This window comes from Hevea brasiliensis, chromosome 8 (assembly GCF_030052815.1).
Source record: "Hevea brasiliensis isolate MT/VB/25A 57/8 chromosome 8, ASM3005281v1, whole genome shotgun sequence".
Lineage (NCBI taxonomy): Eukaryota > Viridiplantae > Streptophyta > Magnoliopsida > Malpighiales > Euphorbiaceae > Hevea > Hevea brasiliensis.
Genome location: NC_079500.1, coordinates 12,658,959 through 12,799,889, shown reverse-complemented (window position 1 = coordinate 12,799,889; position 140,931 = coordinate 12,658,959). Strand labels below are relative to the sequence as shown.

General features: G+C 32.1%; 15 protein-coding genes, 2 non-coding genes and 1 pseudogene across 30 annotated transcripts; 7 read left to right on the top strand and 11 right to left on the bottom strand.

Moving 5' to 3' along the window:
• The first annotated feature begins 333 nt into the window (after nt 1-333).
• Nucleotides 334-825, top strand: LOC131182050 (uncharacterized mitochondrial protein AtMg00810-like). The gene has a single exon (XM_058150680.1). The coding sequence runs from the start codon at nt 334-336 to the stop codon at nt 823-825; it is 492 nt and encodes a 163-aa protein (XP_058006663.1).
• A 920-nt stretch (nt 826-1,745) lies between these two features.
• On the bottom strand, nt 1,746-5,974 carry LOC110644907 (probable pectin methylesterase CGR3). 3 transcript variants are annotated; one of them, XM_021797875.2, is made up of 7 exons: nt 5,818-5,974; nt 5,357-5,491; nt 5,090-5,129; nt 4,711-4,752; nt 3,279-3,653; nt 2,788-2,843; nt 1,746-2,082 (listed from the first exon to the last, which is right to left on the bottom strand). In XM_021797875.2, the coding sequence occupies exons 2-7, from the start codon at nt 5,477-5,479 to the stop codon at nt 1,930-1,932; spliced, it is 789 nt and encodes a 262-aa protein (XP_021653567.2). In that variant the 5' UTR covers nt 5,480-5,491; nt 5,818-5,974; the 3' UTR covers nt 1,746-1,929. The 3 variants fall into 3 exon arrangements, with proteins under 3 accessions (XP_021653567.2, XP_058007325.1, XP_058007324.1); XM_058151342.1 differs by lacking the exon at nt 5,818-5,974 and adding an exon at nt 5,721-5,767; XM_058151341.1 differs by lacking the exon at nt 5,818-5,974 and adding an exon at nt 5,606-5,628.
• Nucleotides 5,975-35,652: 29,678 nt separating this feature from the next.
• LOC110644648 (DUF21 domain-containing protein At2g14520) lies at nt 35,653-41,232 on the top strand. Of its 2 annotated transcripts, XM_058151339.1 has the most exons (12): nt 35,654-35,973; nt 36,116-36,302; nt 37,780-37,856; nt 37,932-38,015; nt 38,151-38,264; nt 38,351-38,437; nt 38,746-38,885; nt 38,981-39,068; nt 39,945-40,018; nt 40,138-40,259; nt 40,397-40,656; nt 40,866-41,232. In XM_058151339.1, exons 2-12 carry the CDS (start codon nt 36,125-36,127, stop codon nt 40,908-40,910), a joined length of 1,269 nt encoding a protein of 422 aa, XP_058007322.1. In that variant the 5' UTR covers nt 35,654-35,973; nt 36,116-36,124; the 3' UTR covers nt 40,911-41,232. The 2 variants fall into 2 exon arrangements, with proteins under 2 accessions (XP_058007323.1, XP_058007322.1); XM_058151340.1 differs by having other exon boundaries at nt 35,653-36,302.
• A 911-nt stretch (nt 41,233-42,143) lies between these two features.
• LOC110644658 (uncharacterized) lies at nt 42,144-45,776 on the bottom strand. 2 transcript variants are annotated; one of them, XM_021797550.2, is made up of 4 exons: nt 45,519-45,776; nt 44,905-45,093; nt 42,806-43,046; nt 42,144-42,677 (listed from the first exon to the last, which is right to left on the bottom strand). In XM_021797550.2, exons 2-4 carry the CDS (start codon nt 45,071-45,073, stop codon nt 42,365-42,367), a joined length of 723 nt encoding a protein of 240 aa, XP_021653242.2. In that variant the 5' UTR covers nt 45,074-45,093; nt 45,519-45,776; the 3' UTR covers nt 42,144-42,364. The 2 variants fall into 2 exon arrangements, with proteins under 2 accessions (XP_021653242.2, XP_021653241.2); XM_021797549.2 differs by having other exon boundaries at nt 44,905-45,079.
• Nucleotides 45,777-48,088: 2,312 nt separating this feature from the next.
• On the top strand, nt 48,089-53,836 carry LOC110644657 (LL-diaminopimelate aminotransferase, chloroplastic). Of its 2 annotated transcripts, none has more exons than XM_021797548.2 (10): nt 48,089-48,337; nt 48,430-48,500; nt 48,640-48,707; nt 49,752-49,868; nt 50,164-50,226; nt 50,653-50,757; nt 50,865-50,915; nt 51,609-51,929; nt 53,036-53,242; nt 53,344-53,836. In XM_021797548.2, exons 1-10 carry the CDS (start codon nt 48,258-48,260, stop codon nt 53,635-53,637), a joined length of 1,377 nt encoding a protein of 458 aa, XP_021653240.2. In that variant the 5' UTR covers nt 48,089-48,257; the 3' UTR covers nt 53,638-53,836. The 2 variants fall into 2 exon arrangements, with proteins under 2 accessions (XP_021653240.2, XP_021653239.2); XM_021797547.2 differs by having other exon boundaries at nt 48,090-48,337; nt 48,424-48,500.
• Nucleotides 53,837-54,539: 703 nt separating this feature from the next.
• Nucleotides 54,540-57,787, bottom strand: LOC110644656 (uncharacterized). The gene is made up of 3 exons (XM_058151338.1): nt 57,631-57,787; nt 57,072-57,168; nt 54,540-56,558 (listed from the first exon to the last, which is right to left on the bottom strand). The coding sequence occupies exon 3, from the start codon at nt 56,526-56,528 to the stop codon at nt 54,768-54,770; it is 1,761 nt and encodes a 586-aa protein (XP_058007321.1). The 5' UTR covers nt 56,529-56,558; nt 57,072-57,168; nt 57,631-57,787; the 3' UTR covers nt 54,540-54,767.
• Nucleotides 57,788-67,745: 9,958 nt separating this feature from the next.
• Nucleotides 67,746-68,498, bottom strand: LOC110644647 (squalene monooxygenase SE1-like). Its single transcript, XM_058150679.1, has 3 exons — nt 68,286-68,498; nt 68,067-68,178; nt 67,746-67,924 (listed from the first exon to the last, which is right to left on the bottom strand). The coding sequence occupies exons 1-3, from the start codon at nt 68,496-68,498 to the stop codon at nt 67,746-67,748; spliced, it is 504 nt and encodes a 167-aa protein (XP_058006662.1).
• A 3,941-nt stretch (nt 68,499-72,439) lies between these two features.
• LOC110644637 (uncharacterized) lies at nt 72,440-73,986 on the bottom strand (annotated as a pseudogene).
• Nucleotides 73,987-75,299: 1,313 nt separating this feature from the next.
• Nucleotides 75,300-78,671, top strand: LOC110644651 (uncharacterized). 4 transcript variants are annotated; one of them, XM_058151336.1, is made up of 10 exons: nt 75,300-75,578; nt 75,825-75,889; nt 75,977-76,038; nt 76,133-77,050; nt 77,143-77,218; nt 77,312-77,422; nt 77,503-77,628; nt 77,724-77,816; nt 77,916-78,121; nt 78,202-78,671. In XM_058151336.1, the coding sequence occupies exons 1-10, from the start codon at nt 75,428-75,430 to the stop codon at nt 78,464-78,466; spliced, it is 2,073 nt and encodes a 690-aa protein (XP_058007319.1). In that variant the 5' UTR covers nt 75,300-75,427; the 3' UTR covers nt 78,467-78,671. The 4 variants fall into 4 exon arrangements, with proteins under 4 accessions (XP_058007319.1, XP_058007320.1, XP_058007317.1 ...); XM_058151334.1 differs by having other exon boundaries at nt 75,302-75,578; nt 76,130-77,050; XM_058151335.1 differs by having other exon boundaries at nt 75,304-75,578; nt 76,130-77,050; nt 77,919-78,121.
• Nucleotides 78,672-78,719: 48 nt separating this feature from the next.
• On the bottom strand, nt 78,720-80,603 carry LOC110644650 (ABC transporter I family member 17). Its single transcript, XM_021797537.2, has 4 exons — nt 80,466-80,603; nt 80,040-80,375; nt 79,290-79,477; nt 78,720-79,144 (listed from the first exon to the last, which is right to left on the bottom strand). The coding sequence occupies exons 1-4, from the start codon at nt 80,539-80,541 to the stop codon at nt 78,890-78,892; spliced, it is 855 nt and encodes a 284-aa protein (XP_021653229.1). The 5' UTR covers nt 80,542-80,603; the 3' UTR covers nt 78,720-78,889.
• Nucleotides 80,472-84,533, bottom strand: LOC110644649 (receptor-like protein kinase 7). 2 transcript variants are annotated; one of them, XM_058151333.1, is made up of 3 exons: nt 81,782-84,533; nt 81,179-81,619; nt 80,472-80,610 (listed from the first exon to the last, which is right to left on the bottom strand). In XM_058151333.1, exons 1-2 carry the CDS (start codon nt 84,354-84,356, stop codon nt 81,228-81,230), a joined length of 2,967 nt encoding a protein of 988 aa, XP_058007316.1. In that variant the 5' UTR covers nt 84,357-84,533; the 3' UTR covers nt 80,472-80,610; nt 81,179-81,227. The 2 variants fall into 2 exon arrangements, with proteins under 2 accessions (XP_058007316.1, XP_058007315.1); XM_058151332.1 differs by lacking the exon at nt 80,472-80,610 and having other exon boundaries at nt 81,012-81,619.
• Nucleotides 84,534-90,592: 6,059 nt separating this feature from the next.
• LOC110644653 (malate dehydrogenase, glyoxysomal) lies at nt 90,593-94,128 on the top strand. 2 transcript variants are annotated; one of them, XM_058151331.1, is made up of 10 exons: nt 90,593-90,917; nt 91,053-91,126; nt 91,487-91,702; nt 91,995-92,309; nt 92,518-92,607; nt 92,729-92,812; nt 93,369-93,404; nt 93,529-93,618; nt 93,704-93,798; nt 93,887-94,128. In XM_058151331.1, the coding sequence occupies exons 2-10, from the start codon at nt 91,055-91,057 to the stop codon at nt 93,957-93,959; spliced, it is 1,071 nt and encodes a 356-aa protein (XP_058007314.1). In that variant the 5' UTR covers nt 90,593-90,917; nt 91,053-91,054; the 3' UTR covers nt 93,960-94,128. The 2 variants fall into 2 exon arrangements, with proteins under 2 accessions (XP_058007314.1, XP_021653231.2); XM_021797539.2 differs by having other exon boundaries at nt 90,594-91,126.
• Nucleotides 94,129-94,212: 84 nt separating this feature from the next.
• On the bottom strand, nt 94,213-96,165 carry LOC110644652 (protein TUNICAMYCIN INDUCED 1). Its single transcript, XR_009150592.1, has 3 exons — nt 95,986-96,165; nt 95,552-95,908; nt 94,213-95,163 (listed from the first exon to the last, which is right to left on the bottom strand). It is a non-coding gene; the product is annotated as a protein TUNICAMYCIN INDUCED 1 (transcript).
• A 186-nt stretch (nt 96,166-96,351) lies between these two features.
• On the bottom strand, nt 96,352-96,425 carry TRNAV-AAC (transfer RNA valine (anticodon AAC)). The gene has a single exon. It is a non-coding gene; the product is annotated as a tRNA-Val (tRNA).
• A 7,843-nt stretch (nt 96,426-104,268) lies between these two features.
• On the bottom strand, nt 104,269-106,831 carry LOC110661186 (transcription factor bHLH25). Of its 2 annotated transcripts, XR_009150591.1 has the most exons (6): nt 106,484-106,831; nt 106,243-106,300; nt 105,501-106,046; nt 105,003-105,377; nt 104,664-104,902; nt 104,269-104,511 (listed from the first exon to the last, which is right to left on the bottom strand). XR_009150591.1 is itself a non-coding variant. In XM_058151330.1 (5 exons), the coding sequence occupies exons 2-5, from the start codon at nt 106,276-106,278 to the stop codon at nt 104,828-104,830; spliced, it is 1,032 nt and encodes a 343-aa protein (XP_058007313.1). In that variant the 5' UTR covers nt 106,279-106,300; nt 106,484-106,831; the 3' UTR covers nt 104,269-104,827. The 2 variants fall into 2 exon arrangements, 1 of the variants encoding a protein (XP_058007313.1); XM_058151330.1 differs by having other exon boundaries at nt 104,269-104,902.
• Nucleotides 106,832-110,325: 3,494 nt separating this feature from the next.
• On the top strand, nt 110,326-116,205 carry LOC110661187 (L-galactose dehydrogenase). 2 transcript variants are annotated; one of them, XM_058151329.1, is made up of 6 exons: nt 110,326-110,585; nt 113,511-113,739; nt 113,868-114,167; nt 114,818-114,946; nt 115,220-115,311; nt 115,853-115,991. In XM_058151329.1, exons 1-5 carry the CDS (start codon nt 110,404-110,406, stop codon nt 115,301-115,303), a joined length of 924 nt encoding a protein of 307 aa, XP_058007312.1. In that variant the 5' UTR covers nt 110,326-110,403; the 3' UTR covers nt 115,304-115,311; nt 115,853-115,991. The 2 variants fall into 2 exon arrangements, with proteins under 2 accessions (XP_058007312.1, XP_021675441.1); XM_021819749.2 differs by lacking the exon at nt 115,220-115,311 and having other exon boundaries at nt 115,852-116,205.
• A 688-nt stretch (nt 116,206-116,893) lies between these two features.
• On the bottom strand, nt 116,894-126,223 carry LOC110661189 (probable protein S-acyltransferase 23). Of its 2 annotated transcripts, XM_058151327.1 has the most exons (14): nt 125,838-126,223; nt 125,494-125,634; nt 124,432-124,544; nt 123,296-123,375; nt 122,080-122,243; nt 121,097-121,235; nt 120,899-120,998; nt 119,915-119,972; nt 119,174-119,269; nt 118,791-118,868; nt 118,569-118,667; nt 118,111-118,189; nt 117,865-118,013; nt 116,894-117,487 (listed from the first exon to the last, which is right to left on the bottom strand). In XM_058151327.1, the coding sequence occupies exons 1-14, from the start codon at nt 126,081-126,083 to the stop codon at nt 117,299-117,301; spliced, it is 1,731 nt and encodes a 576-aa protein (XP_058007310.1). In that variant the 5' UTR covers nt 126,084-126,223; the 3' UTR covers nt 116,894-117,298. The 2 variants fall into 2 exon arrangements, with proteins under 2 accessions (XP_058007310.1, XP_058007311.1); XM_058151328.1 differs by lacking the exon at nt 119,174-119,269 and having other exon boundaries at nt 125,838-126,222.
• A 3,467-nt stretch (nt 126,224-129,690) lies between these two features.
• On the top strand, nt 129,691-136,149 carry LOC110661190 (soluble inorganic pyrophosphatase 6, chloroplastic). The gene is made up of 6 exons (XM_058151325.1): nt 129,691-130,047; nt 131,428-131,588; nt 133,280-133,380; nt 133,459-133,640; nt 134,627-134,725; nt 135,817-136,149. The coding sequence occupies exons 1-6, from the start codon at nt 129,781-129,783 to the stop codon at nt 135,907-135,909; spliced, it is 903 nt and encodes a 300-aa protein (XP_058007308.1). The 5' UTR covers nt 129,691-129,780; the 3' UTR covers nt 135,910-136,149.
• The last annotated feature ends 4,782 nt before the right edge of the window (nt 136,150-140,931 follow it).

The following is a 140,931-nucleotide window of genomic DNA, read 5'->3' as shown; positions in this document are numbered from 1 at the left end:
GTTTAGCAGATTCAGTGAGTTAGTTCAGCAGTTTGGTATGAAGAAGAGCAAATTCGATCATTCAGTGTTTTATAGACACTCTAAAGCTGGACTAATCTTACTTATAGTATATGTTGATGATACTATTATTACTAGAAATGACTCTACAGGCATTTCATCACTTAAGTCATTCCTTCCGACTCAGTTTCAAACAAAAGATTTGGGTTTGTTGAAATATTTCTTAGGCATTGAAGTTTCAAGGTGTAAGAAAGGCATCTTCTTATCTCAGAGGAAGTATGTCCTTGATTTATTGGTGAAAACAGAAAAATAGGTGTCAAACCATGCAATGCACCAATGACTCCAAATCTTCAGCTCACAGTAGGAGATGGTGAACTATTTGAGGACCCTGAGATGTATAGGAGATTGGTTGGCAAGCTTAATTATCTCACAGTGACTCGTCCGGATATTGCATATTCAGTTAGTATTATAAGTCAATTTATGTCCTCTCCTACTATTAACCATTGGGAAGCTTTGGGGCAAATTTTATGTTACTTGAAGGGTGCTCCAAGTCGTGGTCTCTTATATAGCAATCATGGGCACTTAAATATTGAGTATTTTTTAGATGCAGATTTAGTAGGTTCAAAGATTAATAGGAAATCCATTACAGGATATTATATCTTTGTTGGAGGAAACTTAGTATTTTGGAGAAGTAAGAAACAGACTATAGTTTCTCGTTCAAGTGTTGAATCAGAATATCAAGTTATGGCCCAAGCTGTATGTGAAGTAATGCGGACGCGTCAATTATTGGAAGAAGTGGGTTTTGAGACCTCATCTCCTATTGAGTGACAATCAAGCTACTCTCCATATTGCCTCAAATCCAGTGTTTCATGAGAATACTTAATTATAGGATTCAGAATACTTAATTATAAAATCCTTTGTATATAAATACCTTTTATCTTATTCAACAAAATACATAGAAAATATTCAATATACTATTGAATAAAAAATAAAACTTACCATTAAAAATTCAGACTAAAATGGAATTTTTTTTTTTAATTTTATATAAGAAATTCATACTTAAACCCATAATTATTTTTTATAATTGATTCCGATTAAAATTTAAATTTAAGATTTTATAATACTAAGATTATTCATAGTAAGATAAAGTTGATAATGAGCATATGTCATCCAAATTGCTTTGTTAATATAATTATAGAAGTGGTGTCCAGAGGCTGTTCACGATTCTCACCATCCAAATATTTAAGTTTTTTTTATCCCAGAACCATTCACCAATAGCCGCTTATTTGAGTTACCGGAACAAAAACTGAAACAAAATCACCAACAATACCATTCACTAGCACAATGTTCAACTCGAAGTGAAGCTTTAGACCTGACTGGTAACTTAACCCAAGCACCTCTCAAGATTCTTCTCCAGCACAATATCTCGTTTCTTCGTCCGGAGATTATTAGGTGCTTCTAGCGTACAGGATTATGATGCTCTTTGCACTTACGTACATTGTGAAATCCTTCATAAATCATGAGAGGTGAATTTCATATTTATTTAAGTAAAGAAGTACTGCTCCAGGCGTATTCAATAATTTTCCTTATCAGTTTACTCACAATAATAAAGGCCAAAAGCAGAAGGCAACATATTCTATCATGGAACATATGAAGCAAATGTATTATCCATAGCATCATTAAAGAATGAATTTTAACATACTAACAGAACTACCTTTGTGGTTGGGGTGCTGAAACAGCTGAAAGAATTGTAGAATCGAATTCAGCATGCTCATTTCCAAGGTAAATAAATTATCATTTACTGTATGATGACAGAACAAAGCAAATGTGATTTCAACAAAATAATTTACCCTATGGGAGCTTAAGGTGCTTACTGGCATGGTTTTTGCCAAGAAGCAGAAAGAGCAAAGACTTGTTATGATGTAGAGATTCTCATCGATATGACTTGAGATGGAAAACTTGGCAGGTAGGCTTATATGACCTTTTTACTGAAGCCTGCTCAAACTTCTTTGCAGCAGCTTCATTCTCTTCTAAGCTGTTCTGAAGAAAGTACCTTATCCACCATGTTGAGCTCCGAAATTTGGCCTTCAAAAAAGTAACTTGAATAATTCTTCTGAAGTAGACCCTTTATGTATATAACAAAGATTTATGCCGCATAAAAAAATCTAGATCTTGATACTGAATTGCAAACCCAGTATCATGATAATCATTAGTTTATTCATGACTAGACTCATTTTAGTTTTTCACTTGAGCAGCATCTTGCTGTGAAGAGTACATAATAGGATAGCATCCGAAATCAATCTAATTATGTGAAACAACTGCGATACAGAAAATCACTCTTTTAACTGTCAAAACTTGAAGAACCAGCAACATTTCTTCGTCTTTTTCTTTTTTTCCTTTTTGCAAGAACCAATTTCAAATCATAGCCAACCTTAGAATAAGGCATTATTGAGTTAATCTGATTCTCTCTTCAAGTGTGGCGCAGTTTCCCTCCAACATAAGCATCAAATAAAGAAGGAAAAGATAAAAAAGAAAAGGACAAGGAGGGGGGAGAGAGAGCAGCAATAAAGGTTGCCCCTTATCATTAGCACCTCATCTAAAGCCCAGGGGCAAAAGTGATCTTGATAGCATACAAGTGATATTCTAAAGACGTGGCCTAATGTCAAGCCACATGTAATCAATAAAATTGCCACAATGGCATGTAAACGTGATGTCATGAAGTACTACTAAAAAAGTGCAGAACAGTGACTCCAAAATAAATTGAAAGGTTAGCAAATAATGGCTACTTACTGGACGGCCAAACTTAGATAAATCAGCAACCTTTGCTTTACGCTGACCTGGATAGCCTACAAGAGGAAACAAAAATCAGCAATCAAGCCAGAGGATCATTATTTCTCCATGACTTCATATTTTGAAGAAAGACGCAAGAGCATTCAAAGAAGAGAAATACGTTTAGATATCCCTATATAAAATGTGGGGCATAAATAATTCATTTATACAAGAGAATGCAGTTTCATAGTTAAAACAATAGAATTTATAAAAGAAGCTCACTCATCAAGATAGGGAAGACTATGGAATGATTAAAAGAAAAAGGAACCAGTTAACAAAGCAGCATAAATTGATTCTATACCCTCTGTATCTAAACAAGATAAACAAACTAATTTACGACATCAGCTAACATCTTCAAGGTCAAACCATTGTCTTAATGATTTCTGGCTGGGTCTTATGTATGAGGACCACATCAACAAAAGACTAAGAACATAAACATCATGGCATATTACCAGAAAATATAACAACACCACCAGAAGACACCCTTGCCAATTCAGGTAGAGTTTTGTTGAGATATCTAGGAGACAAGTAATCCAACGCATCTGAAATTATAACAAGAGAAAATGATTTTGCCCGGTATGGCAGGGGAAACTTGACATCAGCAACACGCACAATGCCTTTGCGCACAAGATTCTTGCAGTTGGCATCAACATCATCTAAGTCATATGGTTCCACACCCCAGGCTTCTGTTTCTTCTTCTTTCAACAACTTCAGTACTACAGAACAAGTGTCAGGGCCTAGGTGCATTACTTTACGCATGCTGTCACCATAAGTTTTCTTCAGGATAGGTATTGCTCTTTGAACTTCTAATGCGCATGAGCCACTACCTGCTTTGCATACAAATATTCAGATTGTTGAATTTTTTTGTGCAATAATTCTCAGATCCACAGTACTTCATGACAAGAGTATAATAATGCTTCACATTATCACATACAAGATTGACAGAGCTAACATTTTCATTTTTGTTCATTCCTAATCTTCAAATAAATTATTAGCATAGAAGATAAATGCACAAATCTGGGGTAGTAGTGGTACAACTATTGTGTTTCTACACATAAGCCTGCCAGTTCAATTAGTTGCATCATGCACGATAAGGATACTAAGATCATATCCAAACAATTCTAAAATAATAAATCAAAGAACAGGGTACTAGCCTGCTGTTACCATAGATGCCAAAATAGAACTACATGCCTACATCCCTTTGGACTTAATATAGTTAGATTTATACAATGTGAACTAAATTGGGTACAAAAGATCCTTCATGCAATAATAAAGAATGGTTGCTATAAGAATATCAAAAGTCAAAAAAATTATGGCAGTAAATTTGCTTTTATCTGTCAGAAGTTAGATATGGGGAATTTTTCAGTATCTAATTATTTTCATTACAAGAGCTAAATCTTAGTAGAAAGAATGCCTTGACAAAATAAGAAACACTTTATTCAATAGATAGAGCTAAGTTGAGCTTTGTCTCAAACTTTATTTATCAGAGAAAATTTTGTTAACAGTAAATGGAAATAAACGAAATAAATCCTAAGAGAACAAAATCAAAAAGGGTCAACACATAGCTAAAGAGAAACCTTTCACCAAAATTTCCAATTACAGAACTCAATAGAGTTTTTGTTTGATTATGGTCCATATACAAAGGATAGTATATTCTGATGATACAGAAGTACAACTCAATCCCAATCTAGTTGGGGTGGACTATACGGGTTACTCTCACTGATTTTATTGGTTCTGCACTATATTTCCCGCAAGGTTAGGGCTGAAAGAACAATTATGTTAGAAGAATATTCATATATGTAATTCAGTAACCACCTCTCAATGTGTGAAATATTAATACCATAGAGAAGAAGACTATGAAAACATAAGGATGTTGCAATTTACCTTCCAATTTGCTGAAAGCTTCTCTTTCACTGATATGTCCACCTGTCAGATAAATGTTGATAGATTCAGAAGTCAGAACAGAATGTCTTACAAAATGGAAACCTGTAGCCTAAACTAGACCAATGAGGTAATCCTATTCAGTTGCCTATATTGAGTATTGTTTCAATTTATTTATTTATTTTGTTTTATTTCATCCCTAAGGCAGACAAGAGGTTAAATGCCATGTCCAATACCGAGAAAAAGAGACAGCACTATGGAAACTTAAACTAAATTCCATAGCCTGGCGACTTTTTCCCAAGCAGTGGATTTGGGGTTGTGAGGGAGGGGGCTTCATGAATTCATCCATCAGAAGGATTAAATTTGCAGGAAAAATGCAAACCTGAGCCACTGCAACAATATACTATCAGAAGAATTGCACCCTGAAATTAAAAACAAACAACTTTAATCAGTAGTTTTCACACTACACCTGAACTAATTAAATCAAAAAATTATTTACCAGTTCGTCAACAACAGACCCCCACCAAGCAATGAAAAACAAACAATTTAAATTGCATCTGCTTATCTAATAAAGGAATACCACTTCCTGGTAAATAATGCTACACATTGACAATACAAAAGCTGAGTAGCAAATAGCAATAGAAATTACCACAACCACAAGGCCAATAGATAGCAAAGGCGACGAACGTGATTTCGAGTGTACAGATCCAACAAAAGGGAGGCTTCCACCCTCAGCTACGCGTCTAGCGGGATTTCCTGGCCTCCTTGACATTGCTATCTATTCCTGAACATCCCCATAAAAAAACTATAGTCATTGTTCTAAAAACGCTTCTTGCAATCAACACAGCAAGAATTTTTTTTCTACATCTCTTCCTTTGTGTGTGTAAAAGCTAAATACCATAAAGCAACAATTTTTTCAAGCCAAACTTCACTACCCATTTCTCATTTCAATCCAATTCTAACACAACCCAAATTAGGCAATTAAGCGAAAGTGATTTGGGTTAACACCTAACTGTTAAGTTCATTCAATAAAAGCAGCACAGAAAAAGGAAATTACTGAAAAGGAAACAGAAGAGTGAACACTATCAGAAAAGCAATTGAAGAGCTTACCTGAGATCAAGAATTGACAAAAATAGGTTGATTTTTGACAGCTTTTAAAACATTACGCAGATCTGTTTATGGTATTATTTTCAGCTCATCTTTTATTTATTTGTTTATGCACTTTTATTTTCATAATAACTGGACAAAAATATTTTCTAAAAAAAAATTTTTTTTTGGAATTTATCAACTGGGCTTTGACATTGGGAGGTTCACATATGCCCATAGCCCATTTCCGAAAGTCTTCTTTCCTAAAAAAAAAGGGAAAAAAAAAAAAATATATATATATATATATATATATATATATGTCTTTCTTCTACCAAATTCTAAGGAGAGGGAAATGCTATTAAGAAAAAAAAAACAGTGATAATGTTAAAATACAGTATTTTTAATTTATTTATTCGAAAAACATATTAAAATATTTTTATATTTATTCACCTATATAGTAGTCTAGCCGACCATAAATCTTTAGAATAAAGTGTTAGTTGAGTTAAGTTGAGTTGAGTATTCACCTATATAATAGTCTCTGTTCCCTATTTAATAATTTAAAATAGATTAAATTATTATTTTATCTCTGAATTTTATTATTATTAATAGTTTCATTATTTTTTTTTCTATCTCTTATCTTTTTTTTTTCTCCCTTTTTCTCCTAATTCTTGCCTCTTTCTGTGTTTTTCGCCCTATCTTGCTCCCCTTCTTTCTCTTTGCCATTGATAAACTTCAATTCATTAAGATTTTGATTTTGATGCTGATGAATTAGAGTTTATATTGGCAGAGAGACAAAAACTAGAAGGGAGAGACAAAGAGATAGACATAAAGAAAGAGGGGGATAGAAAGGCAAAGAAAGGGAGGGAGAGAGTGATAATGCATTTTTTTTATTGATTGGAGGTTCACATCATAATGGGTGCTATTAGGGCTGAGCAGAATTTTGTTCAAATTGAAAAATCGAATCGAACCGAGTCAATTCGATTCAAATTGAAAAATCGATTCGAACCGAGTCAATTCGATTCAAATCGAAAAATTGAATCGAACCGAGTCAATTCGATTCAATTGATTCGATTTTAAAATTCAATCGGTTCGGTTTGATTTTACATTATAAAAATTTCGGTTATTTCGGTTCGGATCGATTTTGAAGAGAAAAAAATCAGTTAAACCGAACTGAACCGAATAGTAATTTATATAGTCAAATAGAACTAAATCGAACCGAATTGATTTTTGAATTAATTTATTTTTATGAAAAATTTATGAATTATATTTAATTTTATATATATTAATTGTTTAATTTCATTGATTAATGATTATTAGGTTCAAACTAAAGTTAAAATTAGACCAAATAACTTGAAAATTAAGTCTAAATTAAAAAATTAATCAAAAATCAAACCGATCGGTTTAAACCGAACCAAACTGAAATAGAGCGGTTCGGTTCGATTCAATTTTTCACTCATTTCGGTTCGATTTCTAAAATTTACATTTTGATTTTTATAATTTAATTTGGTTCGGTTCGATTCGATTTGAACCGAATGTTCACCCCCTAGGTGCTATGTTTTGGGAATTCAAATCCATATAATATAACAAATAATTTTAAGAAATTATTTCAAATTTTGGAATTTAAATAACTATCATAATTTGTTCATCTCTAAATATCAAAACCTCCAAAATGAAAAGAAAAAAAAATCTTATATAAAAAGGAAAATACTCATTAAGAGAATAAAAAACAAAAAATTTTATAAAAATAATGAGAGTGAAAGAAATTAAATAAAATGTTTTATTTTATAAAGAAAGAAAAAGTAAAAGAGACTTACATAATTGACAATGATATGTAAAAATTCTTACATTGTATTTGAACGGAAAATTTGAAATATGAGATTTAAATTTGATAAAATATATATTTTATTTAATTAATTATAATTTTAAACATATTTTAAATTATAAATATAGAAAACATGAGTGTAAATTTAAAATAATTTATAAAATGATATTATTTTTAATTAACTCTAAAAAAATTTTAATAAGTAAAATGTTGTTTAAATTTTATCATTTTATAATTTTATAATTTAAATTTTATAATTCAACATTTTTTTTTAAGAGAGTAAAGAGAAGGGAGGCTAGGGTTCTACACTTCAACTTGTACTTGAATTGCGTTATTATTAAAGTATTGAATGCAAAAGAAGAAGACAAACAGAGGCACGTGAACAATATATTATTAATTAATGTCATTGGCACATACATATAAAAAATAAATAATTTTGATAGTGAAAACCACATGGTGGGCTAACTCCACGCGTTCACGCCACCACCATATATTAATCCTTAATATAAAAAATTATAATAACTATTTTATTCATGGTATTTAAATTAATATTTTCATAATAATAATATTTTTATTTTATAAATGTTATTTTTACATATATTATTATTATTATTATTATTATTATTTTAAATTATTATTTATAATATTGTCATTATCAAAAATCAATTAAAGTTATTTAAGATTAAATCATATTAAGTTTCTTTAGAGTATTATTATTATTATTATTACTAAAGTTTTACTTAATTTAAATATAATAAAAGAATTTTGAACCTAATTTATATATTTAAAAAGTTTAGGGACCAATAGGGAATAAAAAGCATAAAAAAAAAAATCAAAATCGCATGGCAAGAAGTGACCCCCCCCCCCCATGGTCTCTCTCCCTCACTTTCCTCCCTCCCCTCACCGTCCCATCTGCTCCAACAATAAGGAGCACCAGCCAGCACCTCCTCCGGCCTCAGGCAATGCTAGTGAGCCACCAGCTAGTCGGAGCAGCGCCAGCAGCTGCGCGAATGAAGGAATTTCCTCTTGCAATGCTTATGCAGGGGCAGTAACTTATAGGCACGATTACGACTTCATCAGATGTCCGATCAAGGCGTTTCTTGGTGGTATTAGAAAGCTTATTCCGAGAGCTTTCTTTTGATATCAATTTTGCAGCAAATGGTGGTCGAAGGAAAAAGTTATGAAGGAGAGAAATTTTGGGATTTTCAAGCTTTCCGATCAGATCTAAGACGATCCGACTGTTGGATCAGCGATCCGAGACCGCCAATGGATTCAGAGCGACAAAACCTTTGAGATGGGACTGATCCAATTTGAAAAAGGCGATTATAGGACCGTCTGGATTGTTTGATGAGATTTTCTACATTTTTCGATGTCTATAAATTAAATATAATTATATGATAATTATTAATAATTTATGGGCATCGTTTAGGTGCAATCAGATCGACAATAACTCACCGACACTCAGAATCGAGTTTCTGGCCCAGTCTGAGTGTTTGGCAGGTTATCCCAAAAAGGAAACGTGTTTACAGTCGTTCCTAACATTTTCAGATATTCTGGATGCGTTCCAAGTAGAAGAATTTGTAAAGGTAGTCCCTAACTCAAATTGTGTAGTTTATTCCTTGTTTAAGCTAGCTAGTAAAATCTGTAAAATATTTATGACTCAGTAAAATTAAATACAATAATTTTAATTAATACAAGGATAATATGGAGGACCTCTAGAAATATTTTTATAATTTTTAAAGTTCTGAAATAATTATTTGGACTGTGGAAGAGTTAGGGACCCAAGAGGAAGTTTGAAGGATTGGACCTAGATTAGGATTCTTGTAAGCCCCGAATGTGCATCATAATTATTATTGTGGGCCTATAGCAATGTTGGTTGCTATGGCTACTTTTTTCTTACAAGGGAGTTAGGTCTAGTTATAGGGGAGATTCTGCCGAAATTTCAGCAAGACCTTAGGATTTATTTTGATTTTATAGTTTGAATTAATTATTTAATTTTGTCAGACTTTTGATAGAGGTCAGTGTGTATGTTTAGGTGATCGGTGCTAGTCGTCTTCTCCTTCTAGCTGGACCAACTGCAAACGGGTCGACCAGTCAGTGAGTTGGATATTGATTATTTTTGTAATTTCAATATAATTATATATCTAGCATGCTCATACATTTTATAAATGTTTAACTATGCACATGTATAGCTAATATATGAGGAGCATTATCGTTATTGCATATTTAATTACTGTTATTTATTTGTAATTGCAGCTCTGAGGATAATTTTGAGCTATGTGTGTGTGTTGATGTGAGCATGATGTGGATATGGATATGGGTAGGATAGGTAGTCGCAACTGGAGCTGGACTTGCTGTGACTCGATCCTTATACATGGATAAGTTGGGTTGAGTACGGCTTTGAGTTGATCTCGCTGACCTCTGCACTTGGATTATTAAGCGAAAGTTTGACTTGAGTTGACCTCGCTGACAGGTATTAGATTAAGACAACTGTATAGGGGATCAACTCCCATATATATATTAATGTGATATACTGGGTGTGTGAGTATCTCCAAATTAACTTCTCACGCAAATATTAGGTGAATTAATTATTATATGTAATAGATGTGTATTTCATGGTAGGATTGCACTAGTTTTAGATAGTTATCGAAATTGCACTTATAATCAATATCTAAACTGTATGAGTCAAACGCTCATTTCTGTTCAAATATTTTTCCCAGATTGCAGGAGGAGCGAGTTTATTTCTTCGAGTCTAACTTACATTTTCCTCCGCAGGTTGTGCTTCTTAGTTTAATAATTTCTTGCATTTATTTATTTGTTTAATAACTAGAGCTCTGTCGGGACATTGGTTTATGTATATATTATATTAGTTAATAAAAAATTTATGATATTAAATATTTTGTACATTATGAGTATCAGGGTTGAGTTAGGCTCCTCTAATTTTGGTTTTCTGATAGTTATCTGGTTGGGTTAGCCCAAATAAAAATATAATATTTTATTTTATTTTATTTACATGTTGAGCCTCAATTTTGGCCTTAGTTATGGGTTTAGGAATAGTGAGGCTTACTATAAGACTCAAGGGCTTTATGTCGACCTAGGTCCTAGTGCTAGTCCAATCAGTGGAATGGGGTCATGATAAAAATACTCAGTCAAATTATCTTGTAAATACATTACTTATAAACACCAAAATGAAAAAGTTACGTTATCCCATCTTTTTTTTTTAGCTTATAAACTAAAAAATTATAAAAAATAAATAGATTAATTTATATTTAGAACTTATAAACTGGTTTAATTAACTTATAAATTAAGATAAATACCCTTTTATTAAATAAGTAATATGCTTGAGCCAGACTAGATATTAATGTCATATTTGATACGCATACGCCTCTTAAATTAAACTTATCCAAACAGAAAATTATATATAACATATATATGTATATATATATATATATATAGAGAGAGAGAGAGAGAGAGAGAGAGAGAGAGAGAGAGAGAGATAGAGAGGTGTACAGATTCAAATTCAAACTTTAGACCAATTTTTTAAAAGATAATGGAGAGATTTATGTATAATATATGTTGTTGTCTTCTTGATTAAGGGAAAAAAAAAAGATTTGGAGGCGTATGAAATATAAAAAGAGAGATTCCTATAAAAAAAATTAAAACTATAAAATTATAATATATTATTAATTAATGTCATTGGCACATACATATATAAAAAATAATAATTTTGATAGTGAACACCACATGGCGGGCTAACTCCATGCATTCACGCAACTACAATATTAAATATTACTTTAATATTATTAATTTTTTATGCACATTATTTATATTCATTATTAATATTTATAATTTAATTTTTATATATAATTTAATTAACATTAAATAATAAATAAATATAATAATAATTATTATAAATAATAAATTAATTTTTATAACAATTAACAGTATAAAAGATTTTAATTAGAATTTATTAAAAAAATTTAATAAAATGTTAATTTATTAAAAAATATTTGTTAGAAAAAGGAATGTCACATAGTTAATTAGAGTTTAATATTTTCTATACTTAGCTATATACGTGTATGGTTATAGATAGAATTTAAACTCTCATATTTTAAATTATAATTATATATAAGGTTAATTACTAAAAAACCCCTAAAGTTTGATAATTTTTATAATTAAATCCTAAAGTTTATATAATTGACAATTAAATCGTCCCTTTTATTGATATCTCAAATTAACTAAACTGTTAAAAAATTATGAGTATACTTAATAAGAGTTATACGTCAATTAACTATATAAGCCACATTAAAAACCCCAAATTAGGGTTAATTGATAAAAAAAATCATAAAATTTATCAATGTTTATAATTAAACTCTAATATTTGTATAATTACTAATTAAACTCTCACATTTGATTAATGTCTCAAATTGATTTAGCCATCAATAAATTATTAATATATTTTAAAAAATAAGAAATTACAAATAAAATTTTATTATACTTTTTATTTTTATCAACGTTTCAACTCTGCTCTGCAAATCATTTATTAGTATATCATTTTAATCACGCTATTCATTAGGCTGTATCTATTTCTCAATAATTTTATTTTTAATTTCCTCCAACTCTGTAACTTTCTACTTAAAAGTATTTCTTTGCTGAAGCAAATGTGTTAATAGCTCATTCTCCGAGCTATTGTAAGGTGGGTCAAACCATTGAAAGAAAAACAATCATCATTAATCAATGGTTAGAGATATTTTATAATTAAAATTATTAAAAAATATTAATAAAAAATTATAGTAACTAATTAAATTTAATTATTTATTATAATAATATTAAATTATTAGAGATATTTTAGCCAATTCCAGTATTCCCTCATTCTTTATACATTTATATATTATAGAGATCAAAAAATAGAATTTCTTAAAATCACTAAATGTGCTGAACAAGCAAGTCAAAATACAACTCTTGAATATTTAGCAAAGGATTTTGGAGTACATAGACACCTAATACATTTGTGTTAGGAACAAAATAGTTGATGTCATTTTTTTCATTAGGAAATTAAAGAAACAAAAAAAATTCCAATCTTAATTTATCAAATAAGTAATATACTTAAGCCAGACTAGATATTGATGTCATATTTGGCATCCATATGTCTCTTGAAATTAAACTTATCCTACCTTATGCCAATTCCTATAAACCAGAAAATTATATATATATATATATATATAGAGAGAGAGAGAGAGAGTGTGTTAAATTCAAACTTTGAACCAATTTTTTAAAAGATAAGGGAGAGATTTATGAATAATATATGTTGTTGTCTTCTTAATTAAGGAAAAAAAAAAAAAGTAGAGATTCCTATGAAAAATTAATGCCCACATTCAGGTGCTGCCTGTCTGTCCTATCTGCAAAATTGCTGGAAGTTTGTCAAGACTTGAAGATTACATAAACTTGACAGCTTTTAGCTTTCTTTGAACAAAGGAAGGAAATCATTCATTAAAGCTTTACAATCTGATTTATAATTTTTTTTAAATAAATTCTTTTTAAATATAAAAATAATTAAATTCTTAAAAATTTTTAATTTTTAAACAAGTTATATATATATATATATATATATATATAAAGTAAACTAACAAAAAAAATACTTAAGATTTTTATTAAAAGCACTTTATTTCTTAATAGATCGATTTAGTGTTAATAAAATTAATCTTAATTTAATAAGTTGAAATTTTCTGTACAATAAATTTTTTTTTTAAGATTTTATTCCCTCACTCACAAAGAACTTAATTAATTAGTTTCAAATAAGTAAAGTATGATTATTTATATCTCTCCCAAAATATTTGGTTATTTATTTTTTTACTACAATAATATAATAAATCACTTTTTACATGACATATTAAATTTATTTTAATTTATTTAAGATAATTCTATTTTAAAAATTAAAAGGGTATAATTACTATAAGTTAAATTTTATATAAAAATGAAATTAATAATTATCAGATTAAATATTTACATTTAAATTCATCTTTAATTAATTTTGTATATATATTAATTTAAATATTTAATTTAATAATCTAAAATTCCTCTTTATATATAGGGTTAAACTATATTAGATATAATCAATTAAAAATTATGTTTTATTTATAATTTATATATTAATAAAAATATACATGTGGTGAATTTTTTTAATTTAAAAATTAAATTATTTTATTCTAAATATAAAAATTAACAAAAAATAATCAATTGAATTGAATTCTTATAAAATTTTACATTCCAAACAAGAGGATAAAAGAGATATATTAATCCTTATGATTTTGAAAGTTGAGAATTTTTTTAATCCATTTTATAGAGCAAATAAGAAGTTTTCATCTTAACAAAAAATCCTAAAGTTTATCTTTCATGATAAATTTTCTCACCTCTTTAATTAGATTTCATTTGCATTTATGAGATTTGAGAGACATTAAAAAAAAAAAAAGAAAACCTATAAATTGTTTCTATAAAAGTTTTCATTTACCTAAATTAAAGTTTGATCAAATGATTGAGAGTTGAGTAACTATAGTGTTAGGTTTTCAAGTACCAATAGAAAATTAAATTCAGGAAGTTTAGAAGATTTGAGGTTGTAAATAACTTGGTTATTGTTAGTGAAAATAGTTGTTTAGTGAATTATAACTTTTAAAATTGATATTTGAGAGTGAAATTTATATTTTATATAGAGATATGTGTAAAAGTAATTGAAAAATATATGAAAAATACATAAATCTATATGCTAATATTTATTTAATAATTATTAAATTCATTCTTATATAAACTTGAGCTTAATAGTAATTGCATCTTATAAATAAATACATACAATTGATTAGAGTACACTTCTATTTAACTAAGATAGAGAAATATAATAAGAAAAGATAAATGTCAATAAATTATTTAATCTAAAAGTTTAAACTTGTAGATGAAAGCTCCAAGACTAATTTTATATTTCTTTATTATACATCCGCATACAACATCTCACTAAATTTGAAGCGTGAATAAATATAGGCCCACTTTATTTTATGCTGAAATATTTAACTAATAAATAGGGGTAGTCAAAATTCAACTTCTAAACCTTTTAGTTTGAGAGATTTTAATATCATATTAAGAAATTGTTTAATTTAAAATCTTAAACTTATAAATAAGAGCTCTAATAATAATTATGTATTTCTTTATTAATTAATACATTAGCGGTGATAACAGTGAATAAAAATAAAGGTGGAAACAAGTAATTAATACTATCTTAACTTTTTTTAAAAAAGTAAATAAAGCGCAACATAAATTTTTATTTAAAGAGTATTGCTACATATGAGCTCATATAAAAATAAATTTAAATATTTATATGTAAATTTATATATTAATTATATACATTTTAATTAATTTTTTTCATATTTCAATATTAATAATTGTTCTAATAATAATAATATAATTTAAAAAAATATTATTTTAAATATTATTAAAAAATAGTTAAAACTGTAGAAATGTTATTAAAACATTTTAAATTTAATTTTAAGTTAATGTTAATATTTTTTAATTAACAGGTTTAAGGATTATTTTTTTTAACAATAACTCCAATAATGATATTAAATAGTGTGGAAACCTATATATATTTATTATTTATTATTATTTTATTTTAATTAATTAACAATAATTTAATATATTTATCAAAAAAAATATTTTATTGGATGGTCTGCTTTTATATATATATATATATATATATATATATATATATATATATATATATATATATATATATATATATATATATATTATTTTTAAAATTAAATATGTATCTGCAATCTGAACAACTCAATTCAATAATAACTCTCATCCCATTTTATACATAATAGAACTCTTCAAATATATATACCCTAATCATCTCTTTCTGCTAATTTTTGCTCTTAAGCCTGCTTATCACTTTCTTTTTCTATCAAATACTCTCAATAGGTATTTTCATCATCATTTATTTATTGTTATATATGTATATATATAAATATATAAAATTTACGATTTATGATATGATGTGCGCTGAGAATTCATAAATTCTTACTTCTCTATTCATCACCTTGGATTCTATTTTCAAGGTAAAAATTCTATTTTTTTATTCAATAATGGGTGAATTTGATTTTATTTTCTTTCCTTGATCTGTTACAATTACTTCAGAAATTCATTTTTTTTTCTTTGATCATTGGTATTGAATTAGGTTGATCATGATTACTGTTAGATAATAGCTGATTTTTGTAAAAAAAAAAAAGAATATATAAAACGTTTTCTCTTTACCGACACTTGTAATATATATATATATATATATATAAGTTATTTTATTATTATTTGATATTTTCTTTAATATTTTGAGTGTGTAGGAGATTTGAATATTCAATCTGTCAGTTGAAATTGTCTCCCTTCCACTGAAAATAACTATTGTCATGGAGATTCCACGTGAGTGGTAATTATAGTACATGTCACCGTTTTAGTCCCTTTTAAAATTTCTTAGCATTAAATTTTTTATTAAATAAAATTTTGAATCAATATTTTAACAATTATTTTACATGTGATTTTCTAAAGTTTTATTTTATTGTTGAATTTTATTCTGATTTTCATTAAATAATTGATTTTGCAATTATCTTTGCATTAGAGCCATTAGGATTCTGGGAACAGGCCTTTAGTGTCTTTATATTGATTGATATCCGACTATAAAATTTACTGATGTATTATACTGAATTTATTTGAGATTGATTTGATCTTATTGATTCTCTGAAATTATTGGAATTAACTATTGGAATTGCACTATTAGTTATTATTTGTTATCTGAAATTTTTTATTGATTTTGATTGATTTGTATAAATTAATTTTTTATTTTGAATTGGTACTTGTGCCCAGTATCTGTTTCTGTTATCTGGCCCCACCGTGTGAACTATAATGGTATTAGGTTGCATTGTCGAGTCATGCATCATTGCAGTTTATGGTTTGCATTAGTATCACATGCATTGATATCTGTGAAGGAGGAGTAAAGTATCTAATATCTAATAGCGCGATTATCATCTGGCCTTTGATGATGTGGGGTATCATCACCCTGGTGCACCGTACCATAAAATTTTTATTGAATGAATTTTTTTATTTATATGTTTTATGAAATTATTTTATTAATGGTTTTATTAGCATGAGTATGATTTTATTGGATAGAAAATTTATTACGAACTTAATCAAGCGTCTGGCTGTTCCTATTCTGTTGTGTGCTACAATTATCATTCACTGAGCATTGGCTCAAACCATATTTTCTGTGTCTGTTATCTATTTCGGATCAGTAGAATTCTGTAGCTGATTCAAATATTCAATCTATTTTATGGAGAAAGACAATCTTTGATTTGTTCTCATGGTATGCCCGAATTCATGTTTCTTCGGGCTAATAATTAGTTTAGTTTATTAAACAGTTTAACTTTTTATTTGAAATATGTAAAGACTCCGCAGTTTACTTATGGGATATTTATAATGTTTATTTAGTATTTTGTTTATTTGGATTTTATCTATTTTTTTTTTAAGATTAGAAAGTGACAATATATTTATTCAAGATATTCTGATAAGGCTTGCATAATTTAAGAATACTTAAATTATGTGCCGGTCACAATTCAGAATTTTGGGTCGTGACAAAGTTGATATCAGAGCCCGATTGAGGTATAGTAAACTTGCGGAGCATAGGATCCTTAGCGTCTTTTCAGTTTATCATTGCTTTAGATATCTGCGTCCTTCGTACTTTTTCACCTGTCTTAATTTGGCTCACATTTTCATATTTAATGCTTATTTATTAAAATGACTAGGTGCTGGGTCTGTTAGACGTAAGAGGAGAACAAGGGCCAAGGGTCTTAATAGTGTAAACATTGATCCAACAGGGGAGGTATCACCTCAAACTATTAATCAGACATCTGAATAGACGCCTGTGGCTAAGACTGGGGCACAACCATTCCAATTAGCTACTGCAGCTCAAGCACCTAGAGTCGGATTCTTCAGAGCGATCTCCGCAATGGATTGTTTGCAGTGAATCGTGCTGTTAATACTATAACTGAATACCTTACAACTTAACCACAGCAACCAGTGGTTGGCTCTATTTCAGCACCAGCTCAGGATAGGGCTCGATTCCTTGACTCTACAGACTTTCTCAAGCTAAAACCAAAGGAGTTCACTGGAGAGGATGCATTAGCTGATCCCTTAGATTTTCTAGATGACATGGAGAGGTGTTATGACACTATGGATTGCAGTAGTACTAGGATGGTGATGTTGGCAGGAAATCAGCTTAAGGGAGTTGCTCGTGAGTAGTATATCTCTAAGAAGAATGGGCGACCCGAAGGTTCTATCCTCTGGCCTAAGTTTCACTCTCTCTTCTTAGAGTGATTTCTCCCTCCTAGTGTTCAAGAGGCTAAGGCTTTGGAGTTTAAAACCTTGAAGCAAGGCAACATGACAGTTACAGAGTATGAGATGAAGTTTACCAAATTATCCCTCTTGGTAAACACTTGATTCCAATTGAGGAGAAGAAGGCTCGCAGGTTTAAAAGGGGCTCACGAGATAGGCTAATTGATCGTGTAGCTACTTTATGACTACCTAAATATGAGGAGGTGGTTGATCAGGCTAGACAGATGGAGATGTATGATGATGAACGTTGGGCTCATGAGCAGCGCAAGCGGTTTAAGAAAGATAGTCAAGGTAATCAGTTTAACAGAGGACAGAGTCATCAGGGTTCTTATCAAGGTAATAAGCAGGGTTCTCAGTCTACAGTTGGTAATAGGGCACATCAATCTGGAGTTAGTCAGGGACGTGAGCAGAGGACTCATGCAGGGAATGCTCGGTATAGTCAGATTAGAACTAGGCTTGTTTCCACTCCTTGTCAGCATTGTGGTAAGCCACATAAGGGCACTTGTCATTGGGTCACTGGAGCATACTTTGGTTATGGACAGCTGGGACACCATAGACAGGATTGTCCTACTAGTGGGACAACTCAGGGTGCTGGTCAGGCAGCATATTCTGCTCCTTCTCAGGTTCAACTAATTTCACAATATAGTGATAGAAGTCAGGGTTCTGGTGGTCATGGTCAGGGTGGTAGAGGTTCTGATAGTAGAGGATCTGCTCAAACTCAGGGACAAACGTCTGGTGGTAGAGGTCAAGCCAGGGTTTTTGCTTTGACTCAGCAGGATGCTTAGGCATCTAATGCAGTAGTGAAAGGTACACTTCCTATTTGCTCATTTGATGCTAAAGTACTGTTTGATCCTAATTCCATTCATTCCTTTGTTTCTCCATACTTTTCCATCAGATTTAGTACACCACCTACTTTATTAGAGTATCCTTTATCTGTATCAACACCTATAGGGAATGCAATAGACACTGATATGGTGTATAGGGGATGTATAGTTCACATTGGAGATAGAGAATTAGCTGTAGATCTTGTTTCTTTAGATATGTTTGAGTTTGATGTGATTTTAGGCATGCATTGGTTAGCCACTTATCACATTTCATTGGATTGTCATAATAAAGTTGTACTCTTTAAAATTCCTGGGAAGGCAGAATTTCAATTTCAGGGAGATCGTAGTATAGCCTCTAGTAATCTTATCTCAGTAGTGAGTGCTAGCGGTTATTACGAAAGAGGTGTAAGGGGTATCTAGCTTATTTTAGAGACGTTCAGGTAGAAGGTACAGATTTGGAGAATGTTGCAGTGGTTAAGGAGTTTCCTGATGTGTTTCCAAAAGATTTATCAGGTTTACCCCCGGAGCGAGAGGTAGAGTTTGGTATAGACTTAGTTCCTGGAACTGAGCCCATATCTATGCCACCTTATCGTATGGCACCCGCAGAACTTAAGGAGTTGAAGGAGCAGCTATAGGACCTACTAGATAAGGGGTTTATTCGCCCTAATATTTCTCCATGAGGTGCTCCTGTATTATTTATGCGGAAGAAGGATGGGTCTTTGAGAATGTGTATTGATTATAGGCAATTGACTAAGGTGACTGTCTGTAATAAGTATCCTCTTCCACGTATAGATGACCTATTTGACCAACTTCAAGGTGCAAAGTGTTTTTCCAAGATTGATCTTCGATCTGGGTATCATCAATTGAGGGTCAAGAAAGAAGACATACTCAAGATGGCCTTTAGGACTAGGTATGGACACTATAAATTTCTTGTAATGTCTTTTGGTCTTACCAATACTCCAGCTGCTTTTATGGATCTCATGAATAGAGTTTTCAAGCCTTTCTTAGATCAATTTGTTATAGTGTTCATCGATGACATTCTAGTGTACTCAAAGAGTAAAGAGGAGCATGAGCAGCATTCTCCTTCAAACCTTATGGGAACACAAGCTATTTGCCAAGTTATCAAAATATGAGTTCTGGTTAGATAGTGTGGCTTTCCTAGGCCATACAATATTTAAGGATGGGGTGTGTGTCGATAAGAAGAAAATTGAGGCAGTGCTTCATTGGCCTAGACCCACAAATGTGTCAGAGATTCGTAGTTTCTTGGGTTTAATAGGGTATTACAGACGGTTTGTTCAAGACTTCTCTCGTATTGCAGCACCTTTAATTAAGTTGACACAGAAGAATGTAAAATTTCAGTGGTCTGAGGCTTGTGAAAAAAGTTTTCAAGAGCTTAAGACTCGTTTAACTATAGCACTAGTGTTAGCCCTTCTGTCTGGATCAGGGGATTATGCAGTGTATTGTGATGCTTTTAGGATTGGTTTAGGATGTGTTTTGATGCAGAACAGGTTATTGCATATGCTTCTCATCAGTTGAAAACGCACGAGCAGAATTATCCAACTCATGATTTGGAAATGGCTGCAGTAATTTTTGCTTTGAAAATCTAGAGGCACTATCTGTATGGTGAGACTTGTGAAATCTTCACTGACCACAAAAGTCTCAAATACATCCTTGACCAATGTGATCTTAATCGTAGGCAAAGGAGATGGGTAGAATTGCTGAAAGATTATGATTGCACCATACAATATCACCCTGGAAAAGCTAATATGGTGGCTGATGCTCTAAGTAGGAAGTCTTCTGGTAGTTTAGCCCATATATCTACCAAGAAGAGGCCTCTGATTGATGAATTACATGAGTTGCTAGATCAGGGAGTAGAGTTTGAAATCGTAGCTGGATTATTCTCAGCACATTTTCGAGTTAGGCCTATCTTGATTGATCGAGTTAAGGCTGCTCAGAAGTGGGATTCTCAATTGTGTGAGATTATAGATAGTATTCATCAAGGCCAAGCTCAAGGGTTCATGTTAAATGATGATGGAGTTCTTTGTTATGGCACTAGACTTTGTGTCCCCAATATTAATGAGTTGAGAAGAGAAATCATGGAGGAGGCACACCATTCTGCTTACACAGTACACCCAGGTTCAACTAAGATGTACCGTGATTTAAGGAAGCATTATTGGTGGGGTGGCATGAAGTTCAAAGGTCTACCTACACAGAGTTCAGGTCAACCACAAGGTCAGGGTCAATCTCAAGGGCCCAGGCCACAGTTTACCCCTAGGAGAGGTCAGTCCACACCATGAGTGGGTAGCTCTCTAGGGATGGGGTTCAGGGGACCAGCCCCAGCATCTTCTGCATGTCCACATTGCCTGAAGTGGCATAAGGGGGAGTGTTGGAGAGTGACTGATGCCTGCTTAAGGTGTGGGTCGACAGAGCATCAGTTGAGGAACTGTCCATGCAGAACTACTACAGCTGCTCTAACACAAGCAGACAGACCTGCTCCTGCACCATAAAGGGGTAGGAAATCTGGCAAATCTGAGGCAGTGGGACCATCACAGAGGCCTGCATCTGAGCCAGCAGAGAGGCTTGAGGGCAGACCACCTGCCAGAGCCTATGCCATGAGAGCTCAGGAGGAGCAAGATGCCCCGGACGTCATCAGGGGTACGTTCTCCCTCTACAATACATCTGTGCATGCATTGGTGGATCCAGGATCCACTCATTCATACATCTGCATCAACCTACCCATAGAGAGGGGGATATTAGTAGGAGAGAGTGACCAAGACATTCTAGTCACTAATCCATTGGGCCACAGTGTAGTGGTGAACAAAGTGTACAAAGGTTGCCCGTTAAGGATTCAGGGATATGAATTCTTAGCAGACCTGATTGAGTTGCCTTTCCATGAGTTTGACGTGATTTTGGGAATGAACTGGTTATCACGTCATCAGGCAATAGTTAATTGTAAATTGAAGAGAATTTCTTTGAAAACTCCTGAGGGTAATGAGATTACAGTTGTGGGAGAAAGGACAGATTTCTTGTCCAATGTCATCTCAGCCACAGTTGCAAGAAAACTGATGAGAAAAGGCTGTGAAGCCTACCTAGCACATGTGGTGGATACTAGGCAGGCTAAGCCAGATCTGTGTGACATACCCACAATAAAAGACTTCCCAGATGTGTTCCCTGAAGAATTGTCTGGTTTGCCACCAGAAAGGAAAGTTGAATTTGCTATTGAGATACTGCCGGGTACAGCACCAATCTCTATTGCTCCTTATCGGATGGCGGCCACAGAATTGAAGGAACTGAAAATCCAGTTATAAGGGGTTCATACGCCCCAGTGTGTCACCATGGGGAGCTCCAGTGCTGTTTGTAAAAAAGAAGGATGGGACTTTGAGGTTATGCATTGATTACCGGCAGTTGAATAAAGTGACTGTAAAGAATAAGTATCCATTACCTAGAATTGATGATCTGTTTGATCAGTTGAAAGGGGCAGGAGTATTTTCCAAAATTGATCTCAGATCAAGGTATCATCAGTTGAGGGTGAAAGATGCAGATGTGCCAAAGACTGCATTCAAGACTCGGTAACGGCATTATGAGTTTTTGGTGATGCCCTTTGGCCTAACAAATGCACCAGCAGCATTCATGGACCTTATGAACCGTATCTTCCATCCATACCTAGATCAGTTCGTAGTGGCCTTTATTGATGATATTTTGGTGTATTCCAAGACCAGTGAAGAACATGATGAGCATTTGAGGATTGTTCTGCAAACGCTGAGAGAAAAGAAGCTGTATACTAAGTTGTCCAAGTGTGACTTCTGGTTGAATGAGATTGCATTCCTTGGACACATAGTGTCAGCTGATGGGATTATGGTGGATCCCAAGAAAATAGAAGCAATGATGGAATGGAAACCTCCCAGAAATAGAACTGAGGTTAGAAGCTTCTTGGGGCTAGCTAGGTATTACAGAAGATTTGTGAAGGGATTTTCCTTAATAGCTGCTCCAATGACCAAGTTATTACATAAGAATGTCATATTTGACTGGAATGACAAGTGTCAGACTAGTTTTGAGAAGTTAAATGCTATGTTGACAGAGGCACCAGTATTAACACAGCCAGTGTCGGGAAAGGACTTTGTGGTCTACAGTGATGCCTCTCATAATGGGTTAGGGTGTGTATTGATGCAAGAGGGGAAGGTGGTCGCTTATGCTTCCAGGCAGCTAAGGCCACCTGAACAGAATTACCCTACCCATGATTTAGAACTTACAGCAATTATTTTCGCACTGAAGATATGGAGGCATTACTTGTATGGTGAAAAGTGCTACATTTACACAGACCACAAAAGCCTGAAATACTTGCCAACCCAGAAGGAGCTCAACCTTAGACAGAGGCGATGGATTGAGTTCCTGAAGGACTATGATTGTGTGATTGACTACCATCCTGGGAAGGCAAATGTAGTTGCTGATGCTTTAAGTAGAAAATCCATCACAGCTTTGAGATCATTGAATGCCCGTCTATCTTTGGCTCGAGATGGAGCTATTTTGGCTGAGTTGCAAGTGAGGCCAAACCTCCTACAGCAGATTTTAGATGGGCAAAAAGCAGATGAAAAGTTAATGGCTATTATGAGCAAAATCTCAGAGGGAAAAGCAACTGACTATGAGGTGAAAGTAGATGGGTGTCTGTACTACAAAGGAAGAGTATCTGTACCAGATAATGGGGAATTGAAAGCCAGTATTCTAAAAGCAGCACATGCCAGTGTTTATGCTATGCACCCAGGAAGTACAAAAATATATCATGATCTGAAGCTTCAGTATTGGTGGCCTGGTATGAAGAAGGACATAGCTGACTATGTGACTAAATGCTTGACATGTCAGCAAGTTAAGGCAGAACATCAAGTTCCATCGGGTTTGCTACAGCCTATACGTATACCTAAATGGAAATGAGATCGGGTCACCATGGATTTTGTAAGTGGTCTACCTCTCACCCAGAAGAAACATGATGCAGTATGGGTGATAGTAGATAGATTGACGGTCAAGATACTTTCTCGCCGATTAGGTGACTACTCCTTTGGAGAAGTTAGCGGAATTGTATATCAGTGAGATAGTTAGACTGCATGGAATTCCACTTTCCATCATATCTGATCGAGACCCAAGGTTTACATCGAGATTTTGGAAGAAGTTATATGAATCATTGGGTACACAACTCCACTTCAGCACAGCTTTCCATTCTCAAACGGATGGGCAATCAGAAAGAGTAATCCAGGTAAACAACTGAAACCAATTGAATTAATACAAATATTGAACTAAAATGATAATAATAACATGAAATATATATCAGGTCCTTGAGGATATGCTGAGGAGTTGTGTCATTGAGTTTGAGGAAAGTTGAGATAGATATCTTCCACTGGTAGAATTTGCATACAACAATAGCTACCAAGCTAGCATCCAAATGGCCCCGTATAAAGCACTGTATGGGAGGAAATGTAGAACTCCAGTGTGCTAGACTGAATTGGGAGAAGACAAACTGGTAGGGCCAGACCTGGTGAAACAAACTGAGGAGAAAGTAAAACTAATCAAAGCCAATATGAAGGTTGCCTCAGATAGACAGAAATCTTATACCGACCTGAAGAGAAAAGAAATAGAATATGCGGTTGGCGATAAAGTGTTCCTCAAGGTGTCACCGTGGAAGAAGGTACTGAGGTTTAGAAGAAAAGATAAGTTGAGCCCTAGGTTCATTGGCCCATATGAAGTCATTGAACGTGTGGGACCAGTAGCCTACAGGCTAGCTTTACCACCAGAGTTGGACAAGATCCACAATGTGTTCCACGTGTCTATGCTAAGAAGATACCGCTCAAATCCTTCACATGTCATCTCCATGGAAGAAATTGAAGTACAATCGGATTTGACATATAAAGAAGAACCCATAAGGATCCTGGCTCGGGAAGTGAAAGAGTTGAGGAATAAGCAGATTCCACTGGTGAAAGTGCTTTGGAGGCACCACAATACCGAAGAGGCAACATGGGAAAATGAAGAGACGATGAGGCAACAGTTCCCTCAACTATTTGCATCAGGTAAATTTCGAGGACAAAATTTAAATTAGAGGGGAAGAGTTGTAACACCCTTCCTGTAGCAACTTCATACATTCTACTGTTTTCGGTGACCAGTGTAGGTCCGGATAGCTAGAACGTTCGAAAAAATATTTAAACTAAAGTGAGAAACCATAATTAACTCAAAAATTAATAAGAAAAATTTAGGGAAAATTTTAGAAATAAAACATAACTAAGTTAAATGAGCAGGTGCCCTAGCGATGGGTAACCCAGTAGGAAGTTACGGTTCTCACAACTAGGAAACCTAAACCTAGGGAAAAATTTATAAAATAATTTTTGGGACTCCAGAGAAGAGTCATTGAGGTTTCTATGGCATTAGAATGCCAAGAAAAGGTTTAGAAAAATTTTTCAATCGGTACAGACAATTTTAGTCTGTTAAGCCAAACGGAGGGCATTTTGGTCATTTCGTCTTCAGAGATGATTTTTGGCTGACTTGTCCAGTTAAGTAAATAATTATTATGAAATAAAATGTGAATAAATATTGCTAAAAATTAAATTGAAATTTAGTAGACAAGAAAAGGAAAGAAAATTAAAGAATTGAAATTATGACATCATTATGATGTCATTAAAAATCCTCCCACCCAATCAAACTTTGACACATGGCATTAACTTATTTAAAAAAACTTAATGGGTAGAAAAAAAGAAAGAAAAATCAGTTGCTTCTTCAACCTTTGGGGCAGCAAAAAATGTAGAGAGAGAGAGAGAGAGGAAAGAAAACCTCCATGAAAGCTATTCCAAGCTCCCAACCTCACCAAATCTCACTCCAAAACCCTAGCCTTCTTCACAAAAAATTAACCTAGCAACTTGAACATCCTCTAGGCAGCCAAAAGAGAAAGAAAAAAAGAAGTTTGGGTAGCTTGAAATTCTGCTCCATTCAAGGTTAGTGTCCAATCCTTGTTCCTTTTGCTTTAATTCATATTTAAGGGCATGAATTGTGTAGGAAATGTAAGAAAATAAAACAAAAAAGTGTGTGTGTGCACCCTACAATTTTGGTAGCTAGGGTTAGCTAGGGTTTGATGATTTTTCTTGGTAGAAAAAATGGTTATGAGCAACCTTTGGTAGTGGATGAGGGATTGAACATAATTGAGTAAATGAAATGCAAGAATTGTGCATGTGTGAAATGAAAAAAATTGGACACTTGAACAATTCTAGGGTTTGCTCATGTGATGGTTTATTAACCTTTTAATGGTCAATTAGTGACCATTTGAATGTGTGTGAGGAGGAAATGAAGTGAGTTGTAGCTTAGGATTTGAGTTTGGGTGGGCTGCCTTGTGTGACTTGCAGGTCTGGATGTGAGTCCAGCCTATTTGGGCAACCATAACTTGGGTTGTTTAGGTTCAATTGGTGCAAGGCCAATTGGACATGAAACTAGACACATAATGGCACAACTTTGGTGAAGAAACCATGCCCAAAAAACGAAACCAAGTTGATCAAAATTTTGCCCTAATCCGGGTGACTTGCAGTCTGCCTGGGCAAAATGACCAAATGAACAGTATTTGGTCATTTGGCCATAACTCAGTGTAGAAAGGTCCAATTGACCTGAAATTCTACCAGCAACAAGCTGAGATATAGACCACCAACTTTCATGAAGAAACCTAACCTAAATTATGACCAGAACATATTCAAAAAGTGAGTTGCAGTTACTGTTCCTAACACTATAGATTTGGTCAGTCCATAAATTCTGGAAAAATTTCAATCCGGCCAGTTGTGGTTTTTGGGCCATAACTTGAGCTACAAAACTCCAAATGGAGTGATTTAAAAAAAGGAAATTCAACTAGACAAAATAAGGAACAACTTTCATGTTGATCATTTTACCAAATTTTCGCTACAAAAATAACCAATGGAACAGCAAAGACAAAACATAAAAACTGAAAATTCTGCCCAATTAACATTAAGCTTATAAATGGTGTTGGCAACCAATACCAATAAATTTTGAATGCAAAATATTGTATGTTGGGAGTATTAGAACCAATGTACCTATTGCCTATGCAAAAGTCAACATTTTTGTTGACTAATGAATGGAATAGTAACACTAAAACTTAAATTTCAAAAATTGTGAAACTTAAAAGTATTAAATGCCCTAGTAGGCCTAATGTGATTGGTTTGGATAGGTTGGCATGCCAATAGGGTTCAGTTAGCAGTACTGCACATGGCATTATGTCATTCTGTGATTTCATAGCTTTTAGCCATTCTGACATTGTGTTGATATTTGGCCTTGTGCCTATTGTTATTACAGCTTATTAGCTGTTCTGTTGCACACCGGGAGATGCATATGTGACCGATGGTGTGATGGCCCGAGGTACTAGATACCCAGTGCCAGTTTACCCGTTTATCCAGTCCAGTCATCCAGTATAGGTTACTTGGGCACCCAAAAATGAAAGTGAACAAATTTAACGAAATAATGAATAGAATAAGTACATAATAAATAAGATTACCAATAATGATAAAAAAAAAAAATTGTCTGCATAAGACATCAAAACATGCATTGTATATTTACTTCCCGTTATTTCTTTTTATTTTATTATTGGCACCACTAAGTATTATTGCTTAGCGCATTGCTTTTGCCACTCGTAGATTCTAGAGATACTGACCGAGAGCCCAGTAGACCACAGACTGGGTGAGACCTCCTACAGCTCTGCATAGTGTCCGTGTCACCTCACCATCTTCAGTGCATTGGTAGGACACAAGGTTTCATTTTGGTATTTTGTAACTAACTTTTATTTTCTCTTGTGTAATTGAGACTTATGTAATATATTTTGATATTAATATAAATAGTGGAAATTGTGTTTATGAATGAAAAATTGAGTATTTATTTATTGCTTATATATGAATACCATGAGAAATGAATGATTGAGAAATGGAAATGTTGTTGAAAAATATTGAGATTTTGATGATTATTGGAGTTTGAAAATGATTGGAAATGATTATTGGAAGTGTTTTTCACAGGTTCCGAAGAACTGTTTTCTCCATTTTTAGCCGGTACTCTGCCGGATTTTCTATAAAATTTTCGGAACCTCAAATAAATTATAATTTCAATAAATGACTTAAATGAATTATATTTCATAAATTATATTCAAAACTATGATAAAATAAATTAAGGAAGAATAAAAATGATTGAGATAAAATAGAGTGTTCTGGTACGCTGTGTGACATATCTTACTCAGATATACTGTAGATAGGTAAAGGGTGTCACAAAGAAGGCTTACTAGACCAGAGTTTATACAATAACTTCAGAGAAGGTTCGGCTAATTCATGATAGACTTTTGACTGCTCAAAGTCAACAGAGAAGTTATGCTGACCCTAAGCGTAAAGATGTAGAGTTTATGGTTGGTGATCATGTATTTCTGAAAGTTTCACCAATGAAAGGAATCATAAGGTTTGGGAAGAAAGGGAAGCTCCGTCCTCGTTTTATAGGTCCATTTGAAATTTTGGACAGAGTTAGAGCAGTTGCCTACCGTTTAGCCCTTCCACCTGGTTTTACACATGTACATCCAATTTTTCATATTCTATACTTAAGAAGTATGTACCAGATCCATCTCATGTTTTGCAATCTCAAACCATATAATTTAGTGATGATATGTCGTATGAGGAGCAACCGGTAAAGATTTTAGATTAACAAATTATGAAACTCCGGTCTAAGGAAGTGGCTTTGTTCAAAGTCTTGTGGCATAATCACTCAAGTAGTGAGGCCACATGAGAGGCAGAATCTGAAATGCGAGTCAAATATCCTTACTTATTTGATTCTTCATATTAGAATTTTGTCTATTTAAATTCGGAAACCGAATTTTTTTTAAGGGGGAAAGTATGTGGAAACCCATATATATTTATTATTTATTATTATTTTATTTTAATTAGCTAACAATAATTTAATATATTTATAAAAAAAAATATTTTATTAGATGGCCTGCTTATTTGTTTTTATATATATATTATTTTTAAAATTAAATATATATATGCAATCTGAACAACTCAGTTCAATAATAACTCTTATCTCATTCTATACCTAATAGAACTCTTTAAATATATATACCCTAATAATCTCTTTCTGCTAAACTTTGCTCTCAAGCCTGTTTATCACCTCATTTTTCTACCAAATACTCTGAATAGGTATTTTCATCATCGTTTATTTATTATTATATAATTATATATATATATAACTGTTATGCGTCCACCGAAATATGTTCGTCCACCGAAATATATATATATATATATATATATATATATATATAAGTTATTTTATTTTATTATTATTTGATATTTTCTTTAATATTTTGGGTGTGTAGGAGATTTGAATATTAAATCTATCAGTTGAAATTGTCTCCCTTCAATTGAAAATAACTATTGTCTTGGAGGTTCCAGGTGAGTGGTAATTATAGTACATGACACCGTTTTATTCCTTTTAAAATTTCTTAGCATTAAATTTATTATTAACTAAAATTTTAAATCAGTATTTTAATAATTATTTTACATGTGATTTTCTAGAGTTTTATTTTGTTATTGAATTTTATTCCGATTTTGATTAAATAATTGATTTTGTCAATTATCTCTGCATTAAAGCCATTAGGATTCCGGAAACAGGCCTTTAGTGTCTTTATATTGATTGATATCTGACTATAAAATTTACTGATGTGTTACACTGAATTTATTTGATATTAATTTGATCTTATTGACTCTCTGAAATTATTGAAATAAACTATTAGAATTGCACCATCAGTTATTATTTGTTATCTGAATTTTTTTTATTGATTTTGATTGATTTGTACAAATTGATTTTCTGTTTTGAATTGCTACCTGTGCCCAGTATCTGTTTCTGTTATCTGGCCCTACAGTGTGAACGATTACGGTATTAGATTGCATTGTCGAGTCATGTATCATTGCAGTTTATGGTTTGTATTAGTATCACATGCATTGATATCTGTGAAGGAGGAGGAAGGTATCTAATATCTAGTAGCGTGCTTACCATCTGACCTTTGGTGATGTGGGGTATCATCACCCCGGTGCACCGTATCATAAAATTTTTATTGAATGAATTTCTTTTATTTATATGTTTTATGAAATTATTTTATTAATGATTTTGTTAGTATGAGCATTATTTTATTGGATAGAAAATTTATTGCGAAATAAATCAAGCTTCTGCTTGTTTCTATTTTGTTGTGTGCTATAATTATCGTTCACTGAGCATTAGCTCAAACCACGTTTTCTCTGTCTGTTATCTATTTCAGATCAGTAGAATTCTGTAGCTGATTCAAATATTCAGTCCATTTTCTGGAGAAAGACAATCTTTGATTTGTTCTCATGGTATATCCGAATTCATGTTTCCTCGGGCTAATAATTAGTTTAGTTTATTGAACAGTTTAAGTTTTCATTTGAAATCTGTAGAGACTCCGCAGTTTACTTATGAGATATTTATGATGTTTATTCAATATTTTATTTATTTAGATTTTGTCTATTTTTTTATTAGTAAGTGACAATAAATTTATTCAAGATACTCTGATAAGGCTTGCATGATTTAAGAAAACTTAAATTATATGCTGGTCACAGCTCAGAATTTTGGATCATGACAAATAGGCATATACATGCGATTAATTTTATTTTAAATTAAACTAAAAAAATTTAAAAAAAAATTATAAACTGAATCAATCATTAAATTAAATAAGGAAATTAGATTAAAAAAAAAACTTAATTCATTTTTTTATGGAGTTAATCAAATTAAATTTTAAAATTGAAATTTTTGAAAATCATTAACCAAAATTGAACCGATTGGTCAGAATAGCTAAGTTTAAAAAAAATATATATAATTTAAATTAAAATTTCCGATTATAAACCAAATTCTACTCAATTTTACCCATAAATTCTTCATGTTGTTATTTGTTCACAAATATTGGGATAAATTAAAAAAGAAACGTTTAAAGCAGGTGCTTTTTATAGTTAGTTTGATTTTAATTCACTGTATTTCACCATCAGATTAGATTTTAACAAATCTAATGGTAGTTATTGATAAAGTAAAATTTACTTTATAAAGTTACCACAAAGCACTTCCTGGAAAGCATGTTTGACTCAATTAACTATTTATCCTTAATAACTATTGTGTTCCTCCCATTTTAAATATTTTTTAAAATTTTTGCATAAAAATTTAAAAAATAATTGAATAATCCTTTTTTTTTAATTAGTAATTAAGTAAACTATAATTATATTTAATTAAAATAAATAAAGGTGATAGAAAATAGATAAATATAATGAGAAATAGACAATATATTAGGAATAATATAAACAAGGATAAAGTTAAAAAAAAAAGTTAATTGTAAAAAAATAAAATAAAATAAAGTTTGTCAATTCTTGTAACTAAATTCTAAAGTTTATATAATTATCAATTAAACTTCACGTTTGATTGATATATTAAATTGACCCGACCGTCAATAAATCATTAATATGTGATACTTGGGAGGTAATTTTAATTATTTTGGTTGGGACCTATTTTTTATAAGTTTGTTGATAGTTAATATTAATGAGCAATTGATTCAGGAGAATGATTGTTATTTCTTGGTTTGATCCAACTTGCAATGGCCAAGAGAAGAGCTATTGATACATTTGCTTTAGTAAAAGAAATGTTCTTAAAGAGAAAAATATAGAGTTAGAGAAGATTAACAAAAAATTCATTGAGAAATAGATGTAATTTATTCAAAAGTGTGATTGAAATGATGATGATTTATAGAGAATATTTGAAGTATTGATAAAAACAAAGAGCAAGATAAAATTTGATTTGTAATTTCTTATTTGTTAAAGTATACTAATAGTTTAGTGATGATATTCTTAAAAAGAAAACTACAGAGTTAGAAAAAAATTAATAATAAATTCACTGAGAAATGCTAGCAATTCAATGAAAAATGCGATTAAATTGATACTGATTTATTTAGCAAAGTTGAATTGTTGACAAAGACAAAAAGCAGAACATGATTTAACTTGTAATTTCCAAGTTGTTGAAGTATACTAATAGTTTGGTAATGATCAGGTCAATTTGAGACATCAATCAAATGTAAGAATTTAATTGATAATTATGTAAACTTTATAATTTAATTATAAAAATTGACAAACTTTATATTTTTTGACAATTAACTCAAACAATAATTAATACTTCATTATTTTTGAAAAAGATAAATAAAATAAAACAAAAATTATTTAAAATATCACTTAAAATAGGATGGGAGAGTAATTATAAAATAATTAGTATTTAGTAATTATAACAAATAAGGACATGGAATTTTTTTATTATTATTTTGGGTTTAATTTGGAGTAACTTATAATTAATTCATAAGCCCTCTATTTTGAATGAGTGTTTGTTGAAATTTTGGAATTTTTGTGTATTTTAATTGAAATATTGAAATTTCTTAGAATTTTTTTTTTTTAAATTGCATAATTCGTTGCATTAAAACATCCAAAGGGCCAGGATACACATAAGGCTTACAGCTAGAATGTAACGACCCAAACCAGGGATGTTATCGGCACTAGGAATCGAGTTAGCTTAAGACTGTTGGAACCCACAGCAATCTTAAAAAACATGTATACATTCCTATACTTCATTATCTAATTATATATCAAACCATTACACCTTAGTCTTTTCATCTATACATAAACATTCATAACATAATAATTGTTCATAATTTGAATCTTAACATACATAAGATCCAAAGTGTAATGGTTTACATGTGTACCCTCACAAAGGTTATCACAACATATACATCATCATACTTAAGTAATTATTACATATTTCTAGTTTCCTTTAATCACCAGTATAGTACTATCCATCCATAAATTGCATGTCTGTCTACCCATACATCACACACAAAAGAAGGGCTAAGACTACCCCTGATGCTTTTCCTTCAAAGGACTCTCCTAGTTTTGCAGCCCTGCACTCAAGGGTTAGGGGAATTGGGTAAGCTTACACAAGCTCAGTGAGTAAACTAACCATCATTAATTTCATCATTCATTCATACAGTGCAATGCATTATTCACATAAATTTTTACATCACAAACATTTCACGTAAGACGGACATTATCACTAATAACTATCCACACTTCCTTTTAAACATAGCCTATGTCATGTATCCAGGGGCAACTATCAGATCTCCCTTGAAGGACAACATCAAGATCTCCTCTTAGGATTTACTTATGGATCCATAATATACTTAACTTTACATAAATATAACATGGGGGGAGTAATGGGTCATCCAATATCTATCAATGCATCAATAACAATTTATGCAATTATGCAACATCATCATGTTTTAGGTACATATATCCTAAATAAATATGACACGATGTATGAAGATACTCATTAATTACTTATAAATAGTTTTCATTTTCTTAAGGTTTGAGTTACTCACCTCTTGTAGCCTATCAATCTCCTTACTCGAATGGGAGTTATCCTTAGATCCTTACTCTTTCAAGTCCTTCAAGCCTAATCCTATAAAATTGGACTTTAGAGTGTTATACAAGGCTCTAAAACTCTATATATAATATAAACATCCTATTCTTGGCTCTTAGGAACCATGAAATTAGGTTTTGGAACCTTGAAATTAAAGGAGTGGGTAGAACCAAGTTTGGCTGTCGAAGCCTTGGGTTTCGGTTATTGAACCTTGGAACGTTAGGGGCCTATTTTGGGCAATAGCCACTGCGGCTACCGAAGTCTAGGACTTTGGCTGTCAAACCTAGAAAATCTCTAGTTTTTTGAGAAAATACAAGCTCAAAATTTTAGCGGCCGAACATGGAAATTTCCAAAATTTCCAATTCGAAAACTTGTAGATCCCTTCTCCCATCAATACCCAAACTCATTTCAAAGTTCCAAAACTCAACCCCATCACATATACATATCTTTAGGGCCTAGAATAACTAGGAAACATGCTTAATACTCACATACATTAATTAAAACTGAAATCCTAGGTTGTCCCTAAACCCAACATAGCATAACTAAAAACTTAAGTTGAAATAATTTTTCATGAAATTAAAGCTTTAGAAACCTAATTCCTCATCAACTCTCTTAAATCTATCTATTAGATCTAGAAAAAAGAAAGTTACCTCTTTTCTTGGAGTTTGGAGGTGGGAGAACCAAAACTTTAAAACTTGAATCTACTCTTCCACAGTACTAAATGAAAGAATCCGCTTCCAGATCTTCAAAAACTCAAGGGAATCTCTTCAAAGAGCTCCTTGCATGCCTCAGTAGTTGAGAGAGAAAGGAAAGAAGGAAAATCCAAATGTTTTGAGCGAAAATGAGCTGAGAACCCTTTTATACCTTCTCTGTCAAGGGACTTTCAGCTGTTGGAGTTGATTCTATCCAAATGGGCATTTAAATCATAAAAAGACTTTGGCTATCGAAAGTCTGTTCCTTCGGTTGCTAAAATTTCTTCTGCCTAAAATAACCACTTTAAAATTTTTAAAAAACAAAACTCTTAAAATATTTTTCATTTTTAAATATATTTTGAACACACATACATGAACATATTTTCATATTTTACCATCACTCTTTTGTCAATGAAGTCTCACTTTTCACTAGAATATTCTGTCAAAAATAGATATTCCAACATTGGATAATGGTGGACATTACATAAAATTACAATAAGAAAACCCTCCCTAGTTTCAAGCCCAATACAAGGCCTAGCTCCCTAAACATCAAACCCTAACCCTAGATGAAACTTCAACAGTAACACCAAGGTTTTATTCACCATATATTAGCGCCATCATCATTGGGAAATGAGCTAGAGAGACTCGTTGAAAGCCAGAGTGACAATAAAGCGATCCACCATCGCTAAAAAGCCACAACAACTAAGCCAAGATTGAACCATTCATCCTCAACTAGCAAATCAACTCTATCTATAAAACACATGGCTTCAACCATTGATTTGGGAGAAAGGCAAGCAAAGGCCATGGCGTTTTCAGTTTGTAATAGCCATGGGAAGTCGGTGACCCTTTTAACACTGGCTTTACAAATCCGTAAAGAAGCCTACCGTCAAGCTTCTCCTAATCACTAAAGCTCTTTCATTTAACAGGGGTTACAAGGAAACCACAAACCCAAGCCGAGTTTCAACAATAGCTTCCTCGTAACAGATCTACCTGTTTAGAGGCAACGAAGGTCTAAAGGAAAAATGAAACTCAATAAGTCCAAGAGAAAAACAACAAGCAACCTACTTAAGGAGATTTTTCTCTCTCTAACAAACTTGGGAATCTTGCCAAATAGGATGAGATCAGTCTATAGGTTCATTAGTGAGAGACTGAATGGGTCCAAGGGATGTACAATTTACATGGGAAAGTATCAGAGGCTGGTAACCATTGATTTCACAGAGATGCTCTGCCGTTTGTCTTCTTAGTGATCCCATAGCGTCCTTTTTGTTGATAGATCTTTCGTAGGTTCTCCATTCATACTCAGCGTTTTGGTTCATGTCTAGTGGACGAAGGTGAAAGAGTTGACCTTAATAAAGGAGATGAGTTATATGTGGCTACAGCTACTTCATAGGAGTAGTTGAATGGGTCAAAAGGAGAATAAGTAAGTTCGCCAAGTATAAATTCACAGTACAGCACATTAAAGGGAAGTATAACTTAGGAACAGGGAAGAGAAGCCGCATCTTGGGACACCTCAGCCACATATTGGGACACCTCAGCCAGTCCTCTTTAGTCTTAATATGTACAGAACTTATGGCACCCTCAACCTCAAGACATCGTCTCAAAACTCTCTCTCTCTCTCTCTCTCTCTCTCTCTATCTCTCGCGTCACATATTATCTCAAATCGGTCGCTTTCTGTCAACCGCGAAGCCGTCGCTCTCACTTCTGCCCGGAAAAATATCTTTTCGCTTTCCTCTAACTATTCAGTTCTCGGAAGTAGTCTCCGCTTCCTCAGTTCCTCTCTCTCTCTCTCTCTACCCCTCTCTCTCTCTCTATCTGTCTATCTATCTATCTGGAGATTGATTACTGGAAATAGTTGCTTCCCTGTGGCATTACGTTGGAGAGAAGAAATCGTTTCGAAACGCTAGAGGTTTTTTTTTTTCTTAATGTTCCTTTCTGGAGAGGATTTTTTATAGAGTAAATGGAGGTGATTGAGCTCTGGTTGTCGTTTCTTTAACAATTAAGCAACTGGGTTTTTTTTTTTCTTTTTTTTTTTATTTGATTTGGAGAAGAAAAATTGAATGGCAGTGGAGTATAAGTGCTGTGAAACGGATTTCTTTATACAAATTCTGATAATTGTATTGCTGGTGATTTTCGCTGGATCGATGTCTGGGCTTACTCTTGGACTTATGTCTATGAGTATCGTCGATCTTGAAGTTCTTGCCCAGTCCGGGACCCCGAAAGATCGCAAACACGCAGGTACTTTCTCTCTCTCTCTCTCTCTCTCTCTCTCTCTCTCTCTCTCTCTTTCTCTTTTAATGACTTTCGCTTTTACTTTTTATCTTTTCTTGCTTTGCTTTCCGTCTGGATGCTAAGAAAATAACTAAGGAGATTTGGAGATTGATTTGGGGTGGTGGAGTTTGATTCGTGTGGGGCCGGGTGATGCGAAATGTTGCTTAAAGCGAAGCGTGCTTCACTCATTCATAGATCATTAAATTCAAGATCGACGAAGTTTTCTTTTGAAAAAATCATCAAAAAAGAGATGAATGGGCAGCAATCAAATACTAAAGGATGGATTTTATAGTCAGGAAAAAAAAGAAAGGATTTGATTGATCAGAAAATTAAGTATAAAGAAAGTGATAGTAAGAAGGTTGATCTATGCTTGTAATAGTTTTTGGGGTGATAATTTTTTATATCTTGGTGACTTGATCTTGATGCTTCTTCAACTGCCTGTGCAAAATTCTTGGAGCTGTTTTGCAGCAATTTGACGCCAAAACTTTCCATAAGAAGTTAATTTCTGACGTTTACTTGCGACCTTGTTGGTATCTATTAGTTTGTCTTGTGCATTTGTTTCTCCACTGATCAATTTCACAGTTGGTCCTGCCGGTTATCATTTACTCAAATCAGACATTAATCTTTTATTAGCTGTACGGCCTTGGAAACTCTATAATGAATGTCCTCACTTGAAATTGTGTAATTTTGGAAATTTGTTGAAGACTTTGTGATGGAAATTCATGTCATAGTCACAAGGCAACTTAAATCTATAGCATGATGATTTAACAATATTTCAAGAATCACTATCACAGTCACTTGTGAATGCTTATAATTTTAGGATACTCTAGTGTGGGTTTTTGTAGCTTGATGTGACTGAATAGAACCCATCTGTCAAAAAATTAATGGAGTTACCTCTAGCTTGGGTTTTGATAGCCCAATGACCATAAATACTATGTTCATGGTTGATGTAAATAAAATTTCTAAGTACACTTCTCTTCCAATACAGCATTAGTGAGTTTAGGCAGTTCATGTTCTAGGGTATGTAATTAAGCTAGTTGAATTATCTTTTTAGGCTTTGTAATTAATGCAAAAGTTATGAGGTTGACGGTCTGAGGATTGCTGCATCAAGAAGCACTAAACTTACTGCTCATTATTGATGATGCATCTGAGGAAGAGAAGTTCTATTGATAGCTTTTAATTTGTTTTAGCTGGATACCCTTGATAAATATAAAGAAAAAAAAAGTTGCTATATGAAGACTATTTCAGGATTTATATTTTTCATGTGTAATAGTCAAGTTTGCATGATGATGATTGTTGGAGATCTAAATTCCAATAATGTACAATGTTACAAATTGTGCTGCACCTCTCTGGAAAATGACAGCTCCATATGTGCTATTTTAGAAAGTTATATTACTTTGATCATATGCAATGCACAATTATTATTTGTCCCTTGTGATAACAGCAAAGATATTGCCGGTTGTCAAAAATCAACATTTATTGCTCTGCACGCTGCTCATTTGCAATGCTGCTGCCATGGAGGTACATATTAATTAGATGTCTTTTGGGCTTTGATTGCATGGTAGAAAACAAATCACCTGCTTTCCTCTTTTTCAGGCCCTTCCTATTTTTCTCGATAGTCTGGTTACAGCTTGGGGTGCTATTCTAATTTCAGTTACCTTGATTCTCCTATTTGGTGAGGTGAGGAATCCATTTAGATTTTTATCTGGAGTTGCATAGCTGAACCCTTAGAATTTCAAGTGTATATGATTAAGATAATGGTATGGGAAATATGATTATGTGGATGTGCTAATTGATCTTTACTTGGATGTCCAGATTATACCACAATCTGTCTGTTCTCGTTATGGTTTGGCAATTGGTGCAACAGTGGCTCCAATTGTTCGTGTTCTTGTGTGGATCTGCTTCCCTGTTGCTTATCCTATAAGCAAGGTATGTAAGTTTAAGGAAAGTTGTTGTTTAATCCTCATATATTAGTGAATTAACTTAGTATTACACGTGAGTATACAATGTTCCAGCTTCTGGACTTTCTGCTGGGTCATGGACATGTAGCACTGTTTCGCAGAGCTGAGTTGAAAACACTAGTAAACTTTCATGGTAATGAGGTGCGTTTGTAGGTTTCCGAAATTACAATATTGAACAGTACTATGTTGTTCTCAACTATTTGTTGTGTTTCTTTTGGTGGGTTGTTTGCAGCTTATTCTGTTGCATTTCCCTCTTTTTTTTTTTTTTTCTAATGCTTGGCTTGCTCATTGATTGCCCTCATGATGCCAATCAATTGAAGATTTTGTTGTACACTATTGTTCAAAATTTTCCTATTCAAGTCCTGCTATGTGCAATTTGGTTATCTACACTTGCAATCTTCATTAAAATCTACTGTTTGCTTTTTTATTCTTTTATTGATCTTTATTAGGCAGGAAAAGGTGGAGAACTGACTCATGATGAGACAACGATTATAGCAGGAGCACTAGAGCTCAGTGAGAAAACAGCTGGTGATGCCATGACTCCTATATCTGAAACTTTTGCGATTGATATAAATGCCAAACTTGACAAGTAAGATGTTTCTGAAGAGCTTAAACTGCAAAGGAACTTACTTCTGTTGCATAAATTCATCCTTATTATCTGCACTACATACTGCTTATGTACAGGGATTTGATGAATTTGGTCTTGGAGAAAGGGCATAGCAGAGTGCCAGTTTATTATGAGCAACCTACAAATATAATTGGACTTATTCTGGTAAATTGACAATAGTGACATATTCAATGAAGATGAAAGAACTTTTTTTTTTGGGGTTTTTGTTTTGGACATTTTGTGGGGGTTCTTTTTTCCTCCCCTATATGGATTATTGTCTCTATGAATTGGCCTTTGTTGAATAATGTGGTTTGCTATAAGTAAAATGATCAAGATATTACTAGCATTTTGAATGAAGACTAGATTTTAAAAAACATTCCACCAGTATTTCTGACTCCCTTGTGGTGTGATTGAAGTTTGCTCCATTATCTTTTCTGTAAATGTTGATAAATTTTCCCTAAAGAATTACCTAGATTTCTTGGCAAGTGTTTTGTGGTTAATAACAAAGTAAATTTCAAATTTAAGGTTCATTTTATATTTTTTGGCTGGTTATATTTTATATTTCTAGTTTGGGATTAAGGCTTAGTTGTTGTTGATTATGAAATTACAAAAGAGATGTTGTTCCCAAGCTTTTAAGTTAATAGATTTATTTGGTTTTATCAATTAAATAAAAAAAAAAAGATAGAGAGGAGAAGAGAAGATGGTTGGGGGGAGTGTCTAGGAACCATAAGGGGCATAAAGAGTCGTGTCAAAAATCTCAGGAGAGTGAAGTAAGAAAGAGGCCCAACCACAAGGAAGCAAAGTATGAACTTACATTAGAAAGGACAACAAAATGAGATTATAGATTGTATGCTAACTAATTGATCTTATTTGACACCTGATTCATCCATTGTCTTTTGCCTTTACTTTCATCTCTTTCAACATGGTGTCACATGTAACAAATTTGTTGCCAGATGAATTTTGGTTGATTTCTACTCTTCTGTTTTTTTTTTTTTTTTTTTTTTTTTATGTTTAATATATATATTTTTTCAATCTGTTTAGGTGAAGAATTTATTGACAATTCACCCAGAAGATGAAACACCAGTAAAGAATGTCACCATTCGAAGGATTCCCAGGTATCTTTTATTCGTATCTGTTATACTATTGGAGAAATTTTGCAGTTATATTATTCTGGACAGCATTCAATGTGATTGATATTACCATAAACTTATGCTCTATCTATTTTATGCTCTAGGGTTCAAGAAAATTTGCCATTATATGATATACTGAATGAGTTTCAGAAAGGTCACAGCCACATGGCTGTTGTTGTAAGAAAGTGCAACAAGACAGAGAAGTCAACCAGTAACACGGCTGGTGGTAAGTGCCAACTTCCTACCATTATCTATCTTAATAATTACTTATTATCTCAAAACCTGTTTAGCTGTACCATAATAGACTAATCATGTAAAATGATGGGGAAATCATTTTGATCCACCACATTAAAATACATCCAGTAAAAGAAGTTAGAGTTGATGTTGATGGTGAAAAGCCTCCTCAAGAGAAAACTTTAAAAAACAGAAGGCCGCTTCAGAAGTGGAAGAGCTTTCCCAATGCCGGCAGCAATTCATTTAAGGGCTCAAGAAGCAAGAAGTGGACAAAGGACCTTGACTCGGATATCTTGCTTATAAATGGCAATCCACTCCCTCAAATTCCTGAAGAAGAAGAAGCTGTAGGCATAATAACAATGGAAGATGTCATTGAAGAGCTTTTACAGGTACTAATTACGTTTTACCAAATTTTATTATCTTGTAAATAACTTCTAATGGATTGAGCAAGAATCAAGTGGATTGGAATCTTCTTTAGAAGGGATTCTCATGATTGGGACTTGGACATATTCTCTTTATGCTAGTATTTCTTTTACTGATAAAAGTAAACAAATATATAAATTGGCTTTTACCCTGACCTTGCTTTTACACTATGTAGGAGGAGATCTATGATGAGACAGATCATCATTTTGAAGACACATGACACTGGTGTTCTTTGAGGAGCAAAATCTAGTGTAGTATAGACAATCACTAAAAATTTGTTAAATTTATTTCGGACATTAGACTAGACTTGAGCTGGAGTAAAAACCAAGAATAGAATGATCAGAAACTCGTTGTTTGCTATGTATTGCTTGTATCAAGAATAACTAGAATTGTTGGTGCTTGTATTGTTTGTAAAGGAAATGGATTCTTTGTTCAGCAGTGGGAATCAAAAAGCTGCAATATTCAGGTATCAGGCAGAGTCTTTAGGCAGCTGCCTGCTTATCTTGCTGTAAGATAGCAAAGAAGTGGAGATGATATTGGCATTTTAGGGTTTGAAATTTGAATGGAGAGAACTCATGCAGTGAAGAAAGAGGAATTTGGTCTAAGAGCATTTAATGAAAAGACTTTTTTTTTTAAGTATTTTATGATAAGTGAGTTTTTTACTGAATAGTTTACAACATTGAAAATCAAATTTAAGTTGTTTCTACTCTTAGGATTACGTTAGAAAATTTAGTGCATGTATTCTCTGATATCTTGCAGAATAATTATTAAAGCCTTATTTGATTGGGGGTAAGTGTGTGAGGGAAGTTCAAGTTTTCAAGAAGTGAAAATCTATCTTATTTGATTGACAATTTTATCTCAATTTTTTAGGAAGTTAAGAAAGTAATTTCTCACATTTTCAGAAAATGAAAGTAAGTTACCTTTTAGAAAGTTTGCTATTGATAAGGAAGAAGTTTGATTTTCAGGACTGGATAATTGGCGGGAATCGCACTTTATATAGAAATGATTTACCATTATTTGATTTCTTGATTTTCTTTTTTCTAAGGATTTGATCTTATAATTATTAAAATTTTATATTCTATTTTGTATTGCACTTTTAACACTTTTTTTTACAGCACTCAATAAAAAAAAGGCGAAATTTTTTAATTCATGAAATTAATAGTACAAATTTGCTGAGTGAACTTTTACAGAAAATACATGTTATAATTGAGAGATCTAATCTATTGTTTTTTCTCCAGTTCCTTCGATCCAAACATACAGTTTAAAGATGGTCACTCTTCATTGGATAGATTTTCATCAAGAACACATGAAAGATTGGTTAGGTAGTCGCTCCTCTCTTATAGATAGGGCAACACATAAATCTTAACAGAGGGAATAAACTCTAATTATCTGTGGTTGGAACCAAGAGAAAGGGAGGGATGAGCATCTTATAATAATATGAAAAACATGAAAATTGATCACAAGCTGATTCTGTTGGGCAATAAGCATTAAATGAGCAGTGACTTAACAGTGGATCAATGCAAAAAGCCTTGCAAATATTCATTTCTTCCTAAGTTTCAGTACAATTTTGAATAAGAAACTTTGGGCAATTCTATGGTTGCACATCCTCATGGACCTCATTTATTGCAATTTCAGCATCACGTTCAACTTGGCCACGTAGTTGCCATTTGTATGTTAGCGTTTGTTTCTTTTCTCCTTTCTGCTCTTTTTCTTATCCCTAGACCTTTCCTTCTTTCTATGCTTCTTAGAGTGCTTATCTGAACTCCTCGACTGAGCCTTCTTTGCCTTCTTCCGCCTATCTTCATCAAGCTCCTCCTCAGAAGATTCATAAGACTTTACTGATGAGGGTTTCTCTGGACCCAGAACAACACGATGTTCCCTCAAGTCCAGGCTGGTGGATGGCTTTTCCTTGGATTCTGTACAAGGCAAAAGATAAGGACCTGTTTCATCCATCCTTGAACCTACTGCACCTCGACCCCGCTTGACCCTGTCAAAAACATACATGTCAAAAAATTGAGAAAAATGTTTTCCTCCATATGATAAGTTTTTGCAAAAAAATGTAAGAGCATACATGTGCATATGTGAAACACACACAGAAGTATCTTATCTAATTACCTCGAATGCAAAAATTCCTCAACCTCATCATCCCTTAAACCTTCATCTTGTTTGGAATAGCAGTTCCCAGATATTCTTTTACTTGAGGAACATGATGCACCAGTGTTGTCATCAACAGTAGCATGCCTCTTACTTGTGCTGCTGCTATTCTCATGTCTTGATCTCCCTTTAAGCCTATCATCTAGCTCGAGCTCTTTTTGCCGTATTCGCCACATCTCATTGACTTCCACAGCTCGATTTGCTGAAAGCCAGTTGACAGGACAAAATAAGCATACATTAGCCACACAACAGAAAGCAAATGTGATGTTTTAGAGGGGGAAAAAAAAAGAGAGAGTAAATCAATATTCGTGTCATATCTGGTCTCCCATTGAAAAGGGAAGTGGAAGAAAAATGAGAACTGGATAGCAGCACCATTCAGTTTGCGTGGGAATTGAAGCATTCTTACATCAAAATATGCTACTCATTTGATAATATTTCATAGTTTGATGAATACGGACAAATCCAGCCATTGTATTCTTATTTCAGGTTGACCTATAACAGAACAGCTTGCTTTTACATTATGAGAATAATCTCATTACTCAATTCACATTTAGCAAGACTTCAACTCAAAACATATCAGCCCACTAATGCAACCAGTCACCTACTCATGCCCAGATATAACACCTCCAGGCAAACATTCATGATATATAGGCAAATGCACACTTGAATGACACACACTTGGATAAATGCGTTGGAAGAATAGGTCCCTAAAAACTCACTGGGCGAGGGGAGAGAAGCCAAGGTTTTGTCTATCCACATCAAGCTCTGTATATAAACATGTGGGATAAGAGGGATAAGAGGGTTATAAAATTAAGTCACGATTCTGCAATTAACATCCCCAACGGCTATCACTCAATCAACAATAGCCAAGCTACATGATCCTCTAGACTCTAGTCTACTAGAAATTTGATCTGGTATAATAGGTAATATTCTCTGATTTTTGAGTTGCAATATGGGGTCAGCTTTGATATCAATCGAAAGGTGCTCAAGGAGAACTTTCCCTAAAGCTAGTTGTTCACAAAGAGAGCTCCCTGCCTTCTCTACCCAAATCAAGCGCAACACCAACACACCCCCCCCCCCCACCCCCCCCAAAACAAACCAAAAAAAAAAAAAAAAAAAAAATCGCGAGTTAGGCATAGTTGTTAAAATTGCGAGTTAACTAACTTGTACGATTTAATGAGTTAGAATCACCAAAACGAGTCAAAAGGCATGTAAAATCGAGGTAATTAACATCAAACAACATGATTTTACAAGTTTATGATTCAACGATTTTACATATTTAAAAATTTTATAATTTAAAATATTTCCTTTTAATTCATCAAAATCATTATCATTTTTTTTTATTTTAACATCATTTCTAAATTTTTTAAGTTTTTAAAAATAGTAATAATTATTATTTTTGCCACTACAATTATCATGTAGACATTGTAATTTTTATATTATGTTTTGAACAACTTTTGTTATATCTCAATTATCATAAATATGATCTAATTTCTATATATTATTCATCAAATATTTTTATTATTTGTATTTACATATTTTTAGACTTGAAAACTTGGAATTATACATTCAAATATGAAATTTATATATAAATATAAATAAATATATATATATATATATATATATATGTGTGTGTGTGTGTGTGTGTGTGTGTGTGTGTGTGTGTGTGTGTGTGTGTGTGTGTGTGTGTGTGTGTATGTGTGTATAATTTTAATTATTCTCATATTGATAACTTGGTGAAAAAATATTGCACTTAAAATTAAAATAATTTGAATATAAAGTTTAAAAATATATTATAAAGCTTTTTTATAACTTCTTATATTAAATGTACATGAAACTTTATTTATGTATTTATGTAAATATGATTATATATTTTTTAAGGTATTTTTTAGTAAGTTGTACAATCTCACGATTTTACATTCAATTTTAAGAACCAATTTTACAGCCCCTTCACCTTGAATGTAGGATATTGGGACTGCTAACACAATTTTTCGAATGATTATATTCAAATATAAAAGACAAAGGCAACACAGAAATAGATAAGCAACTAAAACACCAACCTTGCTGCACTCCAAGAACAGTTGCTGTGAGGAACCGGGAATTTGGGCGACCCCTTACTTGAGGTTTTTGAAGATAAACATGCACACCTTCCTTCTCAGCTTGTCGCCGCAGTTCTGCTGCTTCTTTCAGAAGAATTGTAGCTATTCTGTTCTCTGTCTCCAGATCCATCAAAGCCTGAAAAACAAGTTCTAAAATATAAAAGAGTAATTTGTGGATGCAGAAAATATGATGAAATATCTATAAACTAGGGATTTTTTAAAAAAAAAAATGTCTTGAACTTTAAAATCCAAGTTTAAAGAGAAAGCAATAAGTTCCTAGTAAGGGAAACAAAACACACAGATGACAGATATATCGTTAGTCTATAGACTACATAATCCAAGCAACTAAGTCCAGTAAATTCATTGAAAATATCCCTTAAATTGATCAATTAACTTGAGCAGATAAGAAAAAGATTAACAATTTTTTTTTCTTTCTGGGCTTCCATAACCTATCCATAAATAAAAGAATCCACCACACAAAGGTATGGATACTAAATGGGTACTCTAAGGCCAATCCAGTACTGAAGAATCAAAAGCCAGAACATCAATTAAATGCTAAAAGAAAAATCATGTACCTGGGATGGAGAATGTGGATAAGGGAGACGAGTAGTGTTTATCTTAAGAACGAGCAAGAAGAGAGGAGAGATCGAGAGGATAAAGCTGAATTATTTATGAGAATAAACTCAATCTCGAACTCAAATTCAGTAGAAATGCCAAAGACTTGATTAAAGAAGACCTTCCAGTCAGCCAATTTCTTCTTCGCTGTGAAGGTCAGGAGAGGAGGGATTCAGAGAATTGATTCGAAATCCCTAGTTGAGTTCTTGTTAATTGTTATAATATTATTTATTTATTTATTTTTCAAAAAAAGAAAAAGCCGTAAGTGGATTAAGGTTTTTTTTAAGGCATGGACCGTGAAAGATTGGGCTTTTAGTATTTTGGGTTTCTTTTATATATATATATATATATATGTGTTTTTTTTTTATTTTAATTTATTATTAAACAATATAAATTTAATTATTAAAATAAAAATGGTAAGTTAAAGATATAAGTTTAAAATATAATCTTAATTATAAATATATATTATTTATTAAAATTACAATATTTAAGTACTTAAATACATTAAAATAAATTAATTTTTAATAAATAATAATTATTATAATAATATGCTATTATTGAAGCGGGAGAAGAGCAGAGAAAAATTAAATTAAGTGCTATTAATGTATTAAAATAAAAATCAACTGTAAATTACCATTATAATCACTATTTTTTTATTTAATTCTAATTAATAATTTGTAATTTTAATTACAACTTTAATATAAGCGCACTAGACTATGTTAGAAAAAATTGAATTTCACTTGATAAATATAAATATATAATATGTATTATTTTATAATTTTAATTACATCTTATAAAATACAATTAATTTAATAAGTGCTTTTATATCATTTTAGATTGAAAATTTTAATTAATTTAAAATTTTAATATGTATAATAAACAAAATAAAATAAAATAAAACACTTAAATCTGTTTATAAAATAATAATATTTTCTTTATTTATATTAATCAATTTGAAGCGTTACTTGTTTACACTCGTATATGTATTCGTGTTATTTTTATATATGATTTTTTATTAATTTTATATATAATATAATATTACTATAATATATTAATTTTTAATAACTAATTAAATTTAATTATTCATTATCATAATAAATTTTTAAAACTGTATATTTTACTCTTAATTGAAATTAATTTATGTTTAATTTATTAATTCTAAGCAAAGTTGGACTTTTTTTTTTAACTATAATTAAATTTAGTATTTCTTTATTATAATAGTAAATTACCATTAATTTTTTTTTCATCTCATTATTTTTCTCCTTTCTACTTTTATATATTATAAAATTAAAGATAATACTAAATTAAATTAATATTTAATAAAAATAATATGTAAACACAGTTGTAATAAGTAATATTATTATATATATTAAATACATAACCACAATTTCATCCTAATTTAAAATGATTAAATCAAATCAAAGTTAATTATTATTTAACATATTAAAATGAAATGCATAAAAAATTTTAAAAATTTAAAAATTTCAACTGGAGATGTAATATTGTATTATTATTAGTAATACATATATTGTGTTACTTTTATAAATAATATTAGCATATAATATAATAATTATAATAATTTTGTCTATACTCATTTTCTTTATAAAAGCTACAATCATAATTTATTACATGATTAATTAATTTTAAATTTTCACATTAATCTTGAACATAAAATATATAAATTAATTTTAATTAGAAATAAAAAATTACTGCTCTCAACTTATTGGTTTAAGTTTTTTTTAGATTAAAATATATTAATTTCAATAATAATTAACTATTAAATTTTCATGTATTAATGTTTATTTTTTGAAATATGTGTAATTTTTTAACTTTAATTATTTTATTTATAATTATATATAAACACTAAATAATTATTCATAATAATACAAATTGTTTCATTTTATATAATAATAATAATAATAATAATAATAATAATAATAATAAACTTTTTCACTAAAAATTAAGAAATCTTTGATTTCTAGCTAAATTTTTCCTTTTTTAAAAAGATTTTTTTGTAACTATAATAATTATATATCTATAAGTATATATATTAGAAAATATACAGCTAATATATTCTATATTATAATTATTGATGTGATATTATAATATAGTAGAAAACTCTAGTTAAGTAGGACATCAATTCATATATAAATATAGAAGAGAATGCAATATATTCATTACCATATTTGATATAAAATTTTATATAACCTTTTTAAAGTACCATGATTTTAATATTACAAATTTATTTTTTTATAATTAAATTTATTAATTATTATAAAAAATTATTCATAATTATGATAAAAATAAAAATAAAAAAAATTAAAATTAATTTCATTAAATATAATCACAATTGTTTATATTAAATATAATATAAACTGGTCAAAACTTGACAACTTATTAATTATTATTTAATAATTAATAATGGTCTATTAAAGATGATAGGTTTTACACCACGTGTAGTGCAACAATATTATCCCTTCTTAAACAATATTTATTTCCCTCCAAACACAGTCTAGGGATTCTGATTAGTATTAATAAACAAACATTAAACCCTAAGAAAAATATAGTAAAAAAAAGACACTGCATCTTTGCTTCAAAAACAGTGGTCGCCTTTTAGCCTCTACCATTTCTCCTTCAGTATCTGCAGAAGCTTTTGTGGTTTTGCTCTCTTCATTCTTCCATATTCATTCACAGACCAAATGTCGCTCACCCAAAATATTTCCACCTCTATCTCCTCTTCTTCCTCTTCTTTTTTAGCTTATTCAGTCTTCCCCTATAGGTGCTTCTACTGCTTATTTATCTTTGCTTTCTTGGCGGCCAATTTTCATTTTTTTAAATAGTTTTCTCTCCTATTTGTCTTTGTAGAAACAGGGATGTTTCGCTTCCCTCGAAAAATTTTGGGACTTGTAGGTGTGTAGCAATCCCTCAGGAAGAGAAGACCAGTGAGTTTTGCCCCTTCTTGTTGGGATTTTGGTAGAAACAAATGCAGTTATATTTGATTTTATTTGGGTTTTCTTGGAATTGAGCTCACTTCGATTGTTTGTGATAAAATTTGTATGTGCTGTTGATGTTTTTGTTAAGCCTACAAGACGAATGTTTCTCGTAATGCAAACATGGCCAAGCTTCAAGCTGGGTACCTGTTTCCAGAGGTCTGTATTTGGCACTATCTCTATGGTTTTCTGCTGCTACAATGTTCTTCTTATTATGGAAAAAGTTTTTATATTTAACTTAAATGCCTTTCATTTTTGGATTACATGTTTGTCTTTTACCATTTGGGTGTGAAACCAAATCAGTTTATCAGATGTGTTTCAATTCTCTGTGGACTCCCATTCTTCTCCTTTTCAGTTATCCCGATGTCATCTTTTATATTTGCTGAAGTTGAATGTTTACGTTATAATCATAATTGTATTTTGGATATCTTTGAACAGTATTCTTTTTTGGGTTAAATATTAGTAAAAAAAAAAATTGCCCTGCATTGATCTCATTCCAAGCAACAGTTGAGGAAAATAAGCACACAAAGGAAATTTTACATATGATCTTTGTTGAGGTACATTTTTTTTTTCCGTTGTGATTGGTTACTTGATGAAAGATCGTGAAAATTTCTGGTTGACTAGAAGGCATGTTAGCTAGGGAAAAAACCTGCAAAATGGAGAGGAAGCATAAAGGTGACAGGGCATACCCTTTTTGGTGCTTAAAGTTAGCAGCCAGCAAAGAATAATAGGGATTTAGAGAGGAGAGGAAGATTACTCTATGTTAGTCTGTTTGCCTGTTTACAGGGACAAGGGTAGAGCCTACTTTTTCACATTCCATCCTTTTCCTTGTGTCTCTTTAGCTTTCTGTAGTTAAAAATTATTGATCAGTGTTACTAGTCACCTCTCACTCCTTAGTTCGAGTTGAGCATACTCACAAGGAAGCAAGATTCAGGCCATCGGTGTAATGAGTATTCAAGGTTACTGTCTGATGTTTAATCGTGTAAGATCCCATCTTGGTTAATTGATTGAACGCATCAAGGCTGAAGAATTTATTACTTTTTAGACTGTTTATTGCTCATATGTCTAAATGGCTGTTCACAAATTGATAGTTTTAAAACTGTTGTTATTTTCTTCTGTTGTTAAATTTTATGGGAGTATATTGGTTTTGGTCATTCATTTTTCTCCTTTGCCTCTTCTATTTTGCCCCATCTTTGCAAAAAGATTGCTCGTAGGAGGAATGCCCACTTGCCGAAATACCCTGATTCAAAAGTGATAAGCCTCGGAATTGGCGACACCACTGAGCCCATTCCAGAAGTAATAACTTCTGCAATGTCAAAGGTATGGCTTCCTTCCGTTTATCCTATTAGTTTTATTTGCTATTGCCCAAATTCATTGCTTATGAACTATTTTGTTATTCAAAATCTAGTCTCTTTACTTTTCCTGGCGTTGATGTTTACATATGGTGAACGGTAATAATTTACAACTGGCAGTATGATTGTAATTTAAAAAGTTTCATTTTTCACCTCAAGTTAATTCTTGTGTACGGGCCTGTGGGTGGGCATACTGCTCAACTGAAAAAATGAAGGTTTATTGTATTTATCTCAGATTAAGAAATTTGTCCTCCTTTTGACAGAGATCACAAGCATTGTCCACTCTTCAGGGTTACAGCGGTTATGGAGCTGAACAAGGTGAAAAAGTATGTGGAAATCTTATTAACTGGCTGATAGAATGCATAATTTTAGGTGTTTGATTATTGTGAGTTTTATTTTGTCTGGCCATAGTCAAGAACTCTTTTACAGACAAGAGGCTAGAAATTGGCCGAAACGACATAGGATGAGCTATGCAAATGGTAGTGTAGCATATGAAATACGTGGAGAATAATATAATTTGTCGTAAAAATTTTCATCCTTTCCTATTTTAATAGTTAATTTTTAGGTGTTGCATTTATTTTTTGTCAGAATGCATTTATCTGGAACTGGAAATGACACGTTAAATAAGGAAAGTAAACAATAAAACTTGTCTGGTGTTTGTTTCTTTTTTCATTCCCTTCAGCTCCCAAAAAATCTTTGGACTATTAGCTTTGTGGTAGATGAAGAGTAACATAAATGGTTGAACTGTGCAGCCATTGAGAGCTGCAATTGTTTCAACATTTTATGGAGGCCTTGGCATTGACGAAGATGATATATTCGTCTCTGATGGTGCAAAATGTGACATATCCCGCCTTCAGGTTTAATTGACTTATTTATTTCTGAAGTTTTGCTTTATTTTTGTGATTGTTTTTGGTTTCACATTTTATCAAACTTCATTCACTTTGCGTGATTAATTTTGTGACAGGTTCTTTTTGGGTCTGAAGCCACTATTGCAGTGCAGGATCCATCATACCCGGTAATTTATGTTTCTCCATTAGGATTATGATTGCACATTGTGTCATGACTTTTTCCCACATTCTGTTCTGTTTGTTTTGTCTTTAATTTTCCTTCAAAAGATTTATGTCTATTTTTCCATTTTGACATAATAGATGCAAGGGCTATCTGGTATAATGGTAAAAGCCTTGGACTTGCAAAACTTGCAAGCTGGAGGTTGTAGGTTACTGGTTTAAGGCCTCAAAATAACCATTTTATAAAAAGAACTGGAGAATATGATTGTGTTTATACAATTTATAGGAAAGCACATGATGAACTCAAGTTTTGCTGGTTTCAACCATCTCACTTCTCTTTCCAGCTCCACAACTGAATTAAAGACTTGTATTTTAGATGCGGGCATATCCCAGCAATTAAGCTAAAAAGTCAGTTTGTGATTCTATCTTGCGGTTCATCTGCTGTTGAGCTTTTCCAATCCGTTTTGTTGATTTTTCTCCCTTAATGTGTCAATGGCAGTGTTGTACAAACAATTCAGTAGTGGATTTGTTAATTTCCCATAGGTCCCTCTTTTTATCTTGTAGCCAATGTTCCTAATGGGTGTGAACTTTGTGATGATGGGGTTGGGCCAACTGACATCCCACTCTTGATGTGGGGTTGGAGTTTGAACAATGAAGATTTCTGAAGAACACTTGGTCTAATTAATGTCTGTCAATTTCAGGCATATGTAGACTCTAGTGTCATAATGGGCCAGACAGGACTGTATCAGAAGGATGCAGAGAAATATGGAAATATTGAATACATGAGGTGTAATCCTGAAAATGGCTTCTTTCCTGATTTATCTAAGGTCTGCCGAGCTGATATCATATTTTTCTGTTCGCCAAACAATCCTACTGGTTCTGCTGCAACAAGAGAGCAACTGACACAACTAGTACAGTTTGCCAAGGACAATGGGTCAATTATTGTCTATGATTCAGCATATGCAATGTATATATCTGATGATAAGCCACGCTCCATATTTGAAATTCCTGGAGCCAAAGAGGTAACTTTCAGTCAATAATCTACTCTCCTCTACCAGAGTTTCTGGCCTTGATTCTATTGTTTGTTTGTTCTAATTCTTTTTTTCTTTTTTAACCTTCCCTTGGTAATCACTTTGAGATGCATAATATTCTACAAGAGTTATGGGGGCTTTGTGTAAAACAGAATATAATTGTTGGATTTTAGATTTTGCAATCTATGATTCCTGTTTATGAAATGAATTCCCGGTTAGTTATTCTAATTCTACTATCATGACTAGGCTTCTGCTTTGTGTTACCATAAAGATTTTGGAATCAGCAATGTTGCATGTATGTTTCTACATTTAGGGAATGCTTGTATATGTCAAGGAAATGAGCTATTGTATGTGTTTGATCTGACATTTTAACTGATAGGGATATGTTGGGGCAAGCGTTACATTTGATGTATGTATTCAATTGGATGGATCATATGTAATGTAGAAATAATATCTTCTGGAATAAAATATCTATTTGAACCATTCTACCATTTGGCAATAAAATATATGTGACTTGAGCTTCATTTGCCATTTGTCTAACAAATTTAACAGGTAAGGGAACACATTTTTGTTGCATATGAAAACAGTAATAACTTTTTCACTTCGAGGATAACACTTTGCCTATTTTCTTATTTGGCTTGATAGATGTTTCCTGACTTTTGGATAATACAAATGTTAATGCACTTTATGTTAAATATTTGACATTCCTTCTAAATTCAGTCTTTTTTCTCTACTTCTGAAATATGGGTTTGTTCTTTGATGGCTTCAAGAATATATCAATATATTGTCTTTCCACGAGACATTTAATGTCATATTACCCAACATTTTGTTGAACAAAGCAATGCCATGTATGCTCCAAATTTACTTTGTATGTTTTTACCTTTATTGTTACTTTATTGGAGAAACATCCATGCATGTTTTAAAACTTGATAAGATACTAGACAGGTGTGCACTTTTTTTTTTCTTAAATTGTTGGCATGCACCTAGTGCATCTTACCATGTGAGGTGTCTTGATCTGTCATTTTTCTTCTTATTGAGTATTCACCATGCTTTCCATAGACAGTAGTTGTGATGTGCTGGTTTCTGCACTTCTACAGGTTGCACTTGAGACAGCATCATTTAGCAAGTACGCTGGGTTTACTGGAGTCCGTCTAGGTTGGACTGTGGTTCCAAAAGAGCTTCTTTTTTTGGATGGCTTTCCTGTTGCCAAGGACTTCAACCGTATTGTTTGTACTTGCTTTAATGGTGCATCCAATGTTGTCCAAGCTGGTGGTCTGGCTTGCCTTTCACCAGAAGGCCGTAACGTGAGATTTACTGTCTTAGCTTATCTTATTGTGTTCCAATATAATTCAGCAGATGTGGTAATAAAATGATGATTAAACTGATGGATTTCATCTCCTTGCAGGCAATGCAAAAGGTGGTTGGATTTTACAAAGAAAACGCTGATATTATAATGGATACATTTAATTCACTTGGTTTTAATGTGTATGGGGGGAGGAATGCACCATATGTATGGGTTCACTTCCCTGGCCGGAGTTCATGGGATGTATTTAGTGAGATTCTTGAGAAGACTCACGTTGTTACCACACCTGGAAGTGGATTTGGACCTGGTGGTGAAGGTTTTATCAGGGTTAGTGCTTTTGGTCACAGGGACAATGTATTAGAAGCCTGCAGAAGGTTCAAGCAGCTCTACAAGTGAACCTGCTTTACTCTTTCATTAGTTTTATTGATCATTTCAAACAATGAAATGCAAAATATTTAGCAATTGTAGAAGGCTAACCTCATTGTTTTGGAGGTCTAGATTTTTCTGTGGCATTGTTGCTTGTCTCAAAATTGTAACATTTCAGCAAATTTGTGGTTTCCAAAATGTTTTTTTGAATAATAATGCAGTTCTATAATTACTAGTTGATCTGAAACTTAAAAAGGAGCAATACATATCCAGATTTTGCATCATTGGTTGGGTCAGCCCACTGTGGATTGAACTCCAAATCCAATGAGCTCTTCGCAGGAACAAGGAACTGTTCTTTTAACAGTGTATTTGTCAATTCTAATGAGAACTTTTTGGCACAAAAGGTGTAGTGAAGGGTTATGAGGTGTTCCTTCTCTTTCCCATCTCAGGAATGAGTGAGATCATGTTCTTTAATTTCATCCAATTTTAGTGCTTTTCCAGCAAAAGAAGAGACTTGGATTCTACGCCAAGCCTGGATCATAACAATGATAGGAGCTACTCGTTCAAGCCGACTTCACCACACTACTATTTGCACCTTCATTTCTGCAAGAGGTAGGGGCTGTTATGGAAGGACAATAATGTTATAGAAAAAGTATATGAAGGAACAGGGTAAGAAACAATGTGTTGGCTTGCTAACTAATTTTTGCTGCTAATCAAGTGGCGTTCCATATGATTGCTACTTACCCAGTTGGGATGAAATACTAACATATTGCCAATGAGGTCTTGGTCTAGTGAGAAATCTAAGACAAGGTTGACGCTTTGGAACGAAAAAAAAATCTCAAATTTAAATCCCATTATCATGAGTTTCTAAGTGTCTGTTCTATTGTGCCATAGAAAGCAATAGGAACCATGTGATGTGAGCACAACTACAATAGTCTAATGATGAATGTTTACTTGGAAAATGTAGAGGTCAAATTCGACAGCTTTCTAGCTTTCTTAATAAAATAATAACCTAAGCTAAACATATCAATTACGCATACACTTCTAATACAGTGGACATTTCCTATTTTAGATACATGAAAAACAGGTATAACCTCAACGCTATTCTACTCAGGATTACAAGAACTAGTTGATCAGATGATTAAGTTACAAGATTACGCCTAAAACTGTTCAATGCCTTTCATAATCTCTGCCTTGCAAGTTGTCTTATAATGACCAGTTTGGTTACATTTACTACAATGCACAGTATGTTTCTCACGGTTAAGGTCCTCTACACAAATTCGTTTCTTTTCTGGGCGTCCTGGTGGACGACGAAATTTCGGAGGCCGCACAACTTGAGCATCATCATCATCATCATCCATTGGAGCATCACCCACCTTTCTCCACTCAATTTTTTCAGGGATGGGGTGTATATCTTCTGCATAAGCTTCACGGTAACTAGCAACAGTAAAGCACTTCTCCGTAAATGCATATACATCTTTTCGACAAGAAATTAGCGCTGCAACTGCATGCGAACATGGTATCCCATGAAGCTGCCAATCACGGCAGGAACAAGAGTGTGTCCCAATATTAACAATGTCTGAGCGCTCTGCTGATATAACTTCAAATTCAACTTCATCAGATCTAAGGACTTGATATGTTGATGCACGATTGATAGCTTCAACCATGCGTTTCTCCGCAGATGGAGTCAGCACTGAAAACCAGGAAATACTCTTCAAACGCCGGTCCTCAAACTCAGCCATTAATTTATTGTGAATTCGCTCAATGACCTGGATTATAGGTAACTCTCGAGCTTCAAGAATCCATATATTAAATTCCTCGATATTTGAAGACAAATGGCCATACCGTGTTCCTTCAGAATACACTAAGGCCCAACGAGAGGGAGGAAATTGTTGCAACCACTTTGCAGCTGCAGATGAAACCTCCGAAATTTCACCCATTTTTTCTTTGAAACCAATGTTAGTGGTAGCACAAGCAGCTTTCCACAAAAGATGGACAAGCCTCGAGTTTTTGAATTCTTTACCAATGCTTTCACTCAAGTAGCGCATGCAAAATACATGAGAAGAATTTGGGAATTTTCTTTTTACCGCATCTACAATGCCTTTTGGTCCATCAGACAAAAAAGTGAGCCTAGGCATACTCTCAGTGTTCATCTCCAATGCTTTCTGTAACTCTGACAAGAACCACACCCAGCTCTCATCATTTTCTACATCAACAACACCAAATGCAAGTGGGAAAAACCCACCATCAGCATCAAAAGATGAGGCTACAAGTAAGGTACCAAGATATTTGCTCTTAAGTTGAATTCCACCGAGCCCAATGATAGGCACACACCCATTCAAGAATCCATATAAGGATGCATAGAACGAAACAAAAAGCCTTTGGAACCGATTGTCTGCACCAGTAGTGAACACTTCTGCAATACTTCCAGGGTTAGTTCTTTTTATTTGTTCACAGTATGAAGGAAGCAGGCAGTATCCTTCTTCAGAAGAGCCATAAATTGCTGCAAGTCCCCGTTCCTTAGCACGCCAAGCCTGCTTGTAAGGAATAGTGATTCCATACTGCTTATGAATGTCATGTAAAATATCCTTTGGTTTGTAATTGATATTATTTCGTAATCGTTCCTCGATAAAGCTCACAATCCAATCCACAGAAGCTTGATGGTGACCATTTTGCGCATTTCTCCCACAAGTATGAGTTCCTTCAAGGCTTCTTATTGTGAAGGTTGGGACATTAGGAAGTTTAACAGCACGAATGCGCCATGGACAACCTTCTGAGGCACACTTTGCAAAGTATCGAATCAGGTCACTTTTTATAATACGAAGTTCAAAGTGTTGAGCAATTGCAGCTTCTTTAATTGCATTCCGGAAAGCTTTGACATCAGGGAACTCTTGACCAACAACAAAAGTGTAGTCCTCCATGTGTTAACCAAATCAAATGCAGAAGCCCACCTGCTTGATTAAATGATCAGTCATTTAACCCCACAAAAGTTTGTGCCAACACCACCACTAAAGAACATATGAAAGTCCCACCCACCCCACAACAACAAACCCCCAACACCACCCCACCCCCCACCCAAAACAGCTTCCCCCGCCCCGCAACCTCACACCCCGCCCCCCCCCCCCCCCCCCACTAGTGGGGCCGCCATGGCCCTCTTTATCCCCTCCTCCTTTTTCCCCCTCTCTTTCTCACTCTGAGAAAAATAAAAAGCTGATAAACTTGAAAATATAAAATTTTTATGGATGGTACTACAAGAGTTCTCATGACCTACTGTAGTAAGCATGGAATCAAATACTGGATTCATCATTTCTTAAAAGAAGAATTTATCATAAAGTGAACGTTACTTAAACTACTGTATTCAAAGATGACATTTCTATTGCCAACGTATATAAAGAATATTTACACATATTTCTCTTATTACTCATGAAAGTGGGATGGACTTCAAAAAGTGTAAAAACACTTACCATTTGGCTGTGTTAGAATGTTAAAACAAGAGGCAGCCTATGTTGCTCTCATAAATTAAAAGGCCACAAACCAATTATGATACTCCAGCCCACGCACCTACAAATTGCGATATTGCATATTAGAGCTCAATTTTAAAACCTTCCAAAAAGAAAAAGAAGATAAAACTCATTATACTCTTATCCAATATCATAAAATTCATTTCAAGCAGGTGGAGCAAGGAAGAAAAAGCTAAAATTCCAGAGGGGTAGTAATATTTTGTCATCAATTGCCTAAACGAAATGTCACAGATAAATTGACAACCAACGTATGAAAATTTGAATCAAAACACAATTTACAAAACAAACCCAGAAATAAAATGACAAGAAAAAACAAGATACATTGAACAGCAAATGGAATTACAAAAACCACCATCTAAAGTCTACCCTAAGATTCAGGAGATCAGAGCTAAAGATTGTAACAAGAGTCCAGTGAGAAGGGAAAAGATTTAAAAAAAAAAAAAATTGTGGAGATATGTACGGTATACATACGTGGGTGTAAGATTGCTTCGTATTTACTGACCTTAGATTCGAAAAAGTTTTGAGCATAGAACTGGGAATCCGAGCTCAGGAGATAGGAAGAAGAAGAAGAAGGAAATGAATGTGCATGTGAGAACAGTTAGAGAATTCGGACCAACGATTAGGGTTGATTATGTCACCAGTGATGGCACTGCGATTTTTTTAATAGTAATGCTTCAACCAAATGGTACGGGGGTATTTTCGTCATCAATCATAGCAATTTTAAAAAATTAAATTACGATTTAACCCATAAAATTTGATAAAATTTATAATTTATCATTATATTTTTAAAATTAAATAATTTAATTTTTTTTATATTGGATAAAATTTATAATTTAATTTATTATTAATTATAACAAAATATCAAAATATCATTAACTTATATATATTTTATAATTGAATGATTTAGTCTTTAAAATTTTGTATTATAAATAAAATAATCTTTTAATTTAAATTTTATAAATAAAATAATTCCTTAATTTAAATTATTTTGTTTATAATGAATATTTTATGGAATAAATTATTTAAGTTAGAAAATACATAGAGTTAAAAGTATTTTAATTATTTTGCTATAATCAATAGATAAATTGAATGAAAAATTAGATGAGCTAATTAAATTATTTATTTTTAAAATATAAATACTAAATCGTATATTTGATTAAATTCTAAGGATTAAAATGTAATTTATCCTTTTTTTTAATTTCAATTTAAATTGATAACTCTATTTGTATTTTTAATTTATTTGCTTTTTTTTAAATTTTTTGGTGGATTTTTTTAAAAAAACGAAACTATATATAAAAAACAAAACTAGTTAATTTGGCGACTCAATTAATAGGGTTTATTACTTTATTTTCTTTTCTAATTGTTGATTTAAGGTCCTATTATTTGAAAATTGAATCAATTGATCTTTAACATTTGACTCAATAAATTATTTAATCCTTTTATCTATTTTTTATTAATTAATTACTAAAAAAGCAGTTAAAAATTAAAAATGAATATGAAATTTTAAAAAATGTTATACATTGATAATTTTTCTTTAATTTTCTTTTGGAAAATTAGGATAAGAAAATTAGGGAAAATTATTTGTAAAAGAATTCTTTAAAAAATTTTACAAATTTTTCCTTGGAAAAATAATTTCATATAGATTTTAATTTTTAATTGCCTCTTTAATAGTTGATTAATGGAAAAGTGAATTGAGAAAAAGTATTCACTAAATTAAACGTTAAGAAAACTTACCGATAATTATGTAATTAGGGAATTGCCTGTACTAATGGACATGATTATTAATAGTTTTAATTTATATATATATATATATATATATATATATATATATATATATATATATATATATTAATTTTGATATATAAAAATAATTTAATATCTTAAATTTTTTTATATTTTATTTTTATTACTTTTTAACTCTCAAATAATTTAATAAAAATTTCATAATAAAAATACATAAAATCTATTGATATATAATATAGATATAAATAAATGTAATAAGTATAAATATATATAATTAATATGTGTTAATATATTATAAGTTACTTCATAATAATGACTGCTTATTACAATATTAAAATGTAACTATTAAATAAATTATAACTAACATATAATATAAATGCCACATGGTAATACCTGAAAAAAAATGTCATATGACAATAGTATGAAAGAGAATGTCACGTGTTAGCCCTTATTAATTATTTCATATTTTATTTTTATTATTTTTTATCTCTCATACTTTTTAATAAAAATATATAATAGAAATAATTAAAATCTATTTATATATAATATAGATATAAATATATGTAATAATAATAAATATGAATATATAAATACATGTTAGTTATTGTAACTTACCTTATAATAATCACTACTTATTTTAGTATTAAGAGGGTAAGCATTAAATAAATTATAGCTAACGTATAAAAGGAACGCCATGTGTTAATACCTGAAAGAGAATGACATGTGACAATGCTATGAAAAAAAGGTCATATGCCAGTCTCTTGAGAATACTTATTTGCTTTATATATATATATATATATAGAGAGAGATAGAGAGAGAGAGAGAGAGAGAGAGAGTAATTCACAAGTTTTTTAAACTCAGCTTGATCATAGAATCGATGGAAGTAGGGGAATTAAAAGTTTAAGATTCAATAGAAATTAAATCGGAGTTTAACTGGTATATTATGAAATAAATATTATAAATTAATAATAATCCTTTATTGTAATTAATAATTATATCTATTTTATAGATAGTTATTAAAATAAATTTAGTTAATTTTAATATTGACATATTTTTAAAAAATAATTTTAATGGTTAATTAAAATTTCAAATAATAATATTTGATTATTTACAATAAAGAAATATTTAGATTAACATTTTTACAATAATAAATTTATCCATATAAAAAAATAATAACATATCACTACCACAAATATAAGCTTTAACAACACTTTTTTAATATCATTTTATGAATGATGTTAAAGTAATAAATAATATCAAGTAATGTATTCGATATCAAGACAGCATATAATGTAATAAATAATATATATAATATTATGTGTAATATACTATAAATTAATATATAAGTGTTATTAAAAACTTTAGGTTATGGATTTATGGACATCATTATATACTTGCTAATAATTCTTATAAACAATATGTTTAAAATTTTTAATAGCATATATGGTATGTTGTTATAACTTTTTTGTTATAGTGTATTAAAATTATATAACATAATAAAAAAATTTATATACATTTTATTGTATAAAAATAATCAAATAAAAAAATAATTCAATTTAACATATTAATAAAATAAATTAATTTCAATTAATATTTTAAAAAATTCAAAATTATTATTCTATTATTAAATAATTAATACCAAAAAATGTTAGAAATAAATCATCAAGTTTGATTAAAATTACAACTATATTCTTTCATTTTCAATTTATAACAAATTTCTCCCAAACTTTAATTTCATTGATAATTCTATTAATTTTAAAGTTTATCTCAAATTTAAAATATTAGAAAAATAGAAGATAATAATACTTCATTAATTCTATTATATAATTAGGTTAATTTAATCCAAAAATAAAACTTGTGGACTAATTCATGGGTCTAGTTGAACACAGGGTAATCTTTTAAGGGTCAATTTAATTTTATTCTAAAAATAGTAAAGATTTTTTTTTATCAAAAAATTTTGCATTGGCCACAAAATGCAGAAAACGTTACAATTTCTTTTTTTCATAAATAGAATACACGCACACACGGATAGTGACAAAAATGGACCGCAAGTTTATTACTAAGTAGAGAAGCAAGTACAAGAATCAACAAATAAATTCCTAGTCCAGAGAACTAAAAAAAATTCTGTTAATATTCCGATACAAAATTTAACATTGCTAATGTTAGTTTATTCACATAATTAAAAGAAATTCAATGCTGCCAAGTTTCATTGCTTTTGCTTCTTCGGTTTCTTGCTTTCAAATAGCTAGAGGACTGCAATATGCTGGCATGGTTCTAGGAAAGAACATCTGTTGAGCACCTTCAGCCTTTATTATTGGAAAAATTATCCCTAATACAACCTATTAGAATAAGAAGAAGAATGTCAAGCAAGTAAAAACTTCATACTGAGTTTATTTAAGAAAAATTACAGTGGCTAGCTATACATACAGAGATCATTCTAGTTCCAATCCTCATTCGCTTAACTAGATGAAACAAGAAAAGGAACAAGGCCAACTGATGCCAAAATTCGCCTTCTGCTGGTGCCATATGAAGTTTTCTCCAGGCAGACATACATCTGTACTGGTTTCTGCTTTTATTTTTCAAACATTTTTTCTTTTATGCTTGTGACTTAATCTAAACTTTGGGAAAATTATATTTGAAGCATGAACATGTGCTTAACGGACTCTTTTTTGCATATGCAATTGGTTCTATGGAAGGGGAGTCAGAGGTGATTAACTTACTGATGCCCAGGCTTTGCACTCCAAAATGGCTGGCAGGAAATTAGGAACTTGAACATTATTGCAGATGCATTGATTCTGCCATTCAGTGAGGATAATATGGCAGTGGATATATTGCTAAGCTAATATGGATTTCAAGCCAAATTAATGCAATTAATTTCTTTTACAGTAATCAAGATTCTGGCTTTATGCTTAATCAATTTGAGTTTCTGAGGCCTTAATTAAAGATGTGAGGAGGAGCAGTTTAGAATCAATGTAGACCAGGGAAATGATTAATTAGTTTATTTTTGTATCCATATTTGAATCCATAAGTAACTTCTCTAGGCAAAAGTAGGCTTGGTGAAGGGTATGAAAAACATGCAAGAAATTTCTAATTAGTTCATGTTCCACAATACTTGTAACACCCTTATCCCTATTGAAAATCATCATTTCTTTGCTTTGAGAGATTATACAGTGAAATGTTGATACCATGTCACGACCTTACATGGAGTGGCAGAGCAATAGGAGATTGACAAGTAAACAAATGCAGTTATTGAAATTAAAAAAAAAAAAATAACTACTTGGTGGTTATAATTTTTTGGAACCCATCATGTATACATGTTAGTTAACTAATGGATTGCTATTCTATATAGACTATCTTACATGGAATAACCGATGTAGTATATGATTTTTTTCTTTGCTTTCTAGGACTGTGGAGTCTAGCTAATAGGAGCTCTAAAACCTCAAACTGATAATCAACTAATAGGGGTGACAACTAGTGGGGTGACAACGGGTAGGGTACCTGTGAAAATCACCTTACCCGAACCCAATTAAAATTTATTCTCAACTACCTGAATCCGTCCTAAATCCAATTATTATTGCCTGAAAAAAAACTTAAACCCGCTTAATTTTATATATTTTAATTAATATTTTGCATAAAAATATTTTGATTAATAATTTATATTTTAAAATTTTAATAATTTCATAAAATATTTAAATTTCATTTTATATAAAATAAAATATATAAATACTTATAAATATTATTATAAAATATGTATATATTTAATTAAGTATTTATATAAACGAGTTCGGATAATAGATACCCAACATGTAAAACCCGAACCAGAACCGAATCTGTTATGGGTATTATTTTTTACATTTAAATATGTCCCAAACCCAATTATATAATACATAAACTCGTTCTATTAGAATTCAATCGAATCGGATAGCCGCAAAAATTCGACCCGTTGCTATCCTTATGAACCAACATAACTGAGGTAAAATAGCATAACTGAGATGGGAGGGATGAGTAAAATTACTTAGTGAGCAGATAAATAAATAATAAAAGAGGAACATATAAGGTTTTGACATTTAATAATACCAATCTATTATGCTATAATAATTTAGCTAAATACATATATATTTTAAATCAAATCACATTACTGAACTAAAATAAAATTTATGCTGTAAAAATATTTCTAGAATAAATATGCTTAAATATCAGAAAATCTGCAAGATCCTCATACATTCGCAATATGCTTCCTATAGGTGGAGCTAATATCTTAGGCGCATATAATAAATTTTGGCAGCTTGAGACTAATGCTAGCATCTTGGGCTCTATAATGACCCCATCGGCCCAAAATTAATAAAAATATTGGTCATACATATGTGCGGAGCTATCCCCAAAGGGCTACCATCTGATACACGCCCAAATGCTATATATATATTAAGCGTTGTCTCAAAGACAGTATAAATTTAAGCTGAGTTGAAAATAAGTCATCCATTATGAAGGTGCTATCAATTTGGTACATACATTAAGTATATTTGGCCATTTATTTGTGTTTCCAATTATCATTTTATTTAATTAATAAACACATAATTACCATTATCCATTTCCATTTTTACACAAAGAAAAATAATATACATAAATATACATTTAATAAAAATTATCAGTATTAAATATTTATCTACTCACTTAGTATTGTAGGATTCCAACTCACAAATGTCACCTTTTCATCCAATTAAAAGCACATTCTCAAAATCTTCTCTTGGAAGAATGAAAAAGTTACTGCCCTTGTTGAAATCCTGCTAGCTCCTAATCTCTTTTCTCCATTTATCTTTTTAATCTCTTATATTTCAGGTCACTCTCTCGTTTCCCTTTCTATCTTGCTAGAGAAACCCCAAAAACTCCAGCAATCTTCCCTTCCTTCCTTCCTTCTTCTTCTCCTTCTTTCTTACTTCTTTTCCTTTCCTTTCTTCTCTTTCCCTTCTTCTTGATTCTTCCTCACTTTTTTGCTATTTCTTTTATTTTTTATTTATTATTTATCAAATGAAGAGAATATTTTCATTGGTAAAGATTTGAATGGACATGTAGGAAGTGATAAACAAGGTTATGAGAATGTTCATGGAGGTTTTGGTTTTGGAAGTCGAAATAAGGAGGAAAAAAGCATCATGGATTTTGCTATGGCATACAACCTAATACTATCAAATACCTACTTTATAAAAAGAGAGTCACATTTAGTGACTTTTAAAAGTGGGCAACATAGCAGCCAAATCGACTTCCTCTTAATCAGGAAGACAAATAGAGCTCTATGCAAGGATTGCAAGGTCATTCCAGGAGAGGCTTTAACAAGTCAACATCGGTTGGTGGTCTTGGATGTCAAGTTTAGGAACAATTCAAGTAAGGTCAGAAGAAATAGTGTAGCTCGAAAAAAGTGGTGGGAGTTCAAAGGAGTAAAGCAAGTGAAGTTCAAAAATGAGCTTCTCCAGTCCGAAGTATGAAAGCTGGATATGGAGGCCAATGATATGTGGATACAGATGGCATCAAAGATTAGAGAAGTAGCTAGAAAAGTACTTGGAGAGTCTAAAGAACATGGACCACCCTCAAAAGGGAGATGGTGGTGGAATGAGGAAGTACAAAAGGCAGTGAAGAGAAAAAGGGAATGGTATAAGAAATTACCTAAATGTGATAATAATGAGGCATATGAACAGTACAAGATAGCAAAGAAAGAGGCAAAAAAGGCAGTTAGTCAAGCAAGAGCACAGGCCTTTTAAAAGTTATATAAGAAACTTGGAACTAAAGAAGAGGAGAAAGATATTTATAGATTAGCAAGGAGGAGAGAAAGGAAATATCAAGATCTCAATCAAGTTAGGTGCATTAAGGATAAAAAAGGAAAAGTGTTGGTGAAAGATGAGGACATTAAAAAAAGATGGAGAAATTATTTTAATGATCTCTTTAATAATAGTCAAAATGGTAATAGCGTGAATATAGATTATAGAATAATAGAAAAGAATGTGAATTATACTAGAAGGATTAGATCTTTAGAAGTAAAGGAAGCACTTAAGAGAATGAAAGTGGGTAAAACCTGTGGACCCGATGAAATACCAATTAAAGTGTGGAAGTGTTTGGGAGATATGGGAGTGGCATGGTTAACTAAATTATTTAATAAGATTCTAAACTCAAAGAAAATGCCTGATGAATGGAGGAAGAGTATCTTAGTACCTATTTTTAAAAATAAGGGAGACATACATAGTTGCTCAAACTATAGGGGAATTAAACTCATGAGCCATACTATGAAGTTGTGGGAGAAAGTTGTGGAGCATCGACTACGTCATGATACTTCTATCTCTCTCAATCAATTTGGTTTCATGCCCGGTCATTTAACTATGGAAGCGATTTTTCTCATTAGAAACTTGATGGAGAAATATAGAGATGTGAAGAAAAATCTACACATGGTTTTTATTGATTTGGAGAAGACTTATGATAGTGTCCCAAGAGATGTCTTATGGAATGTGTTAGAACAAAAGAGGGTATCTATTAGGTACATACAAGTGTTGAAAGATATGTATGAAGGAGCAACTACTATTGTGCGCACGGTGGGAGGGGACACAAGAGATTTTCCGATCTCAATTGGATTACATCAAAGATCAGTCATAAGCCTTTACCTTTTTACATTAGTTTTAGATGAATTGACGAAATATATACAAGAGAGTATTCCTTGGTGCATGATGTTTGCGGATGATATTGTTCTGATAGATGAGACACGAGAAGGAGTCAATAGAAAGCTAGAGCTTTGGAGAAGTGCTCTAGAGTCAAAGGGTTTTAAGTTAAGTAGAACGAAGACAGAATACATGCATTGCAAGTTAAGTGAAGGCCAAACTGGTGATAAGGAAGGAGTTAGTTTGAATGGAGTGGTACTGTCCCAAAGTAATTACTTTAAATATCTAAGCTCAGTCCTTCAAGTAGATGGGGGATGTGAGGAGGATGTTAGTCATAGAATTAAAGCCGGATGGTTGAAGTGGAGACGTGCCACGGGAGTTTTATGTGATCGTAAGATTCCCAATAAGTTGAAAAGAAAATTTTACCGTACAGCCATACGACCGGCTATGTTATATGGTAGTGAGTGTTGGTCACTGAAAGAGTCGTATGCATCTAAGATAAGAGTTGCAGAGATGAGAATGTTAAGGTGGATGAGTGGCCATATTAGACTAGATAAAGTCCGTAATGAGAGTATTAGAGAAAGTGGTGCTAATTGAAGATAAGTTGAGAGAAAGGAGATTGAGGTGGTTTGGTCATGTGAAGCGTAGACATACGGAGGCTCTAGTTAGACAAGTAGAGCACATTAGGTTAGAGGATAGAAATAAAAAAAGGGATAGAACTAAATTAACTTGGAGGAGAGTAGTACAATATGACCTAGAAGCATTACACATTTCTGAGGATTTAACCCAAAATCATTTAGAGTGGAGAAAGCGAATCCATATAGCCAACCTCAAATTTTTGAGATAAAGGTTTAGTTGAGTTAAGTTGAGTTGAGTTAGTTATTTATTTATTTTTTATAATTGCTGCTGGAGAAATCAGCTCACGTGACCCGTTTCAAGACAAAAGAGGCTGCCAGGTGTCCATTAAATGAAAACTATATTTATATCTCTTCAAAAATTGGTGTGTTACAATATTAGTTACAATGGCCAATTTTAGTGAATGTTAGAAGTGTATTTAGCTATATATACTAAGACAATTTTAATCCCCAGCCATGTACTTATGGCTGAATGCAATGGACATATAAATTGATCGATACTAGAGTGTGAGTATGATTCTTGTTTCTCTAAATCGAACCTTGGTATTGAACCAAAAAGAATCAAAATCGGAAAAAACTGACATTGTTGAAACCAAACTATACTGAATCGAACTGCTTTTATTGTTTTGGTACTATTTTGGCTCTCTGCCAATAACCGAACAGATAAACGGCACAAGACCATAAGACCATGTCAATTCGAAAAACAGAAGCTAAAACCCATTTTATGCATATGTTTTTCAATATACTTTAGATACACCATACAATGTCAATATATATATATGAGCAATCAAACATCAAATATTTATAATAAATTCCCAGTCTCAAACTAAAAAAAAATTCTGTTAATAATCCAATCCAATACAAAATTTAACATTGCTGATCCTTTCACCAACAAATTGTTAGTCTATTCACTTAGTTAAAAGAAATTCAATGCTGCCAAGTTTCATTGCTTTTGCTTCTTCAGTTTCTTGCTTTCAAACAGCTAGAGATCTGCAGTAGGCTGGCACGGCTCTAGGAAAGAACATCTGCTGAGCACCTTCAGCCCTTATTATTGGAAAAATTATCCTCCATGCAACCTATAGGAAGAAGAAGAAGGATGTCAAGCAAATAAAAACTTCACACTGACTTTATTTAAGCAAAAATTTTAAATGTTAGCTATACATACAAAGATCATTCTAGCTCCCATCCACAAGCGCTTAACCGAAGGTAGAGGAAATATCAAACGTCCAACACCATAGATAGCCACGGCGAAAAAATGGACAACCAAGTTCGATTTGAACAACATAATCTTGACCTTGGGGTTGCAAAGAGAACGTCGCAAGTTTGAAAAACAACCATCACACACTATTGTTAGTGGAGCACATGCTGTAAGTTCTTGACCAGTTTTTGTCTTGTATTGCACACCCTTGATTGTTCCTTTTACTTCAAGTAGGGATGTTACTGTTCCTTCTTCCAATCTTACACTGTAAAGGAAAAATTAGCAAATAGATTTTGTATTAGCTATTGAAAGAAAGAGGACATGGCCTTCCAACAATATATACGTGTTGGACCACCAAGTAGAGTAATTATTTTTGGGTGGTACGGGAAAGGAAAGGAAAGGAAAATTACTTGGGTAGGGAAGAAGCTTTTTCTCGCATCCTTTGAATGAAACGTCCATTATGAAAGCTTCTTCCAGACACATATGATTCAAGGTTTTCCAGCGGATAGGAAAGTTTAGTACTTCTCCCACCCTTGTACAGAGCATATCCAAATACTTGCTGAGCATCAGTATCTTCTACACAATCTACATCCACACATATACAGCCTAAGAATTAGAAATGACAACTTTGGTGTGCAGCATTAAAATTTTCAAGTTAAAACTATAAAGGGACTTTGTAGCACCTTCACAAAAAAAAAAAGTGACTTTGTAGCTTATTCTTGCTTACCTTGAAGGCCCAACTCAATTAGTTTGAGGTAGCCACCTGGTTGCAGGAGTTCTCCAACAATTCTATCAGGCTCAGCCAAGTCTCTTTCAATCACATGTACTCTTCTTCCATCCTGCAATTGAGAGAAGGAAACAATTATGTCAATAATTTGTCCCCTGCAGATGAAAGAGTAAGCTTGCATTCACAGACGCACAAACTAATATGGAAAGAGAGAGTCACCTTGCCAAGAGTATAAGCAAGAGCAGAACCAGCCACACCAGCTCCAACAATAATTATATCTGGATTTTTGGCTTTCTCTGCCTGCTTTACACCTTTTTCAGGGCTCAACAATGCTTCAGCTCTCGCAACCTCCCTTGAAATGGTCGTTTTTCTCTTTACTGCTGATCTATAAAACAGTAGAAATCCCAACAAAAAAGCCATGATGCCTCCCATTACGAATTGAGATTCCATTACCAAAACTAATATTGCAGAGAAGATGGGATTTTTTTTTTCTCTTCTCTGTTTTGGTGGTGGTGAATTTGTAGTGCTTGAATTTGCAACTTGTGTGGGAAACTGATTTTTGCGTTCCTTTATATAGTTTAGTTATTCAAAGAATAGCTTGAGACTAATTTGACCAAGTGATGAAGTAAATTTTGTAATGTGGGATGTGGACAGATACATAAAAGTATTCCAAGTAAAGTTAAAGATGTTTTCAAGACTATTGACTTGAACCTGTAGAATGAGTAACGCAAAGCCTATTCAGTTTCAAGAGTATTTCTTTGGCAATATCTTCTCATGATTGCTTGAACTCAAACTTGTGAAGAATTTACCATTATATTCCCTTTTCTTGTATCTGTTCCAAGAATTTACCATTATATTCACTTTTCTTTCTCTAATCCAAGAATCTAACATTGTCTCTCTTCCCTTTAAACACACCATAACTTAAAGAAGAAAAATAAAACCCACTTCACTATTACTCTGAATTTGAAGAAAAGCACCGTTCAGCTTCAACGACAGTCGAATTTGTCATCCCTAACGCAGTTGAGAAGTTTAAGGTTTTGATGGGATTGGTTACTCCATACGTGACAAAGAAGGAAACAGAAGAAGGAGAAAATTTTGAATATTTCTGTTGTGTTTTGTTTACAGGTAATCTGTGTTTTAGAATCAATTTTCGAGATTTTGATTTTAAGAATAAGTTACCAGCAACCAATGGTCTCCACATACGGCGCCAATGGCGGCAGCCCTACCGGCCGCAGACATTGGCTTGCAATGCTGAGCAATATAGCGGTTTGAAACTTCCAATTCTGACTGTTTTGTTCTGAGAACTTATTAGCGCTTGGCTTTCGACTGTGAATCGCTTAAAAAACTATTTTGAGGTCGGCAAAGGAGTCGGTAAATTTTTGTTTGGGTGGTAGGAAAATTGTGAGAACCGGGAATAAATCATTTTCCAATTTGGCAATTCTTTTTTTAAATAAAATTTTATTTACATTTCTTTGAAAATAACTTTTTATTTTAAACTAAAAAAAGCTAAATTCTTTATTTTAAATATTAAAAAATTTAATTACATTGAGTTACTATAAAATTTTATAGTGACTTTTAAAAGTGGGAAATATAGAAGTCAAATTGACTTCCTCTTAACCAGGAAGACAAATAAAGCTCTATGCAAGGATTGCAAGGTTATTCCAGGAGAGGTTTTAACAAGTCAATATCGGTTAGTAGTTTTGGATGTCAAGTTTAGGAACAATTCAAGTAAGGCTAGAAGAAATAGTGTAGCTCGAACAAAGTGGTGGGAGTTCAAAGGAGTAAAGTAAGTGAAGTTCAAAAATAAGCTTCTCGAGTCCGAAGCTTGGAAGCTGGATATGGAGGCCAATGATATGTGGATACAGATGGCATCAAAGATTAGAGAAGTAGCTAGAAAAGTATTTGAAAAGTCTAAGGGACATGGACCACCCTCAAAAGAGAGATGGTGGTGGAATGAGGAAGTACAAAAGGCAGTGAAGAGAAAAAGGGAATTGTATAAGAAATTACCTAAATGTGATAATAATTGGACATATAAACAATACAAGATAGCAAAGAAAGAAGCAAAAAATGCAGTTAGTAAAGTAAGAGCACAGGCCTTTGAAAAGTTATATGAGAAACTTGGAACTAAAGAAATGGAGAAAGATATTTATATATTAGCAAGGAGGAGAGAAAAGAAATGTCAAGATCTCAATCAAGTTAGGTGCATTAAGGATAAAGAAGAAAAAATATTTGTGAAAGATGAGAACATTAAAGAAAGATGGAGAAATTATTTTAATGGTCTCTTTAATAATAGTCAAAATGGTAATATCATGAATATAGACTATAAAACAATAGAAAAGAATGTGAATTATACTAGAAGGATTAGATCTTTAGAAATAAAGCCTGTGGACCCGATGGAATACTAATTGAAGTGTGAAAGTGTTTAGAAGATATGAGAGTGGCATGATTAACTAAATTATTTAATAAGATTCTAAACTCAAAGAAAATGCTTGATGAATGGAGGATAAGTATTTTAGTACCTATTTTTAAAAATAAGGGAGACATACAGAGTTGCTCAAACTATAGGAGAATTAAACTCATGAGTCATACTATGGAGTTGTGGGAGAGAGTTGTGGAGTATCGACTACGTCATGATACTTCTATCTCTCTCAATCAATTTGGCTTCATGCCCGGTCGTTCAACTATGTAAGCGATTTTTCTCATTAGAAGTTTGATGGAGAAATATAGAGATGTGAAGAAAGATTTACACATGGTTTTTATTGATTTGAAGAAAGCTTATGATAGTATTCCAAGAGATGTCTTATGGAATGTGTTAGAACAAAAGAGGGTATCTATTAGGTACATACAAGTGTTACAAGATACGTATAAAAGAGCAACTACTATTGTGCACACAGTGGGAGGGGACACAAGAGATTTTCCGATCTCAATTGGATTACACTAAGGATCAGCTATAAGCCCTTACCTTTTTACATTAGTTTTAGATGAATTAACGAAATATATACAAGAGAGTATTCCTTGGTGCATGATGTTTGCAGATGATATTGTTTTGATAGATGAGACGCCAGAAGTAGTCAATAGAAAGTTAGAGCTTTGGAGAAATAATCTAGAGTCGAATGGCTTTAAGTTAAGTAGAACGAAGACAGAATACATGCATTGCAAGTTCAGTGAAGGCCAAACTAGTTACAGGGAAGGAGTTAGTTTGGATAGAGTGGTACTGCCCCAAAGTAATCACTTTAAATATCTCAGCTCAGTCTTTCAAGTAGATGGAGGATGTGAGGAGGATGTTAGTCATAGGATTAAAGCCTGATGGTTGAAGTGGAGACTTGCCACAGGAGTTTTATGTAATCGCAAGATTCCCAAAAAGTTGAAAGGAAAATTTTACTGTACAGCTATACAACCGGCTATATTATATGGTAGTGAGTGTTGGGCACTGAAGGAGTCATATGCGTTTAAGATAAGAATTGCAGAGATGAGAATGTTAAGGTGGATGAGTAGCCATACTAGACTAGATAAAGTCCGTAATGAGAGTATTAGAGAAAAGGTAGGAGTGGTGCCAATTGAGGATAAATCGAGACAAGGGAGATTGAAGTGGTGTCATGTGAAACGTAGACATACGGAAGCTCCAGTTAGACAAGTAGAGCACATTAGGTTAGAGGATAGAAAGAAAAAAAGGAATAGACCTAAATTGACTTAGAGGAGAGTAGTATAACATGACCTAGGAGCATTACACATTTCTGAGGATTTAACCCAAAATCGTTTAGAGTGGATAAAGGAAATCCATATAGCTGACCCCAAATTTTTGGGATAAAAGCTTAGTTGAATTGAATTGAGTTGAGAGTTACTATAAAATTTTAAATTTCAAAATACAAATATAATTGAATAAAAAAATAATTCAGTGAGACGTTGCCCATCAATACGAATAAAATTTTTTAAGCATTGCTAAGGAGAATTGAATCTAAAATCTGATAAATAGCTTATTTCGAAACTAAAAATTTATAAGAAATTAAATATATTAATTTTTTTTTGTTAATTATTATATTTCAAAACATAATAGATAAAGAATTAAATTATTTTAAGTTTGAAAAGGAATTCATTAAAAAAAAAAAGAAATTAGATAAAAATTTGAGTGATTATGTAGAAATTCAATTAAGTTTTTCCATTGCATATGATTTATTTCAAAAGAAGAGGAAAATTTCGAACTAAATATTTTTGTTTTAACTTTTCTTTTATTGTTATTATTTTACTTTGACAAATCTGAAACGGAAATACACATTCGAATTAATTGATTTAGAAATGTACCAATAAGAATGTTCTTTTCCAGAATATGATATTATTTTTTAATCTTGGCATAGGCAAGCCACCGTTCTCAGCACTTATTTCCTGCAAACAATTCCATATCCTGCTGAAGCCCCACGGGTGCAGTCTAGGGTGCCATAATCCATCACCGATGAAGGCTTTTGGTCAGAGCCACCTTTCAGAGAGAAGATGCAAGTTTGGCAAGCTGCAGAGAGAAGACATGGAGTTCTATACTTCTCTTCACCTCCCAATACTGGCATAGCCACACCAGGCTTTGCCGGGTTCTCAAAATCAGGCCTGTATGTCCTTCCCAATACTCCATCAACCTTAGGAGACAGGTAAAAGAACCTGAATTGAACCTCCAAGTGGACAAAGCAGTCATTCTCAGGAACTTGGTACTTGTGGACTCTGTCATCTTCTTTACAATCTCTGCGGTGTCCTTCAGGGTGACTATAACACTGTTTCTGCTTGATACTCTCTCCACTTTCACATCTTTCTCTGGAGAGTACCAGATGGAAAGGGAACCTTCAGGGATGGCTAAATCTTGCCCATTGTAAGTGAACTTTAGATGGTCAATTTCACTATCCCAAGTTGCTGCCTTTGTGGCTTCAAGAGAGAAGGTGTAAGAGTTAAAAAGGATTCCCAGGGCTTGAATCCAAGTGAAGTCCCGGGTTCTGCCTGCGGGCCTGTGGCCAATGAAGCGTCCATTAATCTGGAGATTAGAATCTGATACTAAACTGAAATGTTCTTTGCTCTTGCCGTGAAAATAGAAAACAACACCATCACCACAGTGAAACGAGGGTCGTAGCATGCAGATAATGGGGTGTTACAATCTGCTTTGCGGCCTGAAAATATCAAACACATGTTTAATCTTAAATATTCTAAACTCTGCAGCCATTTTACCACCTGAAGACAGAAATTTCAGAAAGGAAATTGGTTATCTTACGCTTGCACTCAGGCTTGCAATGTGGATTATCACAGTTGACGCAGCAAACTTTAGACTTGAGGTTTTCAGAGGAAGTGCTGGGGCATTCGTCCGGACACTTCACATACTTCCCATAGCATCGGCTTCTTGGGTTGCTGCACCAGAAATATTCTGCTGCTGCATTTGCTTTTATAAAACCTGAAATGAAGGCTGGAAGAATGACGAGAATGAAATTTATGCTGCGTGAGATCTTCATACTTTTGTTTAGTGATAGATGAAGCAAGAAAAGGAACAAAGCCAACCGATGCTAGAATTCGCCTTCTGCTGGTGCTATATATAGTATTCTCCAGGCAGACATACATCTGCTGCTGGTTTCTGATTTCATTTTTCAAATATTCTTTTTAAGCTTGTGATTTAATCTAAACTGAATAAAATTATATTTAAAACATGAACATGTGCTTAATTGACTCTTTTTTGCATATGCAATTGCTTTCCATGGAAGGGGAGTCGTATATGATCATTGATGCCTTAGAGTGCAAATTTGCACTCTAGAGAGGCTACACTAGGCTCTGTACTCCAAAATGGCTGGCAGGAAATTAGGAACTTGAGCATTGTTGCAGATGCATTGATTCTGCCATTCAGTGGTGGATATATTGCTAAGTTAAAATGGATTTAAAGCCAAATATTGCAATTAATTTCTGTTTTAGTAATTAAGATTCTGGCTTTCTGCTTAATCAATTTCAGTTACCTAAAGATGTGAGGAGAAGCAATTTGGAATCCATGGAAATAATTAATTAGTTTTATTTTTGTATCCTTATCTGGTGCCATAAGTAACTTCTCTTGCCAAAAGTAGGCTTGGAGAAGGGTATGAACCAACATGCAAGAAATTTAGAAATAGTTCATGTTCCATGCAGAGCTTAATTAACTATGAATTAATCAGTTGACAACTTCACATTGAGTGTTGAGAAAATGATTCCCACAGGGAACAATTGGCCAATAAAAGTTGCAACAAATTTCCTTGTTTATAACGAATCGCACTCTATCGATTCAATTTTGCATCTTAGGCTTGTTGATGCAGTTTATTAGCTTACTCATTTCTTAGTCATGATTTGTTATCCTGATTTCATAATTGGGTTCAATGAGATTTACCAATTCTATATGAAGTATATTTTAATTTTTCTATTATAGAGGAAGCCAACAAATGACATTTACTTAGAGAATGGCAAATTCAAAAGTTAAAAATATTAACTTTTTTTTTTTAATTAAATTTGACTTAGAACTTAATCCGACTGAAAAATCGGATTAATAGATCACTGATTCAACCAATCAATGAATCATTAAAAAATTATTTAAATATATATTAATTAAACAATACACTTATTAATATAATTAAATAAGATTAGTCAATAAATTTTATTTTTAATAATATTTCAACATTTAATCAGTTTTATATATATATATATTTTAAATTTTATATGAAAATATTAAAAATATTTAAATTTTAAATATTTTTATTCTCAAAATTTATAATTAATAAATAAAATAAAAATATTCTTATAAATGAATAATTATCTTGTTAATATTTAACATTAATTATATATTAAGAAAATATCATTTTGTAAAATATAAAAAATCAATACCATTGATTTTTCTAAAATTTTCAATTTAATTAATTTTAAATTTTTCAGATCATTGGATCAATGGATCACCGGTTCAATCATCAGAACATTCAATTTTTTCTGGGTCAATTTCTTATTTGATTCGAATCAGCATAATTTTATATCTGAGTTATCAAGTCAACCCATCGGGCGTGTCGGAGTCTTGTAACATTGTTAAAGAAAAGAAAAGGGCCAGGCGTAGTCCAATATAAGATTCTAACAAGCCTGCCGACCGGTTTGGACCAAAATTAAAAATCCGGCCCGGCCTAAACGTTGAGTCTACTCTCATTACTTAATTACGAAAATACCCTGAGATCCGTTAGTATGACCATCTTGTCCGAACGTACCCTTTCTCAACGGCTACTTACAGTGAAGCCTAATTTTAAAATCTCTTGGGTGTCTCGACATTAACAAAATTCAATCCCACCAACATACCATCTGCACGCTCCTCCTCTAAAATCTCTTCCCTCTCTATCTTCGCAATGGACAAATCTGAGTCTTCGCATATCATCGGCGAAGGAGAGAATGGAGACGAGTTCTACGAGAAGATCGAGGCCCCGAAGTTTGTCGACCTCACTGCACCCGATCCCTACCGCCCCGGCGATGATCGCTACTGGTTCTGCTTGCGAGTCGGTGAGTTAAATATTTCGTTTTTTTTTTTTTTGTTTACGCTTATTCTTTGGTTTGAATTTTGGGATTTAGCTTGAAGTTTCGATATGCTCTGTTTTGGTCGTTGAATAGCGTTAGAGAAAGGGAAGGAAGATGGGTTTTGAGGGTTTGCTTTCCATTGTTTTGGAGTTCAACCAGTGAAGCCTGTGCTTCACGGTTCTTTAAATTCTAACTTTTCGATTTCCATGCTTCCATTCATTGTGATCCCAGGTTGTGACCAAAAGCATGAAGAAGAAATGGACTCTGAAGCAATCTACAAAAATTTTGTTCTTCGGGTTAGTTTCAAGTTCTATATATCTCTTCTCAATATTGCTTTCTAAAAGATCATTTAGAATTGGGTATTAAGCTATTGAACCCTGCAGGTCATGGCTGCAAGAAGTCCCAATGTACGTCTTCGAAAAGCACTGTATAGAAAGGATTCAGGGTGAGTTCACAAAGCTTTTCAGTGACTACAATTCAGGTGTTTCTTCTCTTATAGCTGTAGCTGAGCACATACCAACACCATTTCTATGCAGTAGTACCCAACTGAAATGTCCACGGACAGTTCCTGCAAAACCTTCGAGGTCTAGAGTATCAAGAATTGCCCTGATTTCTTCGATATCTAAAAGGATAGTTGATCCTAAAGTGAAAGTGAAGCCCCTCTGTAAGCAAAGTGCAACACCAAATGCAAAGACAAAGCAATCTTCTTCTATAGCCAAGGCTTTAACTACTCCACGGACCAAAAAGCAGCTAGCAAATCCAGATGCATTCCGGAGTGTTAAGAACCCAAAAATAACATCCATCGCAGTGCCAAAGAATAGAGTAGTAGCGAAGACACTGATTTTTCATTCACCTAAGAAGTCGGTGAGAACAAAGAGTTCATTAGAATTGAATACACCTGTAAAGACATTGTGTGCTGGGATGAAGAACCTTGAGATCACTACTTCAAAGAAGCAAGTGTTGGGATATCATCGGCCATTGCCTCCAGATTCTGCTAAAAAACAATTGAGAGGAAGAGAAGTTAAAAGCAGAGTTTTTGATGGTCTATGTTCTCAAAATCACAAGGGCCTGGAAGCCAAATCTTCTAAATGTGTGAAGAAAAGTAATAAGGAAAAGAACTTACTGGCGTACCATGATTCTGTGCCTCATGAAAGGGATGAAAATGATTTCAGTGATAAGGAGATTGAGAAGAAAAAGAAGAATGGTTCACAGGGAGTATGCTCTACTTCTAAGAGCGATGAAGGAAATGTAAATGAAGAGCCTTCAATGGATGAGAATAAAGTTGGAGTTCCATCAGATGCCACCAGCAGTGATACAAAATCCCTGTCAAATTCTGAATGGAGGAGCTCTGAGGATGATGATAAAAGGCATACTTCAACTTCTCATGACAAGGAAAATGATAATGAAGTCATGGAGAATGATGATAAGGAGAATGCATCAGCCTCTGATGATAACAGGTTAGAAACTCATTTCATTTTCTTCTTTTTTGAGGATGTTCTTCATGTTAAAGCTTTCTTCCATCACTGACTGATGAACTTTCTGTGTGCAGAGAATTGGTTCTAAAGAATACTCATATAGAACATGAATTTCATGGCAAGCATGAGATACCGAAGGGCAGTCAAAAGGTAGCTAGCTTCATATATAATCACATACATCTGCTTTCAAATACTCAATTCATTTCAGTTGCTGATCTCTTTCTGCACTTGAAAATGATACAGAGCACTGAAGCAAAAAGTAAGCTATCTAAAGAAAGCTCCACCACTGCTCTAAGGCTGAAGCATAAAAAACCGAAGCCTACAAATCCAAAGCCTTTCAGGCTAAGAACTGATGTATGTGTATTTTTTTCTAATGTTATTTTATTTTTGAAATGATCTTTTTCCTTTTTTTAATAGAATTTGAGTTATTATAGGAAAGGGGAATTCTCAAGGAAACAAATCTGGAAAAGAAACTCTATCCTGCACCTCCTAGTGAAATCTCACCAGTCTCAAGGGTAACAGGAGGAAACTCGCAGAAAAAACATCAGAATGCACCCCAAGTGAGTTTTAATCTAAAATGCAGAGCTCTTTTGGCTGTTATTTTTGGTTCGATAAAGCTCTAGAGTCTAGAATGATACTCTGTTTATGATTACAGAAAAATGAAAAGTGCCTCGAGCAAACTGAGAATCACTTCAGCGCATACGAAGGCATCAAAAAGGAAACAAATAGAGCACATAGGGATCAGTCTGTAAGTATCTTTTTTTGTGAAGGGGAAAATAACTGTTAGACATCAATAACACAAAGGCATTGGCTAAAGCCTCCAAATGGTAATTATTACTTTGCGCAGCAGAAGGAAACAAGGTTGATGATTTTGAAAGAGAGAGCAGGGCGAAAAATATCTTCAACAACTCCGCAGAGGCATACAATTTCCTCTCAGAGGAAGCTTGTGGCTTCAAAGCAGGGATGTAGCCAGGATAAATCAAGTATAAAATTGGGAAACAGCTTGAGAAGGACCAAATCACCATCCATGAGACAACTTACGAGGCCTCAAGAGTGAGTTTGTCCTCCTGCCTTGTTCGAAATCAAGTATTTATGATCCCTTGTACTAAATTTAGCGAGCCTGCTCTATGCAGGGCAGCATTAGGTAGAAAGGAATCCATTATGATAACAACTGGTCAACTAGGCACAATAAAGGAAACCTCCCCAACAATTTTAAATGCCAAGGAAGCTGCAAAGCCAACCAAAAGTGGTTCTTCTGGTGCTTCCCTGGCGGCCAAAGGTTCTGTTTATCGTGCTTCCAGGCCCTCATTACAGGGGAAAAGGTTCAAAACCCTTCCCAAGGAACCAAACTTTCATACCATTCACGTGCCAAAGAGCTGCACCAGTAAAGTAGCTTAAGCGTGTTAGAGTGTACCATATCTCTGTTGTGTTCAATTGATTCATTGAATTATATCTTCTTTCCAGCAAATTCTGTGTTGTTGTCTAGAAATTCTTTTATCAAGCCACAAGAGAAAATCTTTAGTCCATTTTTTCTCGCAATTGTTTATAACATTCATGATGATTTGTATTCTTTGTATACAGAAGAGAGGTTTGCCGTTATTCATACTTCATTGCTCTTGCAATATGAGTACTCATTTTATTCAACAAAGAATGCGGGAAAAACTCCCATGTCACATTAATAATTCATAAATAATTCAAGACTTGAGTTCATGAAGGCATCTGTATGCCGGTAACCAGTAACTATTAAAACAGAACTGTATAGGATAATTGTGTAAAACAGAAACATCAAGATAAGAAGAAAGCATACAACAACAACGAAGCTCAAGAACTGAGTTGAAGAAACCTTTGTGCCATGGGATGCTTGGCTTGTGAGAGTTCATCAGGTTTTAAAACTTCAACAACTTCTCCATTTACAAGGAGGCAAACCACATCAGCAATTCTCTGGATCTGTTTGATGCTGTGAGAGACCATCACAATTGTCATTCCCTGGCTCTTCTTCAGTTTTACAATAGCATCCTCTATGTTTTGGGTTGATATTGGATCCAAGGCACTCGTTGGCTCATCTAGTAGCAAAACCTTTTCAAAAGTGGGATTATAATTAGAAGAACGATACATATTAATCCAACAGAAGTTCGTATTCTAGCATTTTAAGAAATGCAAATGTGATATCATAATATAGTCCCAAGGAATACAAACTGCAATATCATCAAAGCGGGTTTACCTCTGGTTCATTAGCTAGGGTCCTAGCAAGTGCAACCCTTTGAGCTTGACCTACAGATAATTCACTGCCATTCTTTTTCAGAAACGAGTAATCAAGATCGGCAAGGGTAAGCAACTTATGAACCTCATGGTCAGCAAGTTTCTTCCCCCTCAATTGTGGTCCATAACGTATGTTATCAGCGACTGTGCCTAAAGAGATGAAAACCAACATTCAATTACTATTAAGCATATACGTTTACCAAAGCACAAGCACTGCCAACAAAATATTAAAAGCATTGTAATAGCACTTAAAGTACAAGCTTTAGCATTAATGCTTTGTCATATATGGCATATCCAAAGTGAAGATATATTAATGTGAAAAAATACTCTACTTAATTGCTCAAGCTTGTATATAGATAGAGGGTAAGAAATGTGTCTTTGTCATGGCAGATATTAATCAAAGAAGCAGGGGTGGTTAGCAGCTGGATAAATAGATAGTTTTAAATGAAGTATCTTGAGCATCTTTTGAATATCAAGCAAATTCTTTCTCTCAATTCCATCTTCATGATTTTCTTTTTCACTTTCTTTCATTTCTCTCATTTTCCTTCATTTTCTCTAAGATTTTTCTCTGCAACTGTATAGCCAGAGCAACTAATATCTGATATAATTAACATAACACTAATATGTTAATTTAGAACAAGAATAAAGAGAAGAAAATTATCATTGAAAGCTAATCATTATACTGATTAAAATAAAGAAAAAATAAGTTAACCTTCAAACAGAGCCGGAATCTGGAAGAGCATTCCAACCTTACGGCGGAGGCTGAGAACATCTAGATCCCGAATATCTCGGCCATCCAGAAACACGGCATCGGACGGTGGCTCCCACAGGCGGTTCAGCGACCTCAAGAGCGTGGATTTACCGCTGCCGCTGGGGCCTATGATCCCAACGACGACGCCCTTTGGTATGTCCAAGTTGACTCCGCCGAGAATAGTAACTCCGGCATCGGATTTCTTGGTCAAATTGCGTATCCGAAACTTGGTTTGAGGATCATCTCCACCTGCTTCAATGTCCCCCACAGCCAATAAATGCTCTTGAGAATCATCAGCTACCCCAATCAAAGTCACAGCAATCAGGGTCTTGAAGGGTTAGAATCAGAAGCAGGAAAGAAAAAAGGATAAGGCGATTAGAAGCGTACCCGGAGAGGCCTGAGCTTGGAAGATTGAACCCAAAGCCATGGGAGTTTCAATGGCTAGAGGAGAAACAGAGGTCATAGCTGTTTTATGAAAGAAAAAGCCAGAAAAGCTTTCCCTGGTTGTCACTGCACCAGTCACCACATGAACCTTCAAGAATCAAGATACTTAATTCCTTCTTCCATTTTCTAGTTCTCTTGTGTGAAGATAACATCATTTTCATTTCTCCAAATTTTAGTAAATTTTTTAGATCATTCAATTCTTTTCTGCTGCAACCTCACTTTCAACCAAATTATTAGCTCACCAACATGGGGGGTTTCTTCTTGGAATAAAGTTTGAACCTTTCAGAAAGTTTAAATAAAGTAATTGTAAATTTTTTTGCTAAATTAATTCGTACTTTTCGGTTTAAATTATTTTTTTTATATATAAAATTAATTTATCATATTAAATATTAATTTTTTATTTATAAATATTTTTAAATTTAAATTATTAAAATCAAATAATTTTTGCATGAAATTCTTATTAAATAGGTAATTGCTAAGCCTGTTGCCTTTTGTTGAGAAAATATATTACATTTACAATACAAAAAGCTGAGATCTAAGATAATACATCTCCTTGTTCTTTCTGATACTTAAGCTTCTTTTACTTAAAATCCTAATCAGAAATCCTGCTGTAAATTTCACAAGCTAAGGTCTATAAACTATAATAATATCAATACCTTTCTATATACTAAAAATTACAGCTTCATTCCGGCAAGTAATTGAGCTTCAAATGCTGCTACACTTCAATTTATCATCTGGGCTACTTCCACCTTCTTTCTTAACAGCAATTACATCTGTAAGTTTATGAGGTTCAGCCTGTTCCAGCATTTGAACTACCATTCTCATTGATGGTCTTAGAGCTGGGATTTTTGCTGTGCAGTGAACGGCGATGCGTAGAACTTTAATGGCATCCTCCTTCAGGTTGTCTAAGATGTTTGAGTCCACTAAATCTAGTGAACTCTCTTTGCTTGTCATTTTTCTGTAAACCCAGTTGACTATGTCCTTGTTCTCTCCAAATTCTGATTCAATTGGCTTTTTGCCCGTGACCAACTCCATTAGGACTACTCCAAAGCTGTATACATCGCTCTTCTCATTTACCTTGCATGTGTATGCATACTCTGCATTCCATAGTGCAGACAACAATCAAGTTATGAAGAAGTTACTAAAAATTAATTGAAAAACCCGACAATTTTGATGATTCATCTAGTTGAATGTGCTTAAACATTGTAAAACAGAACAGGAGAAAGTGAAGAAAGAAATGACAGGAGAAATATTTTTACCAGGAGCCATGTAACCAAGAGTGCCGGCAATGATATGACTCGAATCTCCTCCACCGGCAGCCTGCATAATCTTAGCAAGTCCAAAATCAGCAATTCTAGGCTTCCACTCCTTATCCAACAAAATATTACTCGACTTCACATCTCTGTGAATCACTGGCCTATCGAACCCATGATGCAAGTACTCCAATCCCCTTGCAGCCCCTACTGCAATTGCATACCTCAACTCCCACCTCATCTTAATCTTGTTACAGGAATGTAGCTGATCCCACAAGCTTCCATTAGGTAGATACTCATAAACCAGGAGATTGCTGTCCTCACTCGTGATGCTACAGTACAGCTTCACCACATTCACATGCCTTACGGCACTCAATGTTGCCACTTCTGCATCAAATTCTGCTGATCTGAAATTCCTTTTAGTCAGCATGGCTGAGCTGCTCCGGAAACTTTTCTGATCAGTACTGTTGTTGGATGTCCAAATGTGCTTCACAGCCAGTTCATTTCCATTACCAAGAACAAGTTTGTACACGTTTCCTGATCCTCCTTTGCCAATCAAATTCTCTGACTTGATGGCATCAATGATGTCTCTTTCACTAAAATTTAGTGCTCTAAAAGACTTCATATCCCAAGGACTCCGCTTTAGTGGATGATCAAGATTGTTTTGTCTTAGCTTCACAAACAATAAACAACCAGAAAAAATGACCAAAACTAGCAGACCGGCTGCAATACAAGAAAGAAGTACGCGACGGTGACCAGAAGTGCGAGAAGTGGCTGAACAAGGTTGGATATTCCTCAGATTGTTGCTACATAAACCTGGGTTTCCATCAAAGCCTTCATGAAAGACCTCAAGGGATAAAGATTGAGGTATGGGACCAACCAGCTGGTTATCTGACAGATCAAGATTGCTTAGCCTTAGAGATGATAAACTAACTGGAATTTGACCAGAAAGTTTGTTGTTGGATAAATTCAGAGAGTTCAAAGTATAAAGGGATCCAAGACTCTCTGGGATTTCCCCAGAAAATGAATTGTCAGAGAGGTTTATAACAGTAAGAGAGACACATGAACCTAATGAATCTGGTATAGTACCAGAAAAAAGGTTTCCATTCAAATAAAGACCGTCTAGTTTCTTTAATTTACCAATAGCGTCTGGGATTCTGCCGACAAATTTATTCGAACTCAACTTAACTGAAACTAACGAAGAAGCATCTGAAATTGCAGCAGGTAACTCGCTAGAAAATTGATTGTTAGATAGAATTAGCAACGCCAGAGAATTTGCATTACCAATATCTGGTGTCACCGGACCTTCAAATTGGTTCATGTTAAGATCAATGATAACAAGGTTCGGCAAACCCCATATTCCTGCAGGGACAGTACCTGAAAGTGAATTGTTGTTCATACGTAAACGAGTCAGAGACTTACAATTCTCATAGCTATCTGGGATTTGGCCGGTGAACTTGTTCTGTAGGATAAGAAGATCAAACATTTTCCCATTCTTGCACATGTCTGGAGGTATAGGACCTGTCAAGAAATTCTCTGAAACATCAATGTAAAGGAAGTCCGCCCAAGAGCCTAGCTTCTGAGGAAGTGAACCGGTGAACTTGTTTCTGTAAAGAGAGAACGCTGTAAGGTACTTCAGTTCACCAAACTCCTCAGGAATCTCACCGGAGAATTGGTTTTCGAAAAGTTGCAGAGAAGAAAGCTGTTTCAAGGATTTCAACTCTCCAAGATCACCTTCAAGCTTATTATGTGAAGCATCAAAATTTACTAGGCTTGTGAGATTGCTCAATCCTACTGGAAGTTTTCCTGTCAAGGAATTGTTGTAAATCTCAAGTTGCCAAAGCTTGCTGAGCTTTCCAATTCCTGCCGGGATTTCTCCAGACAATTGATTATCAGAGAGTTCAAGATTTTCGAGCAGAGTAAGATTTGATATACCCTCTGGAATCTGGCCTTTGACGCTGCAGTTAGTGAGATAAAGCCAATACAACTTGTTAAGCTTAAGAACTTCAACAGGGAAGGAACTTGTTGCATCAAATGGATTGTCTCCAAGACTTAAAAATTCAAGATTGGTAAGATTTTCCAGTGAATGCCACGGAAATGACCCTGAAAATCCACTACCATTTAAATTAAGGAACCTCAATTCTCGTAAACTAGACAAGTCAGGAACCTGTCCAGAAAACGAATTCCCACCCAAATCCAAGACCTGCAAGCTTCTGCAATTCTTCAAGTCCTCAGTGATGCCACCATGAAGAGAATTTGATCCCAAGGAAATCTTCTCCAGCGATTGCAAACCGCAGATTGACTCAAACGGAAGAACACCCTCGAGTTGTTGCTGGGGAAGATTGATTTCCTTAACGAGTCCATTAGCATAGCAAATAATTCCAGCGAAGTTGCATACAGAATTTTCTTGTGTCCATGAGCTGAACACATCAGTTTTTGAATTCTTGAGGGCAGACTTCACGTTCAGAAGCATTTGAAGCTCATCTGATTTGGTTGGAGAAACTAACATGAGAAAACTGAGAAAGCAAAATACCTGAGAATGCCATTGCCGGAATTGCCGGAAATATTTTTGGACCGACATGCCGACCGGGGGGCTTATGAGAGGTTTAGGGGGAGATTTTTTTTTTTTTTTTTTTTTTGAAGGTTACACTTTGTAGTAAGAGATTAGAGGAAAAGCAAGAGCTAGTAGGCTGTCACATATTTCGCACGAGGCTGGATTGAATTTTGTGTTCCGCTTGTTCACACTTTGACATACCGTATCATGTGAACACCACAACAAAGAAGAAAAATTACGCCTGGAGAGGCCCCTTTCAAGTAAGGGTAAGTTGAGCATTAAAAATATTAAAAATTAAATTTAATATATTTTAACAATAAAAACTCTAAAAATAATAAATATATTAATAATATTATAGATATGTGAAATTTATATATTTAATAAGTGTATTTTATTTGATAAATTTTTATTTAGATTAGATTTATTATAGATTTAATGTATAAATAAATGAGATTCATTTATTAAGATAAGTTTTATTATATATCTTATATCTCAAATTCATATAGATTTAATTTAAATAAGAAAAATTTATCTTATTATAGAGTAATTTTTGTCTTAATCAAATCTATTATTATCTATTATGGGTTTAAAAAATAATAATAAATCTAATTTAAATAAAAAAATTTTAATTATATATTTTATATTAAATTAAAAAATTTATTTTAAATTCTTTTTAAAAATATATATTTTTTTAAAAAAATATTTTTAATAATAATACGTGGCCTTTAGAGGATGTATTTTAAGAAAGGGGAAAAATAAGATGAAGAAGAAATGCAAGATTCTTGACGGTGTAGGGAAGAGTAAACGAGCTGTAATTAAGAGGTGCGCAAGAGATGACAGCTTTGTGAAGAAATGGGGCACAGAAATGGAAGCTTATAGCCGCCCAAATTGACTATAGCACTCTCTAGCCGCCACGTGGAATGAAAATACTCAACGAGCATGAGATGACCTCTCCCCACTCCTCGCCCTTCTGTCTGCAATTTCTGAAGCTCATTAAAGAATCCAATCCACTCTCACCTTGGCGTTCTTTCATAACCTGCAGCTTCCACTTCTCCAATCTTTGAAATTATGGAATGGCTAATAGAAAAGAAAGCCATGCAAAGTAGGCCTGATCATGGTCGGTTCAATTTTTGAATCAGATTGAAACTAGTCTAGACTCTAGATCGATGATTAAGTGAATCGAACTATTCCTGAACCAGATTATAAAGGGGCTGATTAGGAGCCTTCATATAAGGTTCTAAATAGAAATCGAACTCAAACCGACAATTCAAATTGCTGATTTTTGTTCGATATAAGATAATTTTCTTTTCTTAAAGAAAAATTGCAGCTTTAGAAAGCGTCATCATTAAAATCGAAAGTAGACTCGTATGTGAATCATGTCAAAAACGGATCGAAAACAGCTAAAAACTGAAACTAAACTGACTCAAATTTGATTTCAATCCAAATTAAATCGCTGATTTTGATTTGAAATCAATCTGAACTGGACCGGAAATTAGGACTAATATTACAAACCAGTACTTGTTTGTTGTCTGGATATTAAAATGAGAAATTTGTGTCATTTTGTCTCTCTAATATTTGTCGGTCAACGGCCTGCAGAGGGCAAGTAGGAGTAAGTTGCTGTCATTTGATTTTCCAGGAAAGTGATGCCCACCAATGATTCTATGGAGTGCTACTTTCTTCCTCATAATTCATTTTGTAAATATGAATTAAGTTTAACCGGGAAATTTTTACCCAAATTTTCTATTCATTTATAAATTTAAAATAAATATATAAAATTTATATATTTAATAAATTAATTTTATTATATATTTTTATTTTAAATTTATGATAGATTAAATTAAGGTAAGAAAAATTTAATTTAATAGATTTTTATATTATAAAATAAATATTTAATTGTGGAATGGAATAATTATAAGTAGTTGGTCACAACAGCCTTAGAAAGTCTACTACAGTTGACATTTTCTTAGCTAGCAAACAAGTTATAGTAATTTTCTGACTAACATTATATGAAATCTACATTACAGACAATGATAAGACGATAAAAAAATTTTAATAAATAAATAAAAGCTTTAAAAAGACGTGATAAAAGATAAAGATTGGATAGAAAAAAGTCTCTTGTAAAAAAGGCATATTCTTTTTTTAAATTATAAATACGAAATGTTTCATATATTATTGTAATATTATTTTATTATAATATTAAATAATAATAATAAATTTAATAATATTAAAATTTGATTAATATTATCAAAATTTAAATTTCTCGAAGAATTCGTTTAATTTTATATATTTTAATTAATATTTTGAGTAAAAAATTATTTTGATTAATAATTTATATTTTAAAAAATTTAATAATTTCATAAATATTTAAATTTTTTTTTATATAAAATAAAAAATATAAAATTTATAAATATTATTATAAAAAATATATATATTATATTTAATTAATTTTTATATAAACAGGTTAAAGTAACGGATACTCAATATGTAAAATTCAAATCCGATTCGAACCTATTATGGATATTATTTTTTAAACTTAAATTCATCCCAAACTCGATTATATAAAATTCAAACTCGCCCTATTAGGATTCAGTCGAATTGGATATCAGTAAAAACTCGACCCGTTGCCATTTCTATCTATTATGTTGTATGAAATATGATAAGTCAATAAAAAAAATGAGAAAGAAAAAAAATTACTTGAATTTGAGAGACTCAAGTTTAACTTTTCCCTCTGGCATATATGCAATTAAAAAAAATTAAAATAATTCTATTAGACTATATGTTGGGATTTAAAAAAAAAAAAATTAATTATCGAAATTTTATTTTATTTTTCTGTTTTACGAAATAGGTTCCATCATTGAATTATTAGTTAAGAAATTAATTTTATACAAATAGTATACATGAAGTGGAATTGAGAAGAAGTTTTAGGGAAAAAAAATAAAAGTTTTTTGTTTGTTTCATAGAAAATAATTATAAAAAATATTTTTTTTATAAAAATATTTTTTATTATTAAATTATTGTGTAAAATTAATAATATATATTTATGCATAAATATTTTTATATTTTAATAAAATTATTAAAATTTAAAAAATAAAAAATAAATTTCTCTTTTATTTAAAAATAACTTAATTTTCCTTTTAATTAGGAAAATATTTTCTATTGATTCATTTTATTGAGTATCCTAAATGCTAGCAAAATACGAAAAATATTTTCCATGAGACTCCATTTGATTCATTAAAATATATTATTAAAAAATATTTTTCACATTTTCTAATATTTAAAGTACTTAAAAAATAAGTTAACAAAAATAATTTTTTTTCAATTGCTAAGCAAGTCATTTTTAAGGAAAATAAACTTTTTTATAAAAGAAAAAGTATTTTTTTTTAATTTTAATAATATTATTAAAATATAAAAATACTTATATATACATAATATAAAAATATATATTATTAATTAAATATTATAATTAATTAATAAAAAAATATTTTCTTAAAAAATACTTTTCGTCTACAAATTATTTTTTGTAAAATGCATGAAATTAAAAGTAATTAATCTTTGACAAAAGATATGAATATCATAATGAAAAAGTAGAAAAGATTGCAATTCCCCTTCACCACCTTAAAATATTCTTTTCTTAAAAGAAATAGATGGCAGCTTTAGAAAGTTTCATCATTAAAATCGAAAGTAGACTCGTATTTGAATTATGCTAAAATTGAATTGAAATCAATTAGAAATCATAATTGAATTGGTTCAAATTCAATTTCAATTTGAATTAAATCACTGATTTTAATTGAAAATCAATCCAAACTGGACCGATAATCAGGGCTAATATTGCAAACAAATACTTGGTTGTTGTCTGGATATTAAAATGAGAAAATTGAATCATTTAGTCTCTCTAATATTTGTTGGTCAAAGGGCTAGCTAGAGAGAGCAAGTAGGAGCAAGTTGCTGTCATTTGATCTTCCAGGAAAGTGATGCCCACCAATGATTCAATGGAAAGCTACTTTCTTCCTCATAATTCATTTTGTAAATATGAACTGAAGTTTAATTGGGAAATTCTTACCCATAATCCAATCTATCATAATTTTAAAATAAATATATAAAATTTATATATTTAATAAGTGTATTTATATATATATATATATATATATATATATATATATATATATATATATATATATATATATATATATATATATATATATATTTGGTGCATTGCAAGTGAGTAGTGCATTAGCTTTTGGCAGTCAATGGTTGAAGGAATCATATATATTATGGGGTCCAACTGAAGTCTTGCTATTTCTCTCCTATGTTGAGATTTTTGTATTACGCATTAAGTTTTCATTTCTTTCATAGAAAATAATTATAAAAATATTTTTTATTATTAAATTATTATATAAAATTAATAATATATATTTATGTATAAATATTTTTATATTTTAATAAATTATTAATATCTAAAAAATAGAAAATGACTTCCTCTTTTATTTAAAAATAGCTTAATTTTTTTGAGTATCTCAAATATTAGTAAAATACAGAAAATATTTTTCATGAGACTCCATTTGATTTGTCAAAATATTTTTTTAAAATATATTTTTTAATATTTAGAGTACTCAAAAAATAAATTAACAAAAAATAATTTTTTATCAAAGGTTAAAAAAGTCATTTTTAAAGAAAATAGTTTATTTTTTATAAAATAAAAAAGTCATTTTTTTATTTTTTATAATATTATTAAAATATAAAAATATGCATATATACATGATATAAAATATATATTATTAATTTAATATTATAATAAATTAATAAAAAATATTTTCATAAAAAAATTTTCTTGAAAGATGCTTTTCATCGTATACAAATTATTTTCTGGAAAACACATCAAACTAAAAGTTACTAATCTTTGACAAAAGATATGAATATCATAATGAAAAAGTAGAAAGATTGCAATTCCCCTTCCCCACTTTAAAATATTTCTAAGGATAGAAAATGCTAAGAATTATGAACCCAAGAAAAAGCATGCAAATATTTTAAATGAAGATAAGACAGCCATCTTAGCCTTTTGAAAGAAGCACATAACTTCCAACTGCATTCATTCAATCATACAGCATCAACTACATATCCATTGTTTGTCTCTAATCATCTTCATTATAGAGGCATCATAATCATAACAAAAGCATTTAATTACAAAATACATTTATTTAATCAACCATAATATTTAATAATTATATATTTATTTTATTTTATTAAATAAAAGTCAAGAATTTAATTTTGTTGTTGTCTAGTATTTAATCTTGATTTTCATTGTAAAAATCAATATTTAATTAATTAAATCAAATAAAAATCTAACTTAAGTACTTAGAAATCAATTTGATAATTAAAATTTATATATTTTTTATTGTAGTTGGTTATGATTAAAATTCAAATTCAAAACCTCATAATTTTACAAACAATTTCAATATTATATTTTTATATAAAATTATATTAAAAACATATATTTTTTTTTACCTTAAATTAATTGAATCTTGCTAATTTGATTTGATTTCTTGATCATAGTACAATAATAGACACTTAGCTATCTTTCTTTTAGAAATTTGTTATGAAAAAATAATTATGTATAGTGGAGAAAAATTGCAAATTATACATAAATTAATAAGTGGTAAATGTACACAAGGTATGCTTGTTCCTCAACAATACAAATCCAAGAAGTAAAATTTGTTTATTTGTGAAGGTGGATGAAGGAAATCTTGATAAATCAACAAGTCACATATTGTTCACAAGAAAATGAAAAAGAAGATGGAAGTGTTAGGTATTTATGAAAATGATAGACACTATAGTTGTTGAATTTGTATTTGTTTATGTATTCTTTTTTGTATTAAATGAAAATGGGAAACAAAGGATAAAGGTGCAAAGCAGAGAGAGACTGCAAAATCACTTATTCAATGCACCATTGCCATTAGTCAATGCTCACATCTTCTTGCATAAGGTCATAATTAGAATAGGAGGGCCACTGGACCAACCTCTCTATATATAGAAAGGGGAGATTTTATCTAATGCTAAACATCCAAATTAACCCTCTAATTTTATTATTAAAATCAATTAAGTCCTTTGGTTTTAATTTAATACAATTAAGTCTTTATAAAATTTGAGATTAGGCAAATTCCAAGCCCACTAACACTTCATAGTTCAATTTCAATGGCAGGCCTAAGCTATGAATTAATGGGAAAGTCTTTATCTCACTGGGCTACTTTGATCTTGATCCAACAATTTCGAGAAGGCTTTGAGAGGTCTTAGGCCTGTCAAGAGTGTAAACAGCATAGTTTCACGTCTCTTGTGCAGCGGTACTACTACTACTACCACTCCTGCCTGCCAAATCTGAGGTTGTGGATTGATCAAGAAAGAGACCCTCCAAAAAAGTGAGAACTGAGAAGGGAAGAGCAGAAAATAACAGAATTCTTTTTGTGAAGAAAATATGAGAGCCACAGAGATTCAGTAATTAAGATGGGGATAAGGGTTCAAGAACTTGTTTCCACATACAAAAAGGAAAGAAAAAATAGAAACCATTAAATTTTGATAGAGAACTAAAACAAAAATGTCAACTTCTTGCTTCTCACTCTCCATATCTCAATTTTCATATTTATCTCTTCATTTTCTTCCGGCTTTAAGAACTTTTTCTTTTTCTTGCTTGTTGTTTGTGAACTTCTTTCATCTTTCTATCTTAATACATAGCAATGGAGTCCTCTGCAGAGGCTACCCAGCGGATTGCTAGGATATCAGCTCATCTCCTCCCTCCCAATTTCCAGGTTCTCTCCTTTCACTTGTCTCAGTATTGTAAGTTGTGAGGATTGAGGAATGATGTATTGCATTTTTGTGTTGTACATGATTTTCTTTTCTGGGTATTGAACAGAAACCTAAACTGTTAATTTTATCTTTAATTGGAATTGGTATACATGAACATTCGAAAAGAGCTGAACGGAGAATCTTCTGCACCAGCTTTGTCAGGGTCTTATAAAATTGTTCATGTTTACCTATTTTAGTTTCTGTTATTGAAATTTGAAGTAAAAAAATTTAATATTTGATGGATGTTAACCAAGACTAAACTTTTTATTTCATGGATTTTGATTGTGTTGGGATTGTTGTGTGGACTATGGCCTTTTGGATAGATGGAGGGAAGTTCTATTCTGAGGAGAGCTGATTGTCGGACTAAAGGAGGGGCACCAGGGTTCAAGGTGGCTATTTTGGGTGCTGCTGGAGGCATTGGCCAACCTCTTGCAATGCTAATGAAGATGAACCCTTTGGTCTCAGTTCTTCATCTCTATGATGTTGTGAATGCCCCTGGTGTTACAGCTGATATTAGCCACATGGACACTGGTGCTGTGGTAATTATTAATCCCCATTAATTGGTTTTTGTATTTGAGATTGAATTATTCTTCTGGAATTAAGGCTTATGTTCTGATAATTTAGGAAGTCTCGTGGAATAATTTGAAACAGATTAGATTTGGTATTTTTATTTTTTTAAAAAACTAGTGATTGGAGTTAAGTTGTCAATTTTTTTTATTCAAAAGAGTATCATTTAGCCAGGTAATAGGAAAGTTCCACAAGGAGAAGATCAGAACTTAATGAGTTAGACTGTACAGCATTTGATGGTAATTGTTCTCTTTGGGTTTCTAGGTTCGTGGTTTCTTAGGACAGCCACAGCTTGAGAATGCTCTTACAGGCATGGATCTTGTAATCATACCTGCTGGTGTGCCAAGGAAGCCTGGAATGACTAGGGATGATCTTTTCAACATTAATGCTGGGATTGTCAGAATCCTTTGTGAAGGAATTGCCAAGTGCTGCCCCAAAGCAATTGTCAATTTGATCAGTAATCCAGTTAATTCTACAGTTCCAATTGCAGCTGAGGTTTTCAAGAAAGCTGGGATGTATGACCCAAAGCGACTTTTGGGAGTTACAACGCTTGATGTTGTGAGAGCAAATACCTTTGTGGTATGTATTGAAAAGTGGGACTACCTATCAATATTTGTATAGAAAAACTACTTGCGCAATGAATTGCAAGGTAAACATAGTTAAAATAAGCCAAACCAAGTAAATAGTTAGTGGAAGAGCTCCACAATGGATTTTACATGTTTTGTAATTTTTTTGCCTTCAGTCATTTGTATTCAGAAGCTTTCTAAATTCTTTTTCATGATTACAGGCAGAAGTTCTGGGACTTGATCCTAGGCAAGTTGATGTTCCTGTTGTTGGAGGCCATGCAGGAGTTACAATTTTACCTCTTTTGTCACAGGTGCAGTAGATTATTTGCCAAATTTCACATCAATCAGATGTTTAAACTGTTAGTAGCTGATTAATGGCACAAATGCTGTGCATTGTTTACAGAAGCAATGAACTTGATGCACTCTTTGCAGGTTAAGCCTCCCTGCTCCTTCACACCAGAAGAAATAGAATACCTGACCAAACGTATTCAAGATGGTGGAACAGAGGTTGTTCAGGTAAGCTTGAAACATGGGATACTTCCTTCCATACCTTTTGTTAATTGGTTGCTTGTACAAAGATATAGAGTTTTAACTTACAGCCATTGTGTTTCTCCATTGATATTCAGCCTATAATTAAGTGCTCAATTTGTTTGTGCATCATGCCTTGTCAAGATTTTTCAATTATCAAATATGTTACTTGCAGACTGCAGTAAACATAAAAAAAAAAAAATAGTATAAAAAAAGGATTGAAGATTGTGGAGGTTTTTTTATATTATTTTAAGGATATGATGGGAAATTGTTGTTATATATTTAATATATTATTCCCATATTTTGAGAGTAATTGTAACTTTGAAAGGAAGTGTTTTAAGGTTAACTAGAGCTGTTAGAAACCTTACTAGTTAAATTCTACATCTGACAGTATTTTCTGATGTACAACAGTGTAAGGTACATGAACTGCTTATAGTATTTGCCACTTTTATTCCCTTTTAACATATCTTTATTTCATAAATCCCTTTTAATATATTTGATTACTTAAATTATTTTTGAATTGAGTTTTTAATTTTATTTACAGGCAAAAGCTGGGACTGGCTCTGCAACACTGTCAATGGTTCGCCTGTTTATTTCCTTTTTTTTTTTTGCCCAATTTGTGACTCTTCTTGAAATAATTGATTTGACAAGTTTTTACTTTATGACCATGTTGAAGAAAATATAAGAAAAGCCTCACATTACAGGCATATGCAGCTGTTAAATTTGCAGATGCATGCCTTCGTGGCTTAAGAGGAGATGCTGGAGTCGTGGAATGTGCATTTGTAGCTTCTGAGGTAAGTTTTGGGGCCCCTTATTTGTGAGCTTCGTGAGGATTTCTAAGTGAGCAATTTAAGTAATGTTGCATATTGTTTGTAACAGGTGACAGAACTCCCTTTCTTCGCAACTAAAGTACGACTTGGTCGTAATGGAGCTGAGGAAGTCTATCAACTTGGTCCCCTCAATGAGTATGAGAGGTATGAATTTAAACCTTAAGTGATATGATTATTGGCAAAGAATCATTAGCATATAACTATTCTGTTCTACTTTATAACTCTTCAACAGAATTAGGTTGGAAAAGGCAAAGAAAGAGTTGGAAGCAAGCATTCAGAAAGGAGTTTCCTTTATCAGGAAATAGTTTCATATTCAAGGGAAATCTTGTCATGTAAATTTATCGAGTGCGTTATAGGAAACTTCTTGTATGTCTTTGTTCCAAGATGGGCAATCGTCTTTGTAACCAGGCCTTAAGACCAAAACTGAGCCTGCAGAGGACATAATCTTAATCCACACGAACCAAATTTAATTTTTTTTGTCCTCTTTTAATATCCAGACTGTAGAAGACTAGCATAGATCACCACAGGGTCTTCACTCCATATGATAATTTAGCATGCTGAAATTAAAATATTCATAGCCTTTATGATTTCTCAGCACAATTGCTTTACAATTTACATCTTTTCACTCTAAATCATCGTATACGTGTTAGGGAAAAGCCAAAAGGATTTACACTCTTTGATAACTATGGCAAAAAATTAACTTCCCTCCAACCATTTACAAGGTCATCGGGTTAAAGGGTATGTGAACAACAGGTACCCTAGACATGGTTACATTCCCCACAAGCACGTTCGATGCCACAGTATCTTCCACAACAACAGGGTTAACCTGCACCACCCTCTCTGGCACAACCTTCTCACCATCAACCTTAGCCAGAACCTCAAAATGCATCCTCACTGACTCAGGCTTTGTCCTCCACTCAGGAAAGCCCTGCCAATCAAATCCGTCCCCTTCTTTCAAATTCTTTTCAACCTCAAATCCTATCTTCACAAATGTCTGAGCTGACACATCTGCCTTTAATAACCTGAAGGAACCTTTCTTATTTGCCTTGGGACCCAACACAGAAGCCAGCAATTTCTCAAAACCCAGCAAATTCGCATTTGAGCCATTTACAGAAGCAAGAGGCCACATTGTAGCGAAATGTTTAGGAGTTAGGAGAGTTGCGGCTTCCTCCAAATCAAGAGGGGAGCAAATGATGATAACTCCACAAGGCCTGGGGCAAGGCGTTTTAGCTTGAGTCTGTTATTGGAAGAAGACGGTGATGATGGTGATGTAAGGGAGGTAGGGCCAACAATGCGAAGAGATAGGAGTGGAGCTCCTTGGGTATGAGAAGCACGACGAAGGTGTTCAGCAAGGGCCAGAAGACCAGAGGCAAAACCATTTTGACTCCGGTTGAGGGGCAACGAGAGATCAACTGGGTGGCCTAGGCTAACTGATCTAGCACCCTTGACTTTAACCACCACACCATCTGCCAATATTACTTTCTTCAGTACACCAGCATCCACATCATGCTGCAGAATAATCACAATTCATTAGATACACACATAATTAACAGAACCGTTTCCAATTGAACAAACCAATTCAAGCATGTGTGGGTATTTATTTTCAGTCACTGTGCAATAAGAAACAGGCACAACAGAGATAACTCATGCATGATTATGAGATTGGTAAATTAATGGGAATCCAAGTCCAAGACATCATACTACAACAATTGCCTAATCAATTAAATAAAAATCAGTTCCATAATGCAAATTTCAATATCAATATAATCCAGTCATGATCCCAAATCATTATAATGTAAATGTTGGGACTCAAGGAAATACTGATTAGATTTACATCACTCCCAAATTAAATAAAATCAAATAAAGAATCAAAATTTAGTTTTAAACAAATGAATACCGGCAACGAGATGCGCATATCCTGAGCATCCTGAATCCATATCTCCATGGGTCCAGCAAGCTGAAACGGAGCCAGAACAGGCAACCCATTATCCGTCTTTCCACTCTGCTTCACTAACCCATTCTCATCACCAGGCCTAACCGGTCCTCCTTCCTCAACTCTGAAAATCGGAAAATCCATATACTCCCATCGATTAACATCCTCCAACAACTTAAACGGCATCACCAGGTTATCAATTTCAACATCGAATTCATACGCCACCGACCTGCCCACCAACGCATCTCTAATATCAAATCCCGAAATCTTAAAATCATCCGCCTGGAACCCCAAACCCTTCACAATCACCTCCTTCAAATCCTAAACCAGATCACAATCGATTAACAGCAAATACCAACGAAGATCTAATCAATTCGCAATTTAAGAGAAGTACTCACCGATATGGCTTTGGGACACGGAGGAGAAGTGGCATCCGGGGAGGAGGGCAGAGTCGTAACTAAGACGAAGATCAGGGTCTGTAAATAAAGTGAAACCTTGGGAGCCATCGCGATCGTGAAACGACTGAATATGGTTTCTGGTTCTTATAAAGCCGAGAGTTCGGATCTATGTAATGATGACGTGGCAGGATTGAACCAATGAGAGGAGAGAAAGTGATCTGGAGTAGGAAGATTATTGGGTCTGATTTGTTGTAGTTTTGAAGGGAAGTTCTCGTTTGAAAGGGTTAAGTTAGCGCCTTAATCGGTCAATGGTTACGGTGTCGGTTTGTTATAAAAGAGAACCCAAATGGGAAAAATAGATGAAAATGGCGTCGCCCGGACTCGAACCGGAGACCTTCAGTGTGTTAGACTGACGTGATAACCAACTACACCACGACACCGTTACTGACGCTTATTTTAATAGTAAAATAAAAATTTATATAGCAAGTGATTTTTAAGAAATAGAAATGTTTTCGACCAAACAATGCCTAAATTTTATTTTTTAAAAATTTATTAAGATCCAAAAGCTAAATTAAGCTCTTAAAATAAGGGAAAATAAAGTTTAATTTTTTTTAAATAAAATCTGTTTAACATTAATATTTAAGTTACTGTAAAAAAAATGGGAGTTATTGTAAAAAAAAATTGAGTTATTGTTAATAAAAAATTATTAAAATTAATTTTAAATTGGATTTTGCATATTTTAATAATGAAAACTTGAAAATGAAATTTTAATTTGAATTCTTTAATCATATCTAAATAATCAAGCCGTTAAGGAATTATATTCTCTTTGTTTAGAATGAAGGAAACTGAGGGAAAATAAAATAAGAGAAATGTTATTTTTTAAATCTCTCTTACTTAGATAGTAAATAAACGAGAGAAATGAAAAGAAATGAATGAAAATTATATTTCATAATTTATCTTTTATTTCTCAATTTCTCTTCATTAACATAAAATATTTTTTATCAATTTAAAGTGAAATGAAAATAATTATATATTATTTATATTAAAGCTACTTATATATCCTTAACATCATATAATAATAAAATTATAATTCGTAATAATTAAGTAATCTTATTATTAGAGAAATTTTATTTCATTTTTATTTTATTCAAATATCTAAATAATAAGAAAGAAATTCATTTTTTTTAACAAAAGAATAAATTCCATGAATTTAATTAATTAGCCCTAAATTCACAATTGAATTCAACTCTTTGAACGCGCAAAGCTCCAGCAAACAAATCCCCATTTAAAAAGAAAGCACCTCAAATTTTGCCATGCAAATTCATAGAATATATTCTTCAAACTTCAGTATCTTGGTAGTCTTCCATGGGTTTAAGTGCCGTCGTTTCTGAGGTGGAGAAGAACGGCAGCTGGATCGCTCCTCCTCCCTTTCGGCAGCTGGATCTCTCCTCCCTTCCTTGCTTTGCTTTTTTTCAATGGAGAGAATGTCCAATTTTAAAGGAGATGACGCTGGATTTTCAGTGATATTTGAGAATAACTGTAATTTTGGAATTTTTATTTGATACAATTATTTTATATATATATATATATATATATATATATATATATATATATATATATATATATATATATAATCATGATTATAGTGAGATTTATCATTATCAGTAGTTAAAATAAAATTATTGTATACATAGTAATTTTATTATGTAATTTTTTATAATTTATGATAAAATTATTAATGAGAAGTGGTAACATATAAAATTAAAATATTTTTAATAATTTTTTTTAAATAAAAAATTAAAAAAATGAGAACTCATACTTAACTTTATTAGATAAGTAATATGTTTTTAACCATTAAAATAAATCAAACCATATATTTTTTCATGAATAATTAAGAGTTATGTGAATATGATAATCTGGAAGAAGTATATAGATAATTTTCTATGATAAATATGTTATAATTATTTTTTTAAAATTATATACATATTATATAATATGTAAGGATTATAATAATTGTTAAAATTAAAAAATTTTTAAATTGTTAATAATTTATTAAATAAATTATATAAATGATACCTAAATTTAAAAATATATAACAATAAGATACCTAAATTTTAATTTATTACTTAAAATTACTTAATTTTTAATTTATTTAATACAAAATCATCCGTAACCTTCTTTAATTGGTTTTTAAATATTTTAAACTGATATATCAGTTATTAAATTAAAAAAATTATATTTTTCTCTTTTTATATCTATAAAAAAATAATTAATTAAAAAAATATTTTATTACTAATTTTTCTCTCTAATCTCTCTCTCTCTCCTCTATTTTCTCTCTCTACTGTCCCTCCCTCTCCGACTACCCTTCAACCTCAACTTATTATCTTCCCTAACACCAAAAAACCCGCTCCGTCCACTCAGTCCAACACCGAGCCTCACCGACAAGATCCACAAACCCGGTCACAGATATAACCTCACCAAACCTTCGCCATACCTTTGTTCCCATTTAGCCTAATCATAGACCTAACCTCGCCAAATCCTCACAGCACCCTCAAAATCGAAGTTCACAGCTGCATGGTTGCTTCACCTTAAATTAGCACCAACCAATACTCATAAAGAGGAGGGCGTAACGCTAGATTTGATGTTGTTGAAATTGGGTTTATTATAACATAACCAAACAGAAGAAATGGTATTGCATAGTTAGTGTTTGTAAGATAGATCGATAATGAGACTAACCTAGAAGGAGATCTTTAATTGGATGAGGTCAACTGGTGAAACGGACGCAGATGTTTTGGGAGCCTCTCACGGCATTTGTTTCAAGGAGCAAGGATTTATAACTACATGTAGAGGTTCTTAGGGCTGGTTCTAGCGACTGGATGGTATCTTCTTAGCCTCATTGCCAAAATCGAAGGAAAATACAGTGATTTTGTGAGCAAAATTGATGAGTTTTGTAGCTTTGGTTGGTGGTGCATTGGATGAAGATTAGTGAACAAACGAGAGAGTATAAAATGGGATGGTGTAATTCTGCCTCTTCTTCAATTTTCCTCTAGACCTCTACGATGAAGGAAGATGAGAAGATCAAACAATATACTAGAAAATGGTGATTATGGCAATGATTTGAAGTCTAGGGTGGTCATAAATGGTGAAGAAGAGTGGTCAGAAATAGTTACTATAAGTCTAGGATGATACTTTCCACAAGCTTCCAATTTGGGAATCTTTTGATTAATATTGTTAATATAAATCTTCATCTTCGACTTGGCCTTTGCTTTTGTTCCTAATTATTTGTTGATGGTAGCACTGATTTCTAACTCTGATTTTGCCAGGCACATAGCCTGGAACGTGTTTATGACTGGCATTGTAAATCATTTAGACTTCTTGATATAAACTTCCTAGTGGATTTCAATTGTGGAAGATAGTCTCTTAAATGAATTCCAGTGAGTTGAGCTTAATTTTTTAGGCAATGGCTGAAACAGAGTAAGTTACAAAGAGAGAGAGAGAGAGTGAGAGAGATTCAAGCCATGGTTGATACAGAGTGAGAGAGAGAAAAGGGTGGGAGGGAAGAGAGAGAAATTTATTATAAAATATTATTTTTAATTTTTTTTTGGCAAGTGAAGAGAGAAAATATATATATTTTTTAATTTTATAAGTGTCATGTCACCAACAGCAACTTGGAAATTAGTTACAGTAAGTTAAAGAAAATTTTGTGGTAGATAAATTAAAAATTAAGAATTTTAAGTGATAAATTAATATTTAGGTATCTTATTGATACATATTTTTAAGTTTAAGTATCATTTATATAATTTATCCTGATTTATTTGGCTGTCTTTTAATTATTATAATTTAATTTGATTATTTTTTTTATATTGTAGATTAATAAATAGAGTTCTTACTTAAATTGAAATTATTATATAGTATTATTATTATTATTATTATTTATTGAATAATCTTCTTTGTACAATTTGAAAAGATTAAAATTACAAATTTTACAATTTTCATGAGTTTAATATGTTATATAAATTTTCAACATATAGATATAAGGATTTGTAATAGGTTTAATTGATTTTTCAATATGTTTCTAGTAAATAAAATTTTACTCTGATCATGTGAAAGTAATACTCTAATTACTGAGTTATCATCATAAAGAAAAAGAAATGAATTAACAATAATAATAATTATAAATAAAATATTTTTTATAAGTAATATCAATTGAAAGAAGAAATTAAAGAAATATAACGTTGAATCATATAGTATTCGTTTTAATAAAAAAATTATCAGTATAATGGCCCCATTTATTTTATAAAAATAAATTATATATTAAAAATATTTTTTATAAATTATTTTTTAAGAAAATTTTTTTATTAAAATATTTTTCATTGTTTAATTACAATATAAAATTAATGGTACGTGTTAATGTCATATATGTATAAGTATTTTTACATTTTAATAAAATTATAAAAGTCTAAAAAATGACTTCAAGAGTATTTAGTTTAACTTAAGAGTCGATCAGATTTACTTATAAGTAAAAAGTAATACGCTTGATTAGCGTTGGTTTAACTTATAAGCTAAAAAAAAATACTTAAAATAAGTATCCTTACTTATAATTTATCTACTTATTTTAAAGTTACTATTTGACCAAGTAAAAGATTGTATTATCTTAATAATTTTTAAAAATATCAATATTATCCTCATTTTAACAATTATAACACCTAATTACATACCCTTTTTAGTAGTTTTAATAAATTAAATTACTTTTAAATACTTTTAACTAAAAATTTAAATTACTTAAAAATTATTTTTAAGTAATTTTATCAAATAATTAATTTTTAATTTAACTCATAAATTAAAAAATATATTTTAAATCAAAAATTAAAAATAATTAATCAAACTAAATATCCCTTGTAACACCCTAAGCAAATCCCACATTGGCAAAACACGGGAGAGATATTAGGTTTATAAGTTGGCGGTTTGTAACCCCTAGCGACGCGTTTTAAAACTGTGAGGGTTTCGGCCTAGAGCGGATAATATCACTAGTGGGTCGGGCTTTCAGTGAGGACGCTAAGGCCTATAAGGTCACAAATGTAACGGCCTGACCCACTAGTGATATTATCCGCTCTAAGCCGAAACCCTCACAGTTTTAAAATGCGTCTCTAGGGGTTACGAACCGTCAACTTATAAACCCAGCATCTCTCCCGTGTTTTACCGATGTGGGATTTGCCTAGGGTGTTATACCCCGTAACTCTCTTAAACAGGGAAAATAATTTTTTTTTTAAAAATAATTTAATTTACCCTTCAATTAAAAAAATAATTTTCATTAGCTTATTTTTCTAAGTGCCTAAACAAACACATAATTGCCTTGCATTATAATACGAAAGTCTCATTTATTTGGTAAGATAGGATTTGAAATTAATATTGACAAATTGTACCAAAAAGAAATTAATATTGAAAAAGAACAATTGGAATTGTACAAATTTCCAAACAATGTCTTTTCCATGTCACCTTTGTTATTGTCTATCAAATCAACAAATATAGTATATATCAAATCCAACAATAATAAATGAAAATAAGGCACTAGTGTTTGTCCTCACTTTATAGGGTAAGGAATCTCATTTAATTATCACTTTTGCAAATAATACCCATATTATAGAGATATATAATTGAATAGAAAGATTATAATCTTTGGTGGGGACTAATTAAGGTCTATAAGTAGAGAGTATTTCTAGGAAGCTAACAATAGGATATATATTAACTTTTTATCTTATTATTATTTTAAAAAAATATTTTTTTAAAAGATTAAATATTAATTTTAAAAAGTTTAAATTAATAATTATCTTTCTTAGAAGTTAAAACTTATAAGATAACATTTAGCTTTAATTAATTAACTTTCTATCAATTACACCCTTACAATTTTCTTTTAAGTCAAATATCAATTTTAATTAATTAATTAATTCTTCTGATTTTATATAGTTAATAGATTTTTTTTCTTGATTTTAATTTTTTTTAATATAAAAACTATTGACTATCACTTCATTATCAAGCACCAACTATCCTTTAGTCTGCACCTACTTAGCAATAATGGAGCCAGAATTTCATTGTAATTTGTCCTATTGTTAATCTTGTGATAATCAAAATTAGTGCTATGATTTTTTTAATTGATTATTGTCTTTGAAGCATCTTGATAATTATGGAGGAGAAAAAATTTTGATATCACATTGAAGACATTCTATGAGCAATATAGGGGCAAGGACCTTTTAACACTTGGGACAAAAAAATGTCAATTCAAAAATTTGTTAATATGGTGGTTGGTTCCACAGCCCTTGTCAATTATGAATCTAATTGTGTAAAAAAAAAAAAATAGAAAAAAAAACTTATAATTTTACGTGAAGAATTGTGCTTTTATTTTTATCAATTTGATACTTTACATTTTTTCCTGTTTATAATTGTGATCAAAATCATTAATTACAATTAAATAACATTAATATAGCGAATACGTTGTAATGATATGGCAATATGCCGCATCATCAATTTTAAGAGTATCATATGTCACTGTATCAGTGCCACATCTACCATTGTCACCACATCAACACTCCATAAGAGTCAATTAATAGTAACTAATAGTTTATATCACATTTAGTTCCTCGTGTGTTAAAGCACGAAGCTACCAAATATTTTTTTTATACTTCTCCCCAAATAAATTATGAAAGCTTATGAATTTTTCATGAAAAAGAAAAAAAAAATTCTACCATATTATAATTAGAATTATACCAAAATCTTTTAAGTTGTATTAAAGAAATGATATCAATACTTAATTAAAATATGTTAAATATGTTAATCACAGAGTTGATTCAATTAATAAAAATAAGTAATTTTCTCTTATTAACTTTAGAATTATTTAAAAATATTAATGTATGAAACTGATTTAGAGGAATACATTCTTAATATTTTTCAGAAAAAAATTAAGATTATCGATATGAAAATATCAATGTTGTCAAATTAGGATTAGGTCGGCCCATTTAATTGAAAAAATTAGATTACTTATAAAATCAAAAATTATGAAATTTGATTAAAATTTAGGGATTCAGTAAATCCAGTCATGTGTTATGATCCGACCCTGTGGATCTTGATTGATGTTAGGCCTACTTTATTAGACATCAAATCTGCATCAATATTCAAAGTTCGTAAATCATTTAATATTATTCCTCTTTACATTATCTTAGGTCTTTTCTTGTCCTTTTATCTATTTCTCTGGCCAATTTATCACATTTCATTACTAGAGTGTTAGATTCTCTATGTTAGACATCACCAAATTATTTTAATAGTTGTTCATAAACTTTAAGAGTCATAATAGGATTGTACTTGAATTTAAAAATGTAATATAAAATTCGTTAAATTTTGAAATTTTACATAGTGAAATCATTTTGATTCCCAATAACTAGTTTATACAATCTAGAGAGGCAATGACGTGAACAGTTCTCTCTCCTCTATCTGACAAGTGGTAAAACCGGCTTAATTTTCTTCATAGATCAACAACGAAAAAATCTCAACCGTACAAGATAATGAAGCAATAGATATATAACAATTGATTAGAGGGATTTTACCTCTGAAAAATATTAATAATTGCCCATGTTATCTTTATTTTTTATTATCCACATTAATGTGTTACTTATAAAATAATTATTTAGAGTTAGAAGATTTTTACTGTGTAAATTTTAAAATTCAGGGGGCTTTATATTGTACTTTTAAATTTAAAAACATATTTGTTACAACCCTTAAAGTTGGAGAACAACTTTTGAAATTTATCCTGAAAGTTACTCTATACTTCTAACTTTTAGAAGTTGAGAAAGTATTTTTACTATAAACAATAAGATAATATCATTGTATTTATATTTAACAGGTAATTCAACAGTCTGCTTTAAATCATTATATAAATAGCTAATTATTAATAGTTAGTAAAACAGCTAACAACTACTATAACAACTAATATTGCCGAACAGATTATTAATTTTAAGTTACTCTGTCAAATACTATAATACAATATGAAAATAACATCCATATATTTTGAAATTTAAAGACACATTAAAATTTTTTTAGTGATCAATCATATAGCTATTGATTTTATTTGGCACTTCAGAAATATTTAAAGGGAAAAAAGATTATCAAAATTTAAATTTCTGATCTTTTATATTGCGAAATATGCACTTAATCATTGAATTATTCGGCCAATAGCTTCATTTAGCAATTGAGTGTGTGTGTTATGATGATGCTTATGAACAGACATAATAGAAGTTTAGCAAAGTCAATATTATTCCATTAATGTCAACCAAAACGACACAAACCACTAGAAAATTACAAAGGAATTATTAAAAAAAGGCACGAAAATATTTTATTTGCCTCCAAAACACTGACCAAACAAACACATAACAGAGCAATAACAAAGGCCTGTTTGTCTACACACCAATAAAAAACCCTGTTCAACCACCTTGGGTAGGAAAGGGACCTAGCATGTTCAGCTGACTTCTCAACCTCCCACTAGGAAAAAAAAAAGCCCAAACAAGCTGTAAGATCTGTTTTAAAACAGGTGGGTGTTCTTCTAATCATGCAAAAATGATTAGAAAAACTTTTTTTTTTCTTAAAAAAAAAAACCCTCCTGCAAAATGAACCTCACAGCAAAACAAGCTTACAAGTAATGATCTAAAATGGTGGAGCATTCCAGGCCTTGTCTATGGTAACTGTGTACATATATAGGAGACTTATTTCTAGCATCTCTCAAACTTTCCAGCAGAAGCATAGAACTTAAATAAGAGATTCTTGCATATTATAAGAACTGAAAATACTTGGGGTTTCTTCACATGAATAACTTGAAAGCTGAGTGTAGATTCTTCACAAGATCCTTCACTGACATGCCAAATTCCATATCCATCTGTGAAGATTAAAATCGAGTGATTTTGCTGACACAAATTGAAATTTAGAATTATAATTAATTTCTTGCAAGATTCATATAAAAGGAAAAAATAAATTACCTCAGCAATGATTGTAACATCAAGAGCAGAACTCCCAAATGTTAGAACACTGCTATTGACCACTGAAAGGTGAAGTTTCTCAATTTCTGCTATAGTTTTCTCCAGAACTCCTTTCCTTTTCTCACAGTGAATTCTTATAAGCACTTCTTTGTCGCAGATTCTTGCTTCAATTTCCGGCAGAGGCTCATCGACAGGGCCTTTGGAGAAAGTCTCATCTGAGGAAGAACTTTCATCCTCACAAAAGAGCTGAGATTTCTTCACAATGACTACAGATTCCATGGCTTTTTTCTTTGTTTGCTCCTCAAGTGTCTGGACTCTGTCTTGCAATTGTTTCAAGTACTTGATAGCATCCCCAAGAACAGAAGCCTTATCCATCTAAATATTTTCACATTTCCACAATTTCTAAGCAAATTAGCGATTCGGTTTGAGGGAAAAATAAAAAATAAAAAATAAAAAAAAGAAAGAAAACGAAACGATAATCAAGAATGAAGATGGAACCTTCTTGAGGCCAGGAACTATAGCAGACAAAGCTATGAATCTCTGGCTTAGCTTCTCTCTTCTCTTCCTTTCTGCTATGATGTGATCCTGGGTTTGAGAATGCCTGCTGCTGTTGTCACTGATCCTCTTGGCTCCCTGACAAGCCTTAAACATATAGTTTTGGTTGCCTGGAGAAGCCAGTATATCAGAAGGGAGGGTATTGATGCTTTTAGAACAAACAGCCTCCTCCTTAGGCTTCACTATTCCCATTTGATTCTGGTTGGTGGAATTGCCAAAGGAAAGAATATTTGGGGAAAAAGCAACTTGTGGGTTTGACAAATTATAATCTGTAGTTTTGCTTGAATTGAAGCCATTTGGTTTCAGTTGCTTTGAGGGTCTAACAATGCCTGTAGGAGAAATTTCCATGGAGGTTTTGAGGTTGAAACTTGGGTGATGAGATAAAGAATGCTGCATGTTCTCCCCAAATGCAGCTACTAGCGGTAATATGCTCAGATCATCAATGGAGTTCATGGGCCATTGGTCTATGAAGCTGGGTTCCTCCATTTCCTGTCAATCAATTGGTGCTATCATTCAACTTCAAATCAACTCAACTCAACTCATTTCACAAACAAGAACGTAGATTTGAATTTAAACCGACAAATTGGAAAGTGTCTAAAAAATTATTTTAGAATATTCTAAAAAAATTTAATCTCTATCATGCTTTAGAAACACTTAAAATTGATCTATTAAATAATGATCTTACCAGTTCACTTAATCCGCTAATGGAAGAAATCTCCATTGGAAATAACCTACAAAAGAGCCTGTTGGAAATTTTCAGCACAAGAAAAATTAACATAAGCAAGCAAACTCAACAGAGAACCAATTCAAATCCCAGACCAAAAAAATATGGTCTATGCAGAAGGAAGCAAACAAGCAATGAAAGAATACTCCAAAAACCCAGGAATCATAGACACAAAAAAGTAAAAAGTAGCAAGAAATCTCACCCTTTCAATAATAATCAAAAAAGAAAGAGAACTTTCCTTGTCAAACCTCCGGTAAAGCAGGAGAGGCTCCGGGTTGCTCCAGCCTTTATAAATTTCATATCAGTAATAGTCCACACCTCTCTCACGGGTTGTTGATGTGAAAAGCCCCCAGAAATCCTTCCTCATTGTGGGTTGTAAAAGATCATTACTTTAGATAACACTCAGAAAAGGGGTATTAATTATATCTCTGTGGATGGTTTTTGCTGACAAAAGTAATACCTATAACAAATCCCTTTTTGTTTTTTGCAGGCTTTAGAGGGATACATTGCCAACTTGGGTTTGAAACTTCCATTCTAACCTTTGCTTATTGAAAAAAAAAAATCAATATTGATTATTTGTCTCATTATGCATTTGTCTTAGGAAGTCGATAATTTAAGCTGTGGTATTTTATTTTCTTTCAAAAAAATTTTAATATAAAGAAATTATTAACTTTTTTTTAAAAAATAAATAATAAAGTTTTCACTAAATAAAAGATAAAATATAAATCTGAAATATAAAATTTTATACAATAATTTTACATAAAAAAATTATGATAAATCACTTTTGAAGAATTGATTATATTGACTTGGCTATTTATCAAGAACTACACTTTACTCTTGATAATCTTTTATTATTCGACTCTACAATCTTTTTATAAACCTGATATAAAAATCATGAAATCTTAATAAAACAATTAACAAAGTAAATAACAAAATAAACCTAGCAATTCCATGATTAAAAAAGGAAAAAAAAAATAGATCTCACAAAGAAGGGATGAATAAATACTAAATACTCACAGAAGAATAGACAATAATTCTTCTCAGAGGAAGAAATAAAACTCATATTTATCAACCAGAATATATATAAAGTAGATCTATTCTAAAAAAATATAGATTTAGAGATTATTTAGAAAAATATAAAATCAATATAAAAAATAAAAAAGGAAAATAAGAGTCCAAAGGAGGGAGAATTTAGAGAGGAGAATTTATTTATATTTTATAATTTTATAAATAATTCTATAATAATTGGATCAAAATTCATGAGTGGAAGTTGAATATCTATATCATAATGTTTATGGCTGAATTTTAAGAATTCAAAAACTCCATAATTTTCTTGATTTTAAAAGAGATATTGTAGAGATAAAAATAATTGTAGACCCTTAGAATGTCTCAATCAAACTAGCAAACACCCCAATATTAATATTTGCTGCATTCCATGAAAGCCAATTAGGCAATCAGATTACAACAAGACCTAAATAAGCAAGATTAGTGGAAGATTAACAGAGTTTAGGTCATGTGAATTGGGACGTGTCAAGCCATGATTCGTTGAAATTGAAATTAAAAATTGTAATAATATGGGGTTGGTTGGTTGGTTGAATTGCGAAGTTTCCTTTGACTTATGGGTGTTGTTTAGCCAATAGGGTGACACCACCTTGTTGAGAGTTGCTGTCGTTGACTATGAACTTGAAAATTGGAACTTGGAAGGCGTTTATTGTTGGGCCGGTCGACCGGGAAAACCGACCCATCAAAAGGTTGGCTCATGATTATCAAAGAACATGAATATTCAAATATTTTGACAAAAAAAAAAAAAAGTTTTGTGATTAAGAAATGTGATTAAGATGATGATAGCTAAAGCATTAATTAAGTGCAACATTGATGATATTCAACTTTGTACAATGAATTATTAAATGTGGTTAATTTAACTTTCTACTTAGTTTATGAGATAAAAAAAATTATATATAAATAAGTATGGAGGCAAAGCCACAAATCATTAATATGAATCATAAGATAAATATGGTATATTTTTTTTTTATGAAAGAAAAGAATATAAATATAGATAATTAAAATTTTTTATTCATAAATGATTTAGGTGGGACAGAATAATCTTTTAAATAGTAATTAGTCATTTTTTATTTTGAAAAATCAAAGAAATATTTTATAATACTACCCTTTAAGAATGTATTATTACTGTAACTCACAAAAAAAATTAAACATTAATAAAAGAATAGATAATTAAATATAGATAATTAATTTTTTTTTTACAAAAATGATTTAGGTGGGACAGAATAATCTTTTGAATAGTAATTAATCATTTTTCATTTTAAAAAATCAAAGAAATATTTTATAATACTACCTTTTAAGAATGCGCTATTTCTGTAATTCTCATAAGAGATTAAATATTAATAAAAGAATAGACAATTAAAATTTTTTATTCATAAACGATTTAGGTGGGATAGAATAATTTTTTAAATAGTAATTAGTGATTTTTTATTTTAAAAAATCAAAGAAATATTTTACAATACTACCCTTCAAGATTGCACTCTTTTTGTAACTCGCATAAGAGATTAAACATCAATAAAAAAATAGACTGCGCTATTAGTTCTATTGATAAAATCATTATTCGTACCTGAAAATTCAAAATATTCAATCACAAGAAATTAATGATCCACATTATTTTTTAAATTGTCAAATAATCTATTTAAATATTATAAAAAATAAACAAAATAAAATCCCGCTGAGGAGAAACAAAACCCAGTAATAAGGAGAATATAACTCTAATATTAGGAAAAAAACCTCACCGTTTACTTTTAAAGAATATAAATTTGAAAAGAGGAACCTAAGTATGTTCCAAACGGATATAGATCTAAAAATCTATTAAAAAAATAATAAAACAAATAATAAAATTAATTTTGAGGTAGTTTCTCACCAATAACTACAATCCAAGAAAGAGATTTGAAGGAGAAAAGAAAAAGATAGTTAATTTATGAACTTATCTAATAACACTTTTAACTTAAAAAAAAAGAATTTCTATAATTATTTATTTTCATACAAAATATAATTACTTTATTATGAAAAATAAGATAATTTCTTATAAATTTACTATTCATTTTATTAGATTTTCATAAAATATTTTTTTTTATAAATTAATTAATTATGAAAATTTTATGCGAATCTATAAGATAAGAGAGAAAATATTAATATATTGTCTTGAACAATTTCTTAAATGCTTAAGTTAATAATCAGAACTCAAATCGAGAATTTAACTATAGATAATAGCATACCCAACTAAGGCTTGAGCCTCTTATATCAGTATGAAGTAGACTCTTATTTAAATAAAAAGTGTGATCATAGTAAATTCTTATTTAGAAGAAATCCAATTAGTGTAAGATTTCAAATTCATATAAATAGAGATGCTGATCTTGAAAATTTTATCAGGATAGATGAGTGTAATTAATACTAAAGGATTTAAGGCCCAGTATCAAAATAGAGTTTGACTCGAGGAGTAACCGCATAAATTAATTAATATTATTAAAAAAAATATAAAAATTAACTATTAAGTAATGGCAATATATAAAAAAATATTCACCCTTATGATTAATTTATTATTATTATTATTATTATTATTATTATTATTATTATTTCATAAATATCTCAAAGTCATTGAATTATTCACCCTTATTATTATTATTATTTCATAAATATCTCAAGCTCATTGAATTAGACCAATCTGTTATAAAACCAAGGCATTATTATTATTATTATTATTATTATTATTAAGTCTTTTAATGTACCAAAATTTCGGACACTTTTCGTTCGTCCAACAAGCCAATGCATGGAATCCAAATAAGCAAGCATAAACTTGCGGGCTCTATAGAACTTTCCACGGTGTGGATAACAACAATTTATCTAACAACAACTACAACAGATGTCTTTGCATGGGAGAAATTTCCATCTGGTGGCTGTTGCAGCAGAGCAGTGCTACTGTTTCTGCTCACTTTCCTTAGTCACTTGTCGTTAAACTATTGCTAATAGCTTCTCATTTCCTTTCTTACGCTCACATTTTCCTTCAAAACGAACTTCTTCACCCTTTCTTGCTTACCAAACTCTCTCTAGCCTAATCTCATGGCAGCTCCATCCCCTAACCTCGAGCTCCGACCCTTGGGAAACACTGGGCTGAAGGTGAGTTCTGTGGGTTTTGGGGCCGCCCCTCTTGGTAGAGTCTTCGGCCCCGTCTCTGAAGACGAGGCCATCGCCTCTGTCCGTGAAGCCTTCCGCCGTGGCATCAATTTCTTTGACACCTCTCCGTATGTACTTTGTATATATTACATTTTTTTTTGTATTTACATCTAAATTTGAATTTGTTTGTTGGGTTGCTGGTAAAATATGGGAGACTGAAGGAAAGTTTAGGTCTTTTTGATATAGTGTTCATTAATTTCTCTGATACCTTGTAGGATGTAATCTTTGTGTTCTTGAGTGTTGAAATTTATACTGGTTTATCACTGTGGTAGCTGAGAAAATGTAAAATATAAGAGAGGAAAATGTGCTTTTTTGTTAAGGTTTATGGATAAATGTAGTCGGTGCTTATGGTTATAAATAGGACTAGACAGTGAAAAATAGACATATATATAGGAAAGGTTATGAGAATGTACACGGATATTTCGATTTTGGTAACTGAAATGAGGAGTGAAATCACTTTAAATAACGAGGCACAATCATTCTAGTAGATAAGGGAGGATGTGAGGAGGGTTATAGGATTAAATGAAGTGGAGTTGAAAGGAATATAGACATACGACCGGCAGTGTTGTTAAAGGTGAAAAAAGGCGCCAGGGGAGGCGAGCCCCTAACGCCTCGCCTGGCTAAGGCAAGTCCACTGCAAAGAGGCGAGCGCCTGAGACTGGTCAAGCGAGGGGCGACGAGGCGACGCCTTGGCAAATAACGTACACTTCCAATTTTTTTTTTTTTTTTAAAAAGCATAAAAGTAATCGACTTCTCTGCCAAAGAAGAGCAGAGAACGCCACAGAGCAAAGAAACAGAGCAAACCCAGGTATGCTCTTCCTTCCTTTCTCCCATCTTCACCTTCTTTCCTCTCTCTCTTCTACTCTTCTTCTATATTTCTTCTCCTGTCACTTGCGCAACCTACCAGCAAGTCCATCCAGCACCTGTGATCCTTTTTTTTTTAATTTTTTCTTCTTTTCTCTCCTCCTTAGTCTTTTCTTCTCTTCCTATATTGGTCCATCTTCACTCCAGCAGTTCCATCTTCAGCTTTTTTTCTTTTTTTTGTTAAATTTGTTAAATGGCAAATGGGTAGTGTGATATACTTTTTTATTAAATGGTTATTGTTGTGGCATGATTTTTATTAAATGGGTATTTTGAATTGTGATACGTTTTTATTAAATTGGTATTAATGCTCTTGCTGTGATGTAGTGCAAGTGTGCAAATTATTGAAAAAAAATCAATTGCTTAATACTTTAATTTCCTATTTACTTGAATTGGGACAACATTGATGGTTGTTGTTGCAGTTACATAAATTCTTTTATATGTTTTGAATTGGGACAACCTTAATAGTTGTTTATACGTCTCTTTGAACTCAACTGTGACATGAATTCTTCCATATGTTGCCTAATTGTATATGCCAAAGCCATTAATCAGTCATTCATAACTCTGCCATTGAAATTTTAGCGATGGGTATTATTTTGTTAGATGGTTTTTAATTATATAGATGGTTTTAGTGATTGCTATTCTCCTATATGGTTTGTATATTTTGCCTTTTTTGTTAGATGGGTATTGTTTTGTTGTTAGAAGCATGAATTTTTATTGTTCTTTTGTATATAAATATAATTTTTGCAATTTAGACTATAAAGCCTTACTTCAAAAAGGCCCTCACCTCACCCCTCGCCTTTTGCCTAAGGCCATAGGATATCCTGTCGCCTTAGTGTCGCGTTTCGCCGACTCGTCATGTTATATGTTAGTGGGTATTGGGCACTGAAGGAGTCGTATGTGTCTAAGATAAAAGTTGCAGAGATGAGAATGTTAAGGGGATGAGTGGCCATACTATACTAGATAAAGTCCGTAATGAGAGTATTAGAGAAAATGTAGGAGTGATGTCAATTGAGGATAAGTTGAGAGAAGAGAGATTGGGGTGGTTTGGTCATGTGAAGTATAGACATACAGAGGCTCAAGTTAGATAACTAGAGCACATTAGGTTAGAGGATAGAAAGAAAAATAGGGTAAACCTAAACTGACTTGGATGAGAGTAGTATAACTGACTTAGAAGCATTACATATTTCCGAGGACTTAACCTAAAATGGTTTAGAGTGGAGAAAGAGAATCCATGTAGCCGACCCTAAATTTTTGGGATAAAGATTTAGTTGAGTTGAGTTGAGTTGAGAGCTAGGAAATAGCTGCTAGGTTGTTGAGAAGATGTAATGAGAAAAAGAGATTAAAGTTTTGAGTTTTGGAATTTTAGTTATTTGGTTTCAGGTGGAATAAATTTGCTTGTCGAGAATTTATTTGTGCACCAAGTACTGGGATTTCTGAGAAATTGATATTTTGAACTCTGTTACTTTATTTGTTTGCTCGTTTCTGATGACAAAAGCCTATTCGAATGCATGAAAGAAAAAGGACTTAAAGAGCTTTTAAAGTCTAATAATTAGAGAAACAATAATCTTCATTCGCGTACCCTTAAATAATACCACAGATGAATTTCCATTGTGATGTAGGACTGCTTGTTAGAGATTTTAGGACCACGTGTTTTAGTATGAAATTTATAAAGGAGTTGGTCTCAGTTCTTGTTAGAACTGGGGGAGCCCAAAGTGTTGGGGAGACTTCTTGCAAGTCTCCTGCAGGAAACATACTCATGGACCTGACATCATCTACAACCATTAGCTGAAGTCATTAGGTTTTCCCTCACTTCGCGAATATCACATAGTCAACACCAAAACAACATAGATCCTAAGTTGTGTACCCTTTTTTCCCTTATTATTTCCTTGAATTTTCTAGCAAATATATTGACAACAAATCGAAATGAGTAATTCTAATGAATTCACCTCTATTTGCAACTAATATTATTTTTTTCTTTTTAGCTATTATTGTTCTGAATTCTTATATCCATAATTTATAACTCTTGACGTGGCTTCAACAGGTTTTTCCTATATTTGTTTTTATGAATTCATCTTATTTATTGTTTGTTTTTGCCTGGTCCTTGGTAACTTCTCCTTCCTATTTTAAAGGTACTATGGAGGAACATTGTCAGAGAAGATGCTTGGTAAGGGACTTAAAGCCCTAGGAGTTCCTAGAAATGAATATGTAGTGTCAACAAAGTGTGGACGGTATATAGAGGGCTTTGATTTTAGTGCTGAAAGAGTAACTAGGAGCATTGATGAGAGTTTGGAGAGGTTGCAATTGGACTATGTTGATATACTGCAATGCCATGATATTGAGTTTGGGTCTCTTGATCAGGTTATTGATTAAAATACCTGCTTAGTCTTTTGTTATTGTTGTTTCTCGATTAATTTACTTTTAATTATATTATAAATGTAAAGGTAGAAAATATTCTAATGATTCTCTACTATTGGTTCCAATGGCAGATTGTGAATGAAACAATTCCTGCCCTTCAGAAACTAAAGGAAGCACGGAAGATTCGTTTTATTGGTATAACTGGACTTCCATTAGGAATCTTTACTTATGTGCTCGATCAGGTACCACCTGGTACAGTTGATGTGATTCTCTCATATTGTCACTACAGTATTAATGATTCGACATTGGAGGATTTACTGCCTTATCTGAAGAGCAAAGGTGTGGGTATAATTAGTGCTTCCCCACTTGCAATGGGACTCCTTACAGAGAATGGCCCTCCAGAGTGGCACCCAGCCTCTCCTGAGCTAAAGGTTTACCTTATTCCCTGCAATGATCTTTGATGTTTTCTTTCCATGCCGTTTTTCTTAATTGCAGTGCTGTTTAAATCAAAGAACATATTGCCAGGAACAAGTCTGGTTAGCCTCTGGAACATGAGTATATAGGCATGCGTGGTGTACTCATTCAATTCCACTCTATGTTCACATGCCCATACATTCATGTTAGTTGTACAGTTCTTTAAGCTGCCAATTATGCTATGATTAATCTTAGAGCTCCCCTGGTACAGAATAGGAGAAAGGGAACAGGTAGTAATGAATATTAAAATGGGGTATAATTGTCTTCCAAACAATGCCTCCTGGTACAATTCTTTTTATTGCTTACTGAATTGCCAAGATATGAGATTATGTTTTTCAATATGGATCTCATCATAACACTATAACTCAAATTTGGACATGCGCTTGATAAGGTGCCTACCCCTATTAATGAAAGGCTTCTACCTTCAGCATTTCACTAAATCAACAATTGAAAGACCAATCACCGTGATTCATGGGCCAACTGCAGAGGGCTGCCACATACTATGTCTAATCTATAAGATATTGAAAAATTCATTCATTGTTCTCACTTGGAGATGTATGCTTTTGCCAAATTTAATTAATCATGATCATGTTTCTGTTTTCCCCAGTCTGTGTGCCAAGCTGCTGCTGCCTATTGTAAAGAGAAGGGAAAGAGTATTACCAAGTTAGCAATGCAATACAGTTTGTCAAACAAGGATATCTCTTCGGTTCTGGTTGGCATGAACTCTGTTGGACAGGTTCTCATTCATAATTTGCCTTAAGTGCTACATTTTCTTTGATATACAAGTGTTAAATTCAGTTTTGTTTGCTTCACTTTTTCTAATACTTTACCCTGATAGTATTCAACCTGTTTCTTGGGAAGTAAGACTGCAAAGTCAAAAATACTTTACTTTCTTAAGATTATTTAATCTCATCATGGACCGATTCACTCTCCTATCCTCATGTTCACATGATCACTAGGCTGTGTTCATTTGAGTGTTTAAGAAGCTTTTCCCAAATGTGTGTGACAGAGAGAATTGGAAAATCTTGCCATGGTTAAAACAGAAGGAAGAATGAGATCACTATGTTGTGGACTCTTCAGAATATCTTGGTGAAAATCTGGAACGCTACTGGATTGAACCTATCTTTCTACTTTTCTATGATTATTTATGAGGATAAATTAAATTCATTTGATTTTTTTGACCGTTAAAAGCCATGTTGCTAAATTTCACTTGGATTAGCTGTCCATTTATAACTACTTAATGCTATGCTCTTACAAATTATTATTATTATTATTATTATTTAGATGGAGAAGCTTTATTCGCGTAGATATTATAAACCAGGCTGTGTGCTGTGTGACATGCTAAAATATTTGTACATTAGAGAAATGAACAGCAGCTGCCTGATTGTGTGTGCTCATTTTTGCATGGGCTGTTATCCGAATTCTGATGTTTCCTGATTGGTATTGGACAATGGAGTTCAAGTTTATGTGAATGGCATTGATACCCAGATTGGGGGTAACTGCCAAAAGCCTTTTATGTTTTATGCAAGAGGATTCTGCTTTAGATCTTGAGCAAAATTTTTATGTTTGAGAGATTTGTTACTGATTTGTGCAGAACTTATATTTTGGCATGTAAGTGATGCTAAGCTTTTCAATGATCAGGTCGAGGAAAATGTTACTGCTGCCATAGAACTTGCAAAATTTGGAAAGGATCAAGAAACACTAGCTGAGATTGAAGCTATTCTGAGCCCTGTCAAGAATCAGACATGGCCGAGTGGAATCCAAAAGAGCTGATGGTTTGGCCATCTCTAAATCCTTTAAAATTCTGCCCCAAGAGAGGGTCATGATCATCACTCAGTATTATGCTGATGGATCTGGAGCTTAATAAATTGCATGATTTGTTCATTCGTCTCATGAAACGTTCAAGAGGTGTATAATAACCTGATATTGTAATCAAATTGACTTCAAAACTTAGATTCAGTTTGTTTCAAGTTATAGCAACACCATAATTTTCAATTCTCAGTTTCTCTTTTAATATTTCTCTCTTTTTTTTTTTTTTTTTTTTTTTACATATTGCTTGGTTGCAATTTTTCTCATTCCAACTTTCATAATAAAAGAAAAAAAAATCAAAAAAGTCATTCTACTTTCATTTGAAAGTTCAAATAAGTCCAAAATTAAGTTTTGAGCTAAATAACGATTTGAATTTTTTTTTTTATTAAGCTAAGCAAATTTTTACGTAACAAATTATTTTTTTTTTAATTTTAAATATTAAAAATTAATTATTATTTTTAATGAAAATAAAATTTAAAAAAAGTTGTAGAACATGAATAAAACTTATATAATATTAAAATTATTATCTTTAATATTTTGATTACAAAAATTAAAAAAAATAATAAAAAAATTTTTCAAAAATTAAGTATTTAATCATAATTAGAAAGTTATTTTTTTATTTAGAAAAAAAAGTACATGAATTTATTTAATCTTTTATCCATAATAGAAAATATATAATATTCACATTCTATGAATCAAGCAAGTTGGGCTAATATGAATCCAATAAACATGAATTCCAAATCTAGCCCGAAGTTAACCAACTTGGAAAGTGAATTATATCGTTTGGAAAGTTAACTAATTTGTTGATTAATTTGTTACACTTCAAATTACATTATTAACATCAGTAGTAGAATGTAAATTCCACTACTACAAATCGGCAAAATAATAAGTTCTTTCAAAAGAATGGATATACGTCAAGTATAACAAATTAGAAAAGTGCTATTTAGTAGAATGACCCACTTCCTGGGAAATTGATTTGATAATACAAACCAAACATGACTCTTTTTTGTACTTCCCAAAAAGTTATATTTCTTTAATCTACTTACCCCCAACTAAAATAAACCTAGTTACTAATACAGCATGAAAGGGGTATTTTTAATTATTTCACATCAATTTCTATTTTTATTTTGTGGGATTGGATGTACATGGAATGATCATTGTACTATGTATATGGCCAAGTTTATACATCAATATGAATGAGAACTGCACAACAGTACAAGGATCTTGGCATTTGCAAGGGGGATTCCACCAAGCAAAGCAGCATGTCGTTGCATTAGTTCTAGCTGGCAGCCTGCTGTAATGGTGGCCAAGCAATTTCATCATCATCTGTATAGCCCTGAATAAGGAAATCTGCACAATTCTTTCGGCACCCATGGTTGTACGGATTCCGAAACCGTCCATCTGGACTCCGAAGATATCCATAACGAGCAGCATTTGCAAGTTCATTAGTGGTGATATTCCGAGCTATCTGTACAAAATATTCATAAAAGAAATTCATTAACACTGAGCTTTAACCACAAATCTCATATATTGCAAAAATCAATTTCACCTCTCCTTCCCTTGAGAGAGAGGTGGGAAGGAAGGAAGCATTATCCAAAGCCAATGATAACATCCATAAGAATTATTCCTCTACATTTCAAACTGTTGTGACATATTGTAAGCTAAGATGCTTTACTAAGGAATGTCGCAAGCCCACTGTGCAAAGCAGCAGCAGGGACCAATATTTCAACATTTTAAGCCCACCTAGCTTGCTTTTGTTTGACCAAAAATGATGAATAGAGAATGGTGACAGAAAACTAAAAATAAAATTCAGAATCAAGAACACATGGTTTTTTTGTCAATTACCTGTGACGCTTGTGCTATGGTTAAAGTTGTGGCAGCAATGAAAATAATCATGTCCAAAACCAAAAATGTAACAACCCCAGGATGTTGAACAACCACATAATGAATCCATCTTCCTTCTGTATGCAATGACTCCACAGCTGTCCAAATTCCTGTAATGACAGAAAGGGAAATACTTAACAAAAATAAAAAACTAACAGGTAGAACAAGGGGGAAGGAAGGGGGAGGTATTTTTTAGCAGCCACTTACTTTGAACTGTAATAGCAGCACCAAGGAATGACGTCAAAGTTCCCAGGCATAAAAAAATGAAGAAGTCCCGTTTGTTCCTCTTCAAACAACAATGATGAAAACATTGAAAAAGATAGAAATTTGATAGGCAAGTCACATATCATTGTGCATTAATAAATATAGCAAGAATTACAAGGCCAGGACAAATTCTACAAGTGTCCAAAACAACTGTGTAGAAGTGTGCACAGCCAACAGAAGTTGCATAGATCTCTGTGTCAACTTTGGATTTTGCAGAATAGCAATGCCACAAAAAGCTGCATGATAACATCATCTCCTAAATTTCCAGATTTTGTCACAGGATAAGAGCATATGCAGCAGCTAATGACATACTCACATTCAGGTATCCAAAAGAATAGCACCACTAAAGAAGAAAACCAACATTCCCAAACAAAAGCATCCTTATGAACCAAATTTCTCACCTTCCCCACACAGTTAGATATCCAAGGGCAGTGATGGTCAAATTGCTCTACACAGCGCTTACATGAGGGGCAGTGCTTGGAGCGAACGGGTCTAATTATCTGAACAGAAAATTAGAAACAAACGCTAATTAGTCAAGACAATATTTAAACCGTGCACAAATCACTAGACAGACAAATAAAATACATTAATACTATTTTCAATATCAAGTCTATTTACCATACCTTGCAGGTAGGGCAAAGCTGAGACCAATTACCCATCCATACAGAGGAGTGGTTCAGATCGACATTTAATAAGGGATCCTACATAAGTCCAATAGAGATCAGTTAATGGAGTGGTAAACTAATAAAAAAGAGGTCCAAAGAAGCATCGCCATGAATTTGAATAGATATTGATTATAAAACCAATAACCATTGATAATAAGAAACTGCTCTGCTGCAAAGAATGATACACTTAAGACATCCAAAGATAGGACTTGAAATTTAAAAATGAACATAAAATAGATTGAAAAATGAAATTATGCCTTCTATGATGAGTCAAATAGTAATAGTAAAGGACAACCATAATGCTACTTTTGGCTTGAAGGAGAAAGGGTGAAAAAAGAAACCTGGCAGGAAAAGGAAGGAAAGACCTCTGAGAATATCCAGTTTAAGGTAGAAGCAAGGAAAGAAAGAAACGAGACAGATACCACTTCTTTTAATGCCTGAAATTTACACCCAACTCAAACAGGAGTGATATGAAGAGAGGTTTTCCAATTATTTTCTGCATTTCCTTTATAAAATTTTTGACCATATAAAATCATATAATATTGTTGTTTTCTTTTCCATAAACAAAACGAAATTTCACATTCCTCACTTATCTCACTTTGCAATCAACAACAGCAGAAAGAACTATGCCATTTTACCCCTGTCCCTCTCTTTCGTTCTTATGTTTCTCCTCATATTCCCTTTTTCCAACTAAAGGGTGTTAAAGTATCATTTTTCTAGTATCATTCTTTCCTTAAATTTCAAAAACTACACAGCAAAAAAAAAAAAAAAAAACCCTGTTAAGAGGAAATTTTCTATTGTATATTTCAAGAATAATTGCTATACATATATTTACACTTTGTATCTAGCTAATTAGGAATGTAATACCTATGATTATGCTACTAATTAGGAATAAAATATCTGACAAATATACAGATTTCGACTTCCCATAACATACCCAAAAAAAGGGATTTCAGATTTCTACCTGGCAACGGAACAAGTTTTTAACAGAAACAACTGATACATGTCATGAATATTCTGTAAAATCAGACAATTTGACATAAAAAAGAGACAGAAACAAATAATTCAAAGACACTGCATACCTCTGTATCTGTATCTCTACCCAAATCTTCAAGTCTTTTGATAAAACCTGGATCTTTACTGCAGATAATTGTGAAAGAACATGAAGAAGTAAATTCTGACAACAAATTTTTTAAGAACTTAAATCAGTAGCAACAATATGAAAGAGATATACAATCTGCAAAACTAAAAATCTAGAAGTGCAGACGTGATAACAGGAAGCAGAAACTGCGAATCTAAGTTCTAACAGGATAAACCAACAAGCACCTCAAGCAAGTTTTAGGATAAGCCAAGTGGCAGGTTTCACAAACATGTTGGTTAGTTGAACCCAAACGTACTTAACAAATTACTTTAGGTAAAGTTTGATGGTATAATCTAAAGATTGCAGAATATAATAGATGTTCTGGTGGACAAAAAAGTTAGTTAGGAACAATGGATCAAGGAAGTTCAGTTCTTCAATCTAAAAGGTCTTTTTCACTCTTTTTTGGTTCTTGTTCCCAAATTAATAAATCTCAGATATGAACATGCCATAAAGGCATAATCTGACAACACTCACAAATTCAAAAATATTAGCATGTAACCTGTAATATATGGCACAAACAGATGATAGATTTGACAGGAAGAATCATTGGTCAAAATGAAATGCATAATCAATGTCAGCTGATCATATACAGTAAAATATAGCAACCGGATATGACTGATGATGGATTTTATGTCCAGCAATTTCCAGATTTGGGTAATTTAGGTTGAAGTTGGCAATTCTACCCATTTAGGAATAGAGAGTAAGAGATAGATGAAAAGCAACAGCAACATACTGACCAAGGACAAGAAGCACAAAGTAAAAAGAAGCAGCTAATCCAACAAATAAGATCATATAGACACAAGAAACCTGTGCAATAAACAAATACACTCAACTAAGTCTTAAAAAATCTCAAACTATTTTGGGTATGTTACATCATATGCCACATGAAAACTAACCATAAATCAATAGTAGCACCAGAAATTACCTACTACACTTGTAGAACATGATCAGTGAAACAACAGCCAGGGAAAGAGCAGTCCATCCCCAGAGTCCAACAATAGCCGTTATTTTTGGAAGACTTGGAGCTAGAATGACATTGAAAGGATAATCATAATTAACAAGAGGAGATACTTACATTCACCATCAAAGATAAACAAGAAATATAAGAAACATAATATCTTACCTGCAATAACAGAATTAACAAAGAGGAACATAAGAAAGATTATAATAGAAAATAAGATGGGAGCATAACCAATGCCGCCTATCTTCCCATGGCAAATTTTGTCACCCAAGTGTTTGCTTTGTGCCCGTTGTGCATTAGACTGAACAAAATCAAAACAATGTAAATACTTGACTATTATTTGTGAAGACACATAGTCTCAACATCATTTAAGATATTCCCACAACAGAATTCAAAATAGATAAACTAAAAATTAGACCATTGTGGTAGAATGGAGGTTCTCAAAATCTACAAGTCTAATAGATATAATAGATAAACATTTACAAACCACCATCCAGAATAATATTTGCACTAATAAATGTCTCATACACCATTTTCCAAATGCATGCACATTAAACAAATGTTTCCATCAGAAATTATGCTTTCTTAGCTGAGAAATTTTTTTCATTTCACAATGCCTTTATCTATGGAAATTCGTGGCTCTCATGTGAATGTTAATGCATAGTCCATGATCTCACATAATGGGGAGGAAGCATTTGTTCTTTGCAAAATGGCATATTACCAAAACAATAGGGGCTTATGTAAAAAATATAAAAACTTTCCTGTCAAGCAATAAAAGATGAAGAGACAGAATCAAAGGCAGAGGTACAAGAATTGAAGCTAATAAATTAGCTGTCAAGCATGGTGCATGATTAATTCTCCAGTTGCAGCGAGAAAGCCAAGTGTCTACTACAACTACAAATATTCATTATTCAGTGACATCTGAAATGTCTATTTTAAAAACTGAAGGCCAAAGACTATTGACATCCAAGTGTTAACTATTCCTAGCAATGGAGCTCACAAATTTCAGCATGAAATATTGCCCAGATAAAAAAACACACGGAATCTTGTAGGCTCTTGAAGCCTCAGTCCTTACAGGTATTCACATTTACAGATTGGTTTAAAGTTTCTATTAAGGACAATATTATCCATACAAGGTTACGTACAAGGAAAAGGGCGACATGCCGATGACCTTTATCAGATGCAAGCTGAACAGGAGTAAATCCGGCTTTATCCTTCACTGTCAGCTCCTGCTTTGTGCCAGCATGTACAAGAACTGTGCATGCCTCTACATTTCCTCTTAATGCAGCCCAGTGCAAAGGGGTACAACCTGATGGCATTGGATATTCAACACCAGAATTGCTATTTAGATGCATAGTAAAAAGATTTTTTTTTACTTTTTTCACAATAAAAAAATGCCAGAAACAGATGCAACCCCTTGGGAATTTAAGTTAATATGAGAATATCTTCATTGGTTCTATCTACCCTGTAGCATCAAATCTTAACATGATAAAGATTAAGCTGGAAACAATAATCTCGGAAACTCCATAATATAAGAGGATACACCAGGCTCATGATAATGGATAAATAAAACCCTCCAAAAACATTGGAAAGAATGTGAAGGGAGATATTGGAACAGGTTTCAAGTATGATCATCCCACAAATAACAACTTTATTGGTTAATTCTGTCATTTAATCAACACTTACCAAAGGATATTTGAATGGAAGTTTCATCCCTTCCATTCTCTTCAATGCACAATGGCAATAACTTTACCATCAACCAATTCTTTATCTTATTTAAAAAGATTAGAAAAGGTAGCTCCCCCATAGTCCTGGTAAGATGCAAGATGTTTTCTTATCGTAGTATCAACTTCAAGCTTTTAGATTTCTATTTCATTTTGTCATTTGTTCTTTCCTTTTGTCTGAAGGAAGCCATGCCCTCTGCCCAACAAAAGGAGATGAAAGCATTGCTTGATCAATATGAATGCAGCAACCAAATATACATACTACAAGGATCCAGTCTCTTTAATCTGCACATGATATTCTCTCCTGGAGTGTTTCTTAATCTTTCCCATTTGAGATATCCCAAATTATTTTGTCCACTTTAAACTTTGAACAAGCAATTTCTGTAGAACTTCACAAATTTGTAACTAATGACAATATTTTAAACAAAAAAGGGGATAATTTCAATGGCTGGAAAGCCCCCGAATAGGATAAGCAAATTGAGAGAGAGGTAGTGTAATGTATTTACATTAGGCAGTGATAGTCACATAAATCCAGAGCCACATTTCACATGAATTTTGAAGGGGATGAGAACTAATAATTGCAAGATGTTAAATACAAATAGGGGAAAAAAGGGGAATCTGAGCTTTCCATTTATACCTTCTCTATCCTGTCTTCCTTGGCTTGCATCTCGAAATAGAAGTAATCTAATCGTGTCAGCATATCCCTTGTATGCAGCCCTGGCAGACAGCATCACGAGAATAAGCTTTGCACTCATGCATCCACACATTTTCAAAAGAAAAGTCTAGAGCACATGAGATCATAATTTAAGCTCCAAAATCAAGTCTGAGCATTTTGAAATTACACCCCCATGTGGAATGCTCACCTTTGTGTGTTATGAACCAGCTAAGAATCCTAAATTTTTGAACAATATAGACTGATTCTAACATAAGAGAGCCATTAATTGCCTTCTATTTTGAACACAGAGTAATACGGTAAGGAACTAGGGACACACATCACATATCAAAACTATTCCAGAGAATAATAATAAAAAAAGATGTACACTTGCAAACATGGAATTAGAGAGTCCTGGGACTTTTTTGAAATAGAAAAAAAAAAAATTGAAACTAGACATTCAAAATCATCGCAGAAGATGGAATTGGGAAAACTTGAGTTGCCTGATACCACCACATGTAATTATCACAATACTCAAGGCAGCCCTGTATGAGGTAATGATAAAATTTCACCCCACAAATTTCAGTCACGTAGCCTAATATCCTAACCCCACTAAAGGTGAAGCAGGTAGTACAGTATATTTTAAAATTTATTATATTTCTCCTAGATGTTGAAAATGATAACTTGAATTGTGTTCAAGAAACCATATAGATAATAATTAGATTATAAATCTCCTATTACATTAATATAAATATCAAATATCATGTGCTTATGCCCTTAAACTTAAGTGAGTGCTCAATGGAGCTTAATCTCAAATTAATTTAAGTGCATTAAATACATCTTTTCCCTCCACTTCACCCTCTAGATTGACATATTCTCCATATGATACTAGAAAATAACATTTTTACAATATGAACAATCCATTTCCAGCCACGTATAGGGGGAAGTAAATTATTCAGGCATACAAAAGGGAAGGAGGGTGACAGATTTTGCAAAATTTGCAACAAAATGCAACTGCATCAAAACAAAAGATTTTTCACAATTTCCCAGTATTCCATGTCAAAGTCAGAATGATAAATACAAGTATGTATAAACTACTTATCCATAGTGTTTTAGCATACCAATGAAGAGGGCTCCTCCCTTCATTGTCTGGTGCATCAAAATCAGCATGATACTTTGCAACAATGTGATTTAAGAAAGCTGTTTGTCCATACTGGGCAGAAACATGAACTGCCTGCAGCAGAGAAATTAAGATTAGAAGACTATATTACAAGTGCTAACTTAAATAAAAGGAGTAAGGAAATATGAAAAAGGTGATGATTAAATACCTAACTTTGGAGAAGAAAATTTCAAGAAGAACAACTATAAAATAAATATAGATATTTCCAGAAGGCTAAAATTGAGTAAAAATGGTAATGAAATTAAATAATATTAAGAGTAAGGCTTTATAGTCACACAAAGCATTTTTTACAACAATAGTAAAAGGTGTCATATTGAACCAAACGTGCATATGGTCTCAGAAATATTGAGAAATGCATATCAATACAACTAAGCATTTGCCAATCAATTCAATTTCAGCTGCATCAAACTTGAATGATCATTCCACAATATCAAGTATTTACATTAAGAATTAGCAATAATTCACTAAGGCTATCAAAGCTGTTCAAAATAACCTTTTCTCTTCATTGGCCTACAGACAAGCTGTGTGAAGAGATTAACAAAACGTCCACCAAAAAAAATGTATGACCTAAAGTTCTGGAAAACATAAAGCCCAGGCCCAAGCAGAGTAATTCTAACAGTTCAAAATTTCAAGCAAATCAGATTAACTGATGCCACAGTATGTTCTAAGTTCCTCAACATTCAACGGTCCATATCATGAAGAGACTGCCCAACAAGAATAACTGAAAGGAGGTCAAGCATAGTTGTTAAAGAATATTCCTTAATATTTTCTAAAACAAACTGAGTGCTATAGCCATACTCATCATGCAAGAAGCATAAGTATTTTTTTTTGCAACAAGTAACAGAATCCATGAAGCATCACAATCAAACTTCCCGGAGATCCCCTTTCTATTAAAAGCAACATTTCTTCCTTATGACTGTGCTTAGTCATTCATACGGCAATACGGCAAGGCACTTGAAAGCTTAAAGAAATGATATCAATTAGGAAATAAAGAAAAATTTACCCGATAGCCATTTATATCAGTTGCCTCGACTCGAGCTCCATTCTGCAACAGCACATCTGCCACAGCAATTGAACCCCTAACCGCAGCCCAGTGCAATGCTGTCTGCTGCATATTATCAGCTGCATTCACATCGCCCCCGTGCTTTAAACAGAACAACAAAGACATACAACTTAGTCCCAACCAACCCCATAACATAATCCACCAGCCAAAAGCATTTCTCACACACATAAACAGAACATTCAAATAAATTAAACAAATTAGGTGTCAATTAACACAACAAGACTAACAACGATTCAGGAAAATATTACAAACCTTAATTGGAAAAAAAAGATGGAATACACTACCTCGATTATGTATTGTGCGATATCAGCGAAGTTGTTGAGAGCAGCCCATTGGAGAGCATAGTACCCATTGCCATCAGGCTTAGAGAGAGAAGCACCGTCCTGTTCAACAAATCTGCACAGTTTCTCCAAATCTCCATAAGCAGAAGCGGAGAAAACATCGATCACAGTAGGTGCGTTGCCATTAGGACTTTGCTCCGGCTGCGTTTTGGATTCCGATGACACTACCTCGATCTCTGAAGATGCCATACGTAGATTGACCAATGCATGCGGGATAGAATCCAATTAGGGTTTCTGAATTTTGGAGGTTTAGGGTTTACTGCCTGATTGGAAATGGCAGCAGCGAGTTTCGTTCTCCGAATCGACAAGCGGTCTTATTATTTTTTTTCCCCCTCTTTAAATAATTAGCTTAATTAAATTAATTTAATTATCGTCAAGTTTGGATTAAAACCCCAGCCAATAATTCGGCGGTCTAATTTAGAATAAGGTCATTTACAACAAAATCATTTTAGTATAGAAAAATTTTAACCCTATTTTAGATTCGGATAATGATTCTCAAATTTTACTTTGATTAGTAAATTCATCGTCCTGTAAAAATGAGATTTAATCTGACATTAGTTATTGAGCGTGTTAGCTTGACGATTAATTTAGCGAAACGATCTTATTCTATTTTATTTTGACTTTTCACATTAATATAATAAATTAATATTATCTCTATTTAAGAGTAAAATAAGAGTCGGCTATAAATTGTCTAGTGGTTCGCCTCATTAGGTACCACCTTAAGCTTCGGTGATAAGTTATTTCTTATTGAGTTAGGTTAAATTAAGAAATATCAACCGATGATCCTAGGCCACGGGCCTAAAAAGACTATGACTATCACCGGGAGAGTCCTTATTTTTTTGTGATAAAAAAAAATTGCTATTAGTAAATCTTTGATTCTACAAGACAATTGGTAAAAATTTTCATGTCAAAATTGCCCTTGAGAAAGGGAAAATGGTATATGATTCCAAGTTTTTTTATAATATGGCAAATAGGAGAATTTAAAATTTAGTCTTAGATTTATTTTATATTATACTTTAGTTTTTAAATTTTAAAAAGTTTATTCTTTAGTCTTAAATTTTTTATTATATTACACTTTAATTCATAAAATTTTAAAAAATGAATTATTTAGTCTATTTAATTTTGATATATAAAGTAATTTAATTTCTATAATTTTAATATTATAACAAGTTCATCCATTAATATAATGACTAAATTGTTCTATATATTAAAATTACAAAAACTAAATTATAATATAGCACATAATTTAGGGACTAAATTATTTTTCAAAAACTCATTAACTAAAGTGTAATATTGTACAAAATTTAAAGATTAAATAATTAATTTTTTAAACTCTAAAAACTAAAGTATAATATAAGGCAAAATTCAGAGGTTAAATTGTAAATTTCCTTTTTTAAATAAAATATTTTATTTCAAAGAGCCTTGCAATCCATGGACCAACAAGGCAATATGTTGGGTTATAAGTATTGAGAAATTTTTGTCTAAATTTGGTTTATTGTATAAATATGTGATATTTATATATTTAATAACTTATCATAAGCAGATCTAAAAAAAAATACATGGATATCTCAGAGGATCAGGGACCATTTTAGAAAAGAGCGCAAGATGAGCATCACTTACATTTAATAGTGTCTATAGCGAGAGATTATTAGATACACCCGATATACATGCACCATCTCTCTATAAACATGGATCCCACCTCTCTATAAATATGGATCTCATCACATCTCTATAAATAAGGAAAAACTATTTTATCATATCTAAAGAAGTACTATTTTTTAGTGTTTTTAGTGTATTTAATTATTAGCCATCTCCAGTACTATCGTTGCTCATAGCGCAATCTGTAGAGCAATGGTTGGATATACAGGCTTCATAGTTGGACCTATGAATCACTGAGAAGTAGAATAAGGTAGTCATTATTGACAGGGTGCGGGCAAGGCTCCTATCTTCAATTGAACAACCAAGTTTCATAAGCCCCAAAGTCGTAGCTAAAGCGAATAAATGGGAAAAACCTCCATCCTTGTTGGATGGAAATAAGTTGAAAGAGAAGAAAGAGTAATTAGAGACATTACTGCATATAAGAAGCTCACTTTATTATTCATGTTCAATACCTTCTTTTATAATCAATCGTTGCTTTTTGATTAGCTTGTATTTTTGTCATAATTAAAAGTTGATGGTGGGCTATCAAAGAGAGTATGTTCAGTTGGTAAGATTCAATTAGCATATCTATTAAATTTGCACTGTGTTTGGGAAGGGGAGAGGAAAAATAAAAGAGGGAAGAAAAATAAAAATGGGAAAGTAAGGAATGAAAATAAAAATTATTTTTCTTCCCTTTGTTTGGATTGGGAGAGAAAAATATAAGAGGAAAAGTTGTTTTATGAATAATAAAACTATAATTTTACTTTTAAATTAAAAAAAAAACTATTAAGTATAGAGGTATTTTTATATTTTTCAACATTTTTCTCTTACTTTCCCCCCATTTTGGAGAGAAAGAAGAAAAAAATAAAATAATTTTATTTTCTCTCCCCCTTTACTTTCTACTCAATCCAAACAAAAGAATGAAAAATAAATTTATTTTCTCCTCATATTTTCTTTCCCCTCTTACTTTTCTCTCTTCCCAAACATACTCTTAGTGGACGATTTGTAAAGTCTATCACTAAGATTTGTAAAGTCTACCACTTCATTCGATAGATTTAAGTTGTGCCAAATTTTATTTCATTTGAAATAAATTATGAACTTTATTTCAAAAAAAAATTATCACATGATAACACACGAAAGCGTTTAAAAGTTGTGATATCATATAGAGCTAATATATTTTATTATAGCGAGACAAATTTTAAATAATAAGATAAAAATAATTATTTTAAATCTTTAATTTTTAAATGGGATTCAAATCCATTTTCATTTATTATAGATTTAGTCCAAATCTAAATTCATATGGTCAAATTTCTCTATTCAAATCTAACATTACTTTTTTTTAATTTTTTTTTATCATAGGGGGATTTTGACATTTTAAGAATAACAAATAACAAATTGAACCACATATTAACAAAAGGATCAATTTATCAGTGGAAATAAAATTCATAGATTAAATCGTTACTAAAAACGCTTCTTTCTCTAAAATACTTTTTCTCTTCTGTCTCTACAAGTCTTCAGTGATAGGTTTCGCCTTTTGGCCATCTATCCTCCCCCTATCTCTTTGTTTATGCTTTGTGTTTTCCTTTAGTTGGTTTTTTTCTTTTTTGTTATGTATTGTAAGTCTCCTATTAATGGAGTTTCAGTGCCCCTTTGTGATGAGATTTGTTTTGGGTTTTTTGCATGTTTGGGTTATAGAGAATCAAGATCGGTGGTGATGCTTCCCTTTGAGTTGTCCTTCCCTGCAAATTGCTTTGAAGCTTCTAAGTGCAGATCGGTTGGCAGCCTCGAAGGAGTGGTACCCTGTTGGTCACCTTCTCTTTCAGGGCAAGTATGAAAGGCCCTTGTTAGCCAAGCCTGATTCCAGGTTTCACCCGGCATTGGTTAGAATCTTTGTTCTAACCAATAAGAGCATACCCTGAGCTAGACTCTTGCATTTGACCAAAGATTCCTAGCAGATCCATTCAACGATTTTCCTTCGACCCAAAAAAAAAAAAAAAAAAAAAAACCTGTGGTCCCCACAATATTAACCACAAATTAAATGAAATTTAAAAAATAGAAAAAGCTTTTGCTACGGTCCCACGGAAGCCCTTAGTTAAGAAACGACGACGCAGCATATCGGGACCAAGCTACTTGTTTGTTCCTTTCTTCTGTGTGGCTCAAAGGTTCAAAAAAATAGTCAGTCTATCAGAGACTACAGAACAAATCAATATCTCCCAATATCCATTTCCGTTTACCTCACCGACGTCAAATGGCGGCCGCCAGAGTGATGGCAGCAGCTGCTGCGACCAATGCGACAACATCTTGCTTTCTTCTCAGAAGAACATTCGCTTTGAACCAAAGGCCTCACTTCAGAGGATTCTGCTTTAGTGGGACAAGGCAACTGTCCTTGTCCTCTTCCAAGAGATCGCTTTTCACTTGTACCGCTTTACATAAGCCTGAATTCCAGATCAAGGAGGAAGGTCAGCCTGAGACGCTCGATTATCGTGTCTTCTTCCGTGATAACTCCGGGAAAAAGGTGTTTCCCTATGAACTGCTCTGATATTGTTTCGGCTTTTTTCCCCCCCAAGAATGTGGGAATTTAAAGAAAATGAAGTGGGTGAATCTTATATTCCCTGAAACTTGTTGATTGTAGTATCGTTTTTTCTGTTAAAATGGAGTTTAAGGGGCATATGATTGCTTTTTTAGTTGTTGTCTCTATTTTTGGTCTTTGATTGGAGTTTGCTTAATTTCCATCTAATTTCTTTTTGTTTTCCGAGAAAATAATGTAATAGGTTGTGGTAAATTTCCAATCTTTTTTTATAATTACTTCTGGGACTAGAGCAAAATCTAAAATTCAATAGAAAAATGTTATCTGGAGAGCTCAAAGCAATTAGGGAGAATCCATCTTAATGGGTATTATGAAAGAATACGTGACTTGACACCATCTTAATCTTAGTGGGTATCATGAAAGAATACGGGACTTGACACCACATTCAACCCAAAGCAATAGAAACCCAAAGCAATAGAGTCCTTTCACTCATCTTATATATATATATATATATATATATATTTTTTTTTTTTTGTGTAATTACACACTTATATATTCCCAACAATCTCCCTCTCAAGTCTCCCCTCTCAAATAATGTAAATTTTTTTTCTACATTGAGTTTACCGGGTCTGCTCCCCCTTAAACCCACCCGAGCATCCACCTCTAAGAGAGATGCTAGAGCCATCACCTGTACCGAATCGATAGAGCCATCACGTGTAAGGAATCGATCTACTCTTCTTCAGAAGAGTGCCTTCCTGCTGCATTGGGCCTACCCAGGGTCGCTTAACTCTTTTATTCACTTGTGAGAGCATCACGAGAATCACTTGCTACTGTTTTCATACTCATCCCTTGCCAAAACAAGACTCATACCATATCCCTTGCCAAACCAAGACTCTTATATCACTTGTTAGAGATCTGGAGAGTTTAAAGTAGCTAGAGAGAATCCTTCTTGATAGGTCTTTAGGAAAGAATGAAAGAACACACTAGTGTGTTTGACACCACATTCAAACCCAAAACCTAAGCCAAGTTTGTGGGTTCTTACTACTTATATGTCTTTCACTCATCTCATCTTTTTCTTCCACACTTGTATATTCCCATTGGACGATTACATATGATTTGGATTTCTTCAACGGCTCAAAGCACTTCCTTTTCATGTTTTTGATGGTTTTTATGTTAAATTTATTTGTTTATGTGCATGTGATCCATTTAAGATAGTGCATGAGATAGTGTGTATTTTTTTTTTCTTGTGTATATGATACAGCCATTGTATTTTTGAAACACAAGATTTCTGAAATAATCTAGCAATAGTTTCGTCCATTGTATCAGTTTTATCTAGTTTCTGAGACGTAGTTATTGTTTGCCATGCAGGTTTCTCCTTGGCATGATATACCTTTGCACTTGGGTGACGGTGTGTTCAACTTTGTTGTTGAAATCCCCAAAGAAACAAGTGCAAAGATGGAGGTTGCCACTGATGAGCAATTCACTCCCATCAAGCAGGACACGAAAAAGGGAAAACTTAGATACTACCCGTAAGATTTCCTTTTTCTTTTTAATATTTTATTTATTAGTTTCAAAATGAAGCCTCTATTGGTTTCGAGAAATTGCAATTATGGAAGGAACTGTAAGGTTTGCTGTCAGTTGGGGTGTGAAATTGGCTTGCACTCAAGAATGTCTACTGCTGACCTTCGACATTAAGGATGCTGGGAATATCTTTGGTTTTGTTGGTTGTCTATCTCTCTCTGAATCATTAATGTTGATTCATACATGTGTTGCCATAGGCTATTGGATGAAGTACATAACTGTTTCCATCTTACTCTGGAATCTGGATATGGTAAAATTTTTCATCACTTAGATCCATGTATATGGCGAAAAAGTATCCATATAGCCAACCCCAATTAGTTTGGGATTAAGACTTAGTTGTTTTTGTTGTATTTAGATCATGCATATCACACTGATCACTACAGCTAACATTGTGGATTGAGGCTGTGGCAGACGGTAAGGCCTTTTGACGTTCAACCAGTCTATCATAATAAGCAGGGAAATTCCCTCACTCAACAACATGGAAAGCTTGATTGATGCTTATAGCTTTCAACTGATTGTTAATTCCCTCAATCTACGCATTCCTCTCAAAGTTGTGCATTGAGCATGGTTCGTTACCTTATTTCTTCAAATTTTTTAACATTTTGTGTATATTCTCAGTTCTTATATAAAAGTATGAGTCCCAAAATCTTCATTTGATTGTCCAAAGTTTCCTAGCTTGAGTTCCTATTCTCATTCTCACATCTACACAAGCTAGACTTTGCTTTTTCAATAATGCCAAAAACATTTTTTTGATCAAGTTTCTCATGATGACGACTGTCCATTCACAATCCTTCAAGGACTTAATTGTCTAATCTTTGCTTACTCAATCACCACTATACATCTGATCACAATCAAAGTAAAGTATAACGCAGATATGAGAGTGACTGGTCTGGTTGTACAATACTAGGTTGGAAGGCTCCCGAGTTATCTCTTTCCTCCTCATTTGACCACATGAAGAAATGTGTATTGCATGTCTGCCATCTTAGAGTAAGAATATACTTTTTTTTAGTATTTTTACTGATGCATCTTGCATGTTGAACCCAGACGCTTGCTTGTTTCTATTCAATTCCAACTTTTAATAGGAGGATTAATTAAAAGCATGTAAATCCAGGGATTAGATTTATTAATCTGGTAGTCCAAGAACTGAACTGAAATGGCCTTTACAATATCTCATTTTTTAAATGAGTAGATAACACAAAATTGAACCGACACCAAAAAAACAAACTGGAGTCTCATTTACTGCATTTTACTTTTATTTAATCAGAAACTGTTTGAATGCATAGTGTATTCATATCACCTTGAAAATAATATAAAGCTTTAGACCTATTCTTAAACTCATACTTTTGGTTTAGATTGTTGTAGTTGGCATGCAATTTTCATGACTGTTATGCTCTTCTTGTGCATGTCCTTACTTATAGAAGCTTGTGCAATCAACCCAACTGAGCCTTAATCCCTAACTATTTGGGTCTTAGCGGCTTGTGTAGTTGGATTGATAAGTTTTGTAGTTTCCCTTCTTAGCAGCGCTCCACTTGCACCTTCAGGATAAGCAATGCCATATTTAGAAATTCAGTTTTATCCTGCACTTGTTTCAGTATTTGTATAATCTGTGGTGTAATCCTCACTCATTCCTTTGCTTCAGCTACAACATTAACTGGAACTATGGATTGCTTCCACAAACATGGGAAGACCCCTCTTTTGCAAACCATGAAGTGGAAGGGGCATTTGGCGATAATGATCCAGGTCCATAATTTGTTTCAGCATCTGCTCTTTCTGCACGATAACATTTCAATTTAGTAACATTGTTTTCTTAATTTTTAGTTGATGTTGTTGAGATTGGTGAAAGACGGGGAAATATTGGTGAAATTCTGAAGGTCAAGCCCTTGGCTGCTTTAGCCATGATTGATGAGGGTGAACTTGACTGGAAAATTGTTGCCATCTCATTGGATGATCCACGAGCTTCTCTTGTGAATGATGTTGATGATGTAGAGAAACATTTCCCAGTAAGCATCCTGCAATTTGATTTTGTAAATCCATAATCTAGCTAACTGTTGTTTTGCCATATGCTACCCAAATGATCAGAAAGAAAAGGTTCTATATAATGGGAAATGATTATCTATAACCGTTTGTTAACTTCAGCTAATGCGATCATTTAGCGTTGTACAGGGTGGCTTTCCTGAAGCCATGGTTTGCGAGATATTTTAGTGCCAAATATTTGGACTGTGTTTACAAAAGGGTGGGTCTATGTCAAAGGTTTTCTTTGTCGGCATAATTGACACAAATAATAAATAATTTTGGCATAAAGTTAGTAAGTCATGATAAAGAAGTGGACAGATATTTGAGGACAACTAGAATATGTGGTTGGAGATGTTGATTTTTGTTGATAGTGGCAGCCATAGATTAACATCTGATTTTGATGACATTGTGATGAAGTATTGGAAGAAGAATTAACTTAGGAATTTTATTCATTGTAGAATTTTGAAGTTTATAGTTTTATTATTTAGGAATTCTATTATTAGGTTTATTATTATTTTCTAGTAAATAAGTAGAGATTCTAAGCCCTATTTATGGATTTTTGTAACCCTAATTATATTAGGATTAAGAGCCGAAATTCCAACTCTAATTAAGAATTCTAAACAAAAAAAAACTAAAATAATAATAGTAATAAATCTAATAATAATATAATTCCTAAATAATAAAACTCTAAACTTCCTAATTCTACACTGAATACAATTCCTATCTATTTGATTCTTCTTTCAATATTGCGTCAGGTTGTATTGACTATGGTATGCATTATGCCCAGGCGAACATGTGCTAAGATTACTTCAATTTAGAATATATGCGTTGGATTTTGAGTTTAAGGCAAATATGGCCCTAGACGCTAACTGAATTTTTGAAATTGATGTACTGATACTGTTATCATAAACAACATAATCATTTCTTTACCACATAATATAATTTTGAACTAACCTGCTGTTGTTTTTACAAGGGCACTCTCACTGCAATCAGGGACTGGTTCAGAGACTACAAGATCCCTGATGGTAAGCCTGCCAACAAGTTTGGTCTCGGCAATAAGGCAGCAAACAAGGTAATAATTTTTCCCCAAATCTACTTCTGTTGTTAACGATTCTGAAACGTTTATATCACTTCTGATTTGTTTTCCTCTTCTATTCCCTTTTAATTTAAATGTTATGTGGGATTAGGGGTGTGCATTATTCGGTTATAACCGAATAATCAAATTGAACCGAATTGATGAAATTCAATTATTTTGATAAGAATAAATTTAGTTCGATTTGGTTTTCGGTTAGTAATAATAAAAATTTTTGGTTTTCGGTTATTGGTTCGGTTGCCTTTGATTGGTTAACCGAACTAACCGAAATAACTGAATTTTAATTAATTAATATATTAATTATAATTTTATTAATATTATATTATATATAATTATTATTTTTATGATTTTATAATAATATTAAACTTATAATTATTAACTTATTAATATTAAATTATATTATTATTTTTTATAAATTAAAAAGTATATAAATATATTGTTATTAATATTTTATTAAATAATTAATAATATATATATATATATATATATTTGTTTTTCGCTTAGTGCAGTTATAACCGATAACTAACTGAATATTTTCGGTTTTGGTTAATTTCGGTTTTCTTTCAATTTTGTTTCAGTTCAGTTAATATTTTTAGAGTCGGTTAATAATTTGGTTAGTTGAAAATTTGGTTCAGTTCGGTTCGGTTAGCCGAATGCTCACCCCTATGTGGGATAGGCTTGCTGTGAGGTGTTACTATGCATACATGTATGCTTTGTTTTGATATGAAAATGTCTTTGTTAATTTCATTTTGCACATGTTGGATCCAATACTAACTGAGGAATAAATTGAATGCCATATTCTTTAACAATAATCACGCATCTTCTCTTATGCAAGATTAGTAGCCTGGGCTAAGAGATTATTGTGCTGGCAAGAAGGATACTACAGCTGCTTAGCACATGGGTATTGATGTATGATGATGCTGTGTGCTTAATCAGATAATAGTAATAGCAAGTTCCTATATGGTATAATCATACACTGGAATAGGAGTGATGCTCTTCCTCTACACTAACTATTTTATATTATAATGATCAATGTTCTTCTTTGATTACGATTTCTCTGTGATGAGCAGGATTATGCTTTGAAGGTCATCACCGAAACAAACGAATCTTGGGCTAAACTAGTAAAGAGATCAATTCCTGCTGGAGATCTCTCACTTCTATAATTGCTTGAACCTTCAAGTAGAGTTGAAGCTGGAAGTAGCATTGCATGGGTTTCGACATACCAGAGTTTTGCCTTCTGGAAAGCCAGCCCCTCTGTAGTCTTGTATGTTGATATCAAAACATTTTTTTTTCACATTATTATGAATAGTCCATTGGTCCTATGATTTCTTTGTATTCCATACAGTCAAAACTCAAAACACTGTTCACATTTTGAGGTTAATTCTATATTTCTATTACTATTATTTTCGTTGAGCCTGCATTGAATAAAACAAAAAAAAAATTGCAAGTGAATGATAATTTTTGAACAACCCATCCAGGGCGGAGCTTAGTGTGGGGTTTCTACTCACATGAGCGGAACTTATTCATCTCTTGTTCCAAATTTTATGGCGTTGGAGGATGAATTTAGATATTTCTTATGTAAAATAGCTGGCTTATGGCATTGGCATTTGAAGATGTTTTACGGATCTTAAAAATTCTCTTTTTCTTTCTTTCTTTCTTTTCTCCTCTGGGTTACACTTGTTCTTCAATGATGATGATGGTTTGTTATAATGTTTTTGGCTCTTTCTATGGTGGATAGAAAATGTATTGCCCTCGCAAGTCTATGGTTTCTTGTGGGCAGAATTGATACCTAAAGACAATGACGGGCTAGTTTTATTCAGTCTGAGCTTTTAACTTATCTAAGTCGATTTGAATTCAGGGTTCAAAATTAAATTGATATAATTTCAATACCAAGATTTCGGATTGTTTTGAACTTTCAGGTTAGCCAAACCTAATTACAAGCTAGCACCACCAATTCCTCGAATTGTCACTATCCTTTTCACAATGAGTAAAATATCACCTTCCCTGTAATAGATAGATACTTGCATTCCTAAGGTGGATAATAGTTACCATTTTACGCCTCAAATCTCATGTAGTATGGGGCTAGGATTCAGGGGAGTGCAGATTGTGGCTTGTGAGGCACCCAGTCCCATGCAAAATCAGCTTCTTTGCTCCCTTCCCTGAAGAACCCAGAAAGGGAAAAGAAAATGTTGCCACTCTGCTTGCTTCTTGCTATCATAATTAATGTTTTCTTTTAGAATAAGACTTCTTGATTTCTTGTGGTAACTGGTAGTTTTGATCTACCCAGAAATGAATTCATTAGAATCAACAGATCTGCAAGCCCATTTTCATCAAGACTTGTTTCCTTCTTATTCAAATATTTTCATCAGAGATTCCTTCATTATCATACATGATAATACATCTACACCACCATATGTAAAACAACTTGTATTTCATGATCAGCGAAGTGATTTTTACACAAGTTAGAACGCCAGCCCTACCAATTCCAAACAAAATTATACTACAGTGTCTAAAAAGAAAAAGAAAAAGAAAAAGGAGAATAAAGAAAGAAAAAGAAATTTTAAACCATCTTTACGACCAGCAGCTATGTTCAAGAGCTTCTTCAAACCTTTTTTCTGTAGCAGAATCACCAGGAGGCAAAGAAGTATCAACCGTTGATGATTCTTTCTCCTGAAAACTTCCTTTGAAGATAGTATTTTCTTGTTGGACCCATTTCACTGCAGGGAACTTAACCCTAAAGAAAGAGGTTGCCGGGATGGTTGAAGGAGGAAGGGATGGTGAGGACGTTGGTTTGATACGGGTGGAAAGAATTAGCATTGCTGCTGTTGGAGCCATTGAAGGAAAGAAAGCCAAGCAAAATGGTTGGGAAAGTGACTTATTTTTATAGCGCACACTAATCTGATGGTTGGTTTGGATAAAAACAGGCAAAGAAAGTCTGTGGGTTTCAATCTGTTGTTTCTGTTGTTGGTGGGGAAATAAGTAAAAATCAGGTGAGTTCAAGACCACAGGAATTGGGTATTTTTATTTTTATTTTTATTTTTTTAACTTTGAATTATTGGAGAAGGATGGGAAATTGTGTTTGGAAAAGTATTTATATATATTATTTAAATACTATTAAGAATAATTTTTCAAAATTGTTTAATTTTTTTATGATTTTTATAGTTAAAATATATTAAAATAAATTTATCATTTCCTTTTTAAATTAGAGAAAAATGTTTAAAATTATAAAATATTTATATAATTTTAAATTTTTTTAATATTTAGAGATAAAATTATAATTTTATTATTTAAAAAATAATTTTATATTTTATATTTTTCTTTTTATATCTAAATATAAAAAAAAAAAACTTTATTTTTTCCATATTTTTTTTATTTTTCTTTTATTATTTTCTTTTCATCCATTAATCGCTATTATGACTTTACTTCACTAGGAAGAAAATTGTTACAAAATTTATAATTTATATTTTAAATTAAATTTATAGTATTAAAAATAAATTATTATTTAATTTTATATATTATTATGTACTATTTTTTTCCTTTTTTTATTATTTCGTCTTGTATTTTTTTTTTCTTTTTACTCTTATTTTCTCTTGTCCCTTTGTTATCTTCTCTCTCTTCTCTCATCTCCTTCTACATTGTTTTGCCTTTTCTCTCTTCTCCTCAAATAGTAATCACAACCAACAATTAAATCTCATAATCTTCTAATCAATAATCAAAACTTTTTAATTAATTTTTATGCTTAAAATTGGATGAAATTATGCATTAATTAATAGTTAAATGGGCTAAAAATGAGTGAATTAATTTTTTTATAAACAGAATCAAATTTTAAATATAATTTAATGTATTTTTAAATAATAATAAAATTTAAGGATGAAATAATAATTTCTTATTTATTAATAGAAATAGTATTTAAAAATTTTAATTTATGACTAAGATATATAAAACTACAACCTTCAAGGGATGAGATTGGATGATAAAAGTCCCTTCTTTTTTAATCAGTGATATGGGATTCGAGTTCTGGGCATGGAATACCTTTAAAACATGAGAAGGACCACTTTGCCCTCTTTGTAAGTCTGTCCAGTGCGAATCTGAATTAATATATATATATATATATATATATATATATATATATATATATATATATATATATATATATATATATAGGACTATAATTATTCAAAATAAAAAGATAAAAATATTAATTATGATAATATTCAAAAACTAAATGAATTATGCTATCAAATATCTTTGCTTAAACAATATTTTTGCTAGATTTTTTTTTTAAATTATCCTATCAATCCCTTTCTTGAGCTTTAATTGGGCAGTGTTAACGAAGGCTGTTTAATATTACTATTAAAACTGCGGTTAAAAAAATATTTTTTAAATATATTATTTAGAAGTTATTAAAAATTAATTTAAAATTAAATTTAAAATGTTCTAGTCTTAAAAATTTTAAAAAAACAAAATTATTTTTTTAAATTATTTTTTTAACCTCTAAAATATATTTTTTTTTAAAGAAAAAAAAATATTTTTTTCATTTAAAACTTCAATATCAAACAGGGTTGTAATCACCATGCCTTTTGATGAAAATAATTAATAGTATAATAATTAAATCAACAAATCAATTTAATTTATTGGTTTGTATTTCCACCATCCAATGTAATTTCAATCAACTTAAATTTCAAGCATTAAAACTAAGAGTATTATAAACTGATTTTTATATAAAAGTAAATTTAATTATTTTTAAATTAAATATTTATTATGAAATTTATATAAATTAATTAAATTATAATTAAAATAGTGAATATATATTGATTCTATATAAATTTTATAATATATATTTAATATAAGAAATTTCAAACTTATTTTTATAAAAATGAGTTTATAATAATTACATTATAAAATAATTATATAATCTTATACAGAAAAATGATTGCATTTTTCAATAATCACATGTAAATTTATTGTAGATGGGCTTGTTTCAAATTTAAGGAAGCAGCACAAAAAATCCAACATGTAGCCAGCTAGTATTGACTGAATTAGAAAATTTACTCTAATGTAAGCCGTGTTGGTTTGATATAGGCCAATAATTGTGTCGTGCCATGGATTCATCAATCAATTTAATTTAATACATTTATGATATACTTTATTATTTATGTTATATATTAATCTGCGATCAGCCAAATCATTTTAATCCAGTAACCCATTTAACTCGCTAACTCACAAATGGCAATATTAAAAAAATAATAAATTAATAAATATAAGTCTAATTATTTATTACATTAAAATTTTGTTATAATAATTAATTTTTTTTATTAAATTTAATTTAGTTTGTAAATTTATATTATAAGTTAAAAAAATTATAATTATTTTTTATAATTTTCTAGTTAAAATGTTTGATTAGCTAAATATTAAATTATCATTTTCTTGTTTTATGTTATATTTTATACTTTTTTATTTATTATTAAATTTATGCATATTAAAATTGTGTAAATTTCACGTAATATATTATTTTATAAAAATTAAAATGTTGAATGGTGTTAAAAGTGTCAAATGAGTTATATTAGGTAATGTCAAATCATGCTAAATAAGTTGAATCGTGTCAAATTGTGTGAATAGATTGATTCATATCAAATCATATTAAATGAGTTTTATCCTATTAAATTGACCCAACATAATTTCATATTAATTATGCCATGTCATGTTCATGTTTTGATTTTTAACACGATTCATTAATCGTATTGTGTTCTTGTTGACCACAATCATGTTCGTTCATATTAACACGAACTCAACCCACCAACTCAAACTTTCACCCCCTACTCTTATGAACTAATTGAGTAATAAGTAAATCAATCAATAAAATTGACTATAAAACTTAGGTCGGTATAAAACTCCTAAAACCTTATTGTTACTATGACTCAAAGCCAAGCAACTCAAAGCTCGCAAAATATAATCTATCCATTTATTTATATTATAAATTAGGTTAAGTTTTCCCTAAAAGTTACCACGTGACACTTTTTAAATAAAACTTGGCTTGCTAATTAATGTTATTATATAATGTTTTAATTTTTTTTCTTTAATCAGTTATAAAACTTGTAATTTAAAAAAAATAATAAATTGCATTAAATAAACATTGATTTGTAATTTATGACTATTATTTTATAAAAGTAATAAAGAATGCAATT

Excerpts from the sequence above, each read along its gene's own strand:
- LOC131182050 (XM_058150680.1), top strand. The coding sequence starts at position 334 with ATGACTCCAAATCTTCAGCTCACAGTAGGAGATGGTGAACTATTTGAG.
- LOC110644907 (XM_021797875.2), bottom strand. The coding sequence starts at position 5,479 with ATGTCAAGGAGGCCAGGAAATCCCGCTAGACGCGTAGCTGAGGGTGGA. Across the intron at positions 4,753-5,089 it reads ATATTGTTGCAGTGGCTCAG|GTGGACATATCAGTGAAAGA; the intron begins GTTTGCATTTTT and ends TTTATCTGACAG. Across the intron at positions 3,654-4,710 it reads AGCTTTCAGCAAATTGGAAG|GTAGTGGCTCATGCGCATTA; the intron begins GTAAATTGCAAC and ends TATGCAAAGCAG.
- LOC110644648 (XM_058151340.1), top strand. The coding sequence starts at position 36,125 with ATGGCAGTGGAGTATAAGTGCTGTGAAACGGATTTCTTTATACAAATT. Across the intron at positions 37,857-37,931 it reads GCAATGCTGCTGCCATGGAG|GCCCTTCCTATTTTTCTCGA; the intron begins GTACATATTAAT and ends CCTCTTTTTCAG. Across the intron at positions 40,260-40,396 it reads AACCAGTAACACGGCTGGTG|TAAAAGAAGTTAGAGTTGAT; the intron begins GTAAGTGCCAAC and ends AAATACATCCAG.
- LOC110644658 (XM_021797550.2), bottom strand. The coding sequence starts at position 45,073 with ATGGATCTGGAGACAGAGAACAGAATAGCTACAATTCTTCTGAAAGAA. Across the intron at positions 43,047-44,904 it reads TGTTCTTGGAGTGCAGCAAG|CAAATCGAGCTGTGGAAGTC; the intron begins GTTGGTGTTTTA and ends ACTGGCTTTCAG. Across the intron at positions 42,678-42,805 it reads GAGGAATTTTTGCATTCGAG|GGTCAAGCGGGGTCGAGGTG; the intron begins GTAATTAGATAA and ends TGTTTTTGACAG.
- LOC110644657 (XM_021797547.2), top strand. The coding sequence starts at position 48,258 with ATGTCGCTCACCCAAAATATTTCCACCTCTATCTCCTCTTCTTCCTCT. Across the intron at positions 48,708-49,751 it reads CTGGGTACCTGTTTCCAGAG|ATTGCTCGTAGGAGGAATGC; the intron begins GTCTGTATTTGG and ends CTTTGCAAAAAG. Across the intron at positions 50,758-50,864 it reads GTGACATATCCCGCCTTCAG|GTTCTTTTTGGGTCTGAAGC; the intron begins GTTTAATTGACT and ends ATTTTGTGACAG.
- LOC110644656 (XM_058151338.1), bottom strand. The coding sequence starts at position 56,528 with ATGGAGGACTACACTTTTGTTGTTGGTCAAGAGTTCCCTGATGTCAAA.
- LOC110644647 (XM_058150679.1), bottom strand. The coding sequence starts at position 68,498 with ATGGGAGGCATCATGGCTTTTTTGTTGGGATTTCTACTGTTTTATAGA. Across the intron at positions 68,179-68,285 it reads TTGCTTATACTCTTGGCAAG|GATGGAAGAAGAGTACATGT; the intron begins GTGACTCTCTCT and ends TCTCAATTGCAG. Across the intron at positions 67,925-68,066 it reads AATTGAGTTGGGCCTTCAAG|ATTGTGTAGAAGATACTGAT; the intron begins GTAAGCAAGAAT and ends GTGTGGATGTAG.
- LOC110644651 (XM_058151334.1), top strand. The coding sequence starts at position 75,428 with ATGGACAAATCTGAGTCTTCGCATATCATCGGCGAAGGAGAGAATGGA. Across the intron at positions 76,039-76,129 it reads CTGTATAGAAAGGATTCAGG|TAGTACCCAACTGAAATGTC; the intron begins GTGAGTTCACAA and ends ATTTCTATGCAG. Across the intron at positions 77,219-77,311 it reads TACCGAAGGGCAGTCAAAAG|AGCACTGAAGCAAAAAGTAA; the intron begins GTAGCTAGCTTC and ends AAAATGATACAG.
- LOC110644650 (XM_021797537.2), bottom strand. The coding sequence starts at position 80,541 with ATGACCTCTGTTTCTCCTCTAGCCATTGAAACTCCCATGGCTTTGGGT. Across the intron at positions 80,376-80,465 it reads CCAAGCTCAGGCCTCTCCGG|CTGATGATTCTCAAGAGCAT; the intron begins GTACGCTTCTAA and ends TGATTGGGGTAG. Across the intron at positions 79,145-79,289 it reads CCCTAGCTAATGAACCAGAG|GTTTTGCTACTAGATGAGCC; the intron begins GTAAACCCGCTT and ends ACTTTTGAAAAG.
- LOC110644649 (XM_058151333.1), bottom strand. The coding sequence starts at position 84,356 with ATGTCGGTCCAAAAATATTTCCGGCAATTCCGGCAATGGCATTCTCAG. Across the intron at positions 81,620-81,781 it reads TCTTGGTTACATGGCTCCTG|AGTATGCATACACATGCAAG; the intron begins GTAAAAATATTT and ends TATGGAATGCAG.
- LOC110644653 (XM_058151331.1), top strand. The coding sequence starts at position 91,055 with ATGGAGTCCTCTGCAGAGGCTACCCAGCGGATTGCTAGGATATCAGCT. Across the intron at positions 92,608-92,728 it reads TTTTACCTCTTTTGTCACAG|GTTAAGCCTCCCTGCTCCTT; the intron begins GTGCAGTAGATT and ends CACTCTTTGCAG. Across the intron at positions 92,813-93,368 it reads GTGGAACAGAGGTTGTTCAG|GCAAAAGCTGGGACTGGCTC; the intron begins GTAAGCTTGAAA and ends TTTTATTTACAG.
- LOC110661186 (XM_058151330.1), bottom strand. The coding sequence starts at position 106,278 with ATGGAGATTTCTTCCATTAGCGGATTAAGTGAACTG. Across the intron at positions 105,378-105,500 it reads TAGTTCCTGGCCTCAAGAAG|ATGGATAAGGCTTCTGTTCT; the intron begins GTTCCATCTTCA and ends GAAAATATTTAG. Across the intron at positions 104,903-105,002 it reads ATGTTACAATCATTGCTGAG|ATGGATATGGAATTTGGCAT; the intron begins GTAATTTATTTT and ends TAATCTTCACAG.
- LOC110661187 (XM_021819749.2), top strand. The coding sequence starts at position 110,404 with ATGGCAGCTCCATCCCCTAACCTCGAGCTCCGACCCTTGGGAAACACT. Across the intron at positions 113,740-113,867 it reads AGTTTGGGTCTCTTGATCAG|ATTGTGAATGAAACAATTCC; the intron begins GTTATTGATTAA and ends TTCCAATGGCAG. Across the intron at positions 114,947-115,851 it reads GCATGAACTCTGTTGGACAG|GTCGAGGAAAATGTTACTGC; the intron begins GTTCTCATTCAT and ends TTCAATGATCAG.
- LOC110661189 (XM_058151327.1), bottom strand. The coding sequence starts at position 126,083 with ATGGCATCTTCAGAGATCGAGGTAGTGTCATCGGAATCCAAAACGCAG. Across the intron at positions 119,270-119,914 it reads GTAGAGATACAGATACAGAG|GCATTAAAAGAAGTGGTATC; the intron begins GTATGCAGTGTC and ends TGTAAATTTCAG. Across the intron at positions 118,014-118,110 it reads TGCTGCTATTACAGTTCAAA|GAATTTGGACAGCTGTGGAG; the intron begins GTAAGTGGCTGC and ends CTGTCATTACAG.
- LOC110661190 (XM_058151325.1), top strand. The coding sequence starts at position 129,781 with ATGGCGGCCGCCAGAGTGATGGCAGCAGCTGCTGCGACCAATGCGACA. Across the intron at positions 133,641-134,626 it reads ATGTAGAGAAACATTTCCCA|GGCACTCTCACTGCAATCAG; the intron begins GTAAGCATCCTG and ends TGTTTTTACAAG. Across the intron at positions 134,726-135,816 it reads GCAATAAGGCAGCAAACAAG|GATTATGCTTTGAAGGTCAT; the intron begins GTAATAATTTTT and ends TGTGATGAGCAG.